The sequence below is a fragment of the Mya arenaria genome, chromosome 15 (genome assembly GCF_026914265.1).
Source record: "Mya arenaria isolate MELC-2E11 chromosome 15, ASM2691426v1".
Taxonomy (NCBI): domain Eukaryota; kingdom Metazoa; phylum Mollusca; class Bivalvia; order Myida; family Myidae; genus Mya; species Mya arenaria.
The window spans coordinates 13,958,918-14,103,096 of record NC_069136.1 but is presented as its reverse complement, the minus strand read 5'-3'; the positions used below and the strand labels follow the sequence as shown (position 1 = coordinate 14,103,096).

The following is a 144,179-nucleotide window of genomic DNA, read 5'->3' as shown; positions in this document are numbered from 1 at the left end:
AATTAGTATTTGGGATAATAGCCTTTCGATGCTCAAACCATGTGATAAGTATGTGAGAAAATAATTTGACATACTCGAAAGTATGGTAAAAAATAATTATTCAGTACCAACAATATTGCACCATTTTTTTTATAGAATATGAAAGCTAAAACACCGTGTAATGTTCACATTCAGCCTTTCGCTGTCCTTAGCTTTGTTCTGTTTGTATGAAACTGATGAAAACATTAACTATTCTTTTAACAAAACCCATCTCTACCCGTATATAGCTATCAGCATAGCATTTCTATGGACACCATTCTATTTTAAGTGCTTTCAAGTTAAAAAAGTGCTTGGAAATCATCCAAGTGTCTTTAGTATATGACCCATTCTGGTATGGCATCAATACAAATTCTGTAATGGCATGACTGTGCCCACACGACGCCATCTAAGGCATGTTTATGGGCGAACGGCCAATAAAACTTACTACATGTTTCGTGAAAGTGACACACTTATTCCAAATCAGTACATAAATATGTATAACAAACATCAACTTTGACGAATAAACCATTAATTAATTACTAAATAATGCATTTATGGAAAATATTAATTACTGATAACAAGATTGAAACCGTGTATTTTATTAGCTGCTTAAAGCACAAAAACATTACATTTTTACATAAAAACGTCCGATGCCCCCTACGGTGGATATTTCTAGTGGTTTTTTAACGTTTGTTAAAAGGATCAGCTGCGGATCTTCGAAACGTCTCTAACCGATGTTCAAATGGTGTCGCGCTTGTTAAGTTAAACTACGATGGATCACCGTACACCGGATATAGTAGCATAAGGGAGACGTAAACAATGTTAGTTTCACAGGTACGATAAGGGTTTGACCTACTTTTTGTTATACATAACCTAGGTTTGACACACTTAGGTATCAGTTTAATGAGTATAGATATGTCTCGTTCTACATACATTACACAACAGTTGTGCTTTGCTTTAAATATTAGTAAACGCGTGGTAATGTATATAGACCCTTAAGGAGTATAGCCTTTCAATGAACTTGGGATATCGCAGTGTTGATATTTGACATTTGGCGTCAAAGATTACAAGTTCCAGAAAGTATACGAACAAATGTTTCGATTTTACTTTTCTACTTTTCCTATTAAAATAGCTTTGTGGTTACTTTGTTCAGTAATTAGGTTATACGCAGATATTTGACACAATCATCACACTGGTGATGTGGAATTGATAGTCCTGTATATGCTCTACATCTGAAATAGGAGTACGTCTTCACTTTCCTGTCTATTTCTGAAGTTCTCGCCACCATTTGGCCTGATTGGATGATATACGTTCCATGAAAACATTATTTTAAATTAGTGGATTTAAAACTATGCCAAAATTTCCCCGCTAACTAAGCATGGACTGAAAGTACACTTTTTGCTAATATACGGCTTTAACACAAAAATACTATATCCTGTCCATAAAATGGAAACAAATCAAGGCCGTGTTTTAATAAGGCGCAATTTTCACAAAAAATGGCATATAATTTTATGACAACTTTTGAGAAGAAATAATTCGTACAGTTCAGAAATTTATGTTATTGGACAGTTCAACTTTATATCAGAAATATATTGAACATGTGTGTAAATTATGAGCGAGCTGTTATGTTTCAAAAAAAAGAATTTTACTGGTTACAAAAAATCTGGGACTCATCGCATGTTTACTGGTTGGATAAAACATCTGACGATTACAATCATCTAAAGTCAACACTTAGCAAATATATCATGTAAATCTTTACATAAATAGTGCAATATTGAGTTGTTTACGTCTCGCTAACGCTATATCCGGTGTACGGTAATCCACCATGTGCAAGAACATAATTACACCTATTTCGAGCACCTGACCCTATCATGCATTACGAGCACCTGACCCTATCATGCATTACGAGCACCTGACCCTATCATGCATTACGAGCACCTGAGCCTATCATGCATTACGAGCACCTGACCCTATCATGCATTAGGACATGAGACTTGGTGATGCGGCAATTTTGTAAAAAGCTAAGCCACATCAAAAATTTTGAAGGGCCATTTCGCTTAACTTCCAAATATTGAGTGCATTGTTTTGCCCGATCAATATGTGGCCTATTTGTTTTTGAATGGTAGGCATGCTTGTAGTTTAACATTGTTATCGACGACTTATAAAAGACACCAATATATGCATGCATGCATCTTTCTTTGATACAAACTATTTTCTAGAGATTTTATCATTCGAAGAAACTAAATTATGAACATAAGATTTTGCACGGAAAATAAGGCTGAGTATATAGACAAGCGATGAACAAGGGGTCCGTCAATAACCCGACAGCAAAATTGATGACATTTACGGGAGTTAATACTTGCTTATTGTGGCAAACAATTCCTACATTATTACTTCCCCAGTTTTAATTCCAGTGTTAATATGCAACCATTTGTTAGACATATTGAAGTCCGTGTGGTGGGTCCATGACGTCGGTATTGTGGAATAGTGTTATTTGTGTCAATCTATCACATAAGAGTCCTAAACAAAGCACATTTTTCATAGCGATTCCAACCAATGCTTTCATACCAGAAAATGAATATAATTGAGATTCACAGACTTCTAAATAATGTTTTCTTGCCTACTGGACAAGTTCTTCCTGTCATCTGATCAATTTCTGGAAAACCGATATATAAACCTTCATCTAAGATGCTTCACACGCAACAAAACGCCAGCTTAAATATTTCAATGTAACATTCTGTGAATTTGAAACGAACAATATTTTTTTAAACAGTTGTATTTAACCTGTAAGTGGATTTTATAACAATTTTATTTTTGTCAAAGGAAACAATTGATTTTGAAAGTAATTATTAAAGTTGATATTTTCTCTTCTTAGTTGGCAATGAATATGGTAAATTGATACTTTCATAGTTGTTACTTCATTTATAAGAAGCCATAGTTCACCGATAAGCATTAAACGTCCTTTAGTTATTTCATGTTTTCTCTTTGCATCTCGGAGTTCTGCTGGCAACAATGCTTGATAGTTTAACATTAAAAGTAATAAACGTAGAAGGTAGGTACAGAAGTTTCAACAAAGTTGAATTGCATTTTGATTAACTATAAACACCCAATTTTGATTTGCGCTGGCCCTCATACGGGTGTGTGTGTAAGCTTATTTATACTCGCACTCGGGCCTTGCCCATTCGACGAGTGTTCCGTTAAGAGTGTTAGTCATTTTAGGTTCTTTGGAGCATAGTGCATAGACAGAATGTAACCCTGGTTAGAGCTACCCCGGTTCTTTAACGTGCACCAGTGTATAGCAGTGTCACACGGGTCCCCCTTTTAAAGTCCCTCCCGGGAGACGATAAGTATTTTTTTAGTGATGCGACGGGGAATCGAACCTGCGACCCCTTAATCGATAGTCAAGTGTGTTACCACTAGACCACGGATCCGCCACATGACCCTCATACCATACAAAGCTACATATAAATACATCTAAGGGCCATTCAAATTGAAGCAATATGTTGCGTTGACATATACGTTTATCTCCTTTAAAGCTGCACGTTCACAGATTTACCAGTTATACACCTTTTTTATTTTTTGTCTTGGAGCAATTTCTAGCGTAAATATCTGCAAACCAATGATATAAGATGGCTAACAAAAAATCAGACCGTAGATTCTCATATTTCCGTTCGATAATCAATGTTTTATGGCTGAAACCGTTTACTTACGGTTTACGAAAAATACATAAAATATCAACTATTGAACTTATATATAAAACTCTGCGATCTAATTTTTGTCAGCAGACTTATATTACTGGTTTTCATTGATTTTTGCAAAAATTGGCTCGTTCCATGACAAAATATTAAAAAGTTTTCAAAACGTTCAATCTGTTAGAGTGCAGCTTTGAAATGTGCGCATACCCCATCATATGTAAATTCCTAGTTCAAAATGACAAAAAGATTTCAAATATTTTCGCTATAATAATTCCAATCCTCTCATATTTTACTTCAATATTAAATGTCCAGCAGTGGTTCCTAGTTTTCATATATGGGGCTCAAGAAGGGTACGAAAACCCTCTTGCCATGAATCGAATTTCATTTCTAAGAAAATGGTGCTAGATTAATATTTTTTTATGTAATTGTGAGTTACTTAAAAAATTGTAGTTTATTTTTGCTTTTGATCATATGGAGTACGAATCCAGTTTGCTCCGTTCGTGGAATTCGGCGTACCTAACGTCCGAATTCAGAATTCCGCCGAAATAGGGCCGAAATCTTTCGAACGTGCGTTATCACGTTGAATGTTTGCAGTGTGTTTGTACCACGTGATAAATTGCGTCATAAATGCAACGTCGGAAAGCAATATTTTGCTTCGGATGAAGACTTAAAACAAAGCTTCACTATTTCTTCACCACTTTAATGAAATATAGCGCAGTCTACGCCGCTTACGGAGCCCCGCCTTCGGTCTTTAACCAGAGTTTGATTGAGAGTTTAGTTCTTTAAAACACTTCGACAAACCTTTTCACAATACGGCCGTTTGACGGAGCACTGTCAAAACATTTTTTTTGGAAACAGGTTTGTCGAAGTCTTTCATGAAACTAATCACCTTAGCTTAGGAAAGGGAACTCCTTCATTGTTAAAGGGGCTGTCTCACGTATGATAAAATAGCGAAAAAAAAGAAAAGAAAATTGTCAAAAACTGACAAAAACTTGGCATCGATGTGTACAATGCATTGAAACTTACTAACTGAAGTACCACATAGTTTACAATTTATTTAAGTTTAGGAGCTATTTCGTATTTTTCCTTTTAAAAGATTACTTGGTATGTCTACCAGGTAGAATTCATTCCTTATGTGTGATTGGCGAGTCGGTGTTATCACGTGATATTACCGAGGTAGGTGTATAGTCTAATTATATCACCCGATTAGTGTAACCCTTTATGGCGCAGTGAGTAAGACGCTGGACTACAATTTTGGCGACGCGGGTTCGAACCCGGTCTCCGACACAATTTTTTACAATTATGATATCAAAGCGTAACACATTCTATTAGATAATTTTCCTGAGATTCGTTACAGAAAAAAACATTTTTTGGTGCCAATCTGTGTCACAGTCCCTTTAAACACCCATTAAACTCCTGTTCTAGTAGAAGTGTATTCCACTTTTCCAAGTCGGTAATCCCGTTATTCAATAATAACACCGGGTTGGTGTGTATGTAGTCTGTATGCGGTGGTTATACGTTTAGTTCATATTAATATTCTTAAGCCTGATTATGACAAAAGCTGAAGATAATAGAATCACTCTCGAGTCTGTTTCCTGGATAACAACCAGTACTGGTGTCCATTTTGAGGGGCTGTGAGAGAGTGCCCGCGGTCGAGTTTGGAGCCTTAACCTCTTTGGTGAGAGGCGGAACCTATACCACTAAACCACTCTCACCTTGTCATATGTTTATGACTCTTGTTCAATGTTGTTTTGACCATGACCTTGTAACATTCTACAGGGTTTATATTTGAATTTATGGTAACTAAGCATGTCCATCTACTTTTCACTGTATAACATTTTAAAACGGTTTTCTTATATTTACTAATTCGGCGTTTGAAATTTTGCTGCAACGAAATAAATATGGTAATTATTTATTGTGTTTCACAGACATTAAAATTGTTAAGCATGAGTTTATAGTTTCTAGATTTTATAACATCTTATAATCAAAGCGAACCCTTAGTTTACCTGAAGATAAACGATTGCATTTGCATTTAAACCTCCTATATATACATAATGGGATATTTTTGTAGGAAACAAAACACGAACACGGCTAATAAATAACCTCTCTTGGAAAATAATATATTTAAGCAAAACCTACAATGTTTGTTTCATTGCATTGGACAGAAAGAGCATCCATAAGAGACTGAAGAAGTTTCGAGAAATTGGGGCCTTTTATAAGGTACATAAGAAGTTTCGAGAAATTGGGGCCTTTATAAGGGACATAAGAAGTTTCGAGAATTTCGGGCCTTTTATAAGATACTTAAGACGTTTCAAGAAATTGTGGCCTGTTATAAGGTATTTAAGAAGTTTCGAGAAATTGTGGCCTGTTATAAGGTATTTAAGAAGTTTCGAGAATTTGTGGCCTGTTATAAGGTACTTAAGAAGTTTCGAGAATTTGGGGCCTGTTATAAGGGACTTAAGGAGTTTCGAGAATTTGGGGCTTGTTATAAGGGACTTAAGGAGTTTCGAGAATTTGGGGCCTGTTATAAGGGACTTAAGGAGTTTCGAGAATTTGGGGCTTATTATAAGGGACTTAAGGAGTTTCGAGAATTTGGGGCCTGTTATAAGGGACTTAAGGAGTTTCAAGAATTTGGGGCCTGTTATAAGGGACTTAAGAAGTTTCGAGAATTTGGGGCCTGTTATAAGGGACTTAAGAAGTTTCCAGAATAAGGTACTTAAGAAGTTTCAAGAATTTGGGGCCTGTTATAAGGGACTTAAGGAGTTTCGAGAATGTGGGGCCTGTTATAAGGGACTTAAGGAGTTTCGAGAATTTGGGGCCTGTTATAAGGTACTTAAGGAGTTTCGAGAATTTGAAGCCTGTTATAAGGGACTTAAGGAGTTTCGAGAATTTGGGGCCTGTTATAAGGGACTTAAGAAGTTTCCAGAATAAGGTACTTAAGAAGTTTCAAGAATTTGGGGCCTGTTATAAGGGACTTAAGGAGTTTCAAGAAATTGGGGCCTGTTATAAGGGACTTAAGAAGTTTCGAGAATTTGGGGCCTGTTATAAGGTACTTAAGAAGTTTCGAGAATTTGGGGCCTGTCATAAGAGACTTAAGCAGTTTCGAGAATTTGGGGCCTGTTATAAGGGTCTTAAGGAGTTTCGAGAATTTGGGGCTTGTTTTAACGGGCATAAGAAGTTTCGAGAAATTGGGATCTGTTATAAGGTTCTTAAGAAGTTTCGAGAAATTGGGGTCAGAACATTATCATAATTTGTAACATCGTTTACTAAATATAAATTGACAGGACAAACTCTAGTCGTCGTATATTGTCTTGAAAAGTACACATTTACCAGAAAGTTTATATCAGAAGTCTAACACACACAAAAGCTGCAGAAGCACTCAATAGAGTGAACAGAGGTATGGTTAAAGCTGGGCTGGTGTTGCAGTGATGACTGTTACAAACACACATCTCTCCGGTGTAGCGGTCTACATCCATGTTGTAGCATCCCTCTTGGTCCCACTTCATTGTTATACCACCACTCGTCAAACATCCTTTTCTGTACACTGAAACGAATCGGTTTATGTTTTAATCCGTATTAAAATCCGAATAAAGACAATGACCACGTCAGAGTTTTGAAGGGATACTAACACATTTTATAGGGTGAGACATCGAACATAAAATGCTAAGCGACATGATTGCTAATTGCTTGTTTATTTTTTAAAACATACCCTGTGGTTCTATAAATAATTGTATTGTTAATTTATTATTTATCCGTATTAAATTGCTAAGATACACATATGACCCAAACGCAGGGATTCGTTTATAGTTTATGAGAGATCAAAAATATAAAAGTTGTGTGAACTTTGAGAAAAATACTCATTTCTCTCATGAACAATCCTCTAAACTTCAACCTAGAGCTTTATTGTTCATGGATATTTAAACTGTGAAATAGAGCTTTATTGTCTAAACTTCAACCTAGAGCTTTATTGTTCATGGATATTTAAACTGTGAAATAGAGCTTTATTATTCATGGATATTTAAACTGTGAAATAGAGTTTTATTGTTCATGGATATTTAAACTGTGAAATAGAGCTTTATTGTTCATGGATATTTAAACTGTGAAATAGAGCTTTATAGTTCATGGATATTTAAACTGTGAAATAGAGCTTTATTGTTCATGGATATTTAAACTGTGAAATAGAGCTTTATTGTTCATGGATATTTAAACTGTGAAATAGAGCTTTATTGTTCATGGATATTTAAACTGTGAAATAGAGCTTTATTGTTCATGGATATTTAAACTGTGAAATAGAGCTTTATTGTTCATGGATATCTAAACTGTGAAATAGTTGCTATATTTGGCTATTAATGCTTAGCTGGGACTAACAAAATTCCGTTCAAGTAAGTCTCTGCCAGTGCTGTCTGATGTTTAGTTACATAAAACTAGTAAATAAAATAACTCACGTTGAACAGATGTTAAAAATACAACTTTACCAACATGAAATATGTGAATGAGTCCATTTAACACACGTATTACTTCGGACAATATTTAGTCAATAGTAAAAACTGTTAAAACAAACTTAAGTAAAACTGTAAATAAAAGCTAATTATTAAGTCTTACTCTAACGCAGTCAACTTTAACAGTGATAAAACCAATGCATAGTTTCAACTGATCAAACAATGATTGAAATAAAATATATTGTGAGTTTTACAAACTAGTATTGCAGAATAAGAAAGAGTTTTTTATTCAAACTTGGCTGTAATGTGTCGAACTCGACAGTTGACTTCAATGATCAATACAAAAACATCACATGATTAAGGTACAGATAAAATATTAGCGATATTTCTGCGCATTTCAAAGTTGGCCAGGTAGTTATTCATTAAATAAAACACATTTATAAAGATTAAGCTTAGTTTTAGCTGTACCAAAATCATATGTTTGTTTGTATTGGCTTTGTTCATTTAAGTGAAATAAGATAAACATGATAATGTATTAAAATTAAAAAAAAAATTGGCATCAACCTATATTGTGCCCCTGTTATATAAAAAATCAAGATGTCTTTTAGACAGGTCGACCAATCCGTTGAAACATGCGTGGTGTCTTTGCTGACATCCAAAATAAAACAATGAACATCAGATTGGTACAGTTATGTTAATATATTAATGGATGTTTTATATGGGATCAAATAACGTTAACAATTATAGTGTAACTATTAATAAATATAATTATATGATTCTTGTTGGGTTCACTACAAACCAGACTAATCTCGCCTTGTTTTAGTAATTTTTTTACGGCTTGTGTGTGCTGTATGTGTTATTTTATGCATACTTTTATTGTTTTTATAAACGAAAACCTACTATTTTTTATTTTATTTTTCATTTTGCATTTTGAGTATTTATTCAATTTACTTTTGGAATTTTGGGTATATCACGTGATCACTTATGTTCATGAAATATATCATGTACGAAGGAACAGTGTTATGTTACATTAGTTAATAGAAGTCTTTAAATTACGACTTTCTTTTTAAAATGAAAATTTTACTACCAAGTATCGAAAGCATCTCATAGTAGACAATAGAGACTCCCGCATTGGACGTTTAGTAAAACACGATATATAAGGGAGTTTTAACTGGTTTATATTTCCATTACATCACATACTACCCAAATAACTGTGAATATATTCTCCATACAAATGTTCACCTTTACTCCCCTGCTCACTGACACCTTTGTAAGTATAGCAGCTGCCCGAACAGTCTTGCTCTGAGAATCGAAGTGAAAGATTGTCGTCACATGGATCGCATGTCTTGCATTGCATCGGTTTCTGAGTGGTAGTTGGGGGCTGCGTGGTAGTTGAGGGCTGCGAGGGCTGCCAGGGCTTCTGACCTGCAAGCACATACACACACACAAACATACATACTGGGCTGTAGTGCATTTATATTTATATATGTTTATCCTGTCACTTGCATACAAATCTGTCCAATAACAAGGTGCCGTGTAAATTTTAGTTTAGATCTGGCTCGGCTGCGGATTTTTTTATTTTAAATTCCTACACCTTGCCAGATAAACTTAATCTATCCACGGCACTAACCTAGTATTCTCCCTCTCTCTCTCTCTCTCTCTCTCTCTCTCTCTCTCTCTCTATACACACATATATATATATATATATATATATATATATATATATATATATATATATATATATAATGTGAAATCATTTATATTCGTTTGCTTGAACTTTCGTGGTTAACCGAAAATTTACATTTACGTGGGTACTTGAATTCGTGTTTTTTTAAAAACAAAATTAAATATCCGAAACTGCGTATATATATATATATAAATATATATACTTCAGTTGCGTTTATTTAAGGAATGAATTGCGGGGTTGATGTCATTATCGGGGTATGAACGCAACTGGGTTGGTCAATGTGTGTGGAGTCCGACTCCACGCGTACTTTGACCAACCCAATTGCGTTCATATCCCCGATAATGACATCAACCCCTCAATTCATTCCTTATATTTACACCAATAGTTCATTATTTCATTCAAGAATTGTTAAAAAAAATCTTCATTTCATTTAAGAAAACCTTTAAGTAATCCGTTCTTACCCATTTTGTAAATAGAACGACCCGAATATAACCGGAAACATTTTTTTTCAAATGACGTCACAATAACGCGGGAAAAGATCAACCACTTGAAATCACTTTTAAACGTAAAATTGAAACACTTCTGGTACCATTATATTTAAAATATAATAAACGAACACTTTTAAAATTGTTGATCTATATTTTATGGGACCTGCAGACACAATACAACCAATAACAAGATCAATAGCTTTCATGTATATTGTTATGCAATGAATTACGATCCGAACATATCCGAAGATGTTGCGGTCATCGATTGATGAACGCAATTGCTGAAAGGCAGTTCATTTAAGGAATGGAAGTTGAAGTGTAAATATACGTTCACATCTGATTGCGACAAACGATTAAACGAGAACGGCCGTTAACGTACAAATTTAGAAAAAAAAAATAACAGTAAAAATGACAAATGTTCTTCCTTTTCCTAAATTCGTGATGGTGATGGTTAAAGTGACGCTCTTATTCATAATCAATACAAACACATGTATAACAAACATAAATTTTGTCTGATATATCTTTGCCTACTTACTTAATAATGCATTTATGGAAAATATTAATAATTATTACTGATAACAAGATTATAACCGTGTATTTAATAGCTGAAAACTCACAAATATTAAATGAATTGGTGAATGCTAAAAGATTAACTGTGGTCTACTATTTTAGTCTCATAAGGTAGAAATGTCGTGTTTTATGCTCATTTCTTTCAAATTAAACTCGGTATCCTTCATAAGAACCATTGTTTTCGACATTTGTTTATCCTTTTTCGAATATTAAAACAATATTATTATGTGTGGTAAATCTTATCTTGGAGTAAGAGTGCATCTTTAATAGTGATATTATTTTCCAGGCCCAATATCACAAAAATGCCCTTGTTAAATATCTGTCTCAATCTCAACTTATCTTAACTCATAGAAGCATAGTTTGATTCGAAATCGTCTATATTTTTATTCCTTTTAAAAACATTGTTCTCTTAGAATGTTTTGATAGTTTTTAATCAACATTTTCGATGGGAGAATGCCAGGCGCGTAGCTGCCTATACGCGAATACACGGCTGAATTCACATGATTCTGACCAAATGAATACATCCAAAGTTTCAGTATTCGTACTTCACAATACATGTTATTACAGACATATGTTCATTGACATTATTATTATCGTAAAAGTGTCCATTTTCCAGTACAAGATAACGCATCTCATAAAGCCCTGAATGCACAAGATAACACTATTGTTTTTCGTAAAGTTCAGGAGGGGCATGCCCCCAGACCCCTCTAGCACAATTATGAATCCACATAAATAGACGGTTAGCTACGCACATAAATGCCTATTTAAAAAACTGTTGAAACGTAGACGATATAAATAACTTTATAACTAAAGTGACTAGTATGTGGTTAACCGCGATGAGACTGAGATTTGCCAACCAAATGTCAATATAACAGCCAAAATGAGTACTAAAGATGGTGTAAGAAGTTTATAATCCTAGTCCCGGCGTGAGCACATTGAAGGGTCCCAGAGTGACAGTTCAAACACCGCACACCTATCCTGGGCAGACTATCAGGCGGTTAACCAGTACTTGGTGCCTTCACCTCTGAAAGGAGCTGACAACTTCTGTACATGCTAGGGGCAGTGGTACAGTGCGAATGGTCGTAGAAAGGATTTCATAACTAATCACAACAGAAGTGACCTGCTCCGCCCGGGAATCGAACCCGGGTGTCCGATTCACAGTCCAACGCTCAACCGATTGAGCTATCCGGGCGGACCCCTAGTATCAGTACTAAAGCCTCTTTGGTTGTTTCGTATAGCCTCTGAACGTCATGGACAATAAATGATACTGAGATCACTTCGAGCAGAGTTTTTTTTATTCAAGAATGTAAACGAACAGAAAGGTTATAAGTATGTTAATGATACGCGTAACATACTTCATCCAACGGGCTAGAGGCTTCCTAGTTGTGCACTTACTTGTTTTGTTAATTACTTCTTCCTTTATTATGGGGAGGGGGTTAAAAGGATTGCATCCGTTTTAAAATGTCCGGTTCAATACATGAATAATCATCAGCACCACGGATATTATAACGTCTACGAGCGAGTAATCGTAAAATCATTTAGACACTGAACTTGACGACTTAGGATTGTGCTCAATTTTTAAGGGTAATTAAGACGATTTCGAATAATCGCACTCAAGATTTCACAGCTCGTTAATGTGAATTTATAATTATTGATATAAAACTGCAGTGTCTTTTGATACTTTTTTCTGTTTTCTTTTGCTACTTAATATGATTATCAGTACTTTTGTTTGTATTAACTTTGCTCTATTGTAAGCAATCAGTTTTAAGCGGCACTATTTACCAAACAAAGTTATATGGCTCAATATACCACTCTATTGCAGAAATTGATAGTTTTCAGTGTAAATATTGGAAAAATCATAGCTTGTGGAAGTCTGAAAATTAGTTGTTTGTAGCCGATTGACTCCTTGGCGGAAGGGTTATGTATTTGAACTCAATTTTGACAGTCGGGTCAATGGTCAACATGGTGTTTTCTTGTGATTATATTTTGTGTCTTGAATTGTTCTAGAGATGCCATGTCCTTGTTTTTCAATTGAGGTGTGAATAAAGTCAAAAGCCAGGTTAGTGTCTATTTGAAAAATATAGTAAAAATAACTGTGGTCTCACGCCATATCAGTGATCTCGAAAAATACTGGTTTCCTGAACTCTCTAGTGCTTAAATCATTAATCATTTTCCTAGCCGTATAATGAAAAGTTATATGTTTTTCTATAAAATCTTTTACAGTGATTGTATTGTCATCGCGGGTTTAAATAATTTGTGTTCGCGTAAAAACAGATTAATTCCCAAAACTACGTTTAATATCATTTAAAAAAATATCCCACTTGTGATCTCTCCGTTTTGGACTTCTGCCATTACAAGTTCGCGCATTCGAACAATCAGACATCGTTAACTTGTTGTTAAATGTAACCAACAACCGCAGCAGGGTATGTCCACCCGAAACAAGGTCATCGAACTTCGTCATTTAAAATGCACTTGACGGGAAAATCTTCGAAGATAATCAGCTTAAAAGATTTTAATTGTGCATTTTAGTTTCACATGGGACATATAAGTATTATTTTCTCACGATGTCCCCTGTGAACTCAATACATTAGCAAGATATTGAGCTTGGTGAAAGTTAACAAATGTATCGTCGTCCAGATTTCAAAGATTTGTATGACAATTGAGAATTAGTTAAGGTGTCTGTTTGACTGTTAAAATCGCCAACCACAAATGTATTCTTAGATTATGAACATATTGACATTGTTATTTTGAAGACTCTTGTAGTACATGTGTTTCTTCTAAAATGGTGAACTCAGTTTTTTTATAAATTAACTTCAACTTCATGATCATCAAAACATAATTATATTCATCGGCTATTTTGTGCAAATTATTGCCCTTTTACAAAAAAATTAACTCCAACAGAATTTCATAGTACTTTAGTGTTATGAGTGTTTATTTAAATGAGTACTTATCCGCGGTGACAACATCATGTTCATTATTTTGGAATTTCGAACTAAAACAACTCAACACTTGATAATTTCAGCACATTCTCATCACAATTCTAAAAACTCACTGTCAATTGCCTGACCGAGTTTAGATTGTTACCTAAGGGGAGAGGGGGGATCCACAGCGCGAAATTGGACGTCACTTGGATATTGGAGCCCGTTCCTAACAGGAATTGTCTGGCTGTTAGCAACATGTGTGATGTACGTTGTTCCATCACAATGTTGCACCGTGTCAAGAGTTATTAGGTGTTTCGTTTTGGCAACCAATGGATTGGCCGCGTCTTACTGGGTCGAATATCGAGGTTAATTTTTAAATACTGCGCAAGTTGGAATTGCCTTACATATTGTATGAGCTTGTAACTTTAGTTTTTTTCACAAACCTTCGTAGACTTTTAAAGGTATAAATACCCTGGTGTTAAGTTCTTGTAAATGCCAAATTCAAACTTTGCTTTGAAATAATATTGACATAACTTTTTACATTCATTTGACCTTATCTAAATTAGCCTCTCAACCATTATAAATTATATGACATATCAATATATGTACCATTTTGAATAGGGGTGTTGGAGGGTGGCGGTGGGTATGGGGGTGTAACAATTGGTAGAAATTATTTTATCCATTTGCGCTATAAAGATAAAAGAACTTTCTGTCTAAAACAAGGAAGTTTACAAAAATAACAGATGTTTAAGGAAGTGTTGTTTGTAAATTAATTTAAATTATTTTATCTTTACTGGAGAAAAAAGCAATTAAATTCTGAAGTATTATTCCTATCGTATTATTTTTTTGACAATTCTCGAGGGCACACATGCTTCAACTTCCTGATTGTATTTAATTTTATATTACAGAGCACTTAAAACAGGACTTAGATTTAATTACGACGATTGATACGTATTATAACTTAAATGCTAAAACATTTTATGTAGTATTTAAAAATATGACATTTGTAATGATAGCGAAAATATGTTGGCTATTACGATTCATGTTGCCTCTTATTTTACAGAACCCACATTCAATTGTAACCACCGGGGTCGAAACATCTCGGCCCATATTCACTAAAATGTGTGTCTGATTGTTGAACTGGTTGTATATTACACTTTATTATTATGTCAGCATCATTGCTTTTGTAAGAGTCCTGATATACCTATAGAGAAAAATCGCGTCAGACTTCCGCGCATGCGCAGTGCCCGGAGACTCAAACGCAGACACAAAACAGTACTGAATATGGACCTACGAGTCGAAAGACATTGCATAGGCAACAGTTGGTATCAGAAGATGTAAGACCATTGCTTTAATAAAACAGAAAACAAATACCAAGTCCTCTTTAATAAAAACACTCTAACAATTTTTTTTAAAAGTTAAATTAATAATTAAGTGGCACACTATTATAAAAAAGAAACAATGTCAAAAATGAAGTATCTTCTTCGGTCAACGAGTGATTTCCCCATTCATATCCTTTTTAAACCGGATTCAAAACAGACCTCAATTTCTAGAAAAATCCTTACCACCTTTATATTTTATTGAGTGCAATATGAACGTGTCCAGCTTGATCACATTAATCATTTGAATTTCACGAGAAAATCTACAAAGAATAAGCCCAGTATTAAATTTAAGCAGGTTACTGAGCACTTTATTTTAGTCAGCTAGATAGTTTAAGTCAGTCATTCCTCTCTCAAATATGGCCGCCATAGTGTCGTATGTGCAGAGCCCGGAGACTCTAACGCAGACTCAAAACAGTACTGAATATGGACCCGGAAGTCGAAATATATTGCATAAGCAACAGCTTGTATCAGAAGATGTAAGACCCTTGCTATTACAGAACAGAAAATAAATATCATTACGTAACCAAAGTGTAGCAATTAGCAGCAGACAAACTCGGATGTCAAAGCAAATGACGTTGTCTAGTTTTTTAAACAGTAATCTCTGTATATTGTTTTGCACACAAAACAAACGCTTGAATTTGTACTAATTAAAATATAAGAGATAACACAATTACGAAATTAATCCATGTTTTAAGTGCATGCATTTTAAATATCTGCTACATTAAAATCTTAAAGGTACTCACCAGTTACAAAAGCGAATGTGCTAAGCGCTATCATCACAATTATAATGTTGTGTCCCATTGTACAGTATGGACTATTTTCTGAGGTCCTGTCTAATAAAAACTCTCTACAAAAATGATTTTAAAAGTGAAACTGATAATTAAGTAGCACACTATGATAAAAAAGACATTATCCAAAAGGATGTAGCTTCTTTAGTCAACGAGTGATTTCCTTATTCATATCATTTTGAACCCGGATACAAAACAGACCTCGGCTTCTCGGAAATTCCTTACCATCTTACTTAAATGTACTTAGTGCAATATTAACGTGTCCAGCTTCATCATATTAATCGTTTAAATATCACGACTAAAACCACAAAAATCAAGCTCAGTATTAAAATCAAGCAGGTTACTGAGCACTTTATTTGAGTCAACCAGATAGTGTAAGTTAGTCATTCCTCTGTCAAATATGGCCGCCATTGTGCTGCGTGCCACAAGGATCAATATAGGGCCCTTTAGTTTTCAAACTCTTACTCAATGACATCTTCCTTAATGACATCTTCTACTTTATCAATAATACAGCTTTGCATAAGTATGCCAGTGACAATACTCTTTGTGTGTGTGATAAAAATCCTGATGTTGTAAAGACCACTCTTGAAGAAGAAAGTTAGTGAGTCGGAAAATAGCTCATTGAGCTAATGCTTCTTGTTAACACATACCTGACTTTCAATAAAGATTAATGTATTATGTATCTTGTCCTGTTTCGAGAGGATTCGTCAGAGAATTACGTGTCTTTCAAGACCAATTATTACGGCAGGCATATAAAGCAAGCCCATTATGGACTCACGAGGATAGAGGCAAGTAAACGTTGAAACGTGTGGGGCCCAATTAATGCATGAACATCAATGGCATGGGCCTGAGGCAACAACACATTGACAGTGACACAAAAGCTGCACTTTGAGAATAATATTTATCTTGTACTGTGTTACAATTATTCCAAGATGTTTCCCAATAAGGTCTAGACCAACAATTTATTGTACTAGGATTCGCACTCAAGGTTTCAAGTATTCCACCATTTCGAACAAATGTTCACAATTTAATTGGTGAATAAATATGGACTTCAATTTTTTACATTATCATAGAGTTGTCATCAATGTCCAGGCGATTTAGAGAGAGCATTTCAGTTTATTTCAAACAACAGAATAAGATCATTAGTGTACACATATTAATGATACATACACTATTAAAGAGAAACATTCATGATAAAAAATACTGGCAACTGTAGTTTTTTTAAGATTAGTAGAAATGGTCGTTCGCAGCATCTTAAGACTGTATGTACAATCTATTTTGTTAAAGATGCACTCTTACTCCCAAACACAGTTTACCACAATTAATAATATTGTTTAAATATTCCAAAAAAGATGATAACTGTCGAAAACAATGGTTCTTATGAAGTATACCGAGTTTAATTTTAACACAATGAGCATAAAACACGGTATTTCTAACCTTATGAGACAATAGTTGACCACAGTAAATCTTTTAGCATTTACTGATCATTTAATGTTTGCGCTTTCTGCAAGTAAATACACGGTTACAATCATGTTATCAGAAAATAATATTTTTCATAAAGGCAATATTTAGAACGTAGTTAAAGGTTTGTTATACATGTGTATGTTGGCGAATTACAAGCTGAACTACGATGTACAATGTACAAGCCAACTTCACATACCTGTGTAAGTATTGATTTGGAATCAGAGTGTCACTTTAAGTGTGTTATCATATTATGCTGAGAGGGTGATAAATAGTTGTTTACCTATACAAAAATAACAAGGGATATCCACTTATATTTTAGTTTACTTATAACTGAGTTTAAAATATATTCTATTTAATTAAACATTCGAATAACAAGGTCACAGCTTCGATTAATGAATTAACAAACACAAATAAATGTTTGAATTGAAACAAATAAATTAAATGATCACAACAATGAGTATCACCTCTGTGAAATATGAGGAATCATACAATTTTTGGACCTTACAAAGCACATTGGCTTTTTTGCTAGGACCTAGTTAAAAATGTATTTGAATTCTTTAATTGCCATCTGAAGAACAACAGCAGAAAGAATGATGCCATTTACATTTCTTATATTTCAGCAAACATGATTTCTTCAATTGTCTGCTGGTCGATAGTTGCTTTCAAATGATAAATGTATATTGTAGCATATAAATACTAATGATATTTGCATTTTCATGCGTTATTCGTGTACGCAAGATTGGCCATGTTATGTACAGTCAAGTTCAGCACCCTTGTTTTTTTTAAATGAGCTCTTCTTTTCGAGTGTTGGAGGTACTACAAATGACATGTTTTTTTTAGAAATTTACTATTGTAGGTTGTTTGGCAGATTTAATTCATTTTGACATTTAGTCTGCCGTTTGTACAGAATGAATTTAATAAGGCAAACTAGACATACATATGCTCAGTAAACAGGTACGAACAATTTCTGTTGAAAAGATACGACTGTACACAATTGAACAGTCGCATCATACAATATATCGTTGAATATAAAATAATCTTGGGCATATTTATGAGACTATATAACAGCATGGTTTTAATATGCGGTGGTTACTTTGTTCGGAATTTAGTGTCATTAACAATCCAGCTAGACACTTTGTTCGGAATTTCATGAAACATAAGCATCAATATAATGTCATGTTTTGCAATATGATCGTGTGCTTTATATAATACATGTGAACCATAGTCACAATATTTACATGTTAATGTAAACTTCTACTTAATGCAAAAAAATAATCGTGCAACTATATCTTTAGACATACATGTTTTAATGATAATCAAGTTCCCTTTGAAAAAGTTCATTGTGTATAATTTAATACAAATTAAAATATATCAGAACGAAACATTTAATGATATAAGAGCAACACTTTAAAGCGTGGTCAATATTTGCTTAGTAATCACGATTGACTTACAACATGCCGTCAGGTTTCTCAGTCTGTCAAATATGCAATCGTTGAGGGCTCTTATCACATGTTGTGATGGCTCTTTTTGGTAAATTGTCATCAAAGATAGTAGGTATAAGCTGATAAAGATATTCAAACTGTCGGGCCAATTTGTTATTTTTGTTGATCATATTAACATCCTATTTTCACAAACTGCTAGTTAATAAAGAAGTTATCTCCCTTTGGATGTAAAATAATTCACACTTGTGATATGTGTTATTTTTATTTCTATTTCTAAGATGATTTCACATACAGCTATTGAAACTAATAATAGTAGCGGTTATAATTACGATCTTTTTAAACTTAGCATTGATCATTATGGTTGTTATTAGTATAAAGTTTTTGCAAACATTATTAAAACTGTTGTATCTTATAAAGAGTCTCTGTGAGAGGCGTGTAGATCACAAACATGCATATCGTTCCGGTTTATTCATTATGTGTTTCTTCAAATCTGTTTTTTATTACCAGATCTTAACAAAATAGGCCTGTCCAGTGTAAAGTCTGACAAACGAAATTTGCCAAGCTTTCATCCGCGGTCAAGATGAAAGGAAAGCAGCATTTTTTTACCAAAAAATATGAATGCCACTTTAAATTGAACATAATGGCTTGATTAGGTCAAAGACTACTTCGAATATGGATAATCTGAGTGCTTTTGTGGATGACATCTTGGGTAACGGAAATGTAACATGGATATTTATCAACATTAGTATAAGTACAAGGTTTAAACACTTATACTGCAGAACGTTTCAGAATGATTGCTTAGAGAGCCGATCTTTGATGTACGTTGTTTCAAAAGAACAATGTGATCGGTAAAAATGTTTGTACTCTGTGGTATTTTTTAATAGTTTCGTTTAAAAATCAGGAAATAGGCAGCTTCCAAATACACGTCGGTACAGAAATACCAGCGGAGTTTGAGCAAAGACGTTCAACATTACGTTTTTCTGCAAACAAGGCAAAAACGTGTTTAATATGGGCCTTCGTTGAGGACACGTATCACGGAAACTCTGATAACATCGAATCCGTAGAATATCCTCCACCTTGCTCCACGGAAGATACTTCTTGGTCGACTGTAAACGGTATGATCAGCCAATCACTTTCTTCATGATAGTATCTGTTTTCTTTTTCAACTGTATTATCTTTATCATTTATTTCCCCACTCATGTTATTAATTTTGGAAGCTCATAGATTTCGAAAATAATTCCTTTAATGGAACAACTTTCATTCATTAACCATTCAATAGGATATTAAAGCGCCTTTGTGATACAAGCCTCCTGAATTGATGTCGTCGTCATTGGTCTTTTTAAGTATGCTGATTTGCGGACTGCCTATAATGTTTAAACGAATGTAAACCATCGAATTTGCACATTGCTATGATTTGTGAATTGGAAGCCGGGTAATTTGAAACAGAGCTTTCAGTATTGATTTTGCCACTAAGTGTATGCAATTCAAATGACTGCATGGTGACAATGTGGCCAGTTCGTAACGTGAGAGTGAAACTGGTAATTGAAACAGCTACCTCCTGACAAGTTATGTATTTATATTGCACATTAACCGTGTAAATGAAGACTATGGATACGATGTTAACAGTGCTTTTATGGACGAGTACGTTGCCTGCAACTGGACAAGCGCTTTATAGAATAGGTAAGATCGTTTTGTGATCATAATATAAACATGCGTCATATCTGTGTAGCATGTAGTATTATAATGTTATTGCTAGGTGATTTCATATTTGCCCAGTTATTTGTTCGAGGTTTGCTGTATTTTCCTAAGCCTGAAGAACCAAGTTTTGGCATGTCTTGTCGTCATTTGTCTAATATTTGTGCTTCGATTGTCCCCGCATCGCTTATAAAACGTCAGAGTTGATTAATAGCTAAATATATTGAATAGAATTTAGCATTTAAAATGTATAAGTAATGAAACAAACAAAGCATTTGTGCATAGATTTAATCCATCTGATATTTAACTGTCTACGAAAAGATGCACGTTCGTATCAAGTTTATCAACTTTAGTATGGTTAGTGACACTGTTAAACTGGAGTCATTCATATTTTTACTTTGTGCTAGACCTTTGGTTGCAGTGGCTCCTTTTATAAATCTAAAGATTTTCTTTATTTTTATTTATGGTTAACTAACACTGAATTAATTTAAAGGTCATATGGCACCAAAGCAGGATATATTTCATTCCTATCTAGTGGCTGTTGCATCAAGTTAGTGCTGTACTAAAATGATATTCAGGGAATTCTTAAGACGATAACCCTAACATTGCTAACAAATGTGTACATATTCTTGTGCGGTACGTCTCTGTTGTTTTGTATTTGATATGTCTCTATTGCTTTGTATTTGATATGTCTCTGTTGTCTTGAATGAGACATGCCTCTGTTGTTTTGTATGTGATATGCCTCTGTTGTCTTGAATGTGATATATCTCTGTTGTTTTGTATGGGATATGCCTCTGTTGTCTTGAATGTGATATGCCTCTGTTGTCTTGAATGTGATAAATCTCTGTTGTTTTGTATGGGATATGCCTCTGTTGTCTTGAATGAGATATGTCTCTGTTGTTTTGTATGCGATATGCCTCTGTTGTCTTGAATGAGATATGTCTCTGTTGTTTTGAATGTGTTATGTCTCTGTTGTCTTGAATGTGATATGCCTCTGTTGTTTTGAATGTGTTATGCCTCTGCTGTTTTGAATGTGTTATGCCTCTGTTGTCTTGAATGAGATATGCCTCTGTTGTCTTGAATGTGATATGCCTCTGTTGTCTTGAATGAGATATGTCTCTGTTGTTTTGTTTGTGATATGCCTCTGTTGTCTTGAATGTGTTATGCCTCTGTTGTCTTGAATGTTTTATGCCTCTGCTGTTTTGAATGTGTTATGCCTCTGTTGTCTTGAATGAGATATGCCTCTGTTGTCTTGAATGTGATATGCCTCTGTTGTCTTGAATGAGATATGTCTCTGTTGTTTTGTTTGTGATATGCCTCTGTTGTCTTGAATGTGTTATGCCTCTGTTGTCTTGAATGTGATATGCCTCTGTTGTCTTGAATGAGATATGTCTCTGTTGTTTTGTTTGTGATATGCCTCTGTTGTCTTGAATGAGATATGTCTCTGTTGTTTTGAATGTGTTATGTCTCTGTTGTCTTGAATGTGATATGCCTCTGTTGATTTGAATGTGTTATGCCTCTGCTGTTTTGAATGTGTTATGCCTCTGTTGTCTTGAATGAGATATGCCTCTGTTGTCTTGAATGTGATATGGCTCTGTTGTCTTGAATGAGATATGGCTCTGTTGTTTTGTTTGTGATATGCCTCTGTTGTTTTGTATGTGATATACCTCTGTTGTTTTGTATTGATATGTCTCTGTTGTCTTGAATTAGATATGTCTCTGTTGTTTTGTATTGACATGTCTCTGTTGTTTTGTATTGATATGTCTCTGTTGTCATGCATTTGACATGTATCTGTTGTCTTGAATTATATATGTCTCTGTTGTTTTGTATGTGACATGTCTCTGTTGTTTTGTATGTGATATGTCTTTGTTGTTTTGTATATGAAATGTCTCTGTTGTTTTGTATTTGAAATGTCTCTGTTGTTTTGTATGTGATATGTCTCTGTTGTGTATGTGTTATGTCTCTGTTGTTTTGCATGTGAAATGCCTCTGTTGTTTTGTATGTGTTATGTCTTTGTTGTTTTATATGTGAAATGTCTCTGTTGTTTTGTATGTGATATGTCTCTGTTGTTTTGTATGTGAAATGTCTCTGTTGTTTTGTATGTGGCATGTATCTGTTGTTTTGTATGTGAAATATCTCTGTTGTTTTGTATATAATATGTCTCTGTTGTTTTGTATGTGACATGTCTCTGTTGTTTTGTATGTGAAATGTCTCTGTTGTTTTGCATGTGATATGTCTCTGTTGTTTTGTATGTAATATGTCTCTGTTGTTTTGTATTGACAAGTCTCTGTTGTTTTGTATGTAATATGTCTCTGTTGTTTTGTATTGACATGTCTCTGTTGTTTTGTATTGATATGTCTCTGTTGTTTTGTATTGATATGTCTCTGTTGTTTGGTATTGATATGTCTATGTTAGTTTTTATTGATATGTCTCTGTTGTTTTATAATAATATGTTTCTGTTGTTTTGTAATAATATGTCTCTCGGATAATTCTTGTTCGGTTGTAACTTGGTGCCTATAAACAGATCTACGTTAGATTGTTTGCCTCAAATGCTTGTCCCTGAAGTTCCATTGTATTATTGGTACTTTGGACATAGTGTGCTTAATTCTTTTCTGATTTATGATGATGCTTTAGAACAAATTCTCATTTAAGCCGCTAGTTAGTGTCGCATATTTGTACAAAACTGTATCTTCGTATTCAACACTCTTGCTAAAAATGTTCATGTTTGAATAAACATATTGACTGCTTTGACTGATTTCATGACTCTAAAAGTTCCCCAGGCTACATCAATCAAAAACATTGAAGGTAACAAAGAAACTGATGCTAAAATTATTCATCATTGATAATAGAATCAGCATTGTTTCGCGAAGCTTATTGATTAATTGATGTATAAGGATGATATAACTGCAACATTTGCGGTAAAAGGTTTTAAGAGTAAAAGCTTTGATTATTGATGTATAAAGGAGTGTTTGATTACTTTACAGAAATATTTTAACTGATTTATATCAATAAATACTTCAATGTGGTTTAAAGAGTAATTCAATATGTTTTATGACTTAATATATTGTATTAAATGCTATTCTTATTCGAACGTGTTTTCATTTTTTTAATCTTTACATTCTCCGATATCAGAACGGTAATCGAGTAGGCGGAGCTTAACCCTGCAATAACTAGCATGCGGATAAATAAAACACGATACTTATACATACGTTACTTAATGCACGAAGTGTTTCATTTCGATACTTTTATAGCTTTGATTTATACTAAAAACATAAGCACATGATGCAGGATTTTATATCTGGATAATCATTTCAAAGACGAATTAATTCATTAAAATAAAACTCGCAATGATCATCAGTCGAACATTTAAGAATGAAATGCGTCTGTAGTTCCCTCTGGAGTCACGGAACAGATCTTTATCAATTAAATGTTCTTACAGAGGATGGGCATGCAGTTGGTAGCAATTATGTTTATGTTGCAATATGTATTGAATTATTAAAGACAATAATTCCCTCGCTATGAGATCGTTAGTGCAACACAATAGATCCATGTCCGTATTGAATTTGCAACAATGCAATTTTCAAATACTTGAATTTAATATTGATTGCAGTTGGGACATTCGTATAAGTTCACTTTGCACACTCTATATCCTGACAAGGTTTATTCTATACTGGTTACCGACCCATTTTCGGCCGGAAATGGAGGTTTTTTTGACACAAGATAGCTATTATAAAACTTTACACTCAGACAGGTTGGCTCTTCCGACAAAAACTGTGTATTTTTAAAAAAAAAAATAGCTAGGGATTTCGAATATTCCCACGTGGAAAGTACCCCTATAATTTCGCTAAAATAAGCACCCTACTGTACCAATTATTCGCCCACACCATAAATTCGTTGTTCTTACGATGTTTTTCGTATATTTCTCTCTAAACTATATCTTCAAACATTTTTATTTTATTTTACCAGTCAAGCGATCGTTTGAAATGACAATTGATCAATAAATATAATATGTTAATTATTACATACTCTTTATGTATGTTTAAAATGATACAACACCTACTCGGTAAGCCACCTCTGCAGAAAATTTAAAAAGCTACCGGGATTATTTCTTTAAACATGACATACATGTACATCATGTATGCTTATTTATAGACTTCCGAAGAGGGACAACGCATGTCCGTACAAGAATGTAATGATTAATTCAAATTTGAGTGGCTTCCCTTAGACGAAAAATTCGACGATTACTTCACCGTTTTCAGGATTTGCCATTTGCTCTTTCGAAAATTGAACGTAAAATACAGCAATTTATGGTATTTGTATAATTCAACACCGTTTTTATACTTTATAATGACAAATCAATAATGTCGTCTGATAGTGCAAGGTATAATAAAAATGAAAACATCCTTAGAGGGCCTCATGCAAATGACATGATGACGTGATGACATCATTCCCGCGTGCAACTTACAAGGTCAGAAGTGTAAACAATGTTTATTTGGGTCGAATTCCACATACTACTTACATTTGAACGCAAAAAAAAAACGCTGATATAGGTCAAAAGTGATGCCGCAATGAAACGCCATACTGATTTGTGTTAAATATTTCGTTTTTACTGGTTTTAACTGGGTGGGCGAAAAAGTGGTACGGGCGAATAATAGGTCGCTAACCAGTATATGCCAACTTATTTAGATGTATGCGTCAATAATACAATAATGCTAGAATGGCCCTAAATCGCTCAATTGAGTGAAAATTTTAAAACTTTTGTTTTGTAATGATTATGTATGAGTTTATTGGTCTATAACAATGAAACTAGGGATAAAACTTTGATCGAGTATTGTTAAATGGTGTTATGGAGGACATCCCTGTACATTATTGATGTTTGTTAGCCTGACGGTAACCATGGTCGAATTTTCATTGCTGTAGCTTCAAAAATGAGAAAGGTGATCAAAGGGTCTCAGTTTTGCTAATAGGACAACATTGATTTTTTTTTCAAAAATGCATACATTTTTTTACATTTTATAGCTTTTATTTCAAAAACGAGAAAGTATGTAAAGGTCAAGGTCATCCAAACATAAAATTCATATTCGTTTTTAAATTTATACCCACAAAAGGTCAACATATTATGCTACATAACAAATATTAAAGGTCTGGGCCATGTACTTTGAGAAAAAAATACTTCCGAAAAAATCCGTATATATGTCTAATTGAAACTTGTGAACTCCAGGCCCCAATATCACGAAAATACTTAAGTCAAATCTCAACCTCAATATCAACTCATTTTAACATATAACATCAACAATTATTGAAATAAAAATATTTTGCACACATTTTTAAACCGGATTCTATCATTGAACATGTTGATTAAATTGTATGGTCTAGATTCCATTGGAAACATATTATACAGCCAAAAATGTACTTGAGTACAATTCAATGCCTTTTAACAATTTCTCAAGTATATGTTTTGCTTTCGAATTTGATTTCTCTGAAATATTGTCAAAATAACGCATTCTATGAGAAAATACGTTTTCAAAAAGAATAAAAAACATGCAAGATTTTTATTAATACTATGCTTTAATGTGGTAAAATGAGATTGAGATGGAGGTTTGTCTTAAGTATTTTCGTGATATTGGGGCCAGGCCTTAAGACAGTTTTGCCCACATGGGTATAATAAGAACAATCTTGATGAGGCACTTCGGTTTGATGTTACATACAAACTATTAAGGGTAATGGTCTAGCGACACGATTTGAACAAACTTGATAGAGGTGTTCTATACTATGTTACAGACAAAATATGAAGGGTCTCTTAGACAAGAAGAGTTTCAAATATGTCCTTATATAAGTCTATAGGAAACTTGTAAACACGCAGAAGTGGCCGGTTTTGTTCCCTGGTTCAGAAATTTTGGTCGAGAACCCCTGTTTGATGTCACATACAAACCATCAAGGTTCTTGGCCTTTCGGGTTTAGACAAGAAATTTTCAAAGCTTTTCCTATGTTAGTCTGAATGAAACTTGTAGGCGGGGTCATTTCTTTTTGCCAACAGTGGCACGATTTGAACAGGCCAGATAGAGAACAACTATATAATGCTACAACAAAATATCAAGTTTCTGGGTCTAGCGTATTCGACAAGTACATTTTTTGCAAAGATTTCCCCATATAAGTCTATAGGAATCTTCTAAAACTCGGGACAGGGCTAGTTCTGACAACATGGGTAGTTTTTGAACGAAATTGAAAGAGGATACATAGTACTAAGTAAAACACAAATCTAAGCTCTAGATCTCATGGATTGTTTTTCAATATTGTTGTTTTAAGTTTTTTCGCTCGGTTAACATGGCAACCCGAGTAAAGCACGAACCAAGGAACATCTCAGTGAAGTTCCATCTTAATTAACCAGGATTTTTCGGAGGAGATATCGTTTGAACAAATTGTTTACGGACGCCATGACGTTAAACAAAAAATCACGACAGTATTGGAAAACGACAATAATGTACTGTATGTTTTGGCTAGGCATTCCCATTTTTTAATGCTATGTAAACTTGAAAAACATGATTTAAACATTATGTTAATAATGTTCTGAATAGTTTTTCAAGAATCTTAATCGAATTCTATGTAATACTTCATTTTATATTTTAGAATTGACAGTTTCAGATTCATGTTCATTTTCATTCTTATTAAGATTTAAATGTTAGAAATGTTCTGACAGTAATAAATAAAACTAAATTAATGAGTTATTTTGTTTTGTATTTTTTCTCTATGTATTCTACACCAAAAGTAATGTTTGAAACATTGAATCAAAACGAACGCGTCATTAAAAACAGATATTGGACACAATGATGTATATGTTATTACTAAACAAGAGAAAACCCTTGTTTAAGAAGTTTACCTTTTTATGTTCCGTGACGTTTTCGTATGTATATTTCTTTTTCACCTCTACTGATTCTACTGTATTTGAGTAAATTGAAAGGCATTCTTCTAAGTGGCCATTTCTTTCAATATACAGTCCCATCATCTTTTTTTCGTTGTATCTGCAGGTATTCTTCACCAGGGAACTTCCAATTTGGATGTTAAAAATTTGACGGTTGGAGAGTATACCTCCACTTTACTTTGGTTTGGAGTTGATATGCTGGAGCCCTTTCAACTCCAGAAAGCAGGTACGTTCGTTTGGTGGTCGCAAAGCCGGACATGGTTATTTGCCCCCCTTCCAACATTCCCCAACTGCCACAAAACTGTCGCGAAACATCTAACTTATGAGAGTGTTTAACAATGTTTTTATTATATGTAATTGTAATTTCGTAAGTGTTAAAAGTCAATCAATTTAAGCTAACGATACCTGATATCATCAAGCTTTTTTTTAATGTTCAATGATAACGGTTGGAGTTGGCACCGACATTTTTCTTTTATGCTTTTATGACTTCGGACAATATATCGCTTAATATCACCTGCACAGTATGGCATAACCATTATATATCTTAAGTTAACCATGCTACGCAGAAAACAGTAACAAAGAAATTAAGAATTATCAAAAATGCATTAAAAATGCTTGTCTGCATTAAGTTAAAATGGCAATTTTGTCAGTTTTGTTCCCGATGTGGATTAACTAGTCAGCGTGTCTTCCTCGACCAATTCATTCAATATACATCCATATCTATATGATGATCTTTCTTGAACTGTTTGTTTTTGGAAATATTTTGTAATACTGATGCTATATGTTTCTGTTTTATGATAACTGACGTATGTAGAATTCGTATGCTGTATGTTTTCAAAGTTGATATCTTAATGCTCTGAAATGCAATTCATTTTGACTATTTAAGTGAACAATTTTGAAACACATCATACACCAGATGTCATAATTGTCCTTAATGACGAACACCACGAAGCAGTTGATACCTCTCTACTGTACGCAAGAACACCGTTGATTCAATGGGGTAGACGACCACCCTTTTCGGTAAGCACGGATTTTACAACATCATTATCATCATCATCGTCATCATCATCATCATCATCATCATCATCATCATCATCATCATCATCATCATCATCATCATCATCATCATCATCATCATCATCATCTTAATCATCATCATCGTCATCATCATCATCATCATCATCATCATCATCATCATCATCATCATCATCATCATCATCATCATCATCATCATTTTATCATCACCATCAGCATCATCATCATTATCATCATCATCATCATCATAATGATACAAAGTCCACCTTTTGCTAATTAACGTAAATAAAATGCCTTTTATTATTTTGTTTCATTAAAACGTTAACCAATTAAACATTTTATCATACAAAACATTTCTGGAAATGCTCTTAATTTCATTGATCAATAACATTTGAAATTTATTCATATAACAATAATGTTAAACGTTTTATTTTGAATATGATTGCTACAAACTGATTTTTAAAATGCACAGTTTTTCATTAATGTGTTTGTTTTGTCAATTTTCGTCATTTTGATCAATATGTCAATGCCACATTCAAATCTGATGTAATTATACAGCCCAAGCATGTGGAAGAAGACGTCATTGAAGGACAAGATTTGTGCGACCCACTTTATGAGGCAACATCTCGACAAACTGCCCCATACTGCTACACTGATGCGCAACTTGACAATCTCAAACAGCAAGTCAACAACAACACGCTGATTATGAAAGAGGTATTATCATGATATTTCAATTTTAGTTAAATAGTATGTTTTAAACAATTGAATGATTTATTTTCGTTTGTACTGTATAATTTCTGTATTAGAACTTTATTTTGGATGAAACTCGGCCTTACGATTTGCAGTGTTACAGATAAACAAAACATCCTGCTGAAAAACACAGAACAAATCATGTAAAATCGTAATATAACGAATGCATTGCCAATCTTTCAGAGTTTTAACTTTTACAAGTGAAATATTGACCCGAGTTTTTAGTTTTTTAAGGTCTGACCGCTGTCTTTGGCTGCAGTTTAGCTGGACCCCGCCGTTGGCAACACAAGTTATAGTGTATGTTATGTAATACATATGTGGCAATGATAAGTCTCAATTAAATATAACAACACCTGAATACACAGAATGAGATTCAGAGACATTCGTTTGCATACCCTATTACTTTTCGAACATGCATCTAAATTCTGTAACGTGCCCGGTGTTAAGAAAACTAGAATAAATTTAGGAATATAACTTTCACTTTCAACATTGATCTATATTAAACAAAACACCTAATCGTTAACAGTCCGCCTACTGAGCATCTCTGTCTTTCCTTTCGTGTCAATACACATAAAACTTTCATATTGCACTTTTTTGCTAACAAAGGTTTCGCAGAGTATAAAACAAAATGTGCTTAAACTCCTTAAATTAATGATTATCATAACACATTCATAAACGTTTGAGGACTTATAGAAATGTTGCTATATTAATTATATATTCACGAGATTTGTAGCGGAATAGCATTGCAGACGGTCAGGCCGGCAATATGTACTCGCGTGCGAACAATTGCAGACATTGTCACGTACACCAAATAACTTTACATATTGTTTACAACTGAAACCGGTAACTGTCGTTAAAGCTTTGATAATTTCATCCACTCATCGCATATTTCAAGAACATTGGAAGGGAACAAATGGTAGAATTGAACAGTAATTAATTTCAAATAAAGGTACGATGAATTGATTGCATGTAAATTATTGTTCACCTTTGACATTTCATAAATATCATTTATTTGTTGTAGTTAATGCATTCACAGCCAGAGGGTTAGTTCAAATATACACAAGCGCTTCATTTCAAATGTAAATTTCAAGCATTAGGGTAGTGGGTAAAGTAACGTCTTGTACGATGTTAACAGGGACAATGTTAAAAATTGTGTATTTGAATAAAAAGCCTCGTATTTATACCAGTACAGTTACAGTCCATTTCGTATCATTCCGAGAGAAATGATGAATTTCCAAAATGAAAGAAAGCATTGTCCAATATAGTACAGACACTGGTGTAGCCTTTTCTACAGGCAATACCGACGTTGACTTTGATCGAAACTTCTTGCATTTGTTTCTATAAAAATAGCGCGTCGTTATTAAACTGTCGACCGTTCGTTTGAAATTACGAACTTAATTTTTAAAAAAGGGTACTTCGAGCGGAAACCAAGTTGCTAAGTGGGCTTTTTGAATTGGAATTGGAAAAAAAGATATTAAGTTACATCAAATCCTTTGATTTTGACAATAAGTATAGCTACTGTCATATACAGAATGTTGTTTAAAACGTTTGATTAAATGTATTTTCAACTAATATAATGTACAATGCCGTGTTACTTTGACTATAAGTCTGCTTAATTATGAGAAAAATGAACATAATATGTCCTGCAACTTCTTTTTTAATTGTTTTATTCAAAATATGTATTATTGTATACATTTGCAGATTGTGGTTAGAGTGCCGCTTGTTGTGAGCAACATCATCGTCAAAGCCTTAAAATGGCAGTCGGTCTTCATATTTTACGATATTTCAACATGTAGGTATTTTCCAGCTGTTTTTGGATATGTAGACTTTTAAATGATTGCCTAAGTTGATTTAAATCTTTTCATAAAACCAATCTGGTTAATTGAATTATCCGACATATCTCTATTAACTAAAGACACGCGGAAGTCAATTTGGATATTTGAATTAAGTCCTTCATCCGTAAGTAAAATGCAAATTAAATGCCTTATTACTTCGTAATTTTTATTTAGAATTAATAATTGAACACATTTTTTTCATATATCAGCAATGGTTTCATTACATTTCCATAAAGGCTGGAAAAGAAATACTGCGCAGTGAAACAATCATATAAAACTGTTAATAATGTATGTTGATATGATAGTAAAATTTACGTAAAATGCATTTTCTTGAAACATTCCTTTTGGTTTCTCAGAGATATGTTTTGCAATCTAACACTCAAATAAACAATTATCCGCTTATCAATACATTAAACGATCAAGAAATGAATTAAATCAGAGTTATAATTATAAACAAATTTTAAATGGTATTTAACATTTTTGTAATTATTTACCATTCATACTTGCTATTTCAACCTTTAAGCATGATATAAATAGTTATTTCTTCATTCAAGCACAAGACGTACGTGACCTTGTGGATGACCTTTCAAATAATGCGGTCAAGGTCATTACATTTAACGTTGACCAAATCGAGGACATAACAGATGTTCTTCTCCGCGCGTATAACACCATAAAATCGGCTGAATCGCATATCAACTTTGCAGTTCTTTGCAGATATAATTGTATCCGTAGAGTGTTAAACAAGGTATGTAGTGACCACTATATTCAAATTGTTTAACAAAACTCTAATGAACTCGCTTGCTATTGTGTTACTTATCTTAAATTAATCTATATGTCATTGTTTATTTTAACGTTATTTGGTATCATACATACATTATAGGCGAACAAGTTTGATCAAGAAAACGGCAAGATGAAGTCCCTTTTAAAAATGTTCTCTCGTTGGCTTGTCGCTGCTTACGAACACAACTTTGACACTATAGAGACAATGACGTCATGTGCATCCAACATTGATAATTTGGCTGTGATAGCATTTCCAGAAATCACGCCATCGACATCAATAAAAGAGGTATGGGCTACGCAAATGTATGTTTGAAAATGCTTTCTACATGTTAAAAGACATTAAAACAGCAAATTGCCATTAGGTTTAATTGATTTAATTTGTTGCTGAAACAAAGTATCAATTCAATTTAAATCAGTGAATCAGAGTTTAAAGTGACACTCTTCAAAATACACATGTATAACAAACATCAATTTCGACTGATAAAACTTTAACTACTTATCAAATAATGCATTTATGGAAAAAATATTACTGATAACAAGCATGCAACCCCGTATTAAATTACAGAAAACGCAAAAATATTAAATGTTTGGGGAATGCTAAAAGATTGACTGTGATCTACTGTAGTTCCATTAAGTAGATATACCCGTGTTGTATGCACATTTCTTTCAAATTAAACTCGGTATCCTTCATAGGCACAATGTTTTTCGACATTTATTAATCCTTTTTGGAATATTAGTGGTAATTCTTATTTCGGAGTATGAGTACATCTTTAAATATTTAAACGAATCCATATCAGTAACAAATAATCAAATTCATTGACGAGTAATGAAAGTTTAAAAACAGCCAATGACGAGTTAAAGCTCTTATTTTGTATCACAACATTGATTGTATACTCCCTGTGTTCTTTTACTAGAATGTTTCGTGTTTGTTTTTTGTTATACTGAAAAGCATTACAACTTTTCCCTCAAAAGTCTTGTACACGTTATAAAAAAAAACCTTTTAAAAATGTAATTCAATGAACGCGTGATGCGTGATTCGGTTTTGCATTGCGATCTTGTGTGCGTGACATACGGCCCGCTCGATCTTGTGTGCGTGACATACGGCCCGCTCCAGGATAATTCAAGAGGAGGCTGTTCAAAATTATCTTCGTATTGTTTATTCGTGACGAGTCTAACAATGTTTCTCGAAATAGTAATAGTTTACAAAGAAGACACCATAACAATATGGATATCGTTTTAAGTTATATTACAGTGGGTTTATCCGTAATAAATATTCATTGTATTTATAAGAGTATTCAACTTTCATACCAATTGATTATTTCTGATTATATAACCTGATTTTACTATTGTTTCATCAGTTTGGCTCTGTTTATGTTACGGATACTTTACATTTGGCAAACATAGCAACTGAAGCACATCACTCATCTTCAAAAGTCTTACATTCCATTATTTAACACTGTGCTTTTTATATAATGTTATGGTGTGAACATGATGGTGTCAAAATATATGGCAATGTAATTCGTTTTTTGTTTCAGTCACTGAATACAACCTTAACTTCCTTTTTCAACGACATGATAATCGATGAGAAGTTATATACAAGTGCCAAAGATGTAGAAAGTGCAAATTCATCAGCTCAGCGGACAGAAAACCTCATAAAATTATTACATAAGGTAATCCTTACTTATATATTATATCAACTACAAGCAAGCATTTGCATTGAAGTTGCTTTGTTCAGTAAATTCATTTTGTGTTAGTTATATGACCTTCTGTGAACACTGTAAACGCTTGTGTATAATTCCAAAAACTGGGGTTGTGTGCACATTTACAAGTACTTTCTTTCGGAAATGTTACTTTCATACAAATACTTAATGTGATTTGTATTTTCACAGTGGCATTTGGTACAAAACAGAGTTCAAGTGAACGTCATTAAGTCAATCAAAATAAGTTGATTGGGCGAAAATGTTCATGATTTATGTTGTAGATTATTATAATACCGTCAAAAAGGCATTGGTTCATGGGTTGCAATTGACTTTTTTCATAATGAATTTAAATGTTTTATCAGCATAAAATGTTGAAAAGATTACAGCTTTTTATAACAATGTATTCTAATGATGGAACATTTCAGTTGATCGCTTGTCTTTACGTTTTTTTTGAAAACTATTCTGTTATAAGAACTAAAGGTTAATTTATATTTAAAGGATTCAAGTACTTGGTATCGTGAAAGCAAGTGCGCAGCCTTACGAATTGACACCCTGATGTGGACACCCGATGGGCGGGGATTTAGTCACGTGGGTTATGTAAAACATCAACGATATAATGATACGAATCATTGGTCACTAGCAGATATAGCTATATTGTCAGACGTGTTTCCTAACATACATTTCGCTTACAACAAACGTCAGTTTCTGGTATCCACACTACATGTAAGTTATTTTTCAGTGATATTCAAATTGCAGTAACTACACTATATGTGCAAAATATCGCTTGAACAATTTGTAACACCCAGCCGTTTTTGATTTCTAAATAAATCCTTATAAAATGTGTTAAATATAGGACACGTGACTTTGCTTGCCCTAGATTTACATACATCATTTTGAGGAAGTTACTATTAGGCCTTTATTAATAATTTAGACAACCGTGTTATTTGTGTAAAACTGTTAAATGTTCAGTACATGTACCATATGGGGCAAAACACTAAGATTTTTAGTGTTTTCTTAGCTTCGTTTAGAAATAAGCGTGCCTTGATATCTTTGCCAATAAATCGTATTATTTAAAACAAAATAAATGTATATAGTTTAATTTCAAAAAGTTGATTTTACTGTTTAGTACGAGCCATTTGTTATAAAGACGGTGGAGAACGGAACGTCAAAGTATGGTGGCATTTGTATGGATTTGCTGAAGGAACTTGCCAAGAACCTGAATTTTACGTAAGTTTGTTGAATTTCGTGAGCAGGTCAGTGCTTGCATTCGATGCCCTTTGTTATCTCCTTCGTGATTTACATTGAGGTACTTGAAGAGTATGATTGTACTGTAATGGAGGTTTCATTTCTAGCTTACTGTCTTAAATGTAAGAGTTAGAATGCTTTCCACCATAGGCAGCTTGGCAATCATACCAATTGCTTTTGTAGCTATGCTTCAACGGGCGCAATGCTAGAAATTGTATCTATTGCATATCATTTTGAAATATCTTGCCGTACCCGTATCTGTTTTAAAGGTATTGGAAGAGTCGTTGAATGGAGAATGTTGTTACCAATTTCGAATTATGAGTTTAGTTTTGGTCACCAAGCCGGACAAGTGGGTTTCCTCCGAGTACATCGGTTTCCAAGACTACACTCTCGCGTAACATTTTGCCAACGAGAGTGAATAATATAATGTTGTTATAACTTGTTTACCAATCGTTGTAAACTATATAAGTTTAAACTAACCATTTCGACGCAACTTTTCAAATAATGCTGACTTGCAGAGTGTTATTTGAATGGGTTTAGTTTAACGTCTGGTCCTGTGTATTTAAACATGATCATAATAGTGTGCAGTGTGTGTACCTGGCTTGCATGAATGTGCGGTTACTTATATATGAGAACATGTAATAAGTATGTCCCTATTGTTGAGGGAAAATCAAATATGAAGACATTTGAATTTATGTTTATATCGAAGTATGTACCGATGTATCAGCATGCAAACTTAAAACCTCTATTTAAGGGCGAAGGCCTTGTCTCATTTATAAGTATACAGAAATATATATACACATGTGTATAGTCCAGTATCATGTATCTAGGTATAATTTGACGGAACCAGATGACCAAAAGTGGGGTTCGACAGAGGACATGATCAACCCGCAGTTCAATGGTTTGATCGGTCAACTTCAAAGGGAGGTTGGTGAGAGATTTTTTTGACTAAAATACAAAAGAAAAGATAGAAATCATAACTCAACAACATCTGTATTGTGATTTTCAAAACGAGCAGTTTTGTACAAATAAAATTGAGAATATATATGTTCCAAAAGGTTTGCGTACGGCTACCATTCCATTTATATCATACTATGTTAGTTGCTGATTTTATTAATTCTTTTAATTCCATCAAAGTTAACAAAGTGGTTTGGCACCGAACACTCGTAAAATTTTATGTATATAATCGAGTACATCTCGATCGTTTACACTATTTAATTTCTTTCTTTAGTTTTCTATGAAATAAATCTCGCATCATAATGATAAAAATGCATTACTGTTTTTCCAGGAAGTTGACATCGTCGCAGCAGACATTTCTATTCAGAAGGAGAGAGAAATGGTCATGGACTTCATGTTTCCGTTTTTCTACGGATCGACCTCAGTTGTCATCAAGAAGCCGGACCCGAATAGGCGTAAATGGAGAACACTTGTTGACCCATTCAAAGGCGAGGTTCTTGCTTTCATTGGTGTCGTACTGCTTGCTGCATCTGTGATCGGATTTCTGTTTGAAAGGTTTGTCCGAGGCTGCTTCGTTTATACATGTAATGCATGACTACAGCTAATTGTATGCAACTTTACAAAGTTGTAGGTAGGTAATCGTTTGGCTAGTTTTAATAATGAAAATGTAATACTTTGATTAGTTAATAATACCAATTAAATAAATATTGAACAATCAGAATACATTTTGGGAAATTTCATCCTAACCAAATTTGTACAATTGGTTGCTGCATTATTTACAAATCCCGGAATGTATCTATACGATATGACAATTGTTTTTTGATCAATAGTTTGTGTCCAGCTTTGGTACCAGGATATTAACTGGAAACGATATTTCCCGCTTACCGGAAACGTGTTTCTTGTCATGTGCTTACATCCCGATTGAATTCACTAGCAGCGACCTGCCGTTTTAAAATTGTTTGATGTATAATAGCATGCAATTTAAACTACTGGCATTTCAATCTAACGAAAAAAACATACTACAAATATTATTGATACAAATATTCAAATACTTAGTTTAAATAAGTTCACCATTGCTTACTTGTTTGCAATAGAAAGAGAGTTTGAGTGTAGGTTCAATTGCAGGTTTAACCCGTTTTATTGCGATCCTGACAACGCTCGCCTTCGGTCAGAGACCTATGGACTACATACAATACATGATGCGTTTTGGTACATGTATGGCGCATTGCTTTCACAGGGTAAACTTTTGTTTACGTGCATTCAGTCTTGTTAATCATGACGTTAAATGCGAGTGAAATACATGCCATTATTGTCCATTATTGTGTGTGCTTTTAAACAAGGCGTTTGACGATAAGTGCTGCTAAACGCTTTATTACGGTTGTATTGTCGATAACAGAGACATTATTTTCAGTTTGCAGAATCAAATTGTTCAGGGAGGATACTTTCAACAGTTTCAATATTAAGCAAACTGTCATTAAATCGTCTTCCATGATAGTTGTATGCTTTGTTTAATAGTGACAAAGGCTTAATACATGTTTATTGATTTGTATTGTGAATTTCAAAACATTTGCAATATTACAAAACGGATTGAACTATGAAGTTCTGATTATGGTTACACTGTACTGTAAATAATATCCCTTCGTTTATAGATACGTTTCAAAACATGATGCTACGTTTTTGTTCGATGTTATTGTTTATATTTATTCCAAACTCTCAATCCAGTTTGTAGAAGTAATTTGTGGAGAGAAGATTATATTTATTATATATGTAATATCTAAATTTTTGGGATACATTGTCATTTACAAAACATTAAAAACATGACGAAAAACGAGGAAATAAATTTGAGGATCTGAAACAGTAATTAATTTTTTTTTTTAAATGTTTTGATAAAGATTATTATTCTTATTTATTGCATACTTGTCGACGGTTTATTGAGGAAACAAATAATTATATCCTGATTTATTCACAGTTATCAACCTTGACTTTATCTAAATATCATGTAACTGTTTTACTTATTTCATCCCATTTTTATGTTAACACAATTAAATAAATATCAATTTATGATTGTCCTATATACATTATAAGCATGATAAAATGTTAGATAGCAATATATTTCACCGAGTGAGCGCCAGAAATGATATTTCACGAATGGCCATGAAAATCTCTTTAACTGGAATCAACACACTGACTGTGTTGACTCCCCTAAGTCTTTATCGAATTTATTATTTCCATGTATAAGAATACAAACCGACATTTTGTTTTCAACGAATTCATTTTTGGTCAAGAAGCAGTGCATGACATTTGGTTTTAGGTGGAGTCAATCTGCCAGAATCCAATGCAGGACGAACGTTTGTCAGTTGCTGGTGGTTGTTCTGCATTGTTATTGTTGCTACGTACTGCGGGAACTTAATAGCCTTTCTGGCAGTCTCGAAGGAACCACTGCCATTTAACACGTTGGAAGAAATGGCAAAGTTCAAGGACGAGTATAAATGGGGAATCCAGGCTGGTACAAACTGGGAGGTTGTATTCAAGGTCAGAGGATTTCCCTAGTCGCTGTAAACTTTGATACTTGACATATACAAGAGGAACATTAATATCTAGTATATATATATTTTTGTCGTTCGATTAAAGATGCACTCTTACTCCCACATAAGATTTACCACAATTAATACTATTGCTTTATTATTCAATAAAGGATGTATAATTGTCGAAAACAATGGTTCTAATGAAGGATACCTATTTTAATTTGAAAGAAACGTGCATAAAACACGGTATTTCTACCGTTTGAGATTATAGTAGATCACAGTAAATATTTTAGCATTCACCAATCAATTAATATTTTTGCATTTTCAGCTATTAAATACACGGTTGCAATATTGTTATCAGTAACTATTATTTTCCAAAAATGCATTATTAAGGTTTATCAGTCAAAATATATATTTGTTATACATGTTTATGCATTTATATTGAATCAAATCGTCACTTTAAGGCATACATGTACACTAGAGTTATCTTATCAACGAGTGTATCCCGAAAGTTTTATATGAATGAATAATATCATGTAATTGGTATTGAGATATCAATTGATAAAAAAAAACTTTTGGCTGGAACACATACTCAAGTCTAATTTAGAGTATCATTTCTAACTTATTTCTCAAACGTGCTTAACTTTCAGATGAAATTGATTTTCTTTCGATAGGTCAAATGACCATAATGTTACATTTTGTTGCCTGGTATTCCTTTGAAAGTTTATTTTTATTTGTAATAGTATTGCGTGCTTATTACACATGGTATATTGCACACATTAATGGGGTATATTTATTTAGGTATATTTATTTAGGTTATCTGTTATATCTATTGACGGCGTTTATTTTACAGAGTTTCTGCATATGTCGATTAGATATTGTTATGGTAAAGAGAAGAGTAAATTGCTTTAGCCTCTGTTTAGAATATATCTTAGTCAATAAAAAATGTTAATTACCTTGGTTTACAAATGTTCAGTTAGGAAGGTACGGCTTAGTTCAATTCTACGTCACAGAAGGTCTGGAGTCGACCCTTAGCTGACTTTAGCCAGTTAGATCCTGTCATTAGTATCATTTTAGGTTGAAAGTATAATATACTGTCATTTAACTGGCATGTGAATAATATTCCCAAAACACACACTAGAAAATTTTATTCCAGAGTGTAGTTTTGTTCTTTATTTCAACTGAATTTTGACGATAAATTACCTATTTTACGTTATTTCAAGATAATAAAGCATGGTTGCAAAAGTACTTTCTTTCTAAACGCAATATTCCTTGAAATCATACCAAAATAATATGTGGTCACCTGGCAATCAAAAGGATGTATCACATACCTTGAGCGTCATTATTCTTTACCTGATTGCGCATCGTAGGACAACTTTCAATACGAATCCTTTACCTGATTAGTGGAAACTGTTTAACAGTTTTGAAATTTGATAACACTTACACTTACTTTACACTAATGTGTAACTTTAAAATTCATTTGGCAATATTGTAAGGTCTAGTTTTATTTTTATAAAATAATCGTCTTAGACGTCGAAGAGAAAGGAATTTCGGGCAATCGGTGACGCATGGATTGAGTTTAACAAGACTGATCCCGATGTAACATCGACGGACTTCAACGTTCATATGGCCAAGGTCAAAGAGGGATACTATGGTTGGATAGGTACGAAATGTCCGGCTACATAGCATTGCACGAACTCAACATTGTAGTATCAGAAAATTCAATAAACGTTTAGGGAAACTCCAGAATTATACTCCAGGATTTAATTGTTGAACTTGTACCATTGAAAAGGCAGACAAGATTCTGTTCATGATCGTGGATCACAAATTACATGTATGTTGTAGCATTTAAATTAAAGTTATAAGTAGTTAATACTTGGTTGAATATGAAAGAACTTCGTTCATATTTATCAAATTGTATTGTAGTACGTTTTATAAATTTTAACAGGTGACACTGTTGTTATCGAAATGGCAATGGACAAGGACTGTGACTTGCTTATGATAAAAGAAAGGTTTTTGCCTATCAAATACGCCTTTGGATTTACAAACAACTCTCCACATGCGCAGATATTTTCAAAACAGTAAGAAATTTATTAATGATTACTGTTTATTGCACGCCAATACTTCTGAGATACGTTGTGTAGACCGTTACATCTTAATCATTTAATTGTATGTGTGTTGCTAAGCTATATATTCAGAGAGTTGCACATTTAAAATATAGGTATACGTCTCTAAAATTATGGCAAACTACAGTGATAAACCAATATTCACATTGTAAGTCTTTATACGGAATTTGACTCAAAACTGTAAATCTTTATGGGTTTTTAATTATTGCTACTTGATATAATAAGCCATATAATGGTACAAAATGTTGCATATGTCAAGAATTTAATACTTTACAAAGTAAACCACAAGACGCCAAGGAACATAGATCCTGATCTTATATGATACGCATTGACAAAGATAAAAACTCGACTTATTTTAATATCATTCAATGCAACATTTAATACAGACTGTGTGTTAAGTTCATTATGTATCACTGTTTTTTTAAATGTTGAGTATGTATTACCACAACTTACAGATATTGTTATAAAACTATTATAAGTGCTTTTGGTTACATTTTGTTACTTTTGACAGGTCAGATTTGAACAAAATTGAATTGCAATTTAAAACTACTTAACTTCTTAACATTTTGACCCATACTCTATCCTAAAAACAGTATGCTACTTCTTAATGTCCGCAGGATGTTGTCTATGCTCGAGTCAGGTTTGATCCAAGTTTGGAAGAGACGATGGTGGCCTAAGTCTAAGGTCATATGCCCGGGCTCTGTTGTGACGGTGGCTAAACCGATATCTGTCGTTGATGTACAGAGCGCCTTTTACGTCGCTGGAGGAGGTGCAGTACTTGGTTCGTAAAACATAACACTTTTCTAGCGTTTTTGAATGGAACATCATCAAATTGTCGGGAAAATGCTATCATTGTAGTAAAGTATTGTTTTAAAACCATTTTTTTCAGGATTGCTTGCCTTCCTTATGGAATTGCTGGTAGTTCGGGTTCAGAAATATTTCAAGTCGAAACATCCAACGAGTACGCGCAGCTCAAACGACCCTGTTCGAGTAAATTACCAAGATATTTAGTTCCAGCTCACCAAACGTTTTACAACTGTTACACTGTTTGTGCCGCCGACAAATGCACTTTAAATGTAGTTCGTGTCTCTCTTTAGTTGTATCTGATATAATATGTTGTTGTTGATTTTGGAAGCGCATATGATATAACGATAAATATGGATGTTGGGGATGCATTCAACTTTGCAAAGTACTCGTTAGTTTTGTATGTTTTTGTATAAAGGAAATAGCAATTCAAACAGGCACGGACCTGACACAATATCTCTATTCACACAAATGTACACAGGTGCAATCCGGCAAATCAACATGCTTATTTCACTTCGAAGAAAATGATCGCAGTACCAAAAACAGGTCATCGAGAAATTATTTTCTAAATACGTGTGAAATCTTTAGGAGAACTGTGGAGTTACAATGTACGCAATGGTCTTAAATAACGCTTATATTGTAGACTCGGCCTTTGGCTCACCCGATAATTCCTCCACCTTGCCAGAAAAACTTCCTTATCAACGGCACTAACCTAGTATTCTCTATTCACTAGAGTATACAAATATAACAAGCATTTACGAAAGTATCAAAACAAATATTTACAACCTCAACCACAAAGCATTCGAAAAGAATGAAATTGTCGCAAACATATAAATATTTGTATTTAAATCAACATTATGTAGTCCAAGAAACTATCAAAAGACGATATTCAATGTTTAGGCGTTCCACTCTGAATTTATTTTAGACTTCAAATGTCGATGTTGATTTTACAATAAAGCGGCGGGGCCTCAACATTTGGTTTTAACTCAAAAACCGAATTTAAAAGATGTTTACTTTAAGCTCTAAATACTTGCTATCATGAAAAGTCAATGCGCATATGTGTATCCAGGACTAAAATCTTGGTTTTAGTGTTTGCGAGTTATGCCCTCATAGCCATTTGAATTATCCTTTCTGGGCCAGGAATAGTTTTTATTTATTACATATGCACATATGGAAACAAAATGTACTACTTGAAAGTATATTCAAACATGACTCTTAAAACAACAAGCAATCCGCATTAAATGAATTGTTAAATGAAATATGTACTAACAACGAAACAACGTTATCGTTTTTTCGAGTAATCAATCTAGCTTTGGCAATATATAAAAAATAATGGTATTAATTTAAAATGTATTACTTTCTTTATGCTGTTTTGAATTACCTGATTTTTGAAATTGTAATAATTTAAAATCTAACCATTATTTGCTTTTTTGACTTCGGTTGAAATACGTTATACTGTCTTTACAATGTCTGCACTGTACATTTCGATAAAATAAAAATATGATTAGTAAACTGTGCTTGTTTTTTTATTCAAATTGTCAAATCTACTGCGTGTAAAAAAGTTGAAGTAAGCAAAACACAAAACTACTGCGGTTAATGTGTGGGTATTTACTTTACCGCTTTATTCCAAAAGCCAGTATGCAAACAGAGGTATGCATTGATCCAATACAATTAATTAAGTATTTGAGGTGAATGAATATCTGCTGACAATATTTCATATTTTATTTAGCAATTTAAAGGTGCAATTATTATGTTTTCGGTACTGAAACAAGATACAAATGGTGACGTTATCAACAAAGTTGACCAACATTTATATGAAAAACTACAGAATTTCATTTTTGAATCTTCCTAAACCCGAATAAGGCAACGTGTTCGTAACTTTATTTCCATTATATACATTTAGTCCAGGTCGTGACACTTTCTTAGACATTATTTGAATCTGGGTTTCACAAGTCGATTCTTAACGATAACACAGTAAGTTTCTTAAATGAAAAAAAAACATTAAATGAAACAACTGGACCCAATCAACCACAATTCTTATTATTTGGGTCTAGTGGCAACAGAGGAAAAACTTATTTTGGACCTCCTTGACCCAAAATGAATTCTGAAAATTTGGCCGACTGGTCACCGACCAAACTTTGTCGTCTTCCATGGTGAACTACCCCAAAGCTTCTATATGCTTTGAAGGATGTTGCCAATATGTTTCTTATACTTAAAAATATACATAAAACAGATACAAAAGCCACTTGTATACCAGCTTAAGGTTCAATTGATCTTAGTAAAATTTACACTGTTTAATTGAAAAATAAAAGGCATGTTATAATTGTAGACTTCGCTTTCAAATATTTGAAATGGTCCTTAAGTAAGCTATATCATTGACAATTATATCAAATATAGCCGCCGCTCTTTCGCGGCGCCGAATTATGACCTACTACATGTCAACTGGGCGTACTATCAAACAAATGTGTTTTAAGAAGTGGGTTTTCTCCACATACCTCAAATGAGCGATTAAAGCATGGCCAGCATGACCCCCTTGTTTTACAACAGTAATTAAACAGCGAATTAAACTGCCTTCCATAATGATTGGTGCCAACAATATGTTATACATCATTTATTTTTCTAGCAAACCCAACCTTATAAGTAGCCGTGTTCTAGAAAGCGTTTTGTCATTTTGCATGTCATTAAATACATGATTTACCAGGTAGTTTTCTATGTTATCTTGATGATAAGCTTGCAGTTGCAACCGCACGGGCATTTGTTTATTAACTGAATTGTATTGTATAATAAGATTTTGTCATGAAAGGCATGACAAAAAAACATGTATTTATGATCGACTTCCGGAGGCCAAGTATCCGGCTTTTGATATAGAAATAGAAAATGCCGATATATTTTAAGCCTAATATTAATGACAATAGTCATGACTCTCACTTTTTTAGATCAGCGACAGAGAACGCTCTGGCATTTGTCCTTGGTGAGAAGCCTTTGATGCCAGCTACTGGAAACTCTGCCACTGAAAAAAATCAGCAATTTCGATTGAACATTGCCTTAAAGATAATATTAACTGAATGCATTTTAAAATATGTCCTCCAGTGTGTTTTTTACTTTCTTTCGGCCCTTCTCGGTCCCATTTCCCTCCTGAAAATAATTTTCCCCTGCCTATGTAAAAATAGCCCTGACGTAATTATCTTAGCATTAACCTCTTTAAAATATTAAATGTAGCAAAATTGTGTCATTCATGAATAATTCGTAAGAATAAATAAAAAGATTTCAAACATATTACAATGTCAACAAATCATGTTAGTATTTCCCCTTTTTGTCAAAACGGCGCTATTTCCCCTATCAAAGGGCTCGGCTATCATCCTTTATAAAATGGAAAATGTAACCCTGACTTCATAATAGCTTCATGAAACTATTTGATTCTGCTGTTTGCTTTTTTGGATTAAATTATATTTTTGAAAAATGATTCACCTATTTGCCAGCTATGGCGCCCGCAATAAAACGACTAGAACTTTGATTCTTTCGAGAAATGTGTATCTATAATGGCTGTATCTCGTCCAGAATAGGGGCATTATAAGAAAGCCCATTTACCGTTGAACAACACACAGAGCCCAACGCAGCGATACCCAAACTTTCGGTAAATAATAACAAGTTAAAAATTTTCACCAATCTTTTTCAGGAATTGGACAAATGTCGTAAATTTCAAATAAAAAGCTAAACCATGTTAGAAAATCATCGCGCATGCCTTTTATTATCTTAAATTAACTTCAAATACAAACGTCATTAAAGCGCAATTAAAAGTTTCACTTGAGCGAATAGCTTGACCCGGGATACGCAATTTACATACCAATGACTGGAGATCACCTAAAATGACATTATAACTTGACAGCAATGATTTTAGTTCCGCAATTTCAAAGAATGAGATTCTTACTTTAACTATTCATTGAGTCGATCCCAAGACCAAGGAATACCTAAACAGTTATTGTTCCTACCCGTATCATCTATTGGGACTCCAATTCCGTTACAAACTGTTCGAAATGTTAAAAGTTATACACTACATCCCTTGAACACATTGACTGTTTTTCCCATCGGGATAATGAACAAGGAGGGGTAATTTGTTTACAAGCCAATAGATACATGTAAAGACAGCTCAAAAGAGGCGCATATGACACCGAATGAACAATAAAGGTATCTGTTTGTTGCTCCTTGCACTTTCATTCCCAGTTAAAATAAAATTTATAATATCAAAAATGCTGATCATATTTCTCATATAGCAAAGAAGCAGTATGGGCCTAATCGAGAATCAAATCAACAACTTTTCGAATGACGTACACGGTACTTTTTCCATTTATCATTAAACATCCCCATTTATTCCAACGTTTTTCTGTTTAGTTCGTCTAATAATTGAACAAAAACGACAAAGCTGCGTTATAGCAACTACATGGTTGTTTCCGCCTTGAAAAGGACAGTAAATCTAGATTCTTCGGTTTTAAACTTCTTCATGAGTAGTCGACCTTTCACTTACCACACCTTTTCTTAATAAATGCAAACAAATATATACTTAAGCTAAGCCTTATAGTCAAGTTACTAGCTATGGTTGATTGATTATGAAGTGTAAGATATAACTGAATTGTCATTTCGCATCTCAGTTCGAGTCAAAATAGTTCTGGGAGCCAATGAAGGTTGTTATCATAGATATGGTCGTTCTGTTTTAAATTTTCAACGCCAGTGAAATATGATAATATAATATAACCGAATGAAAAAATACCTGTTTCCAGTTACGCGACCGGCCGACTTAAAAAGTCAAAAAACTGTGGTGAAAAATCGACGAATATTATAATTTAGTTGTATCTTAAACCGTTGCCTAGCGACGATGATTTACGGATCATCGGAAATCCAACCTATCCCTGTGATGGATCAACTTAAATCAATTTGATGGTATTAACAATCAGCTTACTCTATCCAACCCCGTTGGATGGCAAAAACAAAACAAAAATCCTTACCTACAGACACTTCAAATTCTACCAACCTTTGAACGCCGAAAACAGCCAATTTTATTCGCCACGATCGCTGACATACCGAAAATTTCGGGCTGTTGTGAAGAAATATATCTTAATATATAAGTAAGTATAACTTTATTCACAGGCATAAAAAGTCAATCAGTGAACGTGTGTCAATGTTGGTTCTGAGTATAAAACATATGGATTTCAACATTTTAATAATTTGACCGTTATGTTGTGTTTGGCTAGCCTTTGCATTAGCTTAACCGGACTTTCAATCAACTAATGAATGTTGTTCTGTCAGGTTTCTACAATCTGCTGCTGATCTGAAAGATGTCTTGGTCCCAGTGCTGACAACACCTACTTTAAGTGAAGGAAGTTACAATTTAGTATGTATACATAAAATATCGTTAATTATAATTTGTGTTTAATGTAAGATACATTTGTAACGAGAAAGTAAATTATCTACAACGTAACAACCGATGAATTAGAATTCAATAATCACATGACTGCATAATGCTCCTTCAATGTCTGTAGTGGATGGCGGTTGCCTGTCCGGCGATTTTAGTCTTTGAGAATCTGTATATAATCTACGGACTTGTCTTCTCTCTCCACAAGATCCGAATCAGACGCAACAAAGTCAGCATAATTTCCGTCATTTCATAACTCGACTTTAGATTCCACTGGTATTTCGAAAATGATTCCTCGTTGACCTCTTCGGTCATTTTCTCGAAGAAATATTATCTTGTTCATTTGCAGGATTGCAACAGCCTACATTTATGTCACCTTCGTAACCGTTTTAATCACCAATATTTAAAACTGTTTTGCATTATGTTTGATGGCGGCATGTACATTGTTGGAAAACTTGAATTGAAGACTTGAAACTAAATTTGGTCTTGGTGCAATACACGAACAGGGTCGCTGGACTTGCTCGCAAACTGTTGACGTCTTGAATGGATATATTTCTGAATTCGAACTAGCAGCAATTCCATAAGAAAGGCAAGCAGTCCTAAAGATGAAATTATTTTAAAGCAATTAATTACAAGAATGATTGCATATTCTTAAAAAATCGATAATATTCAATTAGAAAACGCCAGACAGGGGCAATTTTTACGTACCAAGAAGTGCTCCTCCTCCAGCGACGTAGAAGGCGCTCTGTACGTCAACGACAGATATCGGTTTAGCCTCCGTCACAACAGAGCCCGGGCATATGACGTTAGACTTAGGCCACCATCGTCTCTTCCAAACTTGGATCAAACCTGACTCTAGCATAGACAACATCCTACGGACAATTAGTAAAATGATGATAGAATTAGGGTCGAGAACGGGCAAATTGTCAAGAGTTTCAGTAGATTCAAATTTCAATTGAATTTTGTTTATATCTTACATGTCAAAGGCATTCATTTACATGTTACTACAGGCACTACACAGTGTCCGAACAGTCTTTTTTAAATGTAGTAATACATAAACTGCAATAAAGTAACAAAGCTGTCTAGCAGTCTCAATTTAAATATGGTAATACATGTATTGCATTAATTTAACACAGTTTATGAACAGTCTTTTTTTAAAATTGGTTATAGGTGAATTGCATTAAATTCACACATCACTCTAACAGTCTCTTTTAAATGTAGTAGTACTAAATGACATAAATTAAATACTGTGTTTCATAAGTCTCTTTTTAGTGTGGTACCACAAGAATAACATTAAATAAACATATTGTTTTTTAACAAAATGATCTAAACGTGTTTGACGTTAATTAAACTATTCTGTATTAAATGTGTTAAAACATGTATAGCATTTAATACTTAAAAAGGCAATTGACGTACTGTCGTATTTTGCTCGTCCTCAATGCATCTCAAAACAAAAAAAAATAAGACTCCATATTTTAACGTCGTGAGCCAAGCCTTATAAAATACGTATTTCTGTATCAACGGAAAGCCATCCATAGTAATATATACATAAATGATTTAATGTTTGGAAAATATCTGCGCATGCGGAGAGTTGTTTGTAAACCCGAATGCGTATTTGATAGGCATGAACCTAACTCTTATCATCAGCAAGTCACAGTCCTTTCCCAGTGCCATTTTGCCAACAACAGTGTCACCTGTAGCGTTCCAACATCAGGAGCAGACTCAACAGAAGTTTGTCTATCATACAATGGTATAAGTTCTAAAATAAAAGGCTTTTACTTCTTGAGTCCGCCTAAAAGGTTATAGCATCTTCATATAATTCAATGTAGAGTGTGTTCATTGATACGTTACGAACTTTTCGTACGGATAAACACTAACCAATCCTTAATCATGTGTTATATTGACCAAAACAAAGAATTACCAAAGTTTATGCAATACATGCATAACTTCATACAAATGTTGTCGGACCGTATTTGGTACAAAAACGAATATGGTACAAATGTACCATATTCGGTCGAATATGGTACAAATGTACCATATTCGGACCGAATATGGTACAATTTTCGACCGAATATGGTACAAACATTGTACCATATTCGGTTGGAATAAGTTTTTCTATGCTCGCCAAAACGTATTTGGTACATACCAAAAAAACTCATAAAATGAAAATGGCCTACGTATATGGTACATAAATTATGTATTTCTTAATAAATGAAATAGTCTGCCAATGTGTAAACTTTTTTTCAAACTCAAATACATTGTATTAACCTAATATTGGAAGTGACAAAAGTATCATCATCATCATCATCATCATCATCGTCGTCGTCGTCGTCGTCGTCGTCGTCGTCGTAACTAGCAGTAACAGAAACAGCTAACCTAACCACACTTTACATGGATTTTGCTGGTTGTGTAACTGTTTCGCCGGCTAGCTCAGTCGGTTGCGCGTCAGATTGGCACGCAGGCGGCCTGGGTTCGATTCCCGGGCGGGCCAGATACTTTCGTGGAGATTGGTCACGAAATGATTTCTACGGCCATTCTTCCCCTACCGCTGTTTCAAGTAGGGCAGTTGTCAATTACTGGCGAATGTATCTGCTTAGTACTGGTTACTAAGTACTAGTACTCTAAGACTAGAGACGTGCTTGCTCCAGGTAACTCTGTAAAAGTTTGAGGATTATCGCATTTTGGTTATGTTCATAGAGTGTGAACTTGTAAGGGTAAAGGTAGGCGAGCAAATCCATGAAGCGCGCCAGCGCTTCTTGGAAAATTTGATCGTTTAATACCCCTCGGTATTAATGCTTATATTTTAATACATTTTAATAATAATTGGTAGGTTTTGTCCAGATATGATTGCTTTAAGCAAACGTCGTTGCAGGAATGTCGACGTCGCATTCGATTGGTCGAATGACGTCGCGTCAGCCATATTAATGATTTCGTGCATTGTTTGGGTCAATCTAAAACTTCTGACAAGAAGATATTGCATGAGAAAATCCGAAAAATAAACAAGAAATTGGGCCGAAAAAATAACTAACGAAATTCATATTTCATGCATTTGCAGTTGTTTTACGATAGAATTTCTTCGATATAATTCAATATCCTTTGGTCAGTAGTTTTAGATTGACCCAAACAATTCACAAGATCATTAATAGCAATTTTCAAATTTTTAAAACTTTTTTTTTCGAAAGTGTATTTTCACCAAAATCCGATTTAAGAGATTTTGAGCTCTTTTAAATGAATATATCTCTCCAAAAATAAGGATGTTTGACTGGCTGCTTTAGACAGGTGTGACTGTATTCCTAAACATTAGGCGAAAAGAAAAAAATTGTCTGGTTCCGGTGACCCGACCCTACCTATTTTTTTCGCCCGACCCTAAACTTTTTTTTATTTGAATACGAAAAAATTGGTCCGATTTTTTACTCAATATTCAAGAGAATTGTAAAGAACGTTTTTAAAGCGTTCATGTAAACATTCTAAAAATAAAACAAAACTTAATAATTTTAGTTTAAGTTTTGAATCTATAATATGTTGTCTTGATTAAGGGAAAGTAAATTTTGAAAATAGAAATACATTGATCTTGTGGCAAGGTTCGAATCAAAACCTCATATTTTTAAATAAATGTACGAATTTGCACAGCACTAAAGCATTCAACGTAAAGCATTCCCTGCGACTTCTTTTTACGCTGATATTCAGTCAATTTAAAATGTTCTACAACCCATGATTTTGCCATATAATTGCATAAATACTGTACTAGTCATAGCAAGCACCGAAAATGGTCTCGTTTATAGCGAATTATATTTTCAAAATATAACACGTACAGAAAGAAACAATTATTAAACCTATAGGGTTAAATGTGCATAAAACTCCTCCAGCTTGCACACTATGCATGTTTACAGTACATAAAAAGCTTAGTGTTGCACGCACAGAAGACTTTAATCACACAAAATATACATTAAAATAACGTTATTATATCACCTTTCACTCAGCATCAGTAAAAATAAATAAATAAATAAAATAAAAAGAAATGCCGACCTACCCTACCTACTTTTTGGGGGCATGTCACCGGAACCAGACATAATGTTTTATTTGGCCTTACTTTGTAAAGTTGATTTGTCGTTCCGACGTCATATTGCTGAGAAGCCGACAAAGCTTTGAAGTTTCCGATTTTTTCTTTGATAACGTGCCGCTTTAAAAAGGCGGGAATTTTGCACACGAGTCTTACTCAGAAGTCAGTAACCATATTTGACTTGGCGGTCGGCAAGAAAAGTTGTGATTTTCGACTAGAAAGAATTGAAATCCAAACTTTCTTCAAACTTCAAAAGAATTCTTGACAGTAAGTACTGTACATAATTTTAATTTTCAGTTGTCTTAATATGCATTGATGTTTTAACATGCATTGATTTTTATGTTTTATGCCCCCCCCCCCCCTCAGAGTGCATTTGCAGTTGTCCGTCCGTCTATCCAATTGTCCGTGGCATTCCTTCCGGGTGCGTAACTCCTAAACTGCTAAAATATTTAAGCTACAGTCATGAAACTTCATGAAAAATGTTGTCCATCATCAGCTCTCAAGATACATTTCAGCTCACCTGAGCACAAAGTGATCAAGGTGAGCTATTGTGATGGCAAGTTGTCCATCGTCCGTGCGTGCGTGCGTCCGTACGTGCGTCCGTCAACAATTTCTTCAAACGATTTCTCCTCCTAACCCGCTAAGCCAAATTCAATGAAACTTGGCAGGAATAGTCCTTGCATCAAGCTCTACCAAAGTTGTTCAAAGAATTCCATTTCATGAAGAACTCTGGTTGTCATGGCAACGAAAAGGCAAATCATAGTGAAATCTTTAAAAATATTCTTGTCCGAAACTGCAAGGCCTTGAGGTTTGATATTTGGTATGTGACATAATTTTGGTATGTGACATAATTTTGGGGTCCTATACTAAGATTGTTCAAATTATGCCCCTGGGGTAAAAATTGGCACCGTCCCGTGCCTGTGTTGAATATTTACATAATATACATCTGCATACTTCTACTGTTTCATTTTTGTTAACTTTTCTTCTGAAAACAAAATGCACGAACTCCCAAGCCAAACATTGGGCAAGATTTGCCCATGAAAACAGACATTTATTTTAAAGATTCATAAATAAATTATAAACCGACTGGTAAAGCTTGTCAGACGTTAGCATTTCAAATTGCAATGCTTTTTTAGTTCATTTACGTTCAAATGACTGTGTGGATTTCCATATAACCCAGAAAATAAACGCTAATCACTGTAAAATGAAAATTAAAGTAAAAAGCAGCATAAAATAAATGAAAACATACTTGAAATACTTATACTGCTCTGTCGGACAGTATTTGGTACAAAAACGCTTAGTTTAACTATATAATTATTATATAGAGAAATTTAAAAATATATATCTTTTTCTCTAAAACCACTTTGCCCAGAGCTTTGATATTTGTTATGTGACATTTTCTATTGAACTTTCGACTTTTGATGAATTTAACCTTGACCAAGTGACTTAATTTTGAAGCTTTTGCCTTTATTTTCCTTACAGTTATTACAGCTCAATCTGATTTTGGTGAAAAATACACTTTCGAAAAAAATTGTTTCAAAAGTCGCTATTAAAGTATTAATGATTTTGTGAATTGTTTTCGGTTAATCTAAAACTACTGACCAAAGGATATTGAATTATATCGAAGAAGTTCTATCGTAAAACAACTGAAAATGCATGGAAAATGGATTTCGCGTTAGATCTACTAACGCGATATTTTCGGCCTATTCCATTCCTATTCAATAAATAGGACAAAAATACCAATTTTGGTGTATTTTAATTGAAAAATAAAAAATCTTGTTATTTTTTCGGATTGTATTTGATGTCATGCAATGTCCTCTGGTCAGTATTTTTAGATTAACCCAAACAATTCACAAAATCATTAATAGCGACTTTTGGAAACAATTTTTTTCGAAAGTGTATTTTCCACCAAAATCAGATCGAGCTCCTTTAATCTGTAGATTTGAACATTTTAAATTTTATGGAGTTTATAGGTCTTTGACCTTCGAACCCTGCCTAGTCGTGACTTCTGGTGAGCGACCTAGGCCCCCAGGGCCCCTTCTTTATATCCCTTCCATCCACGTAGCATTGGTTTCTACAGACCGTTTGTCCGTTGACCGCCATAAGTTTGCCCGCTATTTTTCCCCTGAATTTGAATTCGGTTGGATTTCAATGAAACTTTACATGAAGTACTTGCTACTTTCATTGCGCATATTGCCCGGAAGTTCGGATTGTAAATTTTAGCGGAGCTATCAGACGAGTGATTTTAGCTCAGCTCATGTCGTGAGACATTCGTTTTCGACACGCGGTGTTCAATACAAGCTCTATTAACTAATGAAGTATAAATGTATAATAACTTATTATATCATTTCAGATGAAGGAAGCAATTAGGAGAAAAAGGAAGCAATTAGGGTGCTTGCCCAGGTCGAAGTACGACATTATTGTCAGATGTTTAAACGGATCGTTCGATGTCCCTGTGAAGAAACGGACACCTGAAGAGAATAATTGTTTGGCCATGATTAGAAAACGTAAGGACTTCGAGCTTGGTGACCGGGGTTCTTTATTGTGTGGCGGAAAGCAAGTCCTTGTGAAAGAAGATCTTCCTAGATTTGTTGAGAAGATGTTCATGGAAAACAAAGGATGTGGAGCAAGGGTTATTTACAACAAACTGAAAGTAAATTACACGGGGTTCTCGGAACAAGCTATCCTTGAAATACTGTACAATAGCAAGTATTACCATGAGAAGTATCCGAGATTTACAAACAAGCCAACGCCAAAGACAATTACAGAAGAGGAACCAGGCAAAAGATGGCAGATTGACTTAATTAACATGAAAAATCAAAGTGTTAGCTACAAGGGGTCCACATACAGTTATATTCTACAAGTCGTGGACGTTTATTCTAGGTACGTTATGCCAAAACCCCTGAAAACGAAGAGTTCGCGTGAAGTTGCAAAGGCATTAGAGGACGTGTTGATGGTTAACCTTGCCCCTGACATCATCCAATGTGACAACGGACTGGAATTTAAAGGCCCTAGTATGAAACTTTTGTTGAACAAGTACAACATCAAAATGATCAATAGTAGGCCGTATCATCCTCAATCACAGGGCAAGTGTGAAAGGTCAAACAGTGTTATAAAGGCCAAGATTCTATTTGCAACAAAAAGTAAACGTGGATTTAACTGGGTCGAAGGGCTTCAAGATTTAGCCTATGCCATAAACACAAGTTTCAAACGAGTTCTTGGGGGTCTCACGCCCTTTGAAGCCTACTACGGAAGAAGTCATGTTTTTACCAAAGAACGTCATAGTTCTCGTGAAATAAAGAAAACCATACGGCGAGCAAATAAAAAGGCTTACAGGTCGCTGTTGAAAAACGCAACTTCCCCAAGCAAGTACAAAGTAGGAGAGACAGTATTAATTCGCTATCCCTTTCGAAAATCCAGGGTGCCAACCAAAAGATATGTTATCGAAGGCAAGGTAGAAAAAGTAAAACGAAATGGTGTTTATATCGTATCATTTCAAGTACCGAACAAACCCGAACTTGGATTCGTAAGCAAATCGGTTGGGGTCGAAAACATGACTAGCCTAACTGTTGCGTTAGAGAAACAACGAAAAATTAAAAAACATTCATTAAAACAGAACCGCTCAGAGAAACAAAATCACAGAACTAAGTACTATCATGTTTCAACACACCATGAAAATCTGCAGTTGTTGGATGGGGTGAATATTGCCATGGACCCAAATCCGGATGGAAATTGTCAATTTGCTGCTATATCGCATCAACTTGGTAAAATTGGTATATACAAAGACGTAAATGCTTTACGTAAGGAAGCAGTCCATCACATTGTAGAAAACAGATATTTCTATGAAACTTTTGTCTATGATGAAACATTTGATGAATACGTTAAGAATATGTCTAAGAATGGGACATACGGCGACAACCTCACGCTCATTGCACTTATGAGAGAATATAATTTGCAGTGCCTGTTAGTTTGTACCCGAGGACTAGAACACTCATCAATTGTGTCAGCAGATGGAAAGTTCGATGGTGATGTTGGAACAATTGCATTGGGGTATTTCCCAGAAGGATTTGGCATGCATTACGTTAGTATCCGTATCAATCAACGCGTGTACAAGGACATAATATCACGCTTAGAACAGTCGTATGACAACGGTGACTCTGGCGACAGCGCTGCGTCTGGCGACAACGCTGCGTCTGGCGACAACGCTGCGTCTGGCGACAACGGTGACTCTGGCGACAACGGTGACTCCGGCGACACCGCTGCGTCTGGCGACAACACTGCATCTGGCGACAACGATGACTCTGGCGACAACGATGACTCTGGCGACAACGCTGCGTCTGGCGACAACGGTGACTCTTGCGACAACGGTGACTCCGGCGACAACGGTGACTCCGGCGACAACGGTGACTCCGGCGACAACGGTGACTCCGGCGACAACGGTGACTCCGGCGACAACGGTGACTCCGGCGACAACGGTGACTCCGGCGACAACGGTGACTCCGGCGACAACGGTGACTCCGGCGACAACGGTGACTCCGGCGACAACGGTGACTCCGGCGACAACGGTGACTCCGGCGACAACGGTGACTCCGGCGACAACGGTGACTCCGGCGACAACGGTGACTCCGGCGACAACGGTGACTCCGGCGACAACGGTGACTCTGGCGACAACGGTGACTCCGGCGACAACGGTGACTCTGGCGACAACGGTGACGTCTCTGTGTGTTCAGCCCTGAAAGAGCTTCAAGATATGATAAACAATAGGAGGGCACAGAGGCGAACGACTTTTCCATTTCTGATGTTACCACTTCACATTCAAGTTGAAATTTTTAAGTTCTGCATACAATCAAACCCGTCAATCCAGTTTGTGTTGGCGAAGGTCGGCAAACCCTTTAGAGATTTAATAAGGTCAATGAGTTTCGAACACCTAGAATTTACATTCGGCCGGATATTGGACTAGATACTAGTAACAGAAATCCTGTTAGCGTTCGTTTCCTATTAACAAGAGCGGGCAGAAACAGCGGTCTTATTTCGGCAATAAAAGAAATCATCAAGGGGCCAAAATGGGCAAACGCATGGCTGCGTTTGCGTGTTAGTGGAATCGGTTGGTATGATATCATAGATGTCATGTACAGACATTACAGGTGAAATATACATGTATATCGGTGTTTGGAAACCTGTTATGTTATTTTTGTGATTGATGATTATGTTCTTCTACCGGAAATTTGTTGTCATTTGCTCATTTAATGGTAACTTTTTACGAAGCACATTTGGGATATTTTGGCTGCTACTAAAATGAATGTATATATGTATATTATGTCTGGTCAAAATGCTACAGTTGGATTAAAATTTAAATGCTGTTCTATGTTCTTCAATATTACTTTGAAAAATCCTGTCAGTATACCAATAAATGAAAAAAGTACAAGTTTGTTGAATCTCTTGAATGAAACAAATTATAAAATACAAAATGTAAAATGAATATGTGATGATGATGATGACAAAACATTTGTGATGATGATGATGGTAAAAAAATTGTGATGATGATGGTGGTGGTGATGATGATGACAGTGGTTATGATGATTGGGGTTTGATGATTGTGGTGATGATGATGATGATAATGATGATGATGATGATGATAACAAACGTTTTGGGATGATGATGACAGCGATGTTTATCGGACGATGATGATGGTTATAATGATGATGATAAGATTTTAGATGATGATGACGGCGATGTTTATCGGCCGACGATGATGATAATGATGATGATGATAACAAAATATTTGTGATGATGATGATGGCGATGTTTATTGGCCGATGATGATGATGATGATATTCTCATCGTCGTCATCATCATCACAACATCCTCATTATCGACCGAAAACATCGCTGTCATTATCATCACAAAAAAAACTTTTGTGATCACCATTACGATCATGATAATGGATATGATGATGTTGGTTTTGATGGTGATGATGATGGTGGTGTTGGTGAAGATAACAACGATGATGATCATTGGGGTGTTGATAATTGATGTGATGATGATGATGATGATGATGATGATAACAAACGTATTTTGATGATTATGACAGCGATGTTTATCGGTCGATGATGATTATTATAATGATGATGATTATGATGACAAATGTGTTTTGATGATGCTGACGGCGATTTTTATCGGTAGATTATGATGATGATGATGTGCTGACCGTCGTTATCATCATTACAAAACTTTTGTCATCATCATCACCATCGACCGAAAAACATCGCAGTTATCATCATCACATTTTTGTGATCTTCATTACGATGATGATAATGGTGATGATGATGATGGTGTTGATGATGATGATGATGACCTTGATGATTGTGGTGATAATGATGGTGATGATGATGACAATGATGATAAAAGTTTGTGATGATGATGATGACGGTAATTTTGATCGTCGTCATCATCATCAAAACTTTTGTCATCATCATGACGATGATGATGATAATGGCGTTAATGGTGACGATGATGATGTAATTGATGATGATGACAATGGTGATGATGATTGGGGTTTGATGATTGTGATGATGATAACTGCGATGTTTATCGGCCGATGATAATGATTATAATGATGATGATGAAAAAAGTTTTTTATTATGTTGACGCCAATGATTACCGGCCGCCGATGATGATGATTATGATGATGATGATGATGCTGATGATGATGATGATGATGATGATGATGATGATGATGATGATGATGATGATGACGATGATGATTATTTTCATGATGGTATTGATGACGTTGATGCAAATTGTAGTTATGATGATGATGATGATGATGATGATGATGATGACGATGATGATGATGACGATGACGATGATGAGTGTGTACCATATTCGGAACGAATGTGGTACATTTTTCATCCGAATATGGTACAAGTTTGTACCATATTTGGTCAGGCATTTTACCCCAAAACTGCAGATACGTATATGGTACAATTAGACAGTTGTACCATATTCGGCCGAATATGGTACAAATTTGTACCATATTCGTTTTTGTACCAAATACGGTCCGACAAATGTTCATACTTTGGACTGATTATTTTTATTTTGCTTTTATTGAAATTTTACTGCATTAAAATACACTTTTAGGTTTCGTTATTCTTTTAAGAGAATGATGTAGAACATCTACTTTATTATCATGGTGTGTCAAACTAAGCTCAAGAAATGCATATATAAGTTATTATTCTATAGTGGACGATTAAGATCATAGCATGAAATATTTCAGTAAGCAGCTTGCTACAAATTATGACATATACTTTGGATTGACCGAAAATAAAGTGTGGTTATTTATGATATTTACTTCAATATTGCTTCTTATTTGTAACATTAATCAATGTTTACCATACTAGTGACACCTGTACAGTATGGAATTCGGGTCCTTTAGTTCTAGAATCAAATGAGCTTAAATTATAGCATATTTAGGGAACTGCTATTATTCAGTTGTCTATAACCTTACTTACAATTAAAACACTTACTGTAAGGAGAATTACGCAAGAATTTATTTTATTCTTTCCGGGCTGTGATTTTACGTTTTTACACGAGGTAGCTTATATATATGAAAAACTTTGAAAACCGCTATGCCCAAACATTGAATTTTTTGTTTGTCAACATTCAGTGGTCCTCCACTAAAATTTGTCAAATTTCCCCTGGGGACAAAACTTGCTAGGTCACTTGGTGCACAATGTTTGTATAGACTTATATTTCAAAAATATTTCCTCAAACCACATGGCCTGGATCATTATAGCATCATATGATGGCCCTCAATCAAGTTTGTTCAAATTATGGTCCTGAGGTAAAATCCTGCCCAAGCCCTTTTGACATACTTTCCTATTTTTGAAGCTTTAGCCAGAAAATTTGGATCATGTGTACAGTTTTAAAAACAAATATCAATTTTGTCCTTGGGTGACATTGTTTGTGACATTTTGACATACTTTCTTATGTTTGAAATTTCGGCAAATAACTTTGAACCATGTGAGCAGTTTTGAAAACAAATATAAATGCTGTGCTTGGATGACCAATACTGTGACATTTTGATCTACTATCTTATTTTTGAAGCTAGATTGCTTTTCAATTTAGACCAATGTACAGGTTTAAGATCAAACATCAATGTTGTGCTTGGATGATCTTATTTTAACAATGGAAGTACGACCATGTGTGCAGTTTTGCAAATAAATATCAAAGTTGTTCTTAAATGATCTAATCGTGACCTACGTATCCAAACAGGAGTAAAGCGGTGTCGTAGAGACGAATATATTGTTTAGAGTTAATACAAGTATGCGCAAAAAACTCTATTTTCAGCAAAGAAGTAGGTAAACTTTGATTTGTCCAAAGCAAATATGATACAATGGACACTACCAGGACAAACCTTTTATAATCAATTGACGATGGCTCTGTTTACAGGCACAATATTAAAACTGAATAAGCATTAAATGAGGAAAAACACAGCCATATCACATACAAAACAACACAGACATACCACACCGGTATGTAGGGTTTAGAAAATGTTTCGGTAAACGCCTTTGAAGTCTTAATTGACGATTGTTTGAATACAGCACAAACGGTTTGACCATACTTATTTTAATTTATTAATTTATTTGATACAAATGGGCATCTTGTAGTAGACTAGACAGTTCCCACCTTGGTGCGTCAAATATCTGATGGATGAAATATTGCAAGCGTGCATTGTTGGTATCGTTAATTATAAATTTCAAATGCAAAAATCCAGTCAACATAAAGAAGTTTCCATGTTTCCATGTCCATGTTTCCAAACACAAAAACGAACTTACCTATTCTATAAAGCGCTAATCCAGTTGCAGGCATTGTACTCATCCACAAAAGCGTTATTAACAGCGTATCCATATTTATCTCGTCCACTGTTAATAACCAAATAAATACATACATTGTCAGACGGTATCTGTTTAAATTACCATTTTAACTTTCACATTGTGAACTGGCGACTTTGTCATCATAATTTCATTTGAATAACATTCACTTAATGGTATAATAAATACTAAAAGCGTTGTTTCAAATTACCCGGCTTTCCATTTCAAATACCATAACAATGTGCAAATTCGATACTTTACCTTCTTTATAACATTCAGGGCAGTGTAAATTGTCCGCATATCTTTTCATAAAAGTTTAATTGACCAATGACGACGGCATAATTTCAATAGCTTTGTATCGTAAAAATGCTTTACTATCCTATTAAATAATTATTGGTAATTACTCCATTAAGGCATTATTTTCGAGCTAAGTTTTGTAATCTCAATCAATCAATAAAATTAGTGTTTAAATACTAGTTTTATCTTTAATGGAGAGGAAGAGAATTGTATCGACCTGCAGAATATATACGGATTCAATTTTCATCGAGGGAATTGAGGCATATATGTGTCTTCAACGACAGTCCACTTTGGAAGTTTCCTATTCCTCTTCACAGGGAAATGTAATGATTAAAGATTTAGCTAGAACTCCTTTGTTGTTGTTTTTCGCACCGACATTTATTTCACAGATTCCTCACAGGAACTCTAAATAATTCCACAGAAAACAAACGATTGTAAATCATTTGAATCGAATTAAAACATATTCGAGTGTTCCTTCGAACATTCATGAAAGACATGCACTTGGTATAATTGAACACCATATATTGCAGTTTTGTACTAAGCATAATTCGGTTCATCAGTAAATTGTTAAACCTGATAAATTAGAATGTTGATGTACACCGATTGTACCAGTGATGTACACCAGTGATGTACACCGATTTTACCAGTGATGTTCACCAGTGATGCACTCCAGTGATGTACAGTGATGTACACCGATTTTACCAGTGATGTACACCAGTGATGTACACCGATTTTACCAGTGATGTACACCGATTTTACCAGTGATGTACACCGATGTACACCAGTAATGTACACCGAGTTTACCAGTGATGCACACCGAGTTTACCAGTGATGTACAGTGATGTACACCGATTTTACACCAGTGATGTACACCAGTGATGTACACTGAGTTTACCAGTGATGTACACCGAGTTTACCAGTGATGTACACCAGTGATGTACACCGATTTTACCAGTGATGTACACCGATTTTACCATTGATGTACAGTGATGTACACCGATTTACCACTGATGTACAGTGATGCACACCGATTTTACCAGTGACGTACACCAGTGATGTACACCGATTTTACCAGTGATGTACACCGAGTTTACCAGTGGTGTACAGTGATGTACACCAATTTACCAGTGGTGTACACCAGTGGTGTACACCGATTTCATAATTGATGTACACCGATTTTACCAGTGATGAACACCGATTTTATCAGTGATGTACAGTGATGTACACCGATTTTACCAGTGATGTACACCAGTGATGTACACCGATTTTACCAGTGATGTACACCGAGTTTACCAGTGATGTACACTGAGTTAACCAGTGATATACACCGAGTTTACCAGTGATGTACACCAGTGATGTACACCGATTTTACCAGTGATGTTCACCAGTGATGCACTCCAGTGATGTACACCAGTGATGTACACCAGTGATGTACACCGAGTTTACCAGTGATATACAACAACAACAATCATTCTCAGTAAATTGTATAAGGATCAGATAGAAAAAAGCAGTTTGTATTGAGTAAACAAATATTATGTTTAGGTATAAACCAATGACCTATCGTTTGAACCCAGATGACCAATACTCGAACTTAACGAAAATCAATTTTGTATTCACTTCGGAGCAATGGAAACAGTGCTCACTGTCCGCTTTTTCGGAAACGCGTTTCTTTCATTTTGCTTATCAGCAAGTAAATGTAGGTCAGTAGATATATTAGATAGTATATAGATATAGTCGATAGATAGTATATTAGTGTAGTTACCAGAAAGGGTTGACCAGTTATTTATAGTTCGTCTATTCTGGTGATTCTGTAAAACAACTTGTACGACTGCTCAATATCTGGGTCAGTTGATATAGGTTCATAGCGCTGTCGATACATAAAGTTCCTGATAAAAACTGACTTAGTGTACTATATTAATAGCTCCGGAATAACAGTTGATGATATAATGTGGGAATATCTGTGAATAAAGTGTCGTATGAATATAAATATATGATTTGATTGCGTTTTAAAAAGTTTCTAGTTGTTTTAATTCACTTGCATGGTGATAGCAAGGAAAGAAAATGACACTCAATTGTTCTGACTTATATAGCTGATATAAAACCCAACTTTAATAGGAGCTTGTAGTTTTCTTCCATGCTTATAATTTTCAAACTTCATAATATTTGAAGGGGCTGTCTCACGTATGATAAAATAGCAGGAAAAAAAGAAAATTGTCTAAAACTGACATAAACTTGGCATCGATGTGTACAATGCATTGAAACTAACTAACTGAAGTACCACATAGTTTACAATTTATTTAAGTTTAGCAGTTATTTCGTAGTTTTCCATAAAAAAAATACTGGGTATGTCTACCAGGTAGAATTCATTCCTTATGCGTGATTGGCTAGTCGATGTTATCACGTTATACTACCGAGGTAGGTGTATAGCTTAATTATGTCACCCGATTAGAATAAGCCTTTGTAGCTTAGTGAGTAAAACGCTGGACTTCAATTTTGGCGACGCTGGTTCGAACCCGGTCTCCGACACATCTTCTTTTTTTACATTTTTGTACTTTTTTTACGATTATGATATCAAAGCGTAACACATTCTATTAGATAATTGTCCTGAGATTCGTTACAGAAAAAAAACTTTTTTTTTTGGTGCCATTCTGTGACACAGTCCCTTTAACATTAGAAACTGTACTTAAACATTTCACCACACGCGAATGCGTCGTTGTTAACAGACGCCCTAATTCGAACTCATGTTAAAAGATTGTTTCTAACATTTGTAACAGCATCGCATTTTCACAGTGTTGACAAATTGTGTATGTTTAATTTAATTATATAAATGATTATTTTATTTTGCTTATTGAAATGTTTCCATTATTATTTTAAGTTGAAATTGCATATAGCTATACATGAAATATTTTAAATTGACATTTGTTGCGCGTGCATTATTCAGAATACTGTTTCTCCGAAATATCTTTCCGTTTTGAAAGTTGCTATAACTGTTGCTTTGCCATTGTCGCCGACGATGTGTAGCTTGCCTCGATTGACAATGTACATCTCTTGGTGAAGGTGAATCGAATACTTTTTTCTGCCAAGTTTAGATGACCTGTTCCCGATAGTATGCATATGAAATTGGGAAAATGTACATTTACTTCTAACGATAGTCAATACTGACTTTTATTGCCCAATCGTGATATACAGCCAAAGAAAGGGAAAACTTCAATATTACTTTTACTAAAGAAACATAGCAATAACAGTTTAAAGTTTCTTATTTAAAATCAAAACATATGCATGTATAACCAACATCAATTTTGACTGATAAACCTTTAACTACTTACTAAATAATACATTCATGGAAAATGATAACAATATTGTAACCGTATATTTAATAGCAGAAAGCGCAAAAAAATATTAAATGATTGGTGAGTGCTAAAATATTAACTGTGGTCAACTATATTATCATAAGGTAGACATACCGTATTTTATGCGTATTTCTTTCAAATTTAACTTGGTATCCTTCGTAAGAAGCATTGTTTTCGACAGTTATTCATAGTTTTGGAATATTAAAACAAGATTATTAATTGTGGTAAATCTTAAAGTAACCATGCCATGACTTTCCGTTAAACAAAATAAACATTCGCGAATATACCACATCAATTTTCGACGAAAAAGTAGGTAAGAAAGCAAAATAATTAAGTAGAAAAAATATTCCGAATTAATTTTCTGATTTTGTTACGCAATTGTACACTGTTTGCATTCGTTGGTGAAAATGCATTTTCAAACGTTACCATGTGTCGGCATTTAAAAATGAACATGTTTTTTTTTTTATTTAAGGTGACCAACAATAACATGTACTTTAAATGATTATCACTATCTGCCCCGTTTCAAGTGAGTTTTAACTTATTTGCTTTACAACGACTATGAAGCTAGGTATTTCAACAACATATTAATCATTCCTGTTGGCAAGATGTAATTGGGGAGTGTGATCTTGTGTTGTGTAGAAATCCTGACTGCCCGGAAAAAACCTACTTGCCCGGCTTGGTGATCATCGAAGCTGAGACCCTTGTTAGTCGATTGGTAAAATAAATAAAATCTATTTAAAACCAAGTTGCAAGGGACTTGGAATATAACTGGACACCACTTGTTCTATTTGTATAAGTACATAACTTTAAGTTTACTTCATGAACCTCTAAGCATAAATGTATACCACACATCACAAGATAGCTTGTATATATTGTCTTGAGAAAATGCATGTGGCCATTTTACTAATCTATAAAAAAACACTACAGTTGCTATTTCTTTTATCTTGAATGCTTCTTTTTTGATATCGTGTGTATCATAAATGACTGCAAGCTAATGATCTTGCTGCTTTGTTTGTTATAAACATAAATGTTCTCTCTAAATCATCTGCTTGTTTTGGCAAGTGATGACAACTCTATAATTATGTAATATAATCAAAGTTAATATTTCGTCGGCTTTCGTCGTCGATAGAGTTGGGATATCTTATCATTGAAGTAATTGGGGTTTATCTATAAGTTTATTATTATTTGTTTTATTATTCCTAAAGTCAATGCATCATTTTTTCTTTATTTAGGATTATTTAGGATTGTTGGGATAAGAGTGAGGATTGTGCACGCACGTTTAAACTTTAGGGACTGTTTCCATGTTTCTTGTTTGTATAGTTTGCTTTAGTGTTCTATGTCTTTGGCGTTTACCCAGTGCCATTAAACTGGGCTTATGTTTAAACATTTTGCTGCCAAGCTTGTTTCTGTAGTTTTTCACATAAGTTTTGCATTTCTTAAACTTTTTATTCCGGAATGGCGGATTACTTAAAACCTTTAGTGCGAATCCTGTAATAAGTTGTTGGTCTCGCCCATCACATTCCTTGGGATTTTGAATTATTTTAACAAAGTATATTCTAAAAATGTAGCTTTCGATGTCACTGTCAATGTTTTTTTGCCTCAGCCTCATGCCATTATTGTTCATGCATTAATTGGGTCCCACTTATCAACTTTTACTTGCTCTCTCCTCGTGGATCCATAATGGGGCTGCTTTATATGCATGATATTAAGATTGGTTTTAGACTCTAGGAATAGGGAACTCTAATTCTCTGACGTATCCTCATCATACGACACTACGGCGGCCATATTTGAGAGAGTAATGACTGACACTTAAATCAACCACTTAGTTGACTGAAATAAACTTCTGCCTTATTTTTATTCTGAGCTCATTGCTTGTCATGAAATGCAAGCGATTAACGTGATTAAGTTGAACGTGTAAACAATTCACTCAGCACATTGAAGGTACTTAAGATCTTTTGAAATATATGAATAGGGAAATCAATCGTTGACTGAAGAAGCGACTTCCTTTTGGATGACGTTTTATTGTTAATGTGCCTCTTGATAGTTTCACTTTTTAATCATTGTGTTGGACGTTTCATATCATTCAGGACTTCAGTAAATCTTACATATTGTACAATGGGACACAAAATTATAATTGTGATGGTTGCGCTTAGCACATTACCTTTGGTAACTGGTGAGTTCCTTTAAGATTTAAATGTAGTAGTCATTTAAAAAATATGTACTTTAAGCATAGATGGATTTTGGAGATTTTGTTTCATAAGCGTTCCCGTAATACTTATTTAGTACAAATTAAAACGTTTTGTGGGGAAACAATTAACACAACTCGCTTTTTAGCTTATTAAGAAATCACACATGCTTTGACATCAGCTTTTGACTTTGGGTCGGTAATATGCATAGGAAAAACATTAAACCGCCTAAGACATCATGTTTAAATTGCATACAATTATAAATCAGCTTTTGTTTAGCCCCCTTATAATTTATTGCCTAACGTATTTCAAAACTCCAAACTTACTGTTCTATAATTAAGAAATATATTGTGTTCAACGCCTGTAAAGATGTTCATCTCAACTCACTGTGCTGATAGCAACTGGTATCTACCCAGTGGCTCCGACTTCGAGGTCCATATTCAGTACCCTTTTGAGTTAGAGACTCAAGTTCTTCAACTAGACACACCGATTAGTGTATATATAGCCTCTGACGGTTGTGAATTTGGCCCAGTCTTAGTGAACATGGGCCGTGACATTAGTGAATATATGCTGAAACCTAAGTGGCACAATTTGAACTTATTTAAAGAATGAATTGCGGAATTGATGTCATAATCGGGGTATGAACGCAGTTGGGCTTGTTAAAGTATGTGGCATCGTACTCCACAAGTTCTTGACCCAGCCTTCAATTCTTATAATTATATTGTCAATAATTTCATTCAACAGTTATCAAAAATTACTAAATTCCATTTAAGAAAACCTTACAGTAGTTATTATTATTTATCGCCCATTCTGTAAATAGAACGAACCGACCGTAACCGGAAACAGTTTATCAAATGACGTCAGAACAACGCTGGGAAAAAGCAACCACTTCGAATCACTTTTAAACCTAAAATTGACACACTAATGACAACAATACATTTAACATATCATAAATTAACACTTTGTAACATGTTGATTTAATATTTTGCGGCCTGCCGACACAATACAAACAATAACAAGGTAAACAATTTCCATTTACATGTATATTTATATGCGATGATATGCGATCCGAACATATCCGAAAACGTTGCGTTCATCAAAAAATATCCGCAATTACCGAAAGGCAGTTAATTTAAGGAATGTAAGTTGGGGTGAAAATATTTAATTTTAATGATCAAGTCAAAAAACAAAGCATATGATTTATGAATAGATATAAAATATCCTTAAAACATGTTGTTTTTTTCATTTAATAGCTATGTTGTGAATAATTCCCCAATTTGAAAAAAAATATTATTGCTAATATCTCTTTAATCTTATACCAATCATAAGTTATTATTGTTTTAATCATAAAAGGCAAATCAGTTAAACATTGTATTGCATTTAAAAATGTTTTGCATCAACTTATTATGCGCCCCTTTAACTCAAAATGGGCTCCGTCGTTTTTTAATATGAGTAAAGCAATATACGACGAAACATGAATCGAAATAGCCATCACATGTTCCTTTTCATAACAGTATCTTATTTCTATTTCATTTCATCAAGTGTGAAAGTAATAAGGCTGTTATATTTATGAATACATGTATTCGACGCAATTAAGTCTAAGTCCATTCTGAAGTGCTCTGTAACACAACCACGAAAGTAAATTTGTCTGAAACAATAATACGATGTGAACAATACTTCACAATTTTATGCTTTGGATCACCGTTCATTCCAATAAAATATTAAACCATGCCCCTCATTTTTGACCAACTAACACTCGCATCTAGAAACTTAGCATAAACGTAAAGGCACACAGATAAAGGCAGACATTAAATAACAGGCATGCTTCATCATATGACAACAAACACATATCAGACATCAGATTTCATTAATAGTAACGTTGAAGGAAGGGGTCTAGTTCAAAAGTTTTTCACTAAGCGCCATACAAATTATCACAGAAAAATGGTCTCCATACCCATTCAGACTACGACAAAGTAGCCAAATCTGATATCGACCATCACAGTCACCCAACACATCTCGCATCTACACCAGGTGCGGCCATTCCAAAGGTGGGTAACTACGAACTGCTAAAAACTGTCAACGTGGTGGCACTAAGTCAGCCATCTTGTCGGTTAATCGTCCATCATACTTGAAGCTCACAATCAGACAACACTCACATTCAAGAACGGGATTCGGCCTCTAGCGCTGACTAGGTGGCGGCGGTGGACGCCAATCTTTAAATGACAATCATGACAATCTGAATGTGGATAAGTGCTTTAAATGACATTGTAGACTTTTTTTCATGAAGCAAACAATTCAGAGCTGACGAGTTCCAGCAACCCACATTTTCCAACATCACTAAGCGTACTCCTTCATTCAGTAAACAGTGCCGCTTAAAACTGATTTGTTACAATAAAGCTAATAAATATATCTTAACAAAGGTAAACTTAAAACTTAAATAATTATTAACCATCATCATCAAGAATATCAGAAAAGGGAAAAACATTGTTAATTTTAGTATTGCTGTTTACTTATTGTGAGTTGAAACTTCTTGTGCACATTAGTGATAATTTGTCGAGTTTTTCCTTTCTCATTAACGGCATATCTTTGTCGATTCTATGTCATAATACAAAGTGGACATATCTTGTTAAATTCAAACGTCGCTTTACGTTTACGTATGAAACTACTTTTTCTGTTAAATATATAGTTCTTTTCTTTTCAAACGTATACAAAAAGCACTTCATACAGCTAAACGTTGAAAACATTTGACATTTATATAAAAAGTATCTTTCATATGAAGAAACCAATTGTTTTGCGATTTTCTGATATAGAAAAAAGGGGGGAGATTAGGCGAAAAAAAGAAAAAAAGAAAGAAAATGCCCATAAAAAGATTTAAATAATAAGAAAAAGAGAAGAGACAAACTGGCTTTCTAAAATGTACTATATATCTGATGATTATAAAAGAAAAGCCCATTTTTGAAAATGGACTTTTAATTTATCTTTCATAATAGCTATTTCACGTTCAATATTGATTCGAATATATAAGTATTTATAGTTCTTTACATGCTTGTAAGGCTGAAGGCCTGCAAATCAAATTCAAGGGTTACACAATGATGCGTATGGTGTTATGCGGTTAAAATGACTTGTAAATAAGATCAAATCACGCTTGTCGCGCCCTCAGCCTTTCAACACTTTGAGCGCTTTTATTAGTATGTATGATTCCTAGCGTTAACCGTCGTAAAATAGTTCTCATCTGACATTTTATTGACGTTGTGTTAGCATCGCAGCCGAAGTATAAAATTAGTATGCGTGTGTGCTTGCAGGTCAATTGCCCGACAAACCGAAGCTGATGGAGTGCAAGTCATGTAATGACTGTGACGACTACCTCCCAGATGGATCAGCGGTTGAATGTTCGGGCAGCTGCTTCACTTACAAAGGTGTCACCGAGCAGGGGGGCAAAGGTAAACATTTGTATGAAATATATGCATAGTTATTTGTGTTGAACTTGAGGTTATGCACATATTAACCAGTTTGTTCCTACGTCGATCTCGTGTTTCACGAGCCTTTTAAAAGCGGCAATCCACACATTTATTGAACATTGAACAAGCTATTTTGATGCGTATGTGGTCTGCTCCTCGAGTTTGTACGTGTGTATCCTTCGTTCAGTGTCTGGCCCCAATATCTCGAAAATACTTAAGTCAAATCTCAAACTCAGTCTCAACTCATGTCACCATATAAAAGCATAATTTTCTTCAAAATCTTCCATATTTTATACTTTTTGAAAACATATTTTCTTATAGAATTTGTTGATAAAAAAAGATGTTCAATATTTCAAAGAAAACTAATTCTAGATACAAAAAAATATACTTGAGTATTTTATAAATAATACAGAATTGTACTCAAAAACATTTTTGGCTGTAGAATAGATTTCCCTTGGAATTTGACCAAAGGCTTTTATCAGCATATTCTATGATAGAATGTGCTTATAGAACTGTAAAAAAACATATATGATATTTAACAAATTTTGATGCTATGTGGTTTAATGTGTTGAGACTGAGTTTGAGATTTGACTTAAGTATTTTCGTGATATTGCGGCCTGGGCTCATTCAGGCTCTTACCTTGTGCCTCTAAACAGGTTTCATATTTAAATGTATGAATTTGTCCCTGTAGTTGTCATTGTATAATTATTTTAAACTAGATATTTAAACGTGTCAACAACCGTCGTCTGGTCAGTGAATGGTCTCGTTTGATAGTTAAAATAATCAGAGAATCAAAACCCAGTGCCGCCTCAAGCATGCTCAGCATCCTATGGAATTTAACTTTATACAATTTGCACAAAAGAGAGATGCCCAGTAGTCGAAAATCCAAAACTAAACCCTGTTTGTGGACAACAGGGGCACACGACATAGGCCAAAAACGTATCAACAACACATACACATATACAAACACCTCAAACATACCACACACTCATCAAAATAGCTTCACCGATTAATGATTGGAGTACCGTCATGGAACGGTGACTTAAACGCGAGTTCACTGGAGTCCCCCCGGCCCAAATTTCTCGAAGCTTCTTAAGTCTCTTAAAACAGGATTAAGCTCAGCTGACTATTTTTGTTTTTCAATAATTAGCATAATATTGAATTCTTCAAAAGTTTTTATACTTTAGATAGGAATTATCTTTGTGATGATTACAATTAAGCGATTTTTATTTAACAAAATTCATTTCAACCATGTATTTTGGCTTATTGAATTAAGCTACATAAGCCTGTTAAGCTTAAGAAGTTTCGAGAATTTGGGGCTGGGTCTGCTTGGGCCTTAAACCTGTTTGCTTGGTCAACATTTATCAATTATCCAAGCCAAAATAATTGACTTTGCTATTGCGTTGCCTTACGTCTTGGGCAAATAGAGCATTCTCTCACAGTTTTAGATTAAAGATAAAACTATTAATATAACCACAGGGTATGTTTTAAAAAATAAACAAGCAATTTGCAAACATGTCACTAAGCATTTTATGTTCGATGTCTTACCCTATAAAGCGTGTACGAAACCCTTCACAACTGTATTGTGGTCATTGTCTTTATTCGGATTTAATACGGATTAAAACATAAACCGATTCGTTTCAGTGTACAAAAAAGGATGTTTGACGAGTGGTGGTATAACAATGAAGTGGGACCAAGAGGGATGCTACAACATGGATGTCAGCAGCTACATCGGAGAGATGTGTGTTTGTAACGGTCATCACTGCAACACCAGTCCACCTTTAACCATTCATCTGTTCACTGTATTCAGTGCTACTGTAGCTTTTGCTTGTGTTAGATTTCTGATCTAAACTCTCTGGAAAACGTTCTTTTCAAAACCTAATACGGGACCGAGATGTTGTCATGTCAATTTCTATTAAAGCAAACGATAATAAAAATTAGAGTTTAGTCCGATTTAATAAAAATAATCAGTAGATTTGTTAAGGTATATTATTCATAAGATGATAAGTTAATTGTCAATTGTGTACATGGCTTTTTTCGAGACTAATATCTAATAATTTATTTATAAGAGGATAATATAATAATTAATAAATATTATAAAAAAAATACTGATTTTGTTTGAATTATTACATGTTATGACATGTAAAATAGACACATATAGATCACAAATTGAAAGTCTCTGAAAACAAAATTTCATCTCTACCTAGTTATCTATACTCCGAATATGTAAATATCCGAAAATTCTGTTTTAATGTAATACAGAAAAAAGTACATAGACATGACCACTAATCCCAAATTCAAATATAAACCCTGTTGAAAACGGTTACTGGAAGACGATTTCACAGGAACAGGAGTCATTGTGGGGGTAGGGTTTTAACTAGCACAGTCACGCATTATCTTACAAGTGTACATACATTTTTTATATGAACAAATACCACGTAACAAGACAATAAACAATAACAGAACTATTACGGTTTGAAAAGGTAACAATTTAGTAAATGGAACGTCGGTTTATTAAACAAACGAATAACATCAATTTCGTCCCTTTCTACAGGGTAAGCCAAGACGTCCAGTTAAATGGCGGGATTGTGTTCAAAATAGATTTACAAATGTATATAACATAGTTTTAACGACGCATTCCACTCAAGTACAACACAAGTAGTGCGGAGTATGAGTAATAATAATATTTTAAGGAGAATGACTTCGTATGAGTTTGTATGAGGCAACAGTTGCCAGTTTACAGGTGTCAGTGTTTGTGAACTCTATTTATGGACAGTTTCTAAATGGAAGTATTTTGTTAAAGATTAAACATGATCAACATTTTTTTATAATGATTTATGCGCTTTAGGACCTTTTGTGCATTAACCGTTTGAGGTATTACACAGGCAAACTCGTCCTTATCCTACTTGATTACAACATATATGATGTCTAATGTCAGGAAGTTATTGGTTCGGCAGCAGATAAACCGTAGGTAAGACACCTTTTGTGGTATTTCTCTGGTAGCTACTGATGACATGAACAATGATGGCTTTATAAACAAGTTTACGGTCGGGGACGAGATATGACTAGTCTGAGTTACCAAACGTCCGGAAATGACTTCTTCGTCCATTTACAAGTATAAGCGGCTTTAATTATGCTCCTGGAATGCAGAGCATATAGCACCGTTTGGTCCATTCTTCCGTCCGCCCGAAACATCCTTGTCCTAGAAGCAACTTAAAACAAACTACTGATGTCAATTCCATAATGAAACTTCCACATATACACAGTCCACTATGCAAACAAGTCAAGCGCAAGAACCATAATCCTACATTCAGGCATTGCTAAAGAATCCGCATATACGAGATTATTATATATCCACCCTTAATCCACACTCGATACATATCGCAAAATACGGTAGGTAGTCCGTATTCCACTCTAGTGCAATTTGTCCAGTCTATAGGAATGCGTCAACTCTAGTGCAATATGTCCACTCAAGTGATATACGTCCAGACCAGTGCAATACGTCCACTCATGTGGAAAACGTCCACTCAAGTGGAATACGTCCACTCTAGTGGAAAACGTCCACTGAAGTGGAATACGTCCAGTGTAGTGGAATACGTCCACTGAAGTGTAATACGTCCAGTCTAGTGGAATACGTCCACTGAAGTGGAATACGTCCAGTCTAGTGGAATACGTCCACTGAAGTGTAATACGTCCAGTCTAGTGGAAAACGTCCACTGAAGTGGAATACGTCCAGTCTAGTGGAATACGTCCACTGAAGTGTAATACGTCCAGTCTAGTGGAATACGTCCAGTCTAATGGAATACTTCCACTGAAGTGGAATACGTCCACTGAAGTGGAATACGTCCAGTCTAGTGGAATACGTCCACTCAAGTGGAAAACGTCCACTGAAGTGGAATACGTCCAGTCTAGTGGAATACGTCCACTGAAGTGTAATACGTCCAGTCTAGTGGAATACGTCCAGTCTAATGGAATACTTCCACTGAAGTGGAATACGTCCACTGAAGTGGAATACGTCCAGTCTAGTGGAATACGTCCACTCTAGTGGAAAACGTCCACTGAAGTGGAATACGTCCAGTCTAGTGGAATACGTCCACTCTAGTGGAAAACGTCCACTGAAGTGGAATACGTCCAGTCTAGTGGAATACGTCCACTGAAGTGTAATACGTCCAGTCTAGTGGAATACGTCCAGTCTAATGGAATACTTCCACTCGAGTGCAATACGTCCAATCTAGTCCAATTTGACCACTCTAGTGCAATTCGTCCTGTCTAGTGCAATACGTTCACTCTAGTGCAATAAGTCCAGTCCAGTGAAATACGTCCACTCTAGTGGAATACGTCCAGTCTAGTGGAATATGTCCACTCTAGTGGAATTCGTCCACTGTAGTGGAACACGTCAACTCTAGTGCAATACGTCTAGTCTAGTGGAATACGTCCACTCAAGTTGAATACGTCCACTCTAGTTTAATACGTACAGTCTAGTGCAATACGTCCAGTCTAGTGGAATACGTCCAGTCTTGTGCAATATGTCCTCTTGAGTGCAATACTTCCACTCTAGTGGAATACGTCCAGTCTTGTGCAATACGTCCACTCAAGTTGAATACGTCCAGTCTAGTGGAATACGTCCAGTCTTGTGCAATATGTCCTCTTGAGTGCAATACTTCCACTCTAGTGGAATACGTCCAGTCTTGTGCAATACGTCCTCTCAAGTTGAATACATCCACTCAAGTGGAATACGACCAGTCAAGTGCAATATGTCCTCTCAAGTTGAATACGTCCACTCAAATGGAATACGTCCAATCAAATGGAATACGTCCAGACCAGTGCAATACGTCCACTCAAGTGGAAAACGTCCACTCAAGTGGAATACGTCCACTTTAGTGGAATACGTCCAGTCTAGTGGAATACGTCCACTCTAGTGGAAAACGTCCACTCTAGTGGAAAACGTCCACTGAAGTGGAATACGTCCAGTCTAGTGGAATACGTCCACTTTAGTGGAATACGTCCACTCTAGTGGAAAACGTCCACTCTAGTGGAAAACGTCCACTGAAGTGGAATACGTCCAGTCTAGTGGAATACGTCCACTCTAGTGGAAAACGTCCACTCTAGTGGAAAACGTCCACTGAAGTGGAATACGTCCACTCTAGTGGAAAACGTCCACTGAAGTGGAATACGTCCACTCTAGTGGAAAACGTCCACTGAAGTGGAATACGTCCAGTCTAGTGGAATACGTCCAGTCTAGTGGAATACGTCCACTCTAGTGGAATACGTCCACTCTAGTGGAAAACGTCCACTGAAGTGGAATACGTCCACTTTAGTGGAATACGTCCAGTCTAGTGGAATACGTCCACTCTAGTGGAAAACGTCCACTGAAGTGGAATACGTCCACTGAAGTGGAATACGTCCACCCTCGTCCACTCTAGTGCAATATGTTCACTCTCATCCACTCTTGTGCAATACGTCCACTCTAGTGCAATACGTCCACTCTAGTACAATACGTCCACTCTAGTGCAATACGTCCACCCTCGTCCACTCTAGTGCAATACGTCCACCCTCGTCCACTCTAGTGCAATACGTCCACCCTCGTCCACTCTAGTGCAATACGTCCACCCTCGTCCACTCTAGTGCAATACGTCCACCCTCGTCCACTCTAGTGCAATATGTTCACTCTCATCCACTCTTGTGCAATACGTCCACTCTAGTGCAATACGTCCACTCTAGTGCAATACGTCCACTCTAGTGCAATACGTCCACTCTCGTCCACTCTAGTGCAATACGTCCACCCTCGTCCACTCTAGTGCAATACGTCCAATCAAGCGGAATACGTACACTTTATTATAATACGGACGTATTCCACTCTGATGTCGTCATGTCATAACAAGTATCGTTGAGCGATGTTAAAATGACGTCATAAAACAAAAAAACGACTTTCGTTATGAAAACATGTGTCTTAGAAAGATACACTTTCACTCCCAAATAAGATTTACCACAGTTAATAAAATTGTTTTAATATACCAACACGAATGAATAAATGTCGAAAACAATTGTTCTTATGAAGGATACCGAGTTTAATTTGAAAAAAAGGTGCAGGAAACATAGTATTTCTACCTTATAAGACGATAGTAGCCCACAGTAAATCTTTTATTAATCACCAATCATTTAATATTTTTGCGTTTTCAGCTATTTAATACATGGTTACAAACTTGTTATCAGTAATTAATATTTGCCATAAATGCATTATTTAGTAAGTAGTTAAAGGTTTATCACTCAAAATGTATGATTGTTATACATGTGTATGTATTGATTTTGAATAAGAGTGTCACTTGAAGTGGTTTAACCAGTAATGTATATAATAAAACGGATATTAGTACTGATCCTGAGTGCTGCTTTTCACTATCTTGGATGTTCGCGCATTTTGATTTTACTCTGATCCGGACCGGCAAGAACACAGAAAAGTGGACTACAACCTTTCGAATCAAAACGCAGTACTTATAACGCTTTTATATTCGGTTAATAATAAAGTAGAACTCAGTGTTGTGTCCGCAAATCGGACGCTATGAATTGCAAACAGGAAAAATACGAATAAGCGATGCCGATACAGAGTAAAATTTGAAAGAAATTAGCATTTAACACGGTATTTCAACACTAAGAGACTAAAGTAGACCACAGTAAATAAATTAGCATTCACCAATCATTTGATATGATTGCGCTTAGACGGTTACAATCTTGTTATCAGTAATTAATAATTTCCATAAATGCATTATTTACTAAGCAGTTACAGGTTTAGAATGAAAAGTCTATTTGGCTTTATTCATTAGTCTGTGTATTGTCATTATCATGGATGCTTGTCAAAACAAGCAGTTCAAGAGAAAATCAGAATTTCATTAATAAAAAGGGAAATAAGCCGACAATAAGGTAAGATAGATACTATACTTTTTTTTATCAAAATGCCGTTAGCATCGAAAATCATTTAATTTGTTTCCGCACACACAACATCATTAAAGATGTGTTTTTTTACCCGCCGTTTACTTAATATTTGAATAAAGTAGTTTTTCTCAGGCCAGACAGAAAATTATCAACTGTTAGATTTTCCATAACAGTGTTGAAAAGAATTGTGTGAATTTTCAGACGAAGTCATATACATGTTTACTTGATTTTGTCTTTTTAAAATGTCATAATTACTATTCCTTTTACTTTCAAATTACACAAGATTTTTACATCAAAATATTTCAAAATGGCATTATGTTGCGCGTGATCTAACGTATATGGGAGTTTCAAAATCTATCAATGGCCGGAAACACTTGTCCAGTATGCAGCAAAACATTTTTAAGAACACGGCGAATCCAATCCATATCCAGTGTCAGGATGGAAGGCTATGGATGGAATACATGTAGCTTTAAACACGTGACATGTCGGCGGTTTTGTTACGTGATAAACAGGCATTATTGGCGATATTCTTATGTCCTGTAACTTAAAATGGTACTGCAATTTGAAAATATACACGCAAAACGTGTTTTTAGACCGTTATCACTGACGACGAGGTCACCCTCTATCGCCGAAACTATAACAGCCACAGTGGTTTAAAATATCTTTTAAACTCAGAGCGTCACGTTCTAATCGCATCTCTTCCAAGTTGCTGGCTGTAAATTATATACTAAGTGGTCCATCCAAATAAGTTTATAGATTTTAGTTTCAAAGCAGTATGGTAGTTCAAATACAACAGTTTGACACGTGAAACATCAACATCTCTCCGGCAGTTTTTGATGTATTCACAATTCGAATCGTTCAGAAATTAATCGTGGATTGGGTTGGAGTTACCTCTACCGCTTTTCAGTGCTTTAACACCTCAACATATAAATTCAATTTGCATACCGAAGTAATACCATTTATTACAAGATTTAGCAAGCTCATAAAGCACCAAGAACTTAAACCAACATAGTTAATTTCTCATATAATTTCTTTAACTATGAAATCACTATTTGAACAGGTCCGTCATAACCATTTAAACATCTTACGCTTCAGGGCGCCGTTACAACAAGGGATTTCAGTCGTAACCTCAACAATGTTAAATCTGTATTGGCCTCTGAAATAGCAAGACAATGTTGTTGTCTTATTTCCTCAAATTCGTGTCAGGCGGTACCTTACTTTCCTTGATAAACACCCCTAGTTTTTTTATAGAGAATATATGTACTGTGTTGTTATTTAGTTTTGAACTGTTCTTCCATGCTTCTGGCTTGTGATTGTTTGTTTTTGTTTTCTATGTCTTGGTTTAATCTTCTTTTAGACTTCTGTGCTTGTTTCTGTAGTTTTTTCAAATCAATATTAATTTTGATTATTGGCAAACGTTCATTTCACTCGAATATGTAGCAAAGTAACGAAAAAATGACAGTAAGATAATCTGAAATTACAATCAAAATCGACTAAGATCTTTACTTAAACGCCCCAGACCCCAAATTTCTGAAAACATTTTAATTCCCTGAGAAAATAATTAAGCTATGCTCAATATCTTTACTTTGGTGGAAAGTGTGCTTAGATTCTTATGAATTTTTGGACTTCAAAGGGAAATCATCTGTATGCTAATTACAATCAGCATTTTTTTCACTTAGTTATATTATGATTCAATACGAAATTTGGCTGGATGAAATAAGCTAATTAACCTTGTTAAGCTTAAGAGGTTTCCATTCGGAACTCGTCGGCCATTTTCTACGAAAACAATATCGGATGAATATGGACGGTTTAAAATGTCCGAAAACTTTACACTTCAATTACGCTGAGGGTAGATTGCGTAGTAATTTTAATTAAGCAGTTAAACCTAAAGACTTAACGTTTGGGATCTTTATTATTTTTGCAATAATACACTTCAATGGCAATCAATTTAAACTTAGATATACAAATACACTTCTGCATTTCAATAACAATATTATTCAAAATTTTACGAACTACTTCTGCAGTGTGTGTATACCACGTGATAAATTACATCATATATCCTGAAAAACTGAAAATACAAAATTTTAAACGGGGTGAAGCGTATGTTATACAAATTGTATCGATTTATAACCGATCATATTACTTAAGGCCAATATCTTCATTTGGTAATTATGCACCAGTCAATTATAACCCCCCCCCCACGCCCCCCCCCCCCCGGTCTACCGGGGATAGCTAGGGAAATGGGCCATATTTTTACCTTCCAGATGGCCCCGCAGTGCCGGTGAATGCAGTGGTTTTGTTATCGGCATAATATAGCGGGAAATGGGCCTTACCTAGAGTCCCTTGGGTGCGGTGGCATTTGGCGGGGATTTACCATCAGTTCGTCCCCGCAGGGCGTAGATTTTACCCGGGGTTGGCTGGACCGAAAGTCAAATTCCCCGCTATTCCCCGGACGTCTGGGGTCGTTTTAACAATTGACTGGTGCATTACAACCCAATTGGCCCAATTGTTGTGTTCTTTCCGTTCGGAATGGTATTGCCACCTTAATTAAATCGTTCACCAGGCAATCGCGGATTGGGATGGAGTTTACGCCGTCAATATTCAAATAAAATGCTGAATAATTATTTCACAGTAGTGTTTAGAGTGGTTGAAAACTAAGGCTCAGTGAGGTATGTGTTGTATTTTAAATACATAGTCGGAAATGATTCCACATATATATTTCACCGACTTCAAGCTTACCTATGTTGAAGTGTTGTACTTCCACTAGAGAGACGATTGTCAGACGTACACGTTGCATTTTAAATAAATACATTACTTCTCTTTCGCAGGAGCGCTACACCTTGTAGGCCAGTCTGTTTCCCTTGACAGCATTACAGTCGAACCCCGTTCGCTCGAACTCGCTTGGCTCGATGTCCTTTTTGGCTCGAACTGGATGTCAATGACCGATTGCTTTAAATTGAAGGTAAGAATTCCCTCTTGGTTCGAAATTTCCGAAGCTCGAGGATTGTTTTCATGTTCTTGGGAGTTCGAGCCAACGAGGTTTGACTGCCTATAGCTCGCATTGTTCTTTCTTTTTTCATATGTGTCTTTTATTTGATACATTTAGATTAACATAATTATCAAATTACATTCTTTGTTTTACATATTGATATAATATTTTAATATTCTTTATTCGCCGTAATATACAGTAATGGTTTTATCAGAGATCATAACAATTTCAGTAATGAGTAATCGGGTAATTGAAATCTACTCAATGAAAGAAACGTATTTAAAATCAAGAGCATTTATAGATTGCCAAAGAGTTAGTTTGACCCTGGGGAAATAAAACTACCGTCGTTCTTTGAGTAGTCTTTTTTTCAATAAATAATTGGAATCCTTCAGCAAATATTGATGAATGTTCAAATTTCGTCTTCGAAGACCACAATTTTTATTAGCGCAAATAACCCTTATTTCATATTATATTGTATTTTTCTGCAATTTAGATGTCATAGAGTAAAATAATGATAAAATAAGTATATTCAAATGCAGTACTGGGAAAACTAAAGCGTGGTACAAAAACATAAGCTAGTCGCTTAAGGGTGAATAATAACATAACATAGTATTGCAGTACAAAGTGCACATGTGCCTTATTAGAAATTAACACGGTGTGCCCGCCTTTTATGGCGATATTGAACACAACACAAGATTGCAATATTTAACATAGAAACAAAATTAAGGCAGTATCTTTTTACCACTGAGTTGAAGGAAAAAGCTTCACAGATATACATGTAGAGGAAATTAACTTTTAAGAGTCTTGTTTGAATTTACTTTCAAAAAATCTTATACCTGGCCCAAATGAAATTTTCAATTGGTCATTGGGCATAACTTGACAAACATTCAAACAAAAGTTCTAATCATTTCATCACATATGCGCATTGACCTGTCAAGGTAACACGGGTTTTAAGTTACATGTGAATATTTTGATTATTGCGCGGGCGCATCGGCGCCCGGCGCATATATTGATTGTTTTAGAAGTGTCCCTGGTGCAATGGGCTTGCGCATGCGGCGTTTTCATATTTTTGATCGCGCATGCGCCGTTTCTTACCGTCCGCTCTCGGATAATTCCAAAGCAGTTCGCCATTAGACTGGTTCCTGTTGGATTTTGCAATAGAAGATTGGTAATCTTCTAATATGTAAAGCTTTGAAAATATAAGGCAAATTAAAACCAGAGATTTTTTTAAATAACTCTTTTAGAGAAAAAATATCATAAATGCACAGTTGTTGAGAAAACTTCTCTTTTTTATTTAAATATTTTTACATAAAAGAATAAACCACGAATGCGCAGAATGTATCTTACAATAATCTTAGAAAATCGGTGAACCAGTCTATTATCTGATTACTCGGTTATGACACGTACGGGTCAGATGCAAGCGTCCAGTAGACTAGGGATATCGAGGTCAACACGCTGGCGGTTGGGGAAAGGTATTTTCATTTTCTTTTTACGTACATTTGTAGTGAACTGAAAAACTATTGTTATTTTATATTTATCATTTTAAAAGCAGGTTTCGTGTCTTTCGATTTAAACAGTAGCACGGTTTTTTTGCGGTATTCCTACTTTCATTTTGGACAACATTTGAAGGCTTTTCCAAATTGCGTCATTAAAACCAGGAATGATAGACGTCCAATGAAAACGCTTCTTGCATTTCAGACATAGGCGAGTGTGCGGTCAGGGTCAAAATTGCGAGAGGGTGATTCGAAGTGAAATACCGCAACAAAAACGTTTGATTTGGACATTAACGCGTCTAACTGAATGAGTCACAATGGTAGGGATGCTATTTCAAGCCCTTCTTTGTAATGCATGCGCAAAGTTTGCATGTCAGTCTGTATGTAACGAGTTTAAGGTGATTTGTTCGTAGTCATTAAATTTTTGCATCGTTTTCATTATGCACCAGTTATTATTTTAGACTAATGCATCAGTCAATTGAAACCACGCCCCCACCCCCCGGTCAGGGGAATAGCGAGGACCCTGACCATAGGTCCAGCCAACCTTGGCTAAAATCCCGTCCTGCGAGGATGAACAGATGGTTTAATCTCGCCAAATGCCCCCGCACCCCAGGGGCCCTAGGTAAGGCCCATTCCCTGCTATATTTAAAGCGAAGACATAACCATCCCATTCACCCGGCAATGCAGGGCCACCTGAAAGTTAAAAACATGGTCCATTTCCCCGGCTATCCCCGGTATACCCCCGGACCTTGGGGTCGTGGTTACAATTGACTGGTGCATTAGTTTAAAATAATAAACATGTTTTACGGGATTCTGTCTCAATAAAATGTATATTTATATTTATCATCCTACATTCCAATTTCTACCACAAGAGTTGTAAATATTGAACAGATAGGGCTTCATCTTCAAGATGAAAACTGCAAAAAATGGCCACCAACAATAATGGGCCAGGACTGAGGAGTTCCAAGAAATGAGTATTCTTCAGCCTACAAATATCAGTGCTGCCCCGCTGCCCAAAACCAGGTTTGTTCTCTTTCTTAGTTTTCTGTTAACTTTATGGTTTCAGAACAATAGCCAGCATTCATATTAAAAATGAAATCCCAAACCTTCTGCATTTTGTGTTGTTATGTAACACAACTAAAGCTAGGCAAATCTTTTGCTAAGTTTTTAACTGCAACTTTAAATAACATTGCTTTTGGTATTAACATTCAACCTTTAATGAAACAAAAACATATGGATGTTTCAATGCATTTTAATAAATAATTGAATGTATTTACAATTATTCACAATTTCATATAAAGTTTTTAAAAAATTAACTCTACAAGCTTACATTATTTCACAATATAATCTTTTTTTAGACATCATTTTGATATTTATTTCGCACAAAATACATGACCTATAAACAAGCCTTCCTAAAAATTAATAACATTTTTTCACTTTTTCTAACAAAATTGCTTAACTCAATAGCTGAATAAAGTAATGAAATCATTACTTGTATATAAATACTTAATCTTAATTATTATTCTGCAATCCATGCATCAATGTTTGATTTGTATAACCTGATTCAGAATTGACATCAAATTGCAAATTACCTGTCAATTCACATTTCGAATAAAGCTTATGAAATCAACCTTGAAACCTAACAAATTCACCTCAGTTTAATGTTTAGAGTTATTTTATTTCTCATGTTTCATGTTATCAGGTCTTCAGTGCTACATTCACTTATCATGATATCATAACAAACTCCTTTCATATCTTTTTAGAGCAACAAGCAACTTGTGGCAACAAGTAAATGGACCTTGACAAATGTCCTCTATGTTAGAGCCAGTCCCTCACACAAGTGGCCTACTTTTGCACAGCTGAGGTTGTTATCAAACGCAGCAGTAGGTATGAAATGTTCCAACTTGATCTTCAATAGTTGAGTTACTCCTCATCACAATACCCGAACTGAAAACAATCGGTGACGATCCTGCACTTCACTTCTACCTCACAGTGCTTTTCCCTATAAACACTAGAGGAAAGTTTGAAAATGAAAAACTTGTCATTGCAAGTGTGAAAGGACCAATTGATTCTTAATGAAACAACCTGCCTCAATGCTTTAGCTGACACTACATCAAGTCAACACAAGGCAATTTGTTTTTCTCGCAACCTGAGCGGTATGTTGAATCTGATCAAAATTGTACACAACCACTGGTCAATAATATAGAAATACAAGTTGTATGATCAGTAACCTAAAATATTCTTGAATATTTGAACATAATAAAAGAGTATTTGTTAAAGTTATACATATTGTGTGTAGTGTAGGTAAGATCAATGTCAAGGTTATTTTGGCTAAAAAAAGAAAAATGAGTCTTGATTCATATTATCGATGAAATAGCAAGCCTTAAGTATTTTCGATAAAGTGATACATATATTTTGTGGTGATGTCATAACCTTGTTTCACTATTTTTGAAGAGAAAACACATGTTATAAATATATTATCACATTTGTGTTTTTTTAGCTCGACTATCTTAAGAATAAGGTGGGCTATACTATCCGCTCTGGTGTCGGTGTCCGGTTCAAGTTTTAGGGCAAGTTGGGATTTTCACTTATAAGTCCAATACCCTTCATTCAATTGACTTAATACCTCACACAGTTGTTCAGGGCCATCATATAATGGGAATATATAACTCCTTTATACAAGTTATGGCCCCTGATTGACTATCAAACTTAGGTTAAAGTTTTAGGGCAGGTTGGGATATTTATTAATAACTTCTCTATCATTCGTTCATTTAACTTAATACTTGACACATTTGTTCAGGACCATCACACAATGAGGTTACATAACTCTGTATTATCCTTAATACAAGTTATAGCCCCTGATTGACTTAGGTTAAAGGTTAAGGGCAGGTTAAAGTTATAGAACAAGTTGGGATTTTCACTAATAAGTCCAATACCCTTCATTCAATTGACTTAATACTTTACACAGTTGTTCAGTGCCATCGCATAATTAGGTAAGATAACTCCATATCATATTTTATACACATAATGGCCCCTGATTGACTATGGAACTTAGGTTAAAATTTTAGAGCAGGTTGATATATTTATTGATAACTTCTATACCCTTCATTCATATAATCCTTAATACAAGTTATGGCCCCTGATTGACTTAGGTTAAAGTTTTAGGGCAAGTTGGGATTTTAATTAAAAAACTTCTATAAATTCATTCAATGCACTTAATACTTCGCAGAATTATTGACGACCATCTTACACTAAGGAACATAACTTCATGTTAGCCCTAAATACAAATTATTGCCCTTGAATGTTTTTTTTTTCTTTTTAACTCTTCTTTTAATTTCTTTTGAAAGGCACATTTTTATATTCCTAACCACATTTTCATAAAGGGAAAACAAGATATTTGAATGACCTGTGTCATTGTTCGGGCGGGCTGGTGTTAGAGCAGCATCAAAGTCACCTTATGTATCGAATAATTTTAACTAGGTTTGACATAAAGAGACCAAACTTGGTATATGCAAAGAGCTTATGGAGACCTTTCATGGGAATGCGTTTGAGGCCCCTATGATCAAGGTCAAGGTTACTATTAATAGAAAAAGTGTTGGTTTTGAATAACTTAAGTAAGGGTCTTCTAATTGGTACCAAATTTGGTATATAGGAAGAGTTTATAGAGACCTTTCCTGAGATTGTTTTTTTGGCCCCGAGAGTTATGGTCTAGGTCAAGGTCAAAATATGATTATGGTAAGTACTGAATAACTCAAGTAAGGGTTGACATAGTGTGACCAAACTTGGTATATAGGACAAGTTTATGCAGAACTTTAATGGATGCTTTTTGCCCCCCTAGGGTCGTTGTCACTGTTACTAAAAATAGATTACTGTTTCAGTTAAGGCTGATATACTGTGACCAAACGTGATATATGTAGGAAGAGTTTATAGCGCGGACACGAGTATGTGTACTCTGACATTTAAATATCTCGTGTGACTTTGATCTTTGAGTTATGGACCCTGGTCAATGTCACTGCTCATCGTCTCAATGAGGACAACATTTGTACCAAGCAAGATGGTAATCCATCAATGCATAAGTAAGTTATAGCACGGACACGAAAGGTTACAGCCAGACGGACAGACAGACTGATGAAGTGTTTCTGTAATCCCCTCCCCACTCCGTGGCGGGGGATTTGAAATTTGATATTTATAAAATAGTGTACTTCCATTTTTGCCATTGTGTTTTACCATTATGTCAATATGTTAAGTTACAGTTGTGCCAATATCTTACAGTCTCCATATATGACTTTACAGAATCGTAACATTATTTAATAACCTCATCATAATGATACTTATCTTCCTATTGTTTTCTTAAATGTTCTGCGATTTCAATAATTATTTACAAAACATGTTCCTAAAATTAGAGATATTTGACAGTATTATAAGACTTCTCATTCAAGGTTTTGTCTATCTGAACACTGATGTTGACATAATGCTCTGTAGATATCACTATGCTTTTGCTGAGTTTAATTTCCATTAATGTTTAAATTAATGTCTTATATGTACATATATTTAACAATGTTCTGTTTTTCAACATCTCACTTAAACAGTTACAAAATGTTAATTTACAAGAAATACTTGTATTTATATCACTATGTCATTTTGCCATGTCACCCTTCTTTACTACCTGTTATGCTTAAAGCTGCACCCTCACAGATTTACCATTTGTACAACTTTTTTATTGTTTGTCTTGGAAAGCGCAAATTTTGTGTAAATATCCTCAAACAAATGATTAAGATTACTGACAAGAGATCAAATCACAGATTTTCATATTTCCATTTGAAAATTAATGTCTTATGGCTTAAGCTGTTACTAACAGTTTAAGAAAATTGCATAAAACATTTTTGAACTTAAGTATAAAAATCTGCAATCTTTTTTGTCAGCAGTCTTATATAACTGGTTTCAATGGATTTTCGCAAAATATGTCTCGTTCTAAGTCAAAAAATGAAAAAGTTGTCAAAACGTTCAATTTGTGAGAGTGCAGCTTTAACTCTGATGAATATATCATTCAATGTCTCTTTTATAGGCACTGACTCTCCATTTACAAACATTAGAATTCATAATGCTTAAAAAAGTATGCCTGTTTCAACTTCTCAACTTACCCTGCTTTTTTTGCATGACCCTTAACCATTCTATTGTGTGCTGTGGTTTTTTTCATTTCCGTGATTTATGACTTTTCAAACTTTAAAAAATAATGGCCTTTTGGCTATCAACCATATCAGCAATGCTTATACTGATAATATAAAACTCCAGGCATATCATTTATAGTTTTGGGTTTGACAACTTTCAACTTTTAAGTTAGTAAATCATTTAACAAATATACCTATTTTCAACCCAATTCATTCCAACATAACAACTGAAACTGAGTCTTTTTAAGCCCAACCCCATGTAAAAGATATTTATCACCCTATAAATAGTTTCATTCAAATACTGTGCATTTGCATACTAGGTACATATTACTAGGTTTTCATGCATTTTTATTTATATTCTTTTCTTTCATACCTGTTCCATTTCATTGCTTATGAAATAGTGGCAGCATGTATTTTAGTATTGTATTAATTTGTCTGTGTGCATTCTTATTCCAAGTATTGGTCATAATGTATATGTCGCACTTACACCAAATTATAACAAATATTCTTTCTATTGTTTATTACATTTAAGTACAACTCTACCATTCCCAGCATACATACTAACTCTGTATATTTTGTTATAATGCTTATTACTCTTTGTTGTATACAAAATGTATATACAATGTCATATTGCTCATGTTCTTTCTTGTTTGTACATATGTTCATATTTCAGTAATATTCAATGCAGTATTTATTCTTATATTTCAATGTCATATTTTAAGTGTCAGTATATGCTAAACTTGTTTCCTTTGTTTAAAACATTCTGCATGCTTATAAATCATCTACGCCACAGAACAAGGAAAATTACATTAATAATGATGATCAGACTTCTTTCTTTCAGCTCATGTATAACCAACTTCTTTTAGTTTATGTTAAATGTATTTTTTTTAATTGTGTTAAAATCTGTTACATAAGCAAACAGTTTTATGTGTTTTTCAGTTAGAAACAATAGCTTTGTAACACTTAATTATAACGGTCAACTTGTTTCGCGGATTATTAGCCAAAAGTAAACATTGTTTTAAGCACATGTCCTTAATTAGTTTTTTGGATAAACCTTTGGTGCTACTCCTGTTTAAAGTCAACATTTCACCAAAGTACTTCAAATTCTCAACGTTTCGAACTTTGCCCAGAACTTACCAAATCATGTTGGCATACTTAACATTTCAGCTATCATATCAGCCACTCCAAAAGAAAACCACCACTATATAAAATGTGTGTATATTGATACGGTTCATGAATAAAGTTATTTGATACAATTATGGTTTCTGTCATAAATATACCATCAGTTGTACAATTGTTATTGTGTTACGGTTTTATTTTTCGTTTCAGAAACAACAGCCCAAGTCTGTCATCTTTTAATCAACTTTATTTTACATCTACAATCAATGTTAGTCCTTAATTTATTTACTTCGTTCTGACCCTACATAAAGACTTGCATAACCAATAGTTGGCCCGCGCTAACATCCAATTGCTGCATCTTGCAGCAACTTTTGTACTTGTGATCTAGTTTGATCTAGTAATGGCTATTGTATATGTCTATACAACAAAGTCGACAACGACGACCGCGCGCCTTCTCCGCCTTACCGTAAATGCTATAGCAGCGACTTGTTGCAGTCTAAAACAGAATTATGAGTGAAGCATTTAACCATTGTTTTCCATATTTCTTTTCTAATGTGTGTAATGCATTGAACTTCAAAAACATTTTTGATGCAGCTATTCACAATTCGGAAAATTATTGTTGTATTTATGCTCTGATCAAAATTGTCCTTGGTTGAAGTCGTTCTCACTTGTTACATTCTTAAACTCTCGTTATACTTTCAAGATTTTTATATTTAGTGTCAACCAGTAAACAAACCTCTACGGTCTAGTTAAAATTTGTGTTTAGAGTAATGTACAAGCGCATGTGTATTTCTTTTCAAGCAGTGTCGTATTCGGAACATCCGGTGAAGTGAAGTGCCCCCTGCTCCGGTGACTGCGTTATTCTCATTATGTGTTTGTAGGGGGGCGGAGAGCAGTTGTCCTTCCTCTTTATGTTATTTACGATCATTTCGTTAGAGCCCTGACTTGGTTTTAATTATCTGCCAGTAATTCTTTCAGAGTTTACATTCCTTTATTCCACAATTCTATTTGAGATTTTAAAAACGTACTTTTACTCCCAAATAAGATTAACCACAATAAATACATTTGTTTTAATATACTAAAACATGATAAAGAAATGTCGAAATCAATGGTTCCCATGAAGGATACCGAAATAAATTTAAAAGGAATGGTGCAGGAAACACGGTATTTCTACCCTTTGGGACAACAGTAGATCACAGTAAATCTTTTAGCACTCACCAATCTTTTAATAACCTGGTGTTTTCAGCTATTAAACAAACGGTTACAATCGCGATATCGGTAATTAATATTTTCCATAAATGCATTATTTAGTAAGTAGTTAAAGGTTTATCACTCAGTATTTATGTTTGTTATACATCATCGTGACGAGTACGTCGCACAGTTTAATCATATAATCCGCTGAATTGCACGCATACATACAGTTGAACCCTTTTGGCTCGAAATCCAAGGGACTGGCGAAAATTCTTCGAGCCTCTGAAAACTCGAGCCAAGCAGAAATGTTTACCTTCCGTTTACAGAAATCGGTCATTTACATTTAGTTCGAGCCAACGAGGTATTCGAATCAAGCGAGCTCGAGTCAACGGGGTTTTACTGCTTGTAATGACGCATAATTGATGGGACCTATTATAACAAATATAACAAAACGCATGTACGATATATTGAAACGTTGTTGTTTTTTTTTCGTTATTCAAAGACGGCACGAACATTGTTTTAAGTATCAGGAAAGATGAAACTAATTGTAGTCTTGTTGAACAACTCGAATGGGTTCGCAAGAACTTCGTGTCGGCTTTGGATTTTTGGACTGGATATATTTCTGAATGCGAACTACCAACAATTCCGTTAGAAAAGCAAGTAGTCCTGAAAAAGACACATTTAAAACAATTATGTACTTGAATGACCATATTTTCTCTTATATTTCGTAATATTTTATTAAAACACGTTAGAAAACCGCGATGTTTCACCTACCAAGAAGTGCACCTCCAGCAGCGACGTAGAAAGCACTCTGTACGTCAATGATCGATATCGGTTTAGCCTCTGTCACAATAGAGCCCGGGCATATGATCTTAGACTTCGGCCACCACCGTCTCTTCCAAACTTGTAACAAACCTGACTCGTGGATAGACAACATCCTGCATAAAATCAAGACAATTCTAAGATTCATCTTTTTTTAGGGAAGACGAGTGTGCACTAAACTTTCGAGAATCTCAGTAGATTTCGGAAACAACATACTTTAACAAGCTGCGTTCATAGCTCGAAAATGACATCAATCACGCAATTAACTCCTTTACTAACAATCATTTAACAGAAAGATGTTTGAAAGAAATTGAAACACATTGAGTTTTTTGGCATTTTTGAATGATTATATCATTTGAAATAGTATTGTCATATACAGAAATCATAACAATTGTCTTACTGTTTGGAGAATATCTGCGCATGTGGGGAGTTGTTTGTAAATCCGAAGGCGTATTTCAGAGGCAAGAATCGTTCTTTTATCATAAGCAGGTCACAGTCCTTTGTTAGTGCCATTTCGATCACAACAGTGTCACCTGTTCACATTAACAAAAAGCAATGCTATACAATTTAAAAAATGTCGTGTCAGATTCGTTCATATTCAACCAATTGTTTACTAGATTCGAAGGGTTGAAACCTACAAACATATAAGTCACGAACATACTTAAAGTGACACTCTTATTCAACATCAATACAAACACATGAATAGACAACATAAATGGTGAGTAATAAACCTTTAACTACTTACTAAATAATGCATTTATGGAAAATATTAATTGCTGATACATAGATTATAACCGTGTACTTAATAGATGCAAAAATATTAAAGGATTAGTGGGTGCTAAAAGATTTACAGTGATCAACTTTCGTCTCATAAGGTAAAATATCGTGTTTTCTGCACCTGTCTTTCAAATTAAACTCGGTATCCTTCATAAGAATTATTGTTTTTGACATTTATTCATCCTTTTTGGTATATTGAAACAATTGTATTAATTCTGGTAAATATTATTTTGGAGTAAGAGTGCATCTTTAACAAAAGCTAGTCTGCCTTATCAATGGTATGTAATGTCTACAGTAAAAGGAATTTACTTCTGCTGAGTTTTCCCTAAAGTGATATTGCATCTTCATATAATACATTGCTCGTATGCTTACATATGATATGAAACCGAAACTTTCATACCTATCCAACCATAGAATCCCTCTTTGACCTTTGCCATATGAACGTCGACGTCCGTCGATATAACGTCGGGATCAGTCTTGTTGAACTCCATCCATGCGTCGCCGATTGCCCGAAATTCTTTCCTCGTCGATGTCTGAGACCACAATTAAAACACTTGTTTGACCTTTTAATACTGCCTAATGTATTAAGACACATTTTAAATCTTGTTTGTGAACACATAAAGTGTAAAGCGAACAACTGCATATTTAACAATTATGTAAGTTGAAATTAGAGTTTCTCAATTGCGGTAATGTGTGATAACGGTTGTCCTACGATGCACATGGTCAGATAAACAATAATGACGCTTGAAGTATCAGATACTCCTTATTGTACTTTCTGGGTGTCTGGTGACTCCATACTATGTTTTTTATCATTTAAAAGTATTTTACGTGTAGAAAAAATCAATCAAATTATTCCAAATACTTTCTTTTTGTTCACTTCAAATTTCAGTTGAAATAAAGACTAAAACCAGACAATGGAATAACATTTCTAAATAGTGTTTCAACAAGCAATATCAAATTGTACCAAAAGTGTAAAAACGCGTATCTTTCTTCGATACACATTAACGGTGCATTGTAAATAGAATCTACTTAGATATTTTGAACAAACAATATATACATATTTGAAACGGATACACATGTCTGCTATATCCTGTATCGACCGTTTTAACGACTTGGGTTATCCGGTAAGTGCAGTGGTTAGAGCACTCGCTTCTCACCAGGCGAAACGGGTTTGATTCCCGGCATGTGAGTTTGGTTTGTGGTCACCAAGCCGGAAAAGTTGGTTGTCTCCGGGTACTCCGGTTTCTCCCGACACACATGACCAAACTCTTGCGTATAATCGGGCCAACGAAAGTAATTGATATAATGCTGTAAAAATAAATCAATCGCTGTTAAATAAATGAGTTTAAACTAACGACTTGAGAAATAATCTGACCTTGAAAACAATCTCCCAGTGAGTGCCAGCCTGAATGCCCCATCTATACTCGTCCTTGAACTTTGCCATTTCTTCTAGAGTGTTAAATGGTGGTGGATCCTTCGAGACGGTCAGAAAGGCTATGAGGTTCCCACAGTACGTGGCAACGATAACAATGCAGAACAACCACCAGCAACTGACAAATGTTCGTCCTGCATTAGATTCTGGCAGATTGACTCCACCTAAAACCAAAAATAAATCACTGCTGCCCGAAAAAAATTAGATTTACCTTTAAAAAATATCAATTGAATCTAACTGTAAGGGAGTCAACACGGTCATATGTCTTAAACTGTGTTTGTGTCACAACGACATGTCTTAATATAATTTGATTGACGTTTTTTTGGTTCTCACTTTGTAAAAACATATTGCTATCTCACATTAAAAGAAGCCTTTTATATTTGATGGTTTTAATTACCAATTGAAAACCAAACATAAATTGATTTTAGTGGTGTTGTACAGTGAAACGGCCTAAATTGACGATAACAGTACTAAAATTACATGTCGATAACCTGTAAGTGCGTTTATTAGGATAGACTCCATCATTTTTATCAATAAACCATCAAGTATGAGATACAAACAATAAATAACATTAAACAAAAACTGAGTAACATGTTTTTGAGCTTATTTACAATCAAGATACAAGATTCAAGAATCTTTATTTAAAGGCGTGTATATTGATAACAGGAACATAAGCTCAATGCATAACAAAAATGCACAACATATCAAAACATAACAATGAGCTTGTGAACTGGAAATAAAATCAAATCTGAGGGATATAATTTTCTGATCAGTTATTCATGTTTCACTCGTTTTTAGAAAACGAATCATCAAACATGTATACCATTTTCATTGGCTATTTTATATTTCAAGTACATTGTATTTACAATAGACGAATGCAATTTAGCATTGACATAAGAAGTGAAGTAGAAAAGCAGTACAAACACCCAACTTCTTGTCACTAACTAGCACATAAGTGCATAACCGTTCTAATTAACAATACTACATTCACACAAACATCGTATGGAGTTTACCCTGTGAAAGCAATGCGCCATACATGTACCAGAACGCATCATGTATTGTATGTAGTCCATAGGTCTCTGACCGAAGGCGGGCGTTGTCAGGATTGCAATAAAACGGGTTAAACCTGCAAGTTAATCTATATTATTATTTTTTCGTAAACAAGCTGGAAATAACCTAGACTTATGTTCAAACCATCGTTGAAATGATAAAAGAAACACAATGCAATTGAATACCAAATATATGTATTCGTACCTTTAATTACAATGTAAAAAACCTACATATTTATTTGTTTTTTCTACATTCTTTATTTGTACGAATTTGTTATACGCACGTGCCAAGATTATTTGCGCATCGGGGACATTAAACATATATTGTTAAATTTCAGGCACAGGTTCAACACCTCTTAATTTCGACTTATTCTAATTCAATAATTAAAATTCAAACGCTCAGTAATATTTTACTATCGTCACGACGCGTTATAATTAGAAAACAATTTTTAGATTTCCCATAAACATCGTTTTTAAAAGAGTTTGAATAATTTGTTAAATTAATTTGTTTATTTTATTAATTTATTGTTTTCAAATTTCATATTAGTCCTTTTTAAAGCATTAATGACATACACTTATACATTCAAAATTGTTAATATGTCGAATTAATGCTCGTGACTTATCTTACATGGCGGTATAAGCACTCGTGACATGCCTAGAAATCCGTTTCCGGTATGCAATAAATATTGTTCCCAGTTGATATCCTTTTACTAAAGCTAGACACAATCTGCATCAAACTATAAAGAAGGTTGATCCCTAGGTTATCTCTAAGCCAGTTATCACATCTAAATGATTTCATAGCTTAACAGCAATAATTGGATAAATTGCGCAATCAATAATTGTTTTCGCTATATTTGGCCAAACCAGAGAGTTAACCAATTTGCTGCTGGTACGATGTTTGAATGATTAAATAAGAAACCTCGGACATACTTTTCAAACAGAAATCCAATCACAGATGCAGCAATCAGTACGATACCAATAAAGGCAAGAACTTCGCTTTTAAATGGGTCAACAAGTGTTCTCCATTTTCGCCTGTTTGGGTCCGGCTTCTTGATGACGACTGACGTCGATCCGTAAAAAAACGGAAACATGAAGTCCATGACCATTTCTCTCTCCTTCTGAATAGAAATGTCTGCTGCGACGATGTCAACCTCCTAGAAAAAGTTATGCTATTTCTACTAATTGTATTCCAGATTTCTAAGCTCATACACTTACAAATAGGAAAACGATGACAAGTAATCTTAGAGTGTGAACGATCGAGATGTTCATGATTATGTACGTGACCTTTAACGATCGTTCCTTACTTAACAACACCACTTCGTAATCATTCTGTTTTGGAAATAAAAGACAATAGTATTATATAGTTATCGGAATATAAGAATGCAGCTGGACATACGGAATTGAAAGCTTGTGCAAAACCGGTTTGAAAGTAGTTCCCATTTAATCAGTACAAAAATGATTCTCTTAAAATAATTATAATACAGATGTTTTTGTTTGTGGTATATGTTTTGTATTTAATAGATGTTTCGTATGTATCAATGATACAATTAAATCTGCACTCTCACAGATTGAACGTTTTGACAACTTTTTTTATTTTTTGTCTTGGAACGAGCCCATTTTTGCGAAAATCCATTGAAACCAGTTATATAAGACTGCTGACAAAAAATACGATCCCAGGCTTTTATAATTATATTAAAAAATTGATGTTTTATGCATATTTATTAAACCGTTAGTAACGGCTGTAGCCATAAAACATTAATTTTCGAACGGAAATATGAAAATCTGCAATCTGATCTTTTGTCAACAATCCTATATCATTGGTTTGCAGATATTTACGCAATAATTTGCTCTTTCCAAGACAAAAAATAAAAAAGTTGTAAAAATGGTATATCTGTGAGAGTGCAGCTTTAAAAGCACAAGGACAAGCACAGAAGTCGGTAATTCCAAGATAAACCCTGTAAAGAGGCACCAGGCAAGGGCCCAAACAAAATATACTCGGTACACAAAACGTATTAGCACCGCAAACATATATACAAACACCACAACCTGACCACATACTCATCAAAATAGCTTTAATAATGAATGAGCTCTTCAAAGAACTCTATATAAGACATACTCGGTACACAAAACGCATTAGCACCACATACACATATATAAACACCACAACCTGATAACATACTCATGAAAATAGCTTTAATAATGAATGAGCTCTTTAAAGAACGCTATATAAGACATACTCGGTACACAAAACGCATTAGCACCACATACACATATATAAACACCACAACCTGATAACATACTCATGAAAATAGCTTTAATAATAAATGAGCTCTTTTAAGAACGATACATAAGACAACCGACAAGAATTATTCAAACAAACCTCTCTTTGCAGTTGGCCGATCATACCATTAAATTGTGGGTTGATTCTGTCCTCTGTTGAACCCCACTTTTGGTCATCAGGTTCCGTCAAATTATACCTGGATAAATAGTACGTGATAGTATTGCTATTAAAATGTTACATTATATCTGAAAAAAGGCCTTGAACGAAATTTAAGATTATCATGGATTACATGTATATACATCTGGACAAACTGCTATAACATAAGTGAATTCAACTGCTGTTTGTACCCGACAAACGGGACTATGACTTATACATGTTCATACAAATGAAGAGCAACCCAATTGAAGTGTATTTATAAATGATAATTTTAGCAAATAAATAATGCGAACCACGTTCACAAACACCTTACTATGAGCATGTTTAATAGCACAAGAAACAGAAGTCAGAATAAACTAACAGAAACAAATCCCTTCTTGTGCATTTGAAGTCTTGTGCCGCAATAATGTAAACAAAGTGCTGAATTCAACGACGCATCCAATATCTTTAAATCAAAGCTATATGGTAAGACAAAACATTAGTAACTATCTTGCAATGGGTATTATTTCTTGCGTTGCGTCAGATCAAGTATCCTTCAAGAACAAACGTTATGATGGCCAAGCTGTCAATGGTTAATGGGATTTTACAACTAGCATTAAAGACAGTAGAATAGAAACTCAACGTCTCTACGGTCAATGCAAGTACATACATGTATAATTATGATGAATTGAATGTGTCAAATATGAATTCATCAGAACTGACAAACAACTCAAAATTCAACAAACTTACGTAAAATTTAAGGTCTTGGCAAGTTCTTCAAGTAGATCCATACAGATGCCACTAAACTTCGCTGTCCCGTTTACCACCGTTTTCTTCACAAATGGTTCGTACTAAACGGTAAAACAGCTTTTTTCATATACCAAATATACGCCTTTTTCTTCCGAACAAAGACAAAGCACCCAACAAAAAGTTTAGTTTTTGGACCCAAATGGTACATGGACTAAAACATTTAATATCTAACACTAAGAACACGGGGAACTAATGATGTATAGTGAGATAATTGTTAAGTAATTTTTATCTGAGCTCTACCATTGTTAATCTTGGGGCAAAAACTCAAACATCATGCAGTCACATGATAAGATTACAATAACTTTTATAAGGAATTCTATAAGAAACAAAATAGTTTAAAAATGACAAATTATTCAAATGATAACTTGCACATACATGATGTTTTAAAACCTTGACTTACATGAAGTGTGGACACCAGAAACTGACGTTTATTGTAAGCGAAATGTATGTTAGGAAACACGTCTGACAATATAACTATGTCTGCTAGTGACCAATTACTTGTCTCATCGTAACTTCGGCAATTAACATAGCCCACATGACTGAAACCCCGCCCCTTGGGTGTCCACATCAGGGTGTCAATTCGTAAGGCTGCGCACTGGCTTTCGCGATACCAAGTACCTGAACCCTTTACAATAAAAAAGATATATTTTAAAACAGAATAATTTTAATACAAAACGTAAAGATAAATTATAAATCGAAACGGTCAACTATCAGAACGTATTTGTTAAACGATAAAGCTGTAATCTATTCACCATAAAAAGCTAACCAAACATCTGAATAAGTTATTCAGAAGTTATTCTCAACAAATGGAAAAATGCCTTTTTTTCGATAAATTAACCATCTTCAGAAATGATTGAAACTTTCGCCTTATTAACTAACTGCAATGTTAGCATGATTTGTATAAGTGTAGTAGATGACACCATAAAACACACTTCATTGTAACTATTTGCTTGGCAAACAGCTAACGTGCGAAACGAAACAAAAGCTAATGAGCGTACAATCTAAGTTATTGAAATTATACACGAGCGTTGGCAATTATTGCAAGAGCAAAGCAACTTTACAAAGCAAATGACATTGTTAACTATTACCAACGGAAAGCATACAGCAAGCAGTGATGAGACAGTTCGATGTCTGGTATATAATGACGTAGATAGTTGTAAAGTAAGAAATACCTTATGTAAACTGTTAATTAGTGCTTCCTTCCGCTTAGTTGATGAATTGGGTCTTTGTACGTCTATGCCATCAGGATATAAACTCTCATCGATTGCTTGGTCGGTGAAAAAGGTAGTTAATGTTGAATTCAGTGACTGAAACAACAGCGAATTACATCGTTAGACAGATCAACACTGTCTTGTTTTCGTCGATTACTGGGTCGGTGAAAAGGGATAGTTTATGTTGTTTTCAGAGACTAAAACAAAAAAGAATTAAATTGCTATATATATATATTAAAACACTCGCTTGTTAAAACAAGGATATTTTTGGAAACGTATAATGTTGATATACAAATAACTATTAGCCTTAATAATGCGTTTAACCCATTTGGTTCTGTATTTGCAAAATACCAGTATTTATGTTAATTGTCCGTGAAATAATGAAATCCGAACGGAAGATTCCGTTGTATTTGTTTCACCTTTTAGTTATATCGGTTATAAATATTTCAACAAAATTTTCAAATGCATAAAAAAATATTGACAAAACTATCTGTTATTGCAAACCGTCTAGTACAAGAATTCAACCCGTTGTTTTACAATCAAAATATCATTACTCGTTATTGTTGTTTTTTTCTAAAGGATTAAGTTATCATACTATGTAAATACTTATATGGATTCGTTTTTTCTCCCACCTCAGATAAGTAGACCAAATTATTTAACCATGCTAGAAATTCTTATCTTGCCCAAATGCGAAGATAAAATGCCCGTATGGAACTCGTTTTTAATGGTCGCCAGATTGTAATTACCTCCCTTGTTGAAGACTGTCGTCTGTAGCATCATGGAAACCTTGTCTTATCGCAATATTTAGAACGCTAATTAATTATTTCTCGCTTCAAAAGTTACCATAAAACAGTTTTCACGCACCTTTCAAGAAAAAATGCTTCTCTCTCCTTAGAGCTATTTAAAGACCGATTTTACTATAAACATAAGCTGAATCACTGCACGCATATCCATGACAACCACGAATTATCGCATATCCATACGCAATTATTTTCACTAAGCACAAAAGTGTTCCCGCAAAAAGTACATTTTTACTTAATTTTGTTTAACTGAGGTGGGAGATAAGCATCTACCATAGCTGCTCGTGTAAGATAGGTTCATCTCGACCCTCGCGCAGGGTGTTTTGCGGAAACTCGCTAAACCTCGTTTCCGAAAATAACCCTACGCTCGAGTCGGAATGAACATATCTTACACTCTCGGCCATGGAAGATGGGGGTATAATCTCGGTTATAGAAGACCAGGTCGATGCTCGATAAAGGTTTTAACAAATTATCAACTTAAAACGTGTTTTGTCCATTAAAGGCATTCGAATAAGTAAACCACAATACATTATCAAGTGCACATATGGGTAAATCATACCTCTTTTATTGATGTTGATGTGGTGATTTCTGGAAATGCGATAACGGCCAAATTATCAATGTTGGAGGCACATGATATCATGGTCTCTATGGTATCTACGTTGTGTTCGTAAGCAGCGACAAGCCAACGAGAAAACATTTTCAAAAGGGACTTCATCTTACCGTTGTCCTGATCAAACGTGTTCGCCTGTAATATATGTGTGGTATCATTAATTGTTCACAAATGAAATTTTATATAAGCTTACATAAGACGAGTGAGCTTATGTAAATTGTATGTCTGTAATTAAAGATGCACTCTTACTCCCAAAAAAGATGTACATTGTACAAAATATAATACAAGTCTTTAAATTTACCAAAATGGATTAATTAATATCGCAAATAATGGTTCTAATGAAGGATACCGTGTTTGATTTCAAAGAATTGTGTAAAAACATCGGTATTTCTATCTTATGAGACGAAAGTTGATCAATGTAAATATTTTAGGAAACACCAGTCATTAAATATTTGTGCGTTCTGAGCTATTTAAAACACGGACACAATCTGGTTATCAGTAATTGATAGTTACCATAAATACATTATTTAGTAAAAAGTTAAAGGTTTATCTCTCAAATTTATATTTGTTATACATTCGTATTTATTGATTTTGAATACGAGTTTCACTTTAACAATAGGAAACGAGTTCAAATGAGTTTGGTTTAACTTTTTAAATAAAGGGATTACTACATGCCCTGTATAAAACTCTACGGATGCAGTTATATCTGCACAAAACTGCAAAGTTGACGTGCGATTCAGCCGACTTTACGGTGCTATACGCGCGGAGAAGTACATCTGTCATATCCAAGATTTTGTCGACGTTAAATGTTATGACCTTGACCGCATTCTTTGAAAGCTCATCCACAAGGTCACTCACGTCTTGTACTGAAATGTTGACATAACTTTAACAGCAAAAGGGTGTGAAATTAAAAGTGTAGATAACAAATAAATACAAATAAGTTATCACTTTTCGAAAAATATATATTTAATAGTTTATCAACGTCTCATCAATACAACATATATATATCACATACTAAATATACCTTAAAACATGCATTGCCACTCAGTGTATGGGGTATAAGAGATTATAGCACACATAAAACAAAACTATACATTGCTTATACAATATCATAAATCGATACATATGTTCATTCAATTTGTAATTCTAACAACATCCATTGCTTAAGATGGTGGTATATTGTATATGCGTCATCATGAAAAAGTCGTTTTTTTTAAATAATATCGAGCAATTTGTACGTTAATTGTATCTCTATATCTAAAACATAATTCATAGTTGTATACGATTGTGAGACTGTGCACTTTTTTCTAACTAGCTTTTGTAGCGATTTTATCATATCAATGTTAGCATTGCAGAAGTGTTTTGTTTTCTATAATGAATTATAAATTGAGTTTTACGAAATGACAGGTCATTCATTTTGCATTTATCCTACCTACGAAGGACCCCAATTCCCAGATCACAAATTGACTTCTGCATTCCGTGCTTTCAAGAAATTTATGTCTAAAATTTCAATCCTAGTAATTCGTTTGACTAAACAGAAATATAATTTCACAATTACGTAATGAAATTTTATTCAGCTTGGGAAATCATATAAATGACGACTGAAAAAGAATATAGCTGAAAAAAATACCTACATGTTGATGTATCGTAAAATATGAAGACCGACTGCCACTTTAAGGCCTGGACGATGATGTTGCTCACAACAATCGGCACTCTAACCTCAATCTGAAAACATATACAAGAATACACTCCTGAATACTGAATGTAAACAAAAGTAATACATTTTATAAGTGTGTCTTTTAAAAGAATGACCAACACTTGTTACCTCGTTTACCACAAATAACGGTGAACTAGTCTTATGCATGTTCTGATGTTTGTAAAGTGCTTTGTATTGTATGTGATAATTCATTAAATTCTCAAATATTTTTTATCGGCAAACAGAAGGTATTCTATGGGTGTTAATAATGCACATTTACGTGCAGACCTGTTTTTTTATTGTCAGGAGAGTGAATACATGCTCAATATCTTTAACCTGGGTATCTTGCGCTTGCTGGAAAGTTTAACAACAATCCCCCATTACCTGAAATATGTTAAATTGGTATACCCTATAAAACGTAACAAATCAAACACGTCCGATCAAAAAACGTTGTTTTTAAATATTCAACTTGGAGTTACTGATTACAACTTCATCGTCAAATTTTATGACAAACGGTATGATCATACCTTTCAACTTTAACGTAAATTCTAAGTAGAAAAAGGGGCATTATTTTGTCAAAATGCTTGATAGAGTTACCTCCTCCTGTGTACAGGTTGGGGGCATGATGGTAAACAAGAGTGCAAAGTTTCAAAGCCATATATCAATGGACTTTAAAACTATTTGAGGTGGTATGCAAACTATAACGTAAATTCTGGTGAATAAGTTTGCAAAGTTTCAAAGCCATATGTCAATGGACTTTGAAAATATTTGAGGTGGTACGCAAACTTTAACATAAGTGGTTACGCCGACACCGACGCCGACGTTCGGGTGACTAGGATAGCTCTCCTTATTCTTCGAATAGTCGAGCTAAAAATGTACGAAGATGATTAAGGGGTAATTGTAATAGGTTTTGGATGAAGAGCCAACATATTATTATTATTATTATTATAAAGTATATTTTCCGTACAATCAATGATGCTATTTTTTCAACAAGGGCATCCGTTTGGACCAACTAAAAAGTACTCCATTGTTGGTTAGTATATGTATTGACATTTTCTTTATTTTACATACCCATTTATACATTTTACAACTATCAGATTATAAATATAGTTCAAACACTGCAACCTTCGCATCATAATAAGAATCTTGAGTCACTAACAGAAGCGAGACATAGCATAAGCTTCAAGGCTTCCTTCTCAATACTGTCTTATCTGCTGTATTGTGTATTATTTGCATGTTTTCAATGTATAACATATTTGATCTTTGTTTATTTCAATTATGCTAAAAAATGTCAGACTGATTTAATTGTATATGTTACATGCTAATAGGTATTGTTTAAACCAAATTACAACACTGACCCTTTTAATGCATGATACGTATACGACACTGTTCTTGACAACATGTTAAAAAAGTTACTTTCTCCATTCAGTCATGCTTGAAATTTCATTCCCAACTAAGATCAAGTTTATACAGGTTCTAATCAGGCGGGGACCTAATGATCGCCGATCAGCCGTTTTGTTGGCTGATAATATAGGCTATATTGATACATTTTTATTTTAAGCTTGTTTTACACTGGTCAAGTAAAGAAACAAGCGGTGTGATTGAAAATTGCTTGGAACCCGCACCTCTTTGTACCCCACTCTGATTATATCTAATGTGGACAAAACATTGCGGTACACTTATGACTCTGTAAGTCGTTTGGCGCACGGCGGTCACAAGCTTTAATGAGTCAATCGTCGCTGGCCGAGCTTTAAAAACTATACGACGATGTTAATTAATTGATGTGCCATAGTTTAAATTATGAATGATAAACTGTTTTAAATTGAATTTTGTTTTTAACAGGCGGAAAACCCCATTATATCGTCATATCTGTTAATTTCTAACAGTGCAATTGGTTAGGCCTAGGCCTAGGCCTATAGGCAATTCATTTGGCTTGACTTGTAAGTTATAAACAATATATTTTCAAAATACTGAAATTATGCAGGACAAACCAAAACATAAATATAATTGTGTAAGAAATATTATGAACACAAAAAAGAAATTGTATGACAATATTATTATGAAAAGCTACAGAAACAAGCCCAGAAGGCAACAGTTTAAACATAAAACCCGTTTAATGGCGCAGGGTAAACGCCAAAGACAAAGAACACAACAACAAAACAACAATCACAAACAAGAAACACGAAACAACAGCACAAAACTCCACAAAAAAACACAGTGCATATATACTATATAAAGACTAGGTGTGTTTATACTTCTTCAATGACTAGCGTGTCGTTGTTGATTTCCTGCTTGCGATAGGCAAGTTGCGCATCAGTGTAGCAGAATGGGGTGGTTTGATCAGATATTTCCTCATTAAGTTGATCGCACAAACCCTGTCCTTTAGTAACGTCTTCTTCAACATGTCTGGGCTGAAGAATTACAACGCAATTGAACGTGTCATTGATACATTAAAACAAAATCCCAAAACACTTTTTAACAAACACAAGTATTGTAAAGTAAGGTTTAAGCTACATGTTTGAGGGCAAAGGAGCGGATTTGTTTGTACTTGTTTATGGTCAAATGTTATTAGTAGTGTGATTTGGTATAGGTCTAAAACAAAAACTTCATTTGAGCATCACGCACTGTTATTTGTATTATGATCATGAAGCTAGTGTATCCTACTGTCAAAACTATGGGTATACATTGTTTTTAAAAAGTATATAGAAGAGACCAAACTCATAGTGTGGTTTATCTTTAAAGATGCACTCTTATTCAAAATCACTACATACACACGCATAACAAACATAAATGTTTAGTGATAAACCTTAACTACTTACTAAATAATGCATTTATGGATATATTTATTACTGATAACAAGATTGTAACCGTGTATTTAGTAGCTGAAAACGAAAAAAAAAGATTGATGAGTGCTAACAGATTAAGTGTGATCCCCTATCCTCTCATAAAGTAGAAATACCTTGTTTTCTGCACCTTTCCTTCAAATTGAACTTGTTATCCTTCATAAGAACTATTGTTTTCGACATTATTTCATCCTTTTTTGGTATATTAAAACAATTGTACTAATTGTGGTAATTCTTAATTGGATGTAAGAGTGCATCTTGAAGCAGTTAAAACCGTGCTTACCGAAAAGAGTGGTCGTCTACCCCAATGGATTAACGGTGTTTTTGAGTACAGTAGAGAGGTATCAACTGCTTCGTGGTGTTCGTCATTAAGGACAATTATGACATCTGGTGTATCATGCGCTTCAAAATTGTTCACTTAAATAGTCAAAATGAATCACATTTTAGAACATAAATATATTAAACTACCTGACAGAAATGTCTTAATTATACGGGTCATTTTAAAACGAAGCAAAACATGCAAACATCAATATGACCGAATTGTGCCTCAACGTTTTAAGATAAAACCTAATAGATATTACATATTGTATAAATTGGTAAAACTGTCACTTTGAATTGTTTATAACCGTCTGAAGCAGAACCGGCCAATATCCAATCTCTTCTTGATACAAGGTTCTAGATAAGCATTTTTAATTTGTATTCGTTCTTGCATATCTAGTACAATCGATGCATCTTCAATATGATGAAGGCGATACATTGCACAGCGTCATACATATAATTAAATAAGGCAATAACCATATCACAAATAAACACTCCTTTCTGATGCAAAATAAAATATATGTAGAGTGTAATGCATATTCTATGCAATGGATATTCCTGCGTTCTCAAAATTACGTTCAATTGCCCGGCGTGGTGACCACCAACCCAACGTACCTGCTTTTTGAAGTTGAAAGGGCTCCAGCATGTCAACACCATACCAGAGAAAGGTGGAGTTATACTCTCCAACCGTGAAATTTTCAACAACCAACTTGGAAGTTCCCTGGTGTAGAATACCTGAAAATACAAAGAAACAATGACGATAGAACGTTATCTGTAAGGACAGACGGCCATATCCCCGTATTATGTAAGTCAACACGATGCAAAACTCCCTTAAATAAATCAGAAAATAGTCTAGCTGAACATAAACATGCATGTTTAAATATACGATATCGTATATCTCGAGATTTACTTCTTCAATAGTTAAATGAAATAATTAAGAAGAATTTGCATCATAATTAAATTCTTTTGTCAATTAACTGAGTTTAACGACTCGTTATTTTTTCTACTTGTCGATATATGATACCTAAGTCTTGTTTATAGGATGTAAAAATATCAGTACAAAAGAACTCCTTAGTTCATTTTGCTGACATTCATCGCGAAACGTTATAAGAATTTTCCATGGCCGAGAGTGTAAGATAGTTTCATCCCGACCCGAGCGTAAACGTGTTTTTTTTTCGTTTATGCGGTGATTTTCAACGCATAAACAGGGCGACCACGTTTATGCGGCGACGCTCAACGCATAAAGCAGAAATTGCTTATTTTGGGCGCAACTGTGCCTTTTTGCCGCATAAAGAGGATGTAGAGTTCTAATATTTCAACAAAAACTATGGTGATGACGTTGATGATGATGATGATGATGATGATGATGATGATGATAACGGTTGTTGGGAAGATGATGGTGGTGGTGGTTGTGATTGTGGTTATGGTGATGGTGGTTGTGATGATGTTGTTGATTATGATGATGATTAAGATTAGGGCGAAGCATATTACTGTCATTTTGAAAGAATAAGGGAAAAGTAGGCAGAAAAAAGGTAATATTTTACAGTTGAGCCAAAATTATAAGTTGAATTTTTTTTCTCCCCTTGGAGTATTCACATCTACATCTTCTTGGTTACAAGTGACTTGTGCAAAAGAACACAATCAATTATGAAAGAAAGGCGTCCATGATGACCATATATCAGTCATCTGAGTCCTCTTGTTCAAGTGCCCCAAACTAATGTTGTGTTGAAATTTTTGGAAACAATATAATCTTCAATTTTTTTTTCGTTGCCCTGGTAACCAGAGATTTACGCTGATGACCTAGACGTGATTTAATTTCATAATCGCAAAACTACCAGTGGTTCTTGACATGGAAATAATTCTTAGCTCATCAGAGCACAAAGATCACATGCACAAAGAGGATTGTTGGATTTCTGTTGTTTGTCCGTCGTTAACAATTGACTTATCTAGAAACGTTTGAAATGACGTTGAAAGTCCGCATTGTAAAGGGTACATGCCCGTCAGTCTGACAAAAAGGCGAGAATAAATGTTACGTCATACGACGATTCAATTTTCTGATCGTCCCAATTGACGGTGTGGTGCGTTGTCGTAATATATATTCTCACCTTCAGTCGGGCAGAACGTCAATTCAAACGTTTTCGCAGAAAGATCAATTGGTTTGGTTCTCATTCAATCCGATCTTACTAAATCTTTGTCAGAATTTACGTCTCCAAAATCTTGTTCAAAGCTTGACACAAAAAACTCAGACCGATCTTGATGACACATCATCAACCATTATTGTACTAGTATGTGTTTTAATTGTTTTGTTGTTTATGCGGCGAAAATGTGCCTTTTTGCCACATCAGAAATCACCGCATAAACGTTGTCGATTTCGTTTATGCGGCGATGCTGTTATGCGGCGTTACAGTGCTATAGTTAACCTTACATAATACAACGACGGATCATCGCCTATAACATAGAAACCATAATTGTCGCTTTATCATAATGTCGAGGGTTCATTGTTGAGGACTATATCTCATTAAGTTTACACATAGAATAAATCCTTGTTTCAGGATATATATAGTGATGTTAACAGGCAATATTGTTACAAATGTCATTGATGTAATCAATATTTTATTGCGGTATTTGATTTGATTGTTGCACACTCAGTACGAAGTTGCGTTGTTCTAAAGGTCTATTTTTCGATAACGCACTTCATTTCATATGGGTTAGTAAATATAATTGCAATCCCAGGCAAGGGCTTCCTTTGTAAGAACAACCGGTGGTCTGTGGCGTAAGGAAGCAACAATTTTTTCACTAATACTTGTTTCAATTGTTTGCGTAAGTAAGAATGCTTTCAACACGCAATTTCTACCGGAGGATTGTTGTCATGTCAGAAAGAATCGATCAGATGAATTTTAGATTTTATAGTTTGAGCCATAAAACCTTAGTATTATTGTCATTGTCAGGTACCAGGTCTCAAAAATAACTGACATGTAGACTAACTTGTTGTTCAAACAATATTCAATCATTTTAAGTAATCAGTTTAAACATGTTCTTTACAATTATCAAGACATATCCGTTATATTGCCATAACACTCATCCATAGATTCTACTCTTAGAACCTCTTACCACAATATGTTGCAGTTATAACATCGGTAAAGTGATACCATCAAATCAATATTCTGTGCGACAAATTGCTGATTCCCCTATTCAAGATGAATAATTTTAGTGTCAGTTTCTGTTTTTACTTTTAATGTCGGGGATGCATGTAATCTAACGGACTTTAAATGTCATCAGATTAGTCGGAACACTCAATATAATTCTCCATGAACATTAGTATGAACATAGCAGTGTCGTTATGACGGAGATAGTTTATATAGTTAGTTATAAATATAAATATAAACCAAGAAACTCTAAATCCGACATAGATAATATTTTGTGTACAAATAGTGTCGGCACCAATGAAGACAAAAAATGATTACATTGTGTCCGAAGTACATGAAACACAATGAAAAGTGCACGGGCACAGATATTAACCAAATAAACTACGATGACTCTGTTGAAAGGCACATGGTCAAAACTGAATGTAAGCGAAAGGCATACAACGAACAAAACTATACATGAGGGAATTGTTTATATCTATCATAATGATTGAATAATGCCAAAGGTTAATTGAAATTAAAAATCATTAGAGACTAAATTTGCTTTTATGCATTATGAAAACAACAAGAACGCACCCATTCTATAAAGCTCTTGTCCTGTTGCTGCAGGCATTGTCATAATCCATAAACACACTGTTAAAATCATATCCATAATTTATCTTAAAATATAACTAACAAATTCGTTATGTTTGTCATTTGAATGACATACTGAACGGCCTAATCAACACTAAAAGCTCCGTTTCGAATTACCCGGTTTTCCGATACACATATCACAACAATACACTAATGACCTGTTACCTTCAAGGCAGGGAAACAAACCTGCTTAACATTCCAGAATATGAAATGGTCCAATAACGACAACGAGATGATATCTGAAAGCCACTTTGATATTCTATTCAATTATAGATAATTTAAAGTCGTTCCATTAAAGTAATGAAAGCTTTCTCTATCTTGATGCGCATGCTCTAACAGAGCTGCGGAGCGGAGTGAGGTAATGATAGTTCAAGAGGAATTCGTATTCCAAATCAATACATACACATATATAACAAACATAAATTTTGAGTGATACAGCTTTTAAACAACTAATTACTAGTTAATAATGCATTAATGGAAATTATCAATTACTGAAATTAAGAATGTATTTAATAGCTGAAAATGCACCAATATTAGATGACTCTTGAGTGCTAAAAGATTTACAGCTATCAAATATTGTCTTATTAGGTAGAATAACCTAAGGTGTTTTCTGCACCTTTCTTTCAAATTAATTAAGCACGGTATCTTTCATACGAATTTTCGATTTTTAATCATCCTTTTTCGTTAAATGATTTTTTTTATTAATTGTGGTACATCTTATTTTTGAGTAAGAGTGCATATTTTAAGAAGAAACAGACCATCAATATACACGGTCGATCCTACTTTCTAGTGCAGACCGTGATAACAAAATGATTCCATGTGTTCATTTTCAGTTGTTGTGCTCGTTATTTTTCTATAAATTACATGAAACGTATAAAATAAACCCACCAAATTTGTATACAGTATGCGTGGTCGTTACCAAGCTTAAGGATAAACAGAATGCAAGAGTGAAACCAAAATGTAGCAAACAAACATCCAACATCGACAGGAAAAAGATTAAGAATAGTAAAAAGAATCAACATATTTTATAATATTATTTTATGGTCTGTGTTTAGACTACTGTGTGAATATGCATATGAGATATATACGATACAAGCAAGTTCGAGTTCCATGTGTATCGCAATAACATTTATCGATATCTTTATTTATCGATATGTCGATGAAATATCAATATGTATCAGGTATTATATTGAAATATTAAAACAATAAGTGACGTATTTGACAGTTCTACTTACCTAAGCTATAAATATGTCTTACTTTCAATATCAGAACCTATTAGTCTGGGAGCCAACTGCCATTTTTCCCCTTAACCTTGCATTGTTGTATTAAGTTTTTTTTACTGTTGGTTTCGGTAGCCAATGGTCTCTATTTTCAGAAACTGCTTGATGACATGTTGTCACCCTTGAGCAATTTGAGAAATTCAAGATGGCGTCCAAGATGGCCGCCATTACATATAAATGACCATAACTCCCTACCTGTTCATCATAGGAAGGTGATTTTTGTCTCTATACCTAGGTTTTAGGGGTCAAGCTATCCATTAGAACTAAGTATTATGTTAATATCGTATTACATAATAGTAATTTCCAAGATGGCTGCCAAGATTGCCTTCTTGTGCTACCTTAGTGAGATGGAACGGCTACCACAGGAGGTGTTGTCACACTTTATGAAGGGTGAGCATGTTATGCACCATTCTGCTGGCTTATGGAATGGCATCTGGAGCGTCATGATGATTGAGACGACCTTCATGCGGTATGGGCATGCTCCTGGGGGGATAGTTGGCATCACGCTTAAGCCAGAAACGCTGAAGGTATGGGCCCTTAGATTGCATGCATGCAGCAGGTTGGAATCTGATCTGGATGACATGACGGATGAGGACACTCAAAGTAAGGTGGTGACAACACACAAAGAAGAGGCAAAAGCCAGGATTGCTGAAGACAAGAAAGACCGAGATGGAATCAGACAAAAACTCGACACTTGCATTAATCCTTTAGATTCTGCGGCACACCCCAGTGGTATAGTATATGTAGTTAGTGGCCAGATTGGTTCAACTGAAGTCAATGTCCACAATGCTGTCACAATCGGGACTGAACTAATGACAGTTTTCGAAAGTCGGTTACCGCAGGGACTTTATGAAACCATCACGAAAAAGGTTTTTACTATGGATCATGCAGGGATGCATGTGAAGGTCGGAGCTGTGAAAGTATTGGATACCAATTTGATTTACGCAAGGGTGATTGGCCTACAGGTTAGTGGGCGGGACATTGACATTAAGGATGTGCTTGGTCATGAACTTGCGCCAGTTCCAACGTCCATGTTTGATGATGCTGGAGATATGAGGATTGCGAAATCTAAATCTACCTTGAAGAAAATTTTGAGGTGTCTGATAGAGTTGCTGGTGGTGCAAATGTTAGTGTACTCGATGGCTCAGCAATACTTTGGGTAGTTTCTTGGCCTGCTGATGGGTCTGTGAAAGACTATATAGCGAACTTCAAATATGCCATAGGAAAAAGGTTACGGGTCGAGGACGTGTATCTGATATTTGACAGATATTATGATTACAGCACGAAGAGTGTTACCAGAGGATCTAGGGCAACTGGTGTCAGTAGGGCTCATCATTTGCAAGTCAACAGTAAACTTCCAGCGCAGACGATTCTACTAACCTCTTCCAAAAACAAGAAGCAACTGATGCAACTGATAGTTGATGATTTTGTCCAGGATAAGAAGTTTCATGAGGACAACACACAACATCACAAGTTAGTGGTAACAGGAGCAGATCCGGTGCCAATCGAAATCAGTGAAGGTGGAGTTGTCATCTCACGAGCAGATCTGTCAACTTCACACGAAGAAGCAGATAACATCATTGTCCAACAGGTCTTGAGTTGTGCCGCGGAAAATGCAGAAAGCAAAATCACTGTTGTTGCCGATGACACTGATGTCTTTGTACTGTTGCTGCATTATCATCACATGGCAAATCTCAAGAATGTTGTATTGATGGAGTCCCCCATCAAAGGAAGGGCGGTGCTTGATATAGGCAAAACTGTGCAGAAGCATTGTCAAATAGTCGAAGGAATACTCCCGGCACATACACTTTCTGGCTGTGACACCGTCGCCTCCTATTTTAAAATTGGAAAGGCTACTGTACTCAAAACACTTCGATCGGGGCACTCACTTAACTTGTTGGGTGCACCAGGGCATTCTATGGAATCTGTTATTCAACAGGCTACCTCCTTCATTTCCGCGTGCTATGGACAAACAGACTGTAGTACAATGTCAGAGACAAGGTTAAAGGTATGGCTGTCACAAACAGGCAAAGGGTCATCAACACCGAAGTTGTGTACCTTGCCACCAACAACTGAGGCATTCAAAGAGAATGTTAAAAGAGCTCACTATCAGGCTTTGGTATGGCGGTCACTGGAAGCGCAGAATCCACCCGAGTTGGACTCAACGGAATATGGTTGGGTAAAGGATGACCAAAACAAGTCCCTTCAACCAGTCACCCTACCTGATGAAGTCGAACTAGCCCCACAGATGGTACTACGTCTAATAAAATGTGGATGTCACAGTACTACTCCATGCAGTTCACGTGCTTGTAGTTGCAACTCTGCAAACATGAAATGCACAATATTTTGCGCCTGCTAAAATCAGGGTTGCTGTAACCCGACATCATAGCTGATTGCATGTCTTTGTGATGCACATGGGCAACACAATGTACAACAGTGTAGATTATTTGGTAAAGTGGTAGCCATCCTTAATTATGAATTGTATAATATGCTTTTGGTAGTCTCGGAGAATTCAGATTTACAATTAAAGAACATTTGTTATAATATAACACCTGAGGTCGTTTACCTTTTCATATTTTCCACCAAGATTGAATAGTATAGAAGATATACCAGTGCTTGTAAACTGGCAGCCATCTTGGATTTGTAGATGACATCATCAGTATATGAACTCTGATCTGATACAGATAGATGTGTCTCCAAAATACTCAGGGATAGACACCTTCACGACTAATTTGGAGTAAATAATATATATGCCAGTTTAAGTGTTACGGCGGCAATCTTGGCAGCCATCTTGGAAATTACTATTATGTAATACGATATTAACATAATACTTAGTTCTAATGGATAGCTTGACCCCTAAAACCTAGGTATAGAGACAAAAATCACCTTCCTATGATGAACAGGTAGGGAGTTATGGTCATTTATATGTAATGGCGGCCATCTTGGACGCCATCTTGAATTTCTCAAATTGCTCAAAGGTGACAACATGTCATCAAGCAGTTTCTGAAAAAAGAGACCCTTGGCTACCAAAATCAACAGTAAAAAAAACTTAATACAACAATGCAGGGTCAACCATCTCTGCCCCCGGACTATATACGGATCTTGCCGAGAAGATGCAATTGATATCCTTTTGTCAACGACATACAAAAACATGCTTTATGACGAAATGTATCATTTTTAACCTTAATTAATGGTATTCATTAGCATTTAAAAACTGTATTTGTTACTTAATCTCTAGTGATAAAGTGTTCTGTGAATTGTTATATTTTTCCGTTCCAAAACTCTCAGTTTTAATCTTTCTTTTGAAAGAATGTTAATGAATATGTATTTCAGATATACTTTCAAGTTCGGACATTATAAACGTTATATTTATCTGATATGCTATTTTAAGTCAGTGGACTGGTCAATAAATTGAATAAAATGAGTACACACTTATATTCGAGTATTAAGTATAAACTTTAAAAAGTTACTTAGCTTTATGTAATTTAGTGCAGATTGGTACGAAAATTTTGTACAAGCCTTTGATTTGTCGTTTTCATTCTAATGTTCACATATTTTAATAAATACAAGCAATTCCATTGGGATTCCTGGATAATTATTTATAGACTGAACGACGTCGAGTATTTAGATAATTTCGCTTACTTGAATCAAAGTCTGATCATTTTGATTTTGTAACAAATATAGTATTATTCTAATGAGCGTTTAGTCATGAAAAACCAGAAATGTATTCATAAACGCACGTGATAATGAGATTTGATTTTGTTTTTACATTATCACAATAACACTCCGGAATTGATAGTGATGGAACAACTGTACTGGTTGAGTACCTAAATATGAACAGTACCTAAATATGGAACACCCGTTATAAAAGCGTTTTTCCGATTCCGATCAGTTTATTTACAATTTTAATCATTAAAGACGCTTGCCTTAGATACAAGTTCCAAAGAACAAGACAAAAACGGCAGTCCTTGACTGTGCGGTTAAAAAAGTTATTTTCATGCATATTGGAAGTATCTTGAAAAATACCAATTATATCAACCAATTGGTCTTGAATCCTAGTATGCTGATGGAAAATTTTGTAGTTGTGGTGCAAGTCTAACTAAAAATATTTCAAAAAAGTGCCGACAGTGTTCCGATTTAGGGACTCACCTAGTACAACTGTAAAATTTAAATAAAATTCTTCATGTATTCATATTTACTGGCATATAGTTTACATTACATTAAAAACGGCGAGAATTAATTGTAAATGCATGATTTAGTTTGCTTGAAAAAAATAATGCTCCCGGATATATATTGATGTGTACAGTCAGTATTGTTACAAATGTCACTCTACTATCAATATTAAATTCCAGTATTAGAAATAAAAACCGCATTATTCAAATCTCAATACGGACTTGTATCGACTGTGATGTACTGACATTGATAACAAAGATACTGTCTTAAATAATTCAATTCGAATGGCCACGTAATTATAAATGCAACACAAGCATGATTCTCCTTTGTTAGGAAATCCGATAGAGTGACTCCAGAGGGAGCAACTACCGCACTTTTATCTCATATTTTCCACAAATGTTTCCTGTATGTTTTTCTAATTTTCGTTGTTTTTTTAAAACAAATCATATCATTAGGGATAACATAGGCATAACTTAAAACTATTTAAGTAAGAATTTTACACGCAATATTTAACGGGAATTCGTAGATTTATTTGTTAAGAATGTTTCCTATATTTCTAAATGGCTATTTTTCAAAGCTACTTTCTGCTTAATATATCAACGAAACCCTTCATCAAATCGTCATGATTTTAAAGAAGTACTAGTTTTCAAAATCAATGCATACACATGTATAACAAAAAATGAGTTATAAGTCTTAAACAACTAACTAAATAATGCATTTATGGAAAATATTATATTATACAAGACTGTAACCATGTTGACCTGAAAATGCAAAAACATTAAATAAATGGTGGGTCCTAAAATATTAACAGTAACCAACTATCGTTTCATAAGGTAGAAAAACTGTGTTTTCTTCACCTTTCGTTCAAATAAAAAACGGCATACCTAAAATGAATCAGTTTCTTTAATATTTATTCATCCGTTTCAGTATATTAAAACAAATGAATTACTAATGGTACATATCATTTAGATAGAAAGCAATGTACTGAAAGTACTGCAAGATCTGCAGGGGACGACTGGCAATATGACACTGTACATTATTTATATGTACATTTTTAAGCAATCTACAGAAAATAGAATGAGTGGTTGTAGGCCATAGACACTCGTTTAAAATACTGACTGAAATATATGCTGTGGAACTTTTTTCGTCACAGTTGGACTCTGACTCTGTGCATTCGTCAAAATCGATCAACATTGAATTGATGAACTCTTTTTTTAAATCGTAGATTGTCATTGGCCCACACAAAAGGGCATACACCAATCATATGCTACCTTTTACCCCTGACACTTGTCTAAAACGTAAGCCTTGTAGACAAGTAAAGTTGTGAAATTTAATCAATGAGGCCTAAAAAAATATATGTCCGTTTCGGGTAAGCCGACACTACCTATAAACATGCGCCGACCCTAACTATTTTTTTTCCGTTTCTGAGCAAAAAAAATATTCGTTAGCGAATAGAGAGTTACGAAGGGCGGAAAAATGCAGATTTTAATCAGAATTATTGTTTATATGATAAAACAAAGTCAGGCAATGACAGTTATGTAGGAAAGAATGCCATGTGCAAGAAAACACTCTGAACTTACTGTTTACTTTATAATTGTGGTGACATTTGATTTACATACACTAATGGCCTAATCAATACTCAATGATCTGATTTAAATTACCCCACTTTCCAATTCACATACTTATGAGACACTTTGCAATTCGCTGCTACATTCCAGGCGCTGACAGAAGTCTGTTTAACGTTCCAGAAAATGTTATTGACCATTATGGACGACATCGTAGCAGATAGATTGTATCACAAAGGCGCTTTAATACCTTATTAAATAATAGATGATTGAAAATTCTTTCAATGGAATTACTTGCTGGCTTAATTGTTCGTAATCTATAGCTGCGGAAATTAATTATGAAAAGCCTGGGGTAGACGTAAGACAAAGCTATGAATCTGAAAGGGAAATGGGATATTAGCGCACGGTTGATCCTACATTTTACGACCGAACAATAAATATCCTAACCAAAGTGCATGATATTAAATGGATTCAAACTTTACTGAGTCTCTGTTCGATTTTTCTTTCTCCCACCCTGTGTACAAGGAAACGGTTTTTGAAGTTAATGCTGGAATTCACTTGTACTCTTCAACCGACATACAAAGACTTGTTAATAACGTATACACAACATGGAAGGAGTTTAAAAACTAGTTCTAGATTCTTAAAAGGCACCCTTTAAGAATACCACATCATTTAAACTGATTTAATACTTCAGTGCAAAACTACAGAATCAAGCTCAGTAGCAAAAAGTTTAAACATAAACCCGATTTAATGGCACTGGGTAAACGCCAAAGACAACGAACACAAAAATAAAAAAAATCACAAACAAGAAACATGAAAGAACAGCACAATACTCTACAAACAACACAGTGCATACATACTGTATATATATATAAAAAACTATGTATGTTTATAAAGGATTGTTAGGTACCGCCTTGGAACGGTCAGTAAAATGTAAATTTACTGGGGGTGTAACCAGTTTACGTGCACAAACCTCACTGTTTCCGTAAAAAAACGTAAAAGGTAAAAGTATGCATTAACTTGAGGAAACTAAATAATAGAACAAATCATAATAAACTTATAGGAAAACCCCAAGTACTTCACTGATTAGGGATCCCATCTCCATCTGACCCTTTAAGAATACCACATCATTTGAAATGATTTAAAACTTATGATATAAGTAATAACTATGTAAACTAGGACACCATTTCACAAAATATTATTCATTCGCGCTGTCAAAAACAAATAACAAACATCAGACAAGATGTTTTCACATAAATCAGGTCAGGGTCAACAAACTCAGTTCCAATATGAAACGAATGATGAAGAAGGCTGGGTTTAATCCGATCAAACAACTATATAATTACAGTGTCAGAAATCCGACGTCCAGATATTGATTGAAACCATATTCCTGCGGACCTTATAATGCAAATATCGGGACATAAGAACATTGTATCTACAATTATCTATAGCCTATTAAATCCAAATTAACATAAGGGCATTTCCAACACCTGTACTTCAGTGAGAATACCCGTCTACTTCCATGCAAAACGCTCAGTCTAAGCAGCTCGCCAGCAATGCTCAAGTTGACAAAGACACTAATTTCACATTAAGTCTCACTTTTCTGGTGGATTTTACAACCTTTATGGTGCTCCAGATCACGGAGGTAACTTCAATGTGCACATCCATTAAATGACAAAAATCTCCGTTGTCATCTATGAAATATTACATCCAGACAGATGTAACGATCTGAGCCTTCAATCAATAAAAGGTGGATTCCGGGAGGGTCTAAGGTGCCTGGCGACAATTTCTTTTTCTGCACAAATGCTTGAATTACGCCCCTGAAAACTCATCAAAACTTTATGTTTGTTATCTTGACAACATGCCAGTCTTTGTAAGACACCAAGGCTTGTTCTATAAACGTATAACATGCAATATAGACGATCCTACACCTATAACCTCCAATGAACTCTACAGCTCAGCACATAGTTGTGTCAAATACCGAAGACTTGTTGTGTCTTTGGTCCTCCCCGACAAACGCGGATGACAAGGTGCTAGTCTATTTTTCAAAGTTTAGATTTGGAAAATATGCTGGATATTTGCTGCAATTATTCCCGCAGGTGAATATATTTCTATAATGCTAACAGATTTGCTGTTATAGTTTTAAATGTACACGTGTTCTGTTATGGCAATTACATCTCGGCCGAATCCGATATCTACATCCATCTTGGAATAAACTGTGACCGGCATCTGACGTAAGGGACTCAGCAGCTTGATGTATATTGAGGGGGACGTTTTCTAATACATACAAGAACCTTATTCAGTCGGTGTCATTATCCCCGCTGACTTTTAAAACAATAGATATACAGTCGTGATTAAGACAGCTTTATACCTGGATGTTATACTCACAAGAAGATATTCCTCGACTTGAAAGAGCCTATAGGCTATGTGTGGAATATATTCATAACTTACATCGAAGTACATGCAAAGAATTAACTACATGTACCTTAAAAATAACATCCATTCAAGTCATCATTTATTATGGAGAATAGGTTTTTTTCGGAACAATATAGCTGGCTTTAACCTCAATACTTAGAGAAGCACATTTTTATCGCTAGAATGTTTCGATTTGTGAATATTGACACTCAGCGTCGGTGAATCATTTTTTTCGAGCATTGCGCATATCCTCGATTGAGCCATCATCTCTATCAAGTTATGTGAGCATAAGACTTGACCCGTCGCAGTTTCAGTGGGAACGTACTCTCATCCAAAATATGTTTTAATCCGATGAAGTAAAAGGTTTTAGACCATAAAATTGTATCTTCAGATTTCATTGCAAAAAATACTCGTTGATATTATCTAGAAATACACCTAGATTTACCCTATTTGCTTTGTGTTTCTGAGATTGTTATAGCGATCCTTCTGTCTCGGCAATACACACAAATCTGTACTCACCCCAAACTGTGTTGGTTCGGACTGGACTGGAAGTACGATCTTTTGATTTAACTCGAATGAAACGAAGAATGTGTGATGTTGTTGTCATAAGAATGAAGTCTAGAATGTTACTTTGAGATGCATTGTTTAATGCTTTCGGATATGTTTTAAAAAATATAAATCTGAGGGTCTGATCGGTCTTTCCATTGTTAAACAATGTATGAAAACTATTCAATTGTCATCAAAAAGTATTGGCATACGTTTAAGACATTATTGTTTTGCAAAATAATTACTAAAATATGTTTAAGTCGTCTATTATTGGGCCCCCTTTAATCCGGAATGCATTGATTTTATTGTTTAAAACGTATTTTGGAAGCATATAAATTGCCTTATTAACAATAGTACAATAAAAGCCTAAGCTATTCTACAAAATCATATATTTAAATTTTCTATATTGACAAGTATCACTCATCTTCTGGTTAAATCATGCTTGTGATATTTATGTTGTATTTCTGACTTGATGTTTTTAAAATGACAACTCTTTTATACTGATTCCTAATAGCTTATTAGTCTATCAGTTTGTGATTTATAACCTAAATGTGTTATGATTGTAGAGTATGTAGCAACTTTAGATTTTACTCTATGGGTTTGTATTAATTTTAATTGCTCATATTCAGTGTGTGTATACCACGTGATAAATTGCGTCATAAATGCTACGTCAGAAGGCAATATGTTGATGTGAAAAAAGACTTTAAACAAAGATAACTTCACTATTTCTTCACCATTTTGAATTAAACATAGCGCAGTCTACGCCACTAACAGAACCCCTCCTTCGGTCTTTTACCAGAGTTTGATTGATAGTTTAGTTTCTTTAAACACTTCGACAAATATTTTCACATACGGCCGTCTGACGGAGCACTGTCAAAACATTATTCGGAAACAGGGTTGTCGAAGTGTTTGATGAAACTAATGACTTTATCAAATTTCGATAATAATACAAACGCGGGGCTCTTTCACATGCATAGACTGCCCTTTGTTTCATTTAAAATGGTGTTGTACAAGAAAAGTTATCTTTGATTTAAGTCTTCATTTTAAGCAAAATGTTGCCTTCGACGTAGCATATATGACGTAAATTAACACGTGGTATACACACACTGATATTGCTTTCTATACATCAAAGAAGCTCAGCTAATTTCTCAATCCAACAGAAATGCCACTAAATTTTAAATTGTTTCGCCTTGCCCGAATTTCAATCTGGTCAACTTTTGTTTTGTAACTTTTACAATTGGCTTTAGAGGTTAATATTTTCCTGTTTTAAGACGCTGCAATTGTAACATGTTGAGCTGTACTAAGAACTTCATCGATTTTGCTATTAATAACATTATTTTCATTTGACTTCCAATCATCATGGGAAATAAGGTCTTCGTTCATTGTGTTTTAGGAACTCAAAAATGTCACGATGTTGACTTTTATCACTACCTTGTAAACTTTGTGAATTTCTCTGGTTATTGTGTAAGATTGAAAAAGCCTGGGTGAGGTATTGGTGGTGAGTCGGGTCTCAACGCCAGCCGTTTCCTATCGGAATTTGAAGGTTCTGGTTGGGGGCGCCATAAGAGGTGTCGAGTTGATCTCCCGTGGCGCTCTTGGTTGACACCTTATTTGGTTAAGCCGTGCTCCACCGGAGCTCATCCGCCTAAGGAAGGCCAGGATTACTTACACAAATAGCTAAGAAGCCCGTGGCTAACCAAACCACTTGGTACAACTTGATACAACTTAAATTTAGACCAAACGTACTTATTTTGTTGTATGGATCAACCTATGCGTTCCCGTACTGTACTGTACAAATCCCCATGTTTATTTAATTATATATTAATCTACACGAAAAATCAGGCCATTTTAAAGGGACACAATTCAATATGTACTTTATCAACAGGTATTTGTGCGAGTTTCTAAAGTTGTCAGCAATTTTGTGGGGTTCTTTGAAGTGGATGGCTGTGTTCATTTTCTACAAAAACTAAACTGGTTGGTATACAATATTATATACCGAAGTCAACAGGTAAAAGCAGTTCGAAAATATAAATTGGTTTAAAATGAAACCAATAGTGGAGAGTTATCTTTTATTGTGCATGTCATCGTTAGATTCCCGAATTTTCTACATTATTATAATTTTTTATAGACAGACTTAGTTATTTTTGCACATATGTATGAAAATTTTCACACTACAAGCTAGAGGTTCAGTAAAGAATTGTCATGACCATCTTGATATGATTTGTGCATTTGATGAAATTAAGTATTTCGAGAAACGCATTGAATATATTATTGAAAAAGAATCATTTTAGGAGAATAAAATCAAATCATTGGCAATGTATATAGGTACCAATGTTGCAACACGTGCAATGCCCGATTGGTGTTATATGTATTGCATTATCTTGTAAGAAATGTATAACATTCAAAACTCATAAATACGTTTCAGGCTTACATTTTTGACAAAGAAAACGGCAAGATAAAGTATGTTACTTCATATGCGTCTGTCACCATATCGATAACATAGCAGTTATTACATTTCATAAAATGACACCTGTGCAGAATGGTACCCAACTAACTTGTTTGTATGATTCGTTTACATGTCAAATAAAAAGACTATGATTTGAGTTGTTTGAATCCATTTAAGCTATAGGTCATTACTAGTGGTCAAATATATTACCAATTGCTGTTTCATGACACTAATTATATACAAATCATTTGAACAAAGATTTCAAGACAGAGTCAGGGCATCGCCTTTACATGAAACCCAGAACGATTACACATTTTCTCGTAAATTGTTTACAAGATACGTGAACTCAGATGCGCACTCATATATTTCAAAATAAAGGCGCTTGCGCACTCAAACAGCGAAACCAAATACTCTATGAAACAAATACATAAATAAAAAGCATACATATAGTTTAGAAATAAATTAACTACTCTATTATAAATGGTTAATTAATATGATATCCATAATATTATCCGAAAATTGAGCATTACTAGCATAGTATTATCGACCTCTTTTTTATAATTCAGCAATGTTTGTATTTACATATACACCATTATATAAAGTATTACAGAAGTGTCGATAAACATGTCCTTTCTAGACCAGCAACCGTTGTTTCAAAGTGTTTTGGGCCAGTCGTTGAGATCGTCTCTTGAGGTGGGGATTAGCGGGAACATCTCCTAGGAAGTCTCCAAAAACGACGTTCAAGCTCTAATTAAAAGGTCTCCAACAGGTACCGGGGATGTTGTTCTCTAAATACGATGTATGGTATGAGTACTAGCATTTACAAGCATAGCGAATCTAGACGCATTTTTTGTGCCACGTATATCCGAGTAGCGCATTTAGTCTGATATCTATTTTATTAACTAAAACCATTTGTATTACTAAGTTTTATTAACTGACAATATTATAATGGTTTTTGAAAAATGGTCAGGGTTTCGTTATTCCGGTATTATTAGTGTGGAACATGTTGAACATGAAAGAGTCTTTATTAATCTGAGTAACAGTAACGTACACAGCTAAGTGCCATACTATAATCCTCTCTTTTTGTAAAAGCTTTCCGGCGAGGCTTACATTTTGTAATTATTGAAAAATGTTAGGTTATGGCAATATAATAAACAAGTTTAAGTTCCCAGTAGACTCCTGTTCCAGTGAATTCGTGTTCAGTCACCGATCCAAGGCGGTAGTCGAATATCATCAATAAAGCCTTTTTTTAATATTCGTATTTGCTCTTTTTGTGGTGTTTGTATTTGTGTATGTTTTGTCTATACGTTGGTGTTCAAAGTTCAATGTCGTTTTAACCATTGCCTTGTGCCTCTAAACAGCCTTTATTTTTGAATTTTCGATTACAGGGCTGTCGATGTATTTTTCTTGTTTTATTGGTGTGCTATATTTACATGATGCTACAGACGACGGTCTTCAGCAAGGGATGTAATTGTGTTACGACAATAACAAAGGAGTTCAATAAGGGTACTTATTTTTTCCTTGCCCGTGGGCAAGATAACAATTTCTAGCATGGTCAAATATTTGGATCTACTTATCTGAGGTGGGAGAAAGGTTCATCAACCCTTGCGCAGGGTGTTCTGCGGAAACTCGGTAAACCTCGTTCCCGCAAAACACCCTGCGCTCGGGTTGGAATAAACCTATCTTACACTCTCGGCCATGAAAGATACCTATTATCTTATCCGACATACTTCACAACACGAAATTCGGCTATAACAAACGAAAATGCATGGGGTCGACTCTACATGTTTGTATAATTTACGAGTTTTCAAGTTGTTTTCTTTAATATCTACAGTCGTTGTTCATACAATATGTATTATTGGGCACGGTGCTGATGGCTTTTCTTACAAGTACGTTCCAATTTCGATTATCCGCTCCTATAAATAATTCGCCATTAATCTACACCAGAGTTAATTGCTATACGCATGGTAACGCATACAGTGCCCTATAAGGATTCAAACTATTGTCTCAAATCGACACGACACAGTTAGATTTTTTTCTGATAAAAACGTCGTTCAGTTTTAGCGGTTGTAAGAGCATTCTACAAAAAGAAAAAGATCCAGTTACTTATAGATCTATTCATGAAATAATCCCATGATTTGAGCCATTTGTAAAAAAACAATTACAAACGGGAAAGTCAGTTCTGGTGGCATTCGTGTGGACCTACTAAAGAAACTTGTCAGGACGCTTAGGTCAATATCAATTAATCGCTGTGCAATTCGTCGATAACTAAACAGTACATAAAAACTGACTATTTAAATTGCTCCAAACTGCTGAAAAGTAGTTATGTATCTTTTCCAAGATTGCAATATAGTTTTAAGATGCAAAGGACATCTGATCTGATGTATTGAGTCCTGGTTTTTGATATTCCACTAAGATACTTAAATATTCAAAAGCTTAAAATGTTTCGTTTAGAAAAATTACTTTACTCATTTTCACAAGGAAGTGGTCATCGCAGCGGCGGACGTAATAAGAACATAGATACTGACTACCACACTTAATCTGCTCCAAACTGCAGAATCGTTTTCCAAAATTGCCTTCTAGTTATAAGATGCAAACGACCTACACTTCTAGTGTATTGAGTCCTTGTTTTTGATATTCCACTACGATACTTTAATAATCAAAACTCTAAAACGTTTCGTTTAAAAAATACTACTTTACTCATCACCCGAAGGAAGTGGTCATCGCAGCGGCGGACATAATGATACAAAAACGACCGAGAGATTGTCAATTATTTTATGTTTCCGTTCTTCTACGGAGCAACTTCAGTAGTAAAAAAAATATTGATGCAAAGCGTCAAGTCGGTGCAATAAAATAAGAAGAAAAAGATGCATGTAGATAACCAAGAAAAGAGTTGTTGTTTATTTCAATGATAACATGTTAGGTATACATATGTTTGAAGGACATCATGGTTGATAACATTGTTACAATTGTATTTGTTTTTGTGAATACACTTTACTGTTATGTGTTTATAGAACGGGGGTAATAAAGACTAGTATGCAATCTGAGGAAATAATATGGAATTCATTATTTTGACTGACTTTTTCAAAACCAACAATTAAACTCATTGTTAGAATTTCAAAGCTCCCTTTTTCGCTGCTCGCTAAGGGAGATTACTGCGTAGGAAGTTGGGAAACATATATATATATATATTGTTACAGTACCGTGTAACCTTCATCTATTCGGGGCGAAGTTGATATTTAAAATCAAAGTTTTAAAAAAAACAATAATCAGGGCCGTTATAATTTAAGATTTCATTATCAATTAAAGTGTATATTTTTATAAAACACACTGTTCTTCACTTTTTTCGTGCAACGTGGAAAATATCGAAAGCATTGTTCTGCAATTTACGAACTGGTCCCAAAGTTGGAGCAATATCTTGCACCTTATGGGCGCCGACTAATTAAATTTTAAAAATTAAATTAGTTTTATTTTTATTTTTCCGCCGAACGTTGCTCCAACGTAAAGAAATAATTAAAATTAGTGTTCTGTAACCCATATCTCAGAACAAACTGGTGTAGCGATTGTCTTTCATTATCTGTCTATTTACTTCAATACCACATAAACCACGCGAAAATACGCGGGAAACAGAACAAGTACCCGTTAGCATAACAACGTCCTGCCAAAAGTGAAAGTAATTAGTCAATGTCATACCCCTTATTTCTCGCGATTTCTGTTGCTATAAAGAAAGGTTTTACTATAAATACATTCCGATGCTTATGATTTTTTTTTTTGAAATCAAATCGTCGAGAAATTCAAGACATTTATTGATTTTATTTTTATTATTATTTCCTCCACCTTAACAAGTGTTGAAAAATATCCCGTAAATCTAAAGATAAAAAACTCTGGCACTATAAAACGGCGCAGCGGCCTTTACTAAGTGCTAAGCTTTATCGTTTGGAATTTTGGCCTTTTGCCGGTATTTCAAGCTCCGCCTACTCGAAATAGTTGTAAGCGTTACCTTATTTGAAAATGTACTCTTTCTGTCTATAGAGTGTCTTGTTTTTTTTACATTCCTTCAGAAGATATTTATTTGTGTGTTTATCTAAGCTCTTGAAATCAAGATATTAAAGTTGTTTTATTTATAATTTATGGATGCAAACGAGTATTCGATCGAACGCTTTGTATTCGAATGTCAAAATCGGTGTATTCGATGTTTTTGTTGAATAAAAACAATAATAAAGCTATTGCCTAGTGGTGGTGTGTTAGATGTACGTGAAGTTAGCGGCCTAGCGGCCTAGCGGCCTAGCGGCGTGAAGTTAGCGGCCTAGCGGCCTAGCGGCGTGAAGTTAGCGGCCTAGTGGCCTAGCGGCGTGAAGTTAGCGGCCTAGCGGCGTGAAGTTGTCGGCCTAGCGGCCTAACAGCCTAGCGGGCCTGGCGGCCTAATTATTTTTTTCTATTTCCAAGCAATTGTTAATGTGTTTTTTTAAAACAATGATAAATCAAGGTTTTTTATTCATATAGTTACAAAGCGGCCTTAAATTGTTATCTATTCAGAATATTTTTCTTTACCTTTTATTCTAAAACAATTTTAAATTAACTGTTTTATGCACAAATTATCACTCTGAAGCGTTTTGCAACTTTTTTTCCAAAAAGACGATCAAGCACTTCAGCGACCTAGCGGCATAGCGGCGTGAAATTAGCGGCCTAGCGGCCTAAAATAAATCATATCAACATATTTTTTCCCCAAAAGTCGATTAAGCAGTCAGCTATTTCAAAGCATTAAACATGCCTGATCTTCTTAATCAATGATATATTTACTGTTTATATGCACAAATTATCACTCTGAAGCGTTTTTCTTTTCTTTTTTTCAAAAAAGTCGATCGCGCACTTCAGCGGCCTAGCGACGTGAAGTTAGCGGCCTGGCTACTACTACTACTACTACTACTACTACTACTATTACTTCTACTACTACTACTACTACTACTTCTACTACTACTACTACTACTACTACTACTACTACTACTACTACTACTACTACTACTACTACTACTACTACTACTACTACCTACTGCTACTGCTACTGCTACTGCTACTGCTACTGCTACTGCTACTGCTACTGCTACTGCTACTACTACTACTACTACTTCTACTACTACTACTACTACTACTACTACTACTACTACTACTACTACTACTACTACTACTACTACTACTACTACTACTACTACTACTTACTACTACTACTACTGTAATAATAATAAACAATCAAGTCCAGTACATGTTGTATATCTAACATTTAATCGTTGAAGGCGTTGTTTGTATTCAATTATGTCCATTCATGTATGTTAAACATTCGCGTGCGTGAATATAACCTTTTTGTTACAATGTTTATAAATCTATCCATATCGCTTTTGTTAGATCTCGTTTGAAACGCTAGTTCAATATCTTGTTTGAAGCGATCTTGTTTAAACGTACCTTAGTTTTTTGCAATACTTAAGTTGAAAGAAAAGAAACCCATTAAATGTGATCCAATGTCTAAATATATTGACTTTCTTAATGACAAAATAGTCCCTCGCATTTAGACCATATAATGTGTGAATACAATCACTTTACCTATACGCTTTGTTTTAAGGCAGAAAAGTGAATCTTAAACATTGTAATCTGAATGTCAATCTATTATTTTGCTAGCTACTATATCTAACGACAAACGATAGTGAAAATAATTGAAATGAAAGGGACAAGTAGTTTTAACCACTAAGTATTTTTACATGGATAATGTATCAATTAGATAGAAGAATTTCTCCAGCACAATAAGAAAACGAAGGACTAAGGATATATTGGTTGAGAAAGGTATGTTATACAATTGTTATGCTGTTTTCTATATGAACTTTTGCATTTATTATGATATATAAAGTCAAGTAGGTTTAAGTTATATTGGTGAATAAGTATTGTCATTCAAATACAGCTGTTCCTAATTATCCGATATCAATATAATTAATTAAACAACTTGAAGGTTGCACATTGTTCAAACACTCCGAAAGAATGTTACGTATTGCGTATCTAAACATTTGATAAAATATCGGGATTATAAATGTGTATGCATTATGAAATGGACGAAAAAAATCAGTCGGTATGTGAATTTTCTCAATATTCGTACTTTAAGATATTTATGACAGCTGATCAAGCGAATTCATAGACAGTAATTGAGCAAAAATGTGACAAATTTACAGCAGTCTACCGAGGTAAATAAATCAAATTATAAAGATGCATTTTTTTATAATAGCAACCTGTTTTTTTTCAGAAATCTGCGGTTCGGAAATGTCAGCGGAGCACGTGGTACTGAGTAAGTCCCAGTCCGTGACGTCACTGAATGCAGACGGAGTCCCAAGATGCACTACGCACCGTAAACGTCTGAAGTTCTTCTGTAGCAAGCACGAACTGCTGCTGTGTTCCGTGTGTGCCGTGAAGCGCCACCGGAGCTGCGATGATATCCTTACCATCGTGGAGGCGGCCGAGCAGAAAAAAGAAGAGGCCAAAAGGGTAATCGACACGCATGCGCAGAGAATCGCGATCGTTGAAAATGCGATAGTGGAAAGGAAGGCTGCGAAGAAGCTGCTGGAGACGAATGTGCAGGAGATACAAAATGAGATACATGAAGTTACGGGGAAGGTTATGGACTTGGTGAAACACGGAGAACGTGTTTTGATGGAGAGCGTGCATAATATGCAAGCTAGGGAGGCTGATGCATTGGATTCTGAAATCTCAAAATTAGAGGGCACTTGTACAGATGTGCGTAAAAAACATGAGTCGGTATCACAGTGTATGAAGTATTCTGAAATTGATCTTATTTACTCAGTCATAAAGGAGAAACATCAAGAAAATGACGAAAAGGATGTAGAAACTATGGTCAAGAAACTATTCCGTGAGGTTGATTTTAAATTCATCATTTCTCCACATGTTGCCTCATTTCTACGTCATTTTAAGAATCTAGGGCAGGTCATTCTGTCCGATGAGAGCGGCACAGTCCGCGTGCCGCGCTCCACCATGTCAACACCCGTCAACGACCCGCCACCTTTTGTGCCAATCGCAGACTCTCGTGGAACCAGTGAAGCAGGTAGCACCACACAGCTGTATCAGGGGGATGACCCGCCGCCCTCTGCGCGTGAGAGATGGCAGCGGGACCGCCAGAGACAAATGCAAGCAATGATGCGAGATCACAATAACGGAGCTGATTCCGTCTTCCATTTCGACTTTCCGGCTCCTGGGAACCAAAATCGTGACCGCCGAGTCTTGCCTATGCGAGCGCTGCCGCGCCCTGAGACGCCAGAAGTGTACAGTCGCCCCCGAGTCGAAACCCAAAGACGAGAGTTTGTTCCCCGGCCAATGTCTACGCCGCCTACCGAAAACCAGAACTATTCACCAAGTCCGAAATCTCGCGACGTTGATAGGTTCAACGCAATTGCTCCATACCGGACTTTGAAACAACAGGATGCGAATGGAGACCGTCGCTCACCCGTTCCGACCCGCAGTCAACCTAGCCTTGTAGGGAACGCTAACCAAAATAGGCCGGACACGCTATACCACAGTAATCCCGCCCACTCATTCCAACAGCGTCGCATGATGCCAGAGGTTCAGTCCCCTCCAGCAGACCGGCCAAGGTCGCCTTGGTCGCCATCAGCGCAGGCCCAGCCTGTGTATGTCAAGGAGGCGGACACTAACTTCGGTCGGTCATTCGCTGCAGTACAGATCAATGAAGTGCCAAAACCGCCCAGAGCGAACACCAACAGTCCACAGCGGTCCCCAAACACATACCAAACCCATTCTGAACACAGCCCGAGCTCAAATGATCGTAATCCAGGTCCACCATCTTACGATCGCTACAGCAATGACCACTTTAGATACACTGACGGACATGCGCTTGAAGAATCTGGGACTTTCACGCCGTCCATGCTGAAACCTCAGGGCGCTTCGGACGAGGAGAACACGGCACGTTGGGTACACACAATTTCATTCTCGTCTCATGGTATCGGATCTAAGCGGCTTTTGTCTGGCGCCGGCGTCCTGAATGACGGGAGAGCTGTTCTTATCGACCAAGAGCATTATACAGTGCAGTTGTACGACCGGAATTTCCGCTTCATCACCGAAATGAAGCTAGAATCTAGACCATTTGACGTTATCGTCCTGAGCGATAACAAAATAGTGGTGAGTCTTCAGAGTGAGCGAGTGTTGAAGTTTATATTGATCACTGGCGACAGCATGACGACAGTAGCGGATCTAGGGGTACTATGCGATATGGTCTGCTACGGCATCGCGCGCGGCGGAGGCAACTACGCCGTTTGCTGCGGCGACGAGGTCTGGGTCCTCTCGGACGAGGGTCGGGCTGTCACGTGCCTGAAGAAAGACAATGCTGGACAAGGTCTCTTCCTCCAGGCAGAGTACGTCGCCGTTGACCGCTCCGGCACCACCTTGTTCGTATCCGACGCCGGTCATCAGCGAATTCTCGCCATTCAAGTAGACGGCCGACGGTTGTGGGAGTTTTCGTACCAGGGATTCAAACCCACGGGCCTTAAAATTCTTGACCACATTCTATACGTCTGCGATCGCGACCAGCACCGCGTGCTGACTCTCAATATGGAAGGTCATGTTGTAAAACAGTCAGTGATTGGTCGATTGGAGAACCCGCGCGCTCTCTGCTTTAACTCGGCCGGAAACCAACTATTGGTTACGCAAATGCGCTATGATGCAGTAGTGGCGCCCCCTAAGCCTATACATGTATATTCCAGGCAGTAGATGTATAACAGTTCATACGTCTAGCGAAATACTTCATAAGTTTGAAAAAAAAAATGAAATTGCTTGCTATTCATTGTTTGATTGTGCAGTGTTGTGTGGTTAAGTGGTAAATGGGGATTTTCCGCAAAGTTGCCAAAACTAATTTAATGAAGCGTTTAATTTGCACGTCTGAAGTGTTGTGTACAAATAAATGTGCACGCAAACTTGGTGTTTTGTGCAATATTTTCCATGTTAGTAGATGTTAGATGTATATAATATAAATAAGGTTTTATTTTTGTATTTATCATATAACTTACACTATGTTGATCTCAAAGTTTGGATGTATTTGAATTTGTTGTTTTCTTTGAATTAGAACAATTACAAACATCATGTTTGACTTGTAGAATAAATTTTGAAACTATAAACGCACAATTTTCAAGACCTCCCAAACGTTTGAAAAGAAATGTATATTTGAAAAGGTAGATAACTGCCCAAACAAAACTCTTCATGATAATCAAGTTACCCCCCTCTCTCTTTAAATCCTGTTTTAAACGTTCATTGATGCGAGCGATTGACATTAAACAAATATTACAACTAGAATGATTGTTTATATTGATAGCAGGACGGAATGCACATCGAGTAATTTATCAAGTGTTACGATAATAGCTACCACAACTTAAGTGTGTATTAAATTACTTTTTATGAGAAAAAACTTTCCACTTCCTTAAGAAAAATACGGATATTTCAGTTGTAGACTATTTTAACCAAATATTTACATCATAGTCGGATGAAACATGTATTTTCCTAATTTCCACATGATACAAACCACATATACTTTATAAATCCTATTACATCTAGCCAGACGTTTAAAACCAAGATTGCAACTATCATTGTCTAGTAAGTTTTAAAGCTGCGCTCTCACAGATTGGACGTTTTGACAACTTGTTTTTGTCTTGGAACAAACCAACTTTTGTGAAAATGCATAGAAACGAGTGATGTAGACTGCTGATTAAATGATAACGAAGGTTTTCATATTTATGTTCAAAAATGGATATGTTTTTCTTAAATTAGCCATAAAACATTAATGTTTGCACTGAAATATGAACAACTGCGACCTGATCTTATGTCAGCAGTCTTATATCACTGGTTATAAGATATTAACGCAAAGATGGGCTCATTTCAAGACACAAAAAAGCTGTCAAAACAATAAATCTGTTAAAGTGCAGCTTTAAAGCATAGCGTGAAGTATTTGTCAACGTACAAGCTTGACCATACATCTATATGACTATTTTGTATACATGGCTGTATGGGAAGTATTGATGCAAGTTTTCTTAAAAAAAAAACGTAAGTCCAAGGCTTATTAGTCCAATTAATTCATTAAATATTAACACACCTTTTATTTGTGAACACACTTACAAGCTCTGTTCTCTATATACGAAAGCTCTCAAAATCTTAGACTGTGGCTTAAAGCTTTAAACTCAAACGAATTAATTAAATCTTAGAGCACATAATTATACAGTATTGTTGTTCAGATTAGCCTGGTTATTAAATAAAAACTCTGTTTTAAGATTAGTACTTGAAGTAACAAAAAAGTATAATGCATGTAAATTCAGAAATTTGATTTAAATATGAATAAAATAAACCGCACAAACACGAAAAGTTTATTATCTTAGTAAAGTTTATTATCTTAGTAAAGTTTATTATCTTAGTAAAGTTTAGTAAAGTTTATTATCTTAGTAAAGTTTATTATCTTAGTAAAGTTTATTATCTTAGTAAAGTCTTATACGTTTCGGCGTTATGCCTTCATCAGTAGATATAAACAATTATCAAATTTAAATTTAAAAAAATCCAATTCATCAGTTCAATTTAAATGCACAATGTCTAGCTTGGTTATTTCATATTTCAAATATAACTTTAAATTAAGCTTGATGTATCGGTTGCTTGTCGATCATATGAATGATATAAATAATTTGGACATTTCTATAATGGTTCAGTGACTCTCGAAGTTTATTTTCATGTTTTCGGCTGAAGTTTGTTTCAATATGTATGGATGCTCCTGAGCGCTCTGTTAAGTTTTGAATCAGGATTTTTCGGAAGGAGAATCTGTAAGCCCACTGGTTAAGCTACTTACGAATTCAACAACATAAAATGTGGATTTAATAGGGCCGAGTAAGTTTTAAGTTATGACAAGCGAATGTATACAATATCGTTGTATTTTAAGAATAATTAATTCGACCTGTCAGTGAACAATAAAACAGTGTTGATTTCTTAACTGGTGGAATTTATTTTATAACACTGATTCGGATTTAAGTATTATATCACCGATTTGTTTAACAAACATCCTAAGGTAATGTTATGCTAATGTCAAAAAGAGGTTAAACTAGTCACAGGATAGGCTATTTTCACGCCATCTGAAAATTGGTTCGCTGCATTTTTTTCGGATATCAAATTTCGATCACCATAAGGCGGGTTAAAGCATCTGAAATTAAACCGGATAATAACCAGCATGGAATATACGTGCTTTTTTTGTAAAATGTAGCCCCCTGGATAGATAGTCGTAAAATTCAACACAGAATGACAGCGTTCTTGCAAAATGGGGGCGTTCCCCAGCTGCACGTGTCGAGTAGCTCTCAGTGGGTGGAGATCCAACGAAACACTTTCAAGAACTGGGTCAACGAACAGCTCAAGGGTGAGGGGCATTCGATTTTCGACATCCGGACGGACTTTGCGGATGGCGTGATACTCGTAGCACTCGTTGAGACACTGCAGCGCCGGAAGTTGAACGGCTGCGTCCGCCAGCCTGTCCATAATCACGAGAAGCTTCACAATATCACCATAGCTCTGGAAGCCATCGCCAGTGACCACGTGACATTAGTAAGCATAGGTAAGTACACGTTAGTATTTAACGTAGATCATTGTTGATACAGACAGCAATCTCCTTTAAGGAATTAGGCGAGAGACAATATGTATGTTTGTTTGTATTGGCCGAGCATGCGGTGATTCGAAAAAGTATTACCTCTGGGGAAAACAAAAAACGAAGGTGACAGTATCAATCAGAAATGGTTGAAACATGTTGTTTTATATAGAGTCATACATGCATGATAAGTGCATACTTTGAAATAATCATATGTGTCATATATTACTAGCTATCATAACCAGCCTCTGTACGGACAAGATTTTCTTATATCTAAGCTGACACTAAGTGAATATATACTAGTATAATGCTTATTGAACAGTCCAAATGTGGCCCTGACATACAATTTCTCAGCAAATCAATCACTAACACTGCATTAAATTGGTAGCGAAACGCCACATGTACGGGTGCGTGTATGGGCGGGTTTTTTTAAGCATTACGGCATCCAGGTACGTGCTCATTGTGCAAGTTCAGAATGAAAGGAACTGTGCCACGAGGAAGGTTAAAAATGCCAGTATCAACTAGCATTCTCCTACATGTTTATAATGAATGGTACGATGTCACGAGGAAGGTAAAAATGCCAGTATTAACTAGCATTCTCCTACATGTTTAAAATGAATGTCACGATGGCACAGCAAACGTAAAAATGGCCAGTGACAACACGCATTCTCCCACCCTTCTATAATGAAATGTACGATGTCACAGGTTAAGTAAAAATGCCAGTATCAACTAGCAAACCCATACACTTTATAATACAATTTTGCCAACAACAGTACAATTCAGCTGTATCTTATTCACGTACATGTCACTCAGACTACAGGTTTAATAACATTTCGTGTTTCGTAACATCTCTATAGTCACATGAGAGTCAACATCGCATCATAACGATGATCGTAAAATTGTTTTTCACCAATTGCGGTATTTATAACAAATAGGCATGAATACTATTATAAACCACAATTTGTGGGTGGCAATTATAACGAAGTCTTTATCTGCAAACAAATACAATGCGAAAAATGCACTTAAAATGTTGGAGGCGTTTATTTATATAGCGAAGAGCACACACCTAATAATATTTAAATACATGTACAAAATGCATACATCATATATTTAAATTTCGAAAAACCAGTTTGTGAAGTAAATGCAGCCAGTCAACCAGCGTGGTAAGCGTTCCACTTGAGTTGGTCGTAATATTTATTTGTATTAGATGAAGAATGCTGAAATTCTCATCAGTCTTTCCCAACTTCAACGCTTTCAACTAGTCGATTTGTGATTTTAACCAAAACAGCTTAAATTGCTCTTTTTACAACTACTTGTTAAATGACTTTCATAAATGTTTAGCCAAACCTTTAAAGGGACATAATAAAGGTCGATGCGATTATTTTTATTTAAATCTAAATGCATTATTATGTTTAACTCATTTCATATTAATGATTAAAACAAACCAAAAACGTATAATTTGTATACAGATAAAAAAGCCTTTACAAACTATTTCTTCTTTTAATAAATAGCTACATGGCCATAAATGCCCGAGTTAAAACAGACAAAATAACGCTATACATGTTTTACCTGTTCAAAAATCATTTGTTTTTTATTTGATCATTAAAGTCAAATAAGTTAAACATGATAATGCATTTCAATTAAAAACAAATTTTATTTTGAGTGTGTGTTTTTGCACCAACCTATATTGTGCGCCTTTAAATGTATAATGTTTTGTGTGACATGTTTGTCTGCACAAGGTAAATGTTGGTGTTTCAATCAATTTTATTGCTTATCTTAAAATGTTTGTATATGTTGTTTACATTAAATCACTGACTTAAGAATGCATTTGGTATACTTGATCAAGTGCATGCATTAATATAATTAAGTAAGAACACATACCAAACCTATGCCATCTATTTAAAATTTATTTAAGCACATACCTCAATGAACATAGAAATAAAATACATAAGCTGAATAGGGTTCAAAAGTAGGTGCAGTGTAGGTTCTGCTGCTGCTGCTACTGCTACTACTACTACCACTACAACTACCACTACCACTACCACTACCACTACCACAACTACTTCTACTACTACTACTACTACTACTACCGCTACCGCTACCGCTACCGCTACCGCCACCGCCACCGCCACCGCCACCGCCTCCGCCGCCGCCGCCGCCGCCGCCGCCGCCGCTGCCGCTGCCGCTGCCGCTGCCGCTGCCGCTACCGCTACCGCTACCACTACCACTACCACTACTACTACTACTACTACTTCTACCACCACCACCACCACCACCACCACCACCACCACCACCACCACCACCACCACCACCGCCACTGCTACTGCTACTGCTACTGCTACTGCTTCTGCTACTTCTGCTGCGGTTGCTGCTATTGCTACTGTTCTGAAACTGCTGCTGCTGCTTCTGCTACAATTACTACTAACAAACGTTTGATTTCAAGGATAACCAGAATGATACTAGTAATAAGGACAGTAAATAACAAACACCTACCGATTGAAGATAATGGCACATTTGTATTCATGTTTACGGGGCAGACCAGTAAAAAACATAAGTAAAACATAAGTAAAACAGCTACTACAATTGTTTTCATTAATTTGTCATTTGTTTTAATCTTAAGTAATATTGTTTAATTTTGGTTGAACAATATTTTCTTATGTTTATCACTGTATTATATACAAGACAAACCACTGATTTGAATTGTTCAGATCCAATACATTATAACACAGAGCCTAGCCATTAGATTTATTTTGTAAATGCTTCCTTTAAGCAGACACTGAAGTAGATCATTCGCATACTTACAAAATTTAATCCGGCCTTGCAACGGAAAAAAGCTGATTGTATCAAAGATTTAATTTTAGATCTGCTTTTCCTAATCCGTTTTAATCCGCACGTTATATAAACACAACTTAGTATCGAAAAATCTCATGATTACGTAGTTTTTTTTGTATTTACGAAGAGTATTGAAGTGCGTATCGTCTTTAATATGGAACTGGTCACTGTTATGAAGTTAATCTTTAAAGGGACCCTCTCTGTCAAATGTTTTAGTTCACACAAATTAGGATGTTTCATAACTGACTAATTGCCATTTAAAGGCCCACTTAGTTTTGATTAAGGGATGTAAGTATGTACTTACAAAAATAAATGGTATGATGCGTTTTAGTGGTCTACATTTTGTTTTGTAACTACCCACTAACTGGACCTGCCACTGTTTATATCTACCGCTTCACCTGATAAAAATAACAGCTGACTGCAGATTGACTGAAATATATGCTTCGGAAAACTTGAGAGATATTGCCATCTCAGTTGACAAGATATAATATTGGCAATTAACTTTGGTAAACTCCACACTGACTGGGCCATTCACTGTGTGAATCTACCGCTTCACCTGATAACTATAAACAACGGCTGACTGCTGATTAACTAAAATGAATTTATTAAAAACTTGATATATACTGTCTTCTCATTTGACAAAATATTATGTTGATCACTATATTGAGTAAAATTTCCACTGACTGGGACAGTCACTGTATATATAGATTATATTCTGCTCCAATTGATTGAAATCATTTATGGATGACTGCTGGTTAACTGAAATAGATGTATTGGAAAAGTTGAGAATTGGACAAAAGAATATGTTGACCACTAACACACTTTTCTATTTTTTATTTCTGACCAAAATATTTTCACAAACTCACAGTTGCTTGAAGGGAATTAACACCTGCCTTAAAATGGCCATGGAATACCGCATTAAAAATATATACTTATAGGTTATGTGTCACCAAATATTTTATAGGTCATATCTTACCTGATATATCAACTATATTTGGAAGGAAAATATAATCATTTGCAGCTCAGTTAGGACTTAGATAGCGCCGTTTGGGAGTCACTTTATCGAAGTTTGCAAAAAAAAGCACTATAAATGGAGATTTCAAATATCTACAGAATTGAAGGCCCAATGAAGGTCAAAAATGTTTTCCTTAAGCAAATCTTGATGAGTCGACTTGCTTCTCGTAAACTCACTAGGGCTTACGCCTCTGTAAATTGTATACTCAAGATTGCGATTTTTATATTCTAATAAAATATCAATATATTCCTTAAAGGTAATAAAATCAGTTGAGAGGGAGCTCATAAAATGAGGTTCTGTTTGTGAAAACATACATATAAATGCCATTAATTCACGGCCACCTTAATTCCTAATAATTTGTGCTGGTGAGGCAAGCCTTTTAAAGTCAAGAACACACTCGAATGCTGAATAAGGCGGTTTAAATTTTAAATTTAAACATCTATTTAGTGTTCAGTCAATTGCCTGTACCAGAGGGATCATTAGTAGGATTTAAATTTAATCGTTTAGAAAGGCACTGAAAAAAAATGCCTAATGTTTTCATAGTGTCATATTTACATCGATCGTCCGAGTACCCGAGTATCAATTCACTACTCGAGTACTCGAAAATAATGTTTAAAAATCACCAAATACACGATACAACGATGACATACAGATGGTGTAACAGTACATTCACTTATTTATGAACGCGTGCGTGCGCACTGGCTGGTATAGAGGTATTTCGCGCTGAACTCTAAGAAAGTAGCATTTATAATTGGCCTTTCAAACAATTCAGGCGACGCGAGGCTGCGCCAGGCCTACCAACTTTACTACTTAGAAAACCCAAAACACACCAACAATAACATAGTACCCAAAACATGTCACCATGAAATATGACATTTTGACTAAATGTGTTAATTTTACTTGTAACATTAATAGAATGTAACCTTTTACGTTGGTCATGTTTATTTCTTTAAACCACACATATTTTCAGTGAGGAGTAAATGCAATGAGTAGAAACATTTATTTAAAATTTAAATGTGTAAAATGTATTTAACGCATGTATTAATAGGTTTTAAAGTCAACGTCAAAAACAATGCGTTATGCGTTTAAACGAGAACACTTAATTGTATAAAAGAACATTCCAACTGTATTAAAGGAATATAGTTTTATTACTGTGGAAGAGTATAAGGGGTGTGTCCAGGATTTGCTGTTATAGGGTGCACACTTTGAATGGGGTGGGGGTACAACTTCGGACTTACGCCCATTTCCCATGAACTAAAAAACAATAAGTTCTAAATGTATTAGGTCGGGATGTTCCCTCCCGATTTTTATTTTAAAAAAACGGTGCATTCTGGTGTAATGTGTGCATATATTTTCTACCAAATGCCGAAATTGATTTAAAAGTCCCCCCTTCCCATCACCCCTGGGCTGCTAGTAAGTATGCACACTGTAAAACATTTGATTTCATTGTCGTTATTGTTTGTTTTTTTTATTTGCAATGTACTGTTGTGACCTACTTCCATGATAACTCAAAACAAGAATTCGATACAGATAAGGATTATTATCACATCGCATTGTGTCTGACCACCTAAGCATCGTTAAAGCTTTTTATGCCCCACCCTGGGGGCAAATTCGCCTGCATCTCATGGCGATAAGTGGTGGTTACATTTACATTTATTCAGCGCGGTAATTCGTCTAATGGTTAACTTCAAACAAATTGGGCGTACTGGCTCTAGCGTGGGTACTTGTTTACTTGTATTTAAAATTCACCAGTGAAACCATTTTAAAATTATAATTTCAGATTGAATTACTGGTTTCATCTTTCGCGTGTTTTTACTATCGTTACACAAGTTGGTCTTTTTTCGCCAATCAGTTAATTTCTGCTACTTTTATACTCATATACATATCTAAAGCAGATACATAGTTCATCTTTCATATTAAGAAGGCTTCTGACTACATTCTGACAGAGCCTTGTCTTCGTTTACAGAGCTCTGTGTATGCTTTCAGAGTACAAATCCAAAGTATAAGTAATTGTTATGGCACTCACAACTCAAGCTATCGAAATTATTCACGAGAGCTTATGCTAGTTTCAATTACGAGTGTTGTGAATGACGTAAGAAACCCATAGAATATTGGTACGCTTCGTACATAAGTATAGGATCACTCATAAACTATGGCCGCACCTCACATTATATAAGGGGCGCAACCATAAAGTATGGCCGCACCTCGCATTATATAAGGGGCGCAACCATAAAGTATGGCCCTCACATAATATAAATGGTGCAACCTTAAATTATGAACGCACCTCAAATAATATAAATGCCGCAACCATAAAGTATGAACGCACCTCACATAATATAAATGGTGCAACCTTAAATTATGAACGCACCTCACATAATATAAATGGTGCAACCTTAAATTATGAACGCACCTCACATAATATAAATGGTGCAACCATAAAGTATGAACGCACCTCACATAATATAAATGGTGCAACCATAAAGAATGAACGCACCTCACATAATATAAATGGTGCAACCATAAAGTATGAACGCACCTCACATAATATAAATGGTGCAACCATAAAGTATGAACGCACCTCACGTAATATAAATGGTGCAACCATAAATTATGAACGCACCTCACGTAATATAAATGGTGCAACCATAAAGTATGAACGCACCTCACATAATATAAATGCCGCAACCATAAAGTATGAACGCACCTCACGTAATATAAATGGCGCAACCTTAAAGTATGAACGCACCTCACATAATATAAATGGCGCAACCAAAAAGTATGAACGCACCTCACATAATATAAATGGTGCAACCATAAAGTATGAACGCACCTCACATAATATAAATGGTGCAACCATAAAGTATGAACGCACCTCACATAATATAAATGGTGCAACCATAAAGTATAAATGGCGCAACCATAAAGTATGAACGCACCTCACATAATATAAATGGTGCAACCATAAAGTATGAACGCACCTCACATAATATAAATGGTGCAACCATAAAGTATGAACGCACCTCACATAATATAAATGGCGCAACCATAAAGTATGAACGCATCTCACATAATATAAATGGTGCAACCATAAAGTATGAACGCACCACACATAATATAAATGGTGCAACCATAAAGTATGAACGCACCTCACATAATATAAATTGCGCAACCATAAAGATTGAACGCACCTCACATAATATAAATGGCGCAACCATAAAGTATGAACACACCTCACATACTGTGAAATCCTTAATGTTCGTGGGGCATTAATGTTCGTGGTTTTCGTGGGTTGGGTGATCCACGAATTCAAGATCCCACGAAATATAAACCCTTTATTCACTTTTTCAATTGCCTTGTTACGTACATACTCTAGTATATTATTTACAGAGGTCGCAGTATACCTGTCTCACTGTAAAACTTACGATCATTATTCTGTTAATATATTATATTCTTTTATTACCTTTATTCCCAATTAAATCGATAAGTGACATGGGTATATGCACTAATTGGCATGTCGTACCACATTAGCGAGTGTCATAAACCGAGTGACGTAGAAGACGGAAATCACGGGCCAGCGCGTGGATATTATGCAGACGATCAAGGACGATCGTATCTTCGATTTTTTTTTTCAAAAATGAAAATCCACGAATTCAAGTACACACGAAATTGTTTTTTTTCGGCAAACCACGAAATTTCATGCCCACGAACATTAATGATTTCACAGTAATATAAATGGTGCAATCATAAAGTATGGACGACCTGATACACTGAACCTTTGTACACTTTTGTACAAAGCATGTAATGGCACATTTGATATATTTGTGAATCAATTAAACATAGATTACATGTGCATGTGTACTTCAACACCATCATAACCCTTTCAGACAGCAGCCATATCACGGAAGGTAACACGAAGTTGATTCTAGCGTTACTATGGCAACTTGTGTTGCGTTACCAGATCGGTCTGTCAAGCTTCCAACACCGTGGCTGGCTCCTCGCCTGGGTACAAGCGGTCATTCCAGAGTGTCACGTGACCAATCTGACCTCCGACTGGAACTCTGGGATAGCCTTACAGTAAGTGGACTTGCCCATTATGACAACAAAACCTTTTAATAAGGAAATAAGACTAAGGAGCATAGATCCAACAATAAAAGTTCCTTAAAAATACCACAACCATGAGGTATAATGATAACATATCTGACAGTTGATATAATGAACTTGACAGTGACGGGAAAGCCCTAAAATGTTGACATATCTGACAGTTGATATAATGAACTTGACAGTGACGGGAACGCCCTAAAATGTTGACACATTTGACAGTAGACTAACGGCAATACCCTACTATGTGTACAGGGCTGAAAGTTTGTAGAATGGACTTGACAGAGACGAGACAGCTCTACACTGTGTACATGTCTGACAGCTGCTGGAATAGAATTGAGAGAGACAGGAAAGCCCTACAATGTGCACAAGTCTGACGGTTGGTAGAATAGACCTTACAGTGACGGGAAAGACCTACAATGTGTACATGTCTGACAGTTGGTAGAATAGACCTTACAGTGACGGGAAAGACCTACAATGTGCACAAGTCTGACGGTTGGTAGAATAGACCTTACAGTGACGGGAAAGACCTACAATGTGCACAAGTCTGACGGTTGGTAGAATAGACCTTACAGTGACGGGAAAGACCTACAATGTGCACAAGTCTGACGGTTGGTAGAATAGACCTTACAGTGACGGGAAAGACCTACAATGTGCACATGTCTGACAGTTGGTAGAATAGACCTTACAGTGACGGGACGGCCCTACAATGTGTACATGTCTGACAGTTGGTAGAATGAACTTGACAATGACCGGAAAGCCCTACAATGTGCACATGTCTGACAGTTGGTAGAATAGACCTTACAGTGACGGGAAAGACCTACAATGTGCACAAGTCTGACGGTTGGTAGAATAGACCTTACAGTGACGGGAAAGACCTACAATGTGCACATGTCTGACAGTTGGTAGAATAGACCTTACAGTGACGGGACGGCCCTACAATGTGTACATGTCTGACAGTTGGTAGAATGAACTTGACAATGACCGGAAAGCCCTACAATGTGCACATGTCTGACAGTTGGTAGAATAGACCTTACAGTGACGGGAAAGACCTACAATGTGTACATGTCTGACGGTTGGTAGAATAGACCTTACAGTGACGGGAAAGACCTACAATGTGCACAAGTCTGACGGTTGGTAGAATAGACCTTACAGTGACGGGAAAGACCTACAATGTGAACACGTCTGACAGTTGGTAGAATAGACCTTACAGTGACGGGAAAGTTTACAATGTGTACATGTCTGACAGTGGGTTTAAAAGACTTGACAGGGACTTGAAAGCCCAACGATAAGCACGTGTCTGACAGTTGGTAGAATATACCTGACAGTGACGGGAAAGACCTACAATGTGTACATGACTGACGGTTGGTAGAATAAACCAGACAGTGACGGGAAAGTCTACAATGTGTACATGTCTGACCGTTGGTAGAATAGATTTGACAGTGGCGGGAAAGTCTACAATGTGTACATGTCTGACAGTTGGTAGAATAGACTTGACAGGGACTTGAAAGCCCAACAATAAGCACGTGTCTGACAGTTGGTAGAATAGACTTGACGGTGACGGAACGGCCCTACAATGTAAACATGTCTGACATTTGGTAGAATGGACTTGACGGTGACGGACGGCCCTACAATGTAAACATGTCTGACAGTTGGTAGAATAAACTTGACGGTGACGGAACGGCCCTACAATGTAAACATGTCTGACAGTTGGTAGAATAGACTTGACGGTGACGGGAAAGTCCTACAATGTAAACATGTCTGACAGTTGGTAGAAAAGACTTGACAGTGACGGGAAAGGCCTACAATATGTACATGTCTGACAGTTGGTAGAATGGACTTGATAGTGACGGGAAAGGCCTACAATGTATACATGTCTGACAGTTGGTAGAATGAACTTGACGGTGACGGGAAAGGCCTACAATGTATGCATGTCTGACAGTTGGTAGAATAGACCAGACAGTGACGGGAAAGGCCTACAATGTGAACACGTCTGACAGTTGGTAGAATAGACCAGACAGTGATGGGAAAGCCCTACAATGTAAACACGTCTGACGGTTGGTAGAATAGACCTTACACTGACGGGAAAGTCTACAATGTGTACATGTCTGACAGTTGGTAGAATATACCTGACAGTGACGGGAAAGCCTACAATGTGGACATGTCTGACAGTTGGTAGAAAAGACATGACAGTGACGGGAAAGCCTACAATGTGTACATGTCTGACAGTTGGTAGAATAGACCAGACAGTGACGGGAAAGGCCTACAATGTGAACACGTCTGACGGTTGGTAGAATAGACCAGACAGTGACGGGAAAGCCCTACAATGTAAACACGTCTGACGGTTGGTAGAATAGACCTTACAGTGACGGGAAAGTCTACAATGTGTACATGTCTGACAGTTGGTAGAATATACCTGACAGTGACGGGAAAGCCTACAATGTGGACATGTCTGACAGTTGGTAGAAAAGACCTGACAGTGACTAGAAAGCCTACAATGTGTACATGTCTGACAGTTGGTAGAATATACCTGACAGTGACGGGAAAGCCAACAATGTGTACATGTCTGACAGTTGGTAGAATAGACCTGACAGTGACGGGAAAGCCTACAATGTGTAATGTCTGACAATTGGTAGAATAGACCTGACAGTGACGGGAAAGTCTACAATGTGTACTTGTCTGACATTTGGTAGAATAGACTTGACAGTGGCGGGAAAGTCTACAATGTGTACATGTCTGACCGTTGGTAGAATAGACTTGACAGTGGCGGGAAAGTCTTCAATGTGTAAATGTCTGACAGTTGGTAGAATAGACCTGACAGTGACGGGAAAGCCCTACAATGTGTACATGTCTGACAGTTGGTAGAATAGACCTGACAGTGACGGGAAAGTCTACAATGTGTACATGTCTGACCGTTGGTAGAATAGATTTGACAGTGGCGGGAAAGTCTACAATGTGTACATGTCTGACCGTTGGTAGAATAGACTTGACAGTGGCGGGAAAGTCTACAATGTGTACATGTCTGACAGTTGGTAGAATAGACTTGACGGTGACTGAACGGCCCTACAATGTAAACATGTCTGACAGTTGATAGAATAGACTTGACGGTAACGGGAAAGTCCTACAATGTAAACATGTCTGACAGTTGGTAGAATAGACTTAACGGTGACTGAACGGCCCTACAATGTGTACATGTCTGACAGTTGGTAGAATAGACTTGACGGTGACGGGACGGCCCTACAATGTAAACATGTCTGACAGTTGGTAGAATAGACTTGACAGTGACGGGACGGCCCTACAATGTAAACATGTCTGACAGTTGGTAGAATAGACTTAACGGTGACTGAACGGCCCTACAATGTGTACATGTCTGACAGTTGGTAGAATAGACTTGACGGTGACTTAACGGCCCTACAATGTAAACATGTCTGACAGTTGGTAGAATTGACTTGACGGTGACGGGAAAGTCCTACAATGTAAACATGTCTGACAGTTGGTAGAATAAACTTGACAGTGACGGGAAAGGCCTACAATGTGTACATGTTTGACAGTTGGTAGAATAGACTTGACGGTGACGGGACGGCCCTACAATTTAAACATGTCTGACAGTTGGTAGAATAGACCTGACAGTGACGGGAAAGGCCTACAATGTAAACATGTCTGACAGTTGGTAGAATACACTTGACGGTGACTGGAAAGTCCTACAATGTAAACATGTCTGACAGTTGGTAGAAAAAGCTTGACAGTGACGGGAAAGGCCTACAATGTGTACATGTCTGACAGTTGGTAGAATAGACCTGACAGTGACGGGAAAGCCGTACAATGTGTACATGTCTGACAGTTGGAAGAATAGACCCGACAGTGACGTGAAAGGCCTACAATGTGTACATGTCTGACAGTTAGTAGAATAGACCTGACAGTGACGGGAAAGGCCTACAATGTGAACACGTCTGACGGTTGGTAGAATAGACTTGACAGTGACGGGAAAGGCCTACAATGTGCACATGTCTGACAGTTGGTAGAATAGACCTGACAGTGACGGGAAAGGCCTACAATGTGTAATGTCTGACAGTTGGTAGAATATACCTGACAATGTCAGGAAAGCCCTACAATGTGTACATGTCTGACAGTTGGTAGAATATACCTGACAGTGACGGGAAAGCCAACAATGTGTACATGTCTGACAGTTGGTAGAATAGACCTGACAGTGACGGGAAAGCCTACAATGTGTAATGTCTGACAATTGGTAGAATAGACCTGACAGTGACGGGAAAGTCTACAATGTGTACTTGTCTGACATTTGGTAGAATAGACTTGACAGTGGCGGGAAAGTCTACAATGTGTACATGTCTGACCGTTGGTAGAATAGACTTGACAGTGGCGGGAAAGTCTTCAATGTGTAAATGTCTGACAGTTGGTAGAATAGACCTGACAGTGACGGGAAAGCCCTACAATGTGTACATGTCTGACAGTTGGTAGAATAGACCTGACAGTGACGGGAAAGTCTACAATGTGTACATGTCTGACCGTTGGTAGAATAGATTTGACAGTGGCGGGAAAGTCTACAATGTGTACATGTCTGACCGTTGGTAGAATAGACTTGACAGTGGCGGGAAAGTCTACAATGTGTACATGTCTGACAGTTGGTAGAATAGACTTGACGGTGACTGAACGGCCCTACAATGTAAACATGTCTGACAGTTGATAGAATAGACTTGACGGTAACGGGAAAGTCCTACAATGTAAACATGTCTGACAGTTGGTAGAATAGACTTAACGGTGACTGAACGGCCCTACAATGTGTACATGTCTGACAGTTGGTAGAATAGACTTGACGGTGACGGGACGGCCCTACAATGTAAACATGTCTGACAGTTGGTAGAATAGACTTGACAGTGACGGGACGGCCCTACAATGTAAACATGTCTGACAGTTGGTAGAATAGACTTAACGGTGACTGAACGGCCCTACAATGTGTACATGTCTGACAGTTGGTAGAATAGACTTGACGGTGACTGAACGGCCCTACAATGTAAACATGTCTGACAGTTGGTAGAATTGACTTGACGGTGACGGGAAAGTCCTACAATGTAAACATGTCTGACAGTTGGTAGAATAAACTTGACAGTGACGGGAAAGGCCTACAATGTGTACATGTTTGACAGTTGGTAGAATAGACTTGACGGTGACGGGACGGCCCTACAATTTAAACATGTCTGACAGTTGGTAGAATAGACCTGACAGTGACGGGAAAGGCCTACAATGTAAACATGTCTGACAGTTGGTAGAATAGACTTGACGGTGACTGGAAAGTCCTACAATGTAAACATGTCTGACAGTTGGTAGAAAAAGCTTGACAGTGACGGGAAAGGCCTACAATGTGTACATGTCTGACAGTTGGTAGAATAGACCTGACAGTGACGGGAAAGCCGTACAATGTGTACATGTCTGACAGTTGGAAGAATAGACCCGACAGTGACGTGAAAGGCCTACAATGTGTACATGTCTGACAGTTAGTAGAATAGACCTGACAGTGACGGGAAAGGCCTACAATGTGAACACGTCTGACGGTTGGTAGAATAGACTTGACAGTGACGGGAAAGGCCTACAATGTGCACATGTCTGACAGTTGGTAGAATAGACCTGACAGTGACGGGAAAGGCCTACAATGTGTAATGTCTGACAGTTGGTAGAATATACCTGACAATGTCAGGAAAGCCCTACAATGTGTACATGTCTGACAGTTGGTAGAATATACCTGACAGTGTCAGGAAAGCCCTACAATGTGTAATGTCTGACAG

The 144,179-nt window shown here is 35.4% G+C and overlaps 7 protein-coding genes across 10 annotated transcripts in view; 5 read left to right on the top strand and 2 right to left on the bottom strand.

Annotated features, from left to right (window-relative positions):
* Positions 1-5,803: 5,803 nt before the first annotated feature.
* On the bottom strand, positions 5,804-16,097 carry LOC128220164 (uncharacterized). Its single transcript, XM_052928440.1, has 3 exons — positions 15,944-16,097; positions 9,395-9,577; positions 5,804-7,257 (listed from the first exon to the last, which is right to left on the bottom strand). Exons 1-3 carry the CDS (start codon positions 15,999-16,001, stop codon positions 7,052-7,054), a joined length of 447 nt encoding a protein of 148 aa, XP_052784400.1. The 5' UTR covers positions 16,002-16,097; the 3' UTR covers positions 5,804-7,051.
* Positions 16,098-20,410: 4,313 nt separating this feature from the next.
* Positions 20,411-42,731, top strand: LOC128220436 (ionotropic receptor 93a-like). The gene is made up of 18 exons (XM_052928821.1): positions 20,411-20,574; positions 27,615-27,734; positions 28,395-28,528; positions 29,102-29,257; positions 30,995-31,085; positions 31,683-31,873; positions 32,009-32,194; positions 33,444-33,578; positions 34,107-34,331; positions 34,735-34,835; positions 35,684-35,780; positions 36,142-36,365; positions 36,936-37,048; positions 38,122-38,342; positions 39,866-39,998; positions 40,284-40,416; positions 41,079-41,242; positions 41,351-42,731. Exons 1-18 carry the CDS (start codon positions 20,493-20,495, stop codon positions 41,470-41,472), a joined length of 2,628 nt encoding a protein of 875 aa, XP_052784781.1. The 5' UTR covers positions 20,411-20,492; the 3' UTR covers positions 41,473-42,731.
* An 8,463-nt stretch (positions 42,732-51,194) lies between these two features.
* Positions 51,195-55,692, top strand: LOC128219131 (KRAB-A domain-containing protein 2-like). Its single transcript, XM_052926950.1, has 3 exons — positions 51,195-51,272; positions 53,086-54,108; positions 55,597-55,692. The coding sequence occupies exons 1-3, from the start codon at positions 51,195-51,197 to the stop codon at positions 55,690-55,692; spliced, it is 1,197 nt and encodes a 398-aa protein (XP_052782910.1).
* Positions 55,693-65,251: 9,559 nt separating this feature from the next.
* LOC128220306 (uncharacterized) lies at positions 65,252-70,997 on the top strand. The gene is made up of 3 exons (XM_052928656.1): positions 65,252-65,425; positions 68,741-68,878; positions 70,541-70,997. Exons 1-3 carry the CDS (start codon positions 65,281-65,283, stop codon positions 70,744-70,746), a joined length of 489 nt encoding a protein of 162 aa, XP_052784616.1. The 5' UTR covers positions 65,252-65,280; the 3' UTR covers positions 70,747-70,997.
* Positions 70,998-87,789: 16,792 nt separating this feature from the next.
* On the bottom strand, positions 87,790-106,641 carry LOC128220257 (glutamate receptor ionotropic, kainate 2-like). Of its 2 annotated transcripts, none has more exons than XM_052928586.1 (18): positions 106,530-106,641; positions 103,183-103,302; positions 102,533-102,666; positions 101,662-101,817; positions 99,345-99,435; positions 98,386-98,576; positions 97,660-97,845; positions 96,262-96,396; positions 95,490-95,714; positions 95,030-95,130; positions 94,244-94,340; positions 92,794-93,017; positions 91,828-91,940; positions 90,758-90,978; positions 89,783-89,915; positions 89,006-89,138; positions 88,558-88,721; positions 87,790-88,449 (listed from the first exon to the last, which is right to left on the bottom strand). In XM_052928586.1, the coding sequence occupies exons 2-18, from the start codon at positions 103,211-103,213 to the stop codon at positions 88,325-88,327; spliced, it is 2,460 nt and encodes an 819-aa protein (XP_052784546.1). In that variant the 5' UTR covers positions 103,214-103,302; positions 106,530-106,641; the 3' UTR covers positions 87,790-88,324. The 2 variants fall into 2 exon arrangements, with proteins under 2 accessions (XP_052784546.1, XP_052784545.1); XM_052928585.1 differs by lacking the exon at positions 106,530-106,641 and adding an exon at positions 106,287-106,478.
* Positions 106,642-124,378: 17,737 nt separating this feature from the next.
* Positions 124,379-127,910, top strand: LOC128219571 (uncharacterized). Of its 2 annotated transcripts, none has more exons than XM_052927395.1 (2): positions 124,379-124,600; positions 125,052-127,910. In XM_052927395.1, exon 2 carries the CDS (start codon positions 125,069-125,071, stop codon positions 127,538-127,540), a length of 2,472 nt encoding a protein of 823 aa, XP_052783355.1. In that variant the 5' UTR covers positions 124,379-124,600; positions 125,052-125,068; the 3' UTR covers positions 127,541-127,910. The 2 variants fall into 2 exon arrangements, with proteins under 2 accessions (XP_052783355.1, XP_052783356.1); XM_052927396.1 differs by lacking the exon at positions 124,379-124,600 and adding an exon at positions 124,764-124,880.
* A 1,587-nt stretch (positions 127,911-129,497) lies between these two features.
* LOC128219917 (filamin-A-like) overlaps positions 129,498-144,179 on the top strand; it is a 60,459-nt gene continuing 45,777 nt past the window's right edge. For both annotated transcript variants that reach the window (XM_052928089.1, XM_052928088.1), the window contains exons 1-2: positions 129,498-130,403; positions 138,165-138,354. In XM_052928089.1, the coding sequence (XP_052784049.1) occupies positions 130,094-130,403; positions 138,165-138,354 (500 nt within the window). In that variant the 5' untranslated portion in view covers positions 129,498-130,093. The remainder of the gene's footprint in view (positions 130,404-138,164; positions 138,355-144,179) is intronic.

Bases quoted from the DNA above. Each gene is read 5' to 3' on its own strand.
- LOC128220164 (XM_052928440.1), bottom strand. From the start codon at position 16,001: ATGGGACACAACATTATAATTGTGATGATAGCGCTTAGCACATTCGCT. The intron at 9,578-15,943 runs GTGAGTACCTTT...ATGTGCTTGCAG, and splicing joins CACATTCGCTTTTGTAACTG to GTCAGAAGCCCTGGCAGCCC. The intron at 7,258-9,394 runs GTGAACATTTGT...GATTCGTTTCAG, and splicing joins CAGTGAGCAGGGGAGTAAAG to TGTACAGAAAAGGATGTTTG.
- LOC128220436 (XM_052928821.1), top strand. From the start codon at position 20,493: ATGAAGACTATGGATACGATGTTAACAGTGCTTTTATGGACGAGTACG. The intron at 28,529-29,101 runs GTAAGCACGGAT...GTAATTATACAG, and splicing joins GTAGACGACCACCCTTTTCG to CCCAAGCATGTGGAAGAAGA. The intron at 31,874-32,008 runs GTATGTAGTGAC...CATACATTATAG, and splicing joins TCCGTAGAGTGTTAAACAAG to GCGAACAAGTTTGATCAAGA.
- LOC128219131 (XM_052926950.1), top strand. From the start codon at position 51,195: ATGAAACTTCATGAAAAATGTTGTCCATCATCAGCTCTCAAGATACAT. The intron at 51,273-53,085 runs GTGAGCTATTGT...ATATCATTTCAG, and splicing joins CTGAGCACAAAGTGATCAAG to ATGAAGGAAGCAATTAGGAG. The intron at 54,109-55,596 runs GTAGGAGAGACA...CCGTCAATCCAG, and splicing joins CTTCCCCAAGCAAGTACAAA to TTTGTGTTGGCGAAGGTCGG.
- LOC128220306 (XM_052928656.1), top strand. From the start codon at position 65,281: ATGTGCCTCTTGATAGTTTCACTTTTTAATCATTGTGTTGGACGTTTC. The intron at 65,426-68,740 runs GTGAGTTCCTTT...GTGTGCTTGCAG, and splicing joins CACATTACCTTTGGTAACTG to GTCAATTGCCCGACAAACCG. The intron at 68,879-70,540 runs GTAAACATTTGT...GATTCGTTTCAG, and splicing joins CACCGAGCAGGGGGGCAAAG to TGTACAAAAAAGGATGTTTG.
- LOC128220257 (XM_052928585.1), bottom strand. From the start codon at position 106,362: ATGGATATGATTTTAACAGTGTGTTTATGGATTATGACAATGCCTGCA. The intron at 99,436-101,661 runs GTATAAACACAC...ATATGTTTTCAG, and splicing joins ACACGCTAGTCATTGAAGAA to ATTGAGGTTAGAGTGCCGAT. The intron at 89,916-90,757 runs GTCAGATTATTT...TTGTGGTCTCAG, and splicing joins ACTGGGAGATTGTTTTCAAG to ACATCGACGAGGAAAGAATT.
- LOC128219571 (XM_052927395.1), top strand. From the start codon at position 125,069: ATGTCAGCGGAGCACGTGGTACTGAGTAAGTCCCAGTCCGTGACGTCA.